The following is a 144,179-nucleotide window of genomic DNA, read 5'->3' on the forward strand; positions in this document are numbered from 1 at the left end:
GAAAAGAGAAGGGAAAAGAATCCCCTTTCACCAGATAGATGCAGTGGTATATTCTGGCTGGAACACGTTGGGGAGTTTTTTTTAATTTTGCGTGTGTGTGGGAGGAGTGAGTGAGAGGGGAGTTGGGTGGGCGGGAGGTAGGGGGAAGGGAAGAGACTTGGATAATTGTCTAGGCATTTCCATTCAGCTCCAGTGGCAATGAAAGAAAGATGGACATGGCTCAGAACCCTTCACAGTGAATGCCTAATAATCACTGTCACCTTGGTGAGGAAGATGTCAGTGTGATGTGCTTCGCACCCTGAGAAGTCGAGGCACCACTCTCATTCTTCCACAAGCTAAGGCCCTTCACTGAGGCACAGGTGAAATAGGAACAAACTGCTCCAACCCCTTATCAGAAACCCTCCCTCCAGCTTTCTAAAACACTTGCTCCCAAGAAGGCTTAAATTTCTGTTTTGAGAGTTGCAAATCAGTGTTTACTTCATAAAAGAGAAGCCATGCCTCAAACATTTAAAAAAATTGAGAGTGGGGTGGGGGAGGGAAGAGAAACCTAAATGACAAGAATCATAGGGAAGTCTCATTTTAAACAAAATTCTGCAGTCTTCTGAATTTGGTATCCTCTCTCTTAAATATTCTCCACTGGTCATCAATCAGGCTGCTAACAATGAATTAACAATTTCTCAACAAGAATGTGAACATTTCTAATATAAATTAATAAATATGAATAATCCTTACAAGGTTTTATATTTGCTCCCATTAAAGACAAATGTGTTCCTTTAGAAAGTTTATCCTGAAAAATAATTTTAAATTTCAGTGTGATCTATTAGTTGTAATAAAATGTCACCAGATCTGGTATCACCCTTCTTTCAGATTACTGGAAAGAAACATGAATTTTATGAATTTTCCCCAAATGTGATTTATTTTTTATTCAGGAACAAAGAACACATTAACTATCACAACATAAGTAACTCTTAATATTTAACTAACTTCATCATGTAGCTATACATACAGAAAAAATTAAACCTATGTCTATTATTAAAGAAAAAGAACACTAAAGTCTTTAAATAATCCCACCAGTGATTTTTATCACTGAGCAACTAATGTTTTAAGTTTGGTATTTACTCAGATATTTATCTTGTCTGCTATTCTCTATTATAGGTTTATTCAAAAAGAACACCCAATGCATAAATAATCTAAATTTTAAAATGAAAACAAATTTAAAAAACCCTATAAACATTTGACATCACCACATTCAATAGTTCTAACTAGAAACCCAAGCAATAAGCTTAGACATTTGAAAAAACATAAATTATTGTTACACAATTGCATAATCCCATAATAAACACTGTAAACATGAATACAATGAATTACAGCTTTGTACAAAACAATCTTTTAAAAGGCAATAAAAGACAGTTACAATATTGTTTAGAAATTCAAATAGCAGTGACTGGATTTTTCAGTAAATGATCTTGAGCTAAGTTTGCAATCAAGTATTAATATATAATATTACAAACCCAAAATCATCACGTAGAACTTGACATGTCTGTTTTCAATGCATCTTAAGTCTCCCCATTAAAGTGTGAATTAAGATGCCGGAGGAAATCCCCCCTGGATGTAATGGATGGTGGGAAAACTGCTTGACAGAATTCACATACGCGAGGTATATGCAGTTCGGAGCCTGTGCCACTTAGTACCGATAAGTCACTGTCTTGATTAGCAAAGGGCTTCCAAATGGGCTGCAGGAAACAAATAAAAACATCTTCTGTTATTTGTATTTAAAATCAACTTGCACTGAATTTCAAATTCAAATTTTTTGAATGGGATATATAATATATATGAAATTCCCTAATATGAAAGCAAATTACCTTTCCATAGAATTAGCATGAGGACATGACTCAATTCTCTTTTTCATAAAGGGTATAGCTTAACTTAAAGAATCACTTAAAATACACATTCACACACTTTATCTTCACAAACTAAAAAACTTTCAGTTTTAACACCAGCATGTTTTTAATACCCATTATCACAGTGATAATAGTTTTGGAGCAACAGTCAATACTGAGACTTTAAAAAAATTAAAATTCTATCTTTTTTAATTGGAAACTTTCAGTTATAGGACCTTTATTAGTACACAGCACACTAGACCTGATGTGTGTGAACATGCATTTTGATCAAGAGTAATTTAAATTTTACTACTATTTACCAGCAAATCCACAATGAATAAATCATAGAAATAAGTACTTTAATTTTTGAAAATAATTTTTTTAAGTATGAAATGAATTTTATTGATCAGTTCTTTTTTGAAACCTCAAATATTTAATCATTCAACAAAACCCAACACTGGATGCATTTTTTTGACTTCTTATTTTGCCTCCATTATACAGTGCATACTTTGGCCTTCTTACCCTTTCTTGTGGCTCAATAAAGTGAAGCCTGTCAACAGCTGCCCAATTGAAGAATTATGGAAAAGCATAATTCAACAGAACTACCTCCAGTATAATAAGCAGCATATACATACTCTTAACTGTATTTACTATTAAAAAAATATTTAGAAGGGCAAGAGAAGGCATTTAGTTCAGAGTAGGTGCTCTGTTAATGTTTGTTGACTAGAATATCTTATTTTCCTGAAATGCTATAAGCCTAATTATTTCTAAAATTTGCTTTCTTATCTTAAAATATCTAAACTCTGGCACTTTGAGGAAAATCACCTCAAAAAGCCAACTTAAAGAGATCCCTTTGTGCTCCTATTACTAATTTGCTCTTAAAATAACAACCTGATCCAACTCTTGACACAGTGTTAGTTTTCATTCCTTTAACCAATCTCTTTCATCCTGGTTAGCCAATCATTATGTAAACAGTATATTACTAATTGAAGCATTTGGGGTTCACATCATCACTGTCTTCTTATAAACATTTTACTGGACAGCTGTGTACAGTTGGTGTAAAGATACAAAGTCTGTCTAAGCATCCAGATACATTCAAGTATCAGTACAGAGGGCTTATAACATTGACTCAAATCCTTTTGTGAGAAGTGGCAATTTTATAACAAAAAACAGTAATATTTAAAATACATATTTGAAATTTGGAGTGAAATCATTTCCTTTCTCCCATGATAAAAGAAAAGCAGTACTAACTGTGAGTACGTAAGAGTTAACTAGACTTAAATTTTAGTGTTGGCAGTTTAAACAAAAAGTACAACTAAAATAGGTACCATTCTAATGGGAAATTGATATGGGTACAAATAAAAGATTATTAAGTTAAAGATACTTTTAATTAAAATATGTAAAATAGTAACAGGCTCAGGAGCAAACAGTTGATAAGCCAATCTTCTACTGCCAGTTTATTTTCAAAGTCCATACTTATCCTTCTCTGTTAGGAGCTATTAGTTCAGATTTGATCTTTTCACAGAATTTGGTTGGGACCCCAATGACTGACTCAGCAAAAGTAGGAAGAAAAGAAAATCACATAGAGCAAAATAAATAGCTATACTTTAGACTTTATTATGATAGCTGAATATATAAAAAAGTAACTGTTAAGTAGTAATGATATAAAAGTAAAAATCTGAATTATGAAACCAAAATTTCACTTCCTTTTGTTATCAACAACTCAAGAATTCTGTATTCCTCATAGTAGCTTTACTAAAGTAAATAAAACAAAATGTTTTAAAAAACCCATTTTAAGAAATATCCTTTGAATCCTAAACTGTAACACAGCATTCAAAACAGACGAATTTCTCTGCCTTTTCTGCCAAAATATCAATTATCTAACCTTATGCCCCATGTCTTGTGACAGCTCAACACCAATTCTCCTGCATTTTTTAAGCTGAATACTTTTCCATCAAGTTGTAATCACATACCAGCTGTTTCCCTTGCTGCAGCATAGAAAGCAAATGCACAATGCAGGGTGCCATCTACTGAAACATGACTGTACAGACTAGTAAAAGAACAAGCAGGAGATATAATGGAGAAAAAGTAACAAGCATTAGAACTGATGCACTTCACAGCTCCACAGGAATTCTACTTGCAATAAACAAAATTGTGTAATTTGTTTCATTAAGTAGTAACTATAACTGTGACTATGATGTAAAATAAGGTACAATGTAGAACATAAGTGAGTCAATAATTAAAGCTTATTGTCAGAGCTGCCTCCTTTTCTCCACTGCTAAACTATACCACAGCTTGACTATTGCCTTCTTTGTATGTGGATTTAAAAGTCTATAACCTATAAAAATACTGACAAAGCCAAAGAGTATTAATCAAGTTGTTGGTGTGTTTTGGTTTTCAGTACAATATCTCAAAGCAAAGGGAAATCAAACAAATGTCCTCAATTTGTTTTAGACACTTGTAGCAATCTGGATTTTTAAAAACAAGCTTCTGTTTATTTTAACAACTGTATATTTTTCAGTTGTCTTCAGGCATTAAACACCCCCCCCCCCATTTTTTTTAAACTTAAAGAATCATTTTGTAATAGCACCTGAATAAAAGGGAGGGTAGGAGGGGACTGGGGTGGCATTAAGGATGGGCTGTAAGTAGTCTGCAAGCTTTAGAAACATTAAAGAATTTGATAAAATTTATATATATGTAGAGACTATTTAAAAAATATATTAGGCTGCATGTTCAGGGCCAGATTAGAAACCAAAACCAAACCCTCCAGATCCTAAGTACTGTATAAATGAGACTGCACAAAAGTATTATTTGAAAGACATTTCACTTATTTTCAGAAATAGAAACATACAATGTGATAATTTACTTATTAAAAAATGATGCATTCTTATAAAGGTAAGTATAACATATACAAGTTTTTGATAAAAAATGACATCTGCTTCACAGAATGAAATTTAATAAAGAATCTTATTATAACAATGGTACTGAGTAAACATCTGAGTAAGGGACTATGTAAGATAATGACACACACTAGATATAGATAAGGTTACATGTATTTTAAAATGTGCCATAAATTTTAAGGTATTTTATAACAGACCTTTGCCATAATCATCTTTTAAATTTCATGTCATTTATTACAAGACCTGGATTTTGTTAGTTGAAAGCTTAACTTTGGCTAGTCAGTAGTTTAAAAAAGATGTCTGATAACCTGAAAGAGATACGTATCTGTGCATGCATGGCAAAATGTGTGTTCACACATAATATATTTGTTAATGCAAAACAGTTACCTGCTGTGGTCCTCGGATAGCTTTTCCTGGGGAATCAAGTGAAGGAAAAGGTGCATCAGATGGGTCCTGAAGTGGGAATGTATTTACAAATAATGCATTATGGTCTCCAGGTGGCAAACACGGAGCTCTATCCAGAGATGTCCTAATACAAGTATTTGAGGGTTTTGTTTTGTCAGTTGTTTTAAGGTTTTGTATAGCTGAAGCTATGGGGTCAATTCCCTGAATTTCAAATAAAGTTTCTTCTGTTTTGACAAAGTTTCCTGGATTGTCTCTGGGCTCCATATTAAATTGATCCTGGCACACAGTCTCAGATGTGACAGAACCAAGGACATCGGGTCTTTCTGGAGTGCTATGTAAGAAAGTAGAGTCATTGTCTGTAGGTGGAAACTTGACATTGAGTTTAGAAAGTGATTCAAAAGATGTGTCTTCCTCATCTTGGCCCAGTCCTCTTGGTGTGACAGATGTGATGCACGGTGCACCTCTATTTATATCATCTTTTGCCTGAGGCTTAAACAGCACTTCTTGTTTATCTGTTTTATCCGTACACTGTATAGGCATAGAGCACTGTGTCTCTGCAGGGAAAAAAACACAGAAGGAAAACAGTCGCATTTCAATCATTCTTACAAATCTGAATGTTCAATTAGCTCTGGATAGATGAGTATTACTTTTTCTATTGGTTTTTATAGTAAGTGAAGACAACTGGCATTTTTTTTACATTTGCGACCATCTTACACAGAAATATTAGCAGTCTCCAGTGTGTGAACTGGAATATAACGTACTAATCACAGTTTAACCACTCTGTCTTTTCCTAGGTCTTGTGCTGTAAGCCTTGAGTCTTGTTCACAGTTATTCTGCTCTACACTTAAAAACATTTGCTTATAGTATGTACATTTCAACATTTTGTCAGTAATGGAAGCTGCAACTGTTAGCTTGCTTAGACAAGTAAGTTATTAAAAGGGAAACTCCTTACCAGTCATATATATATTAATATACTGTCCAGGTTAAGAATCTATATGAATTAGGTCATTTACTCCCCTATAACATGTCTGTGTGACAAATATCAATATATCACCAATCAGCTTAGTCACTGTCTACTCTATGTGAGGGAGTAGTGGTGGTGGTGGGTGTTAGGGAGAGAAAAGATTGGAAGCAACCAAGAAGGATGAAATTTTAGGATGCATGTTCAGAAAACTCTACGTGAAGATAGGATTTTCTCATTTAGAAAAGGCCTCTCTAGATAACAGGTAGTTATCAGGTATATATTAGAAACTCCGAAGCTCATTTATCTAGAAGATACTTTTCCAACAAATTCAGCTCTCAAGGACACAGGCAAAAGCTAGAAAATAAGAAAATAGTGCTTTTGAGGAGTCAGGTTTAGAGCCACAAGGCCCACAGATGAATTTTGCTCTTATTCTTATTTTAGATTCATTCTAACAAGCTTGATGATGTCTGCCTGGTTCATAGCTGGTTAGAAGCAGCAAACTACAAGGTATGGACCTGAGTTGTTAAAAGCAGATGCAGTTATCAGTAAGAGCTGAAAGCATGAGACAAGAAAAACAAAAAAGCAGAACTCAGAAAATACTACAGTTCAGCATAGGGCCAACAAGGGCTACGTTTTTCAATGCAAAAAAATAATGATCAAAGCACTCTCCATTGTTGATGATATTGAGAGATTAGAAAAAGCTAAATTATGCCCCACAATGTTGTTTCTAGAAGACAGTGAAATTGGAGGCTGGTAATATGTGTATTTTCATTAAATGGACAAATGGTAAAAAAAAAATTTTTTTTTTTTTTAAGTGAAAGTGAAGTCGCTCAGTTGTGTCCAACTCTTTGTAACCCCATGGACTGTATGTAGCCCACCAGGCTCCTCCATCCATGGAATTTTCCAGGCAAGAGTACTAGAGTGGGTTGCCATTTCCTTCACCACTGGATCTTCCTGACCCAGGGACTGGACTCAGGTCTCCTGCATTGCAGACAGACGCTTTATCGTCTGAGCCACCAGGGAAGCTTGGTGATTTTTTTTTAAATCAGCATGCTAAAAAGGTAGTCATCAGTGAAGCTGTACATTAACCAATGATGCCAATTTAAGCAGACAGGGTATAGAGAGCACTGTGCAATATAGCGTTTGCCCAGATCAGTAAGCACTTAACAAATGTCGTTCTTTTCTTTTCCTTTTGGTGTTTACAGTCTCATAACACCTTTCTCTTCTTTGCCAAGCTACATTCCAACACAAGATGTTTACTGTTTGGACATGATTGTAGAATGATGCCAACAGCTTCTTTAGTTCATCCTGTTGCATACCTCTGCCTCTCTTTAGTATGTGCCATCTTCTCTTACTGGATTAACTACTACAGCAGCCTTTGAACTGCTTCCTTGCATCTAAATTTTTCTCATATCCACTCCACTATCTACACTGCTTTCCTCTACCCTGCCTTAGTTTTCCTAAAATATGTATTTGGTCAGGTTATTTTCTTAATAAAACCTTTTCATGGCTCTCCAAGACCTTCAGCCCTAAAATTCGTATAAAACTGTGCATGACTGATCCTTGATCGCCTCTCCCTGCTGTCATCTTTCACCACACCTGCTCCACTCCTTACTCCAGCCTTAATGAACTTTGGTACAGTTGTCCAAAAGGCCATACTCTCTTGTCTTTGGGCCTTTGCACATGCTGTGCAGACTATTTGAACTGCCCTCTTCTGGTATTCTTTGCCTCACTCTTATATGCTCTTCATTTCTTGGCTTAGACATTCACTTCTCTGGATGGCTGGCTGTGGCTTCCCAAGACTGGTTTAGTAATGACTCGTGGGTGCCCTGAGGACTAAACACTCTGCATTTTATTTGCAAATTACCTCTTTCTCCCATTACGGTAGATTTCTTGAGTTCCTGAACTGTTTTGTTTCCCACTTTCTCCAGAACCCTGCTCAGAACTTGCACACAGTATGCCTTCAATAAATGCATTCTGAATGAATCTGAATCTCTTTTCCATGGAGCTTAGTATAATAATCTACATTTGCTAGATAATCTGTCTATAACTAGGAGTGAAAGTGAAAGTACAAGTCTCTCAGTGGTGTCCCACTCTTTGCAACCCCATGGACTATACCAGGCCAGAATACTGGAGTGGGTAGCCTTTCCCTTCTCCAGGGGATCTTCCCAACTCAGGGATCGAACCCAGGTCTCCTGCATTGCAGGCAGATTCTTTACCAGCTGAGCCACAAGGGAAGTGGTACAGTAATTAAGATAAAGCACAACTGGTTGGCAGGATTTCTTTGTCCTCTGAGGTTCTTAAAGTCCATTAACTCTCAAGTAGTCATTTTTCCTGGTAGTAGACTTTAAAAATGGTAGGAAATTCTAGGAAATAGTACTTTCTTTGTAGATTACACTTACTAATTGCAAATAATAAATCAGGAAAACCACCTCTTGAGGTAACTAAATTTTGTTAACACCTGAGAAGGAGGAAACACTTATCTAAATGTTCTTCAACAGGAGAAAAGATGAACGCAGAAGAATCTGCTGCTGCTGCTAATGACAACTATTAACATTAACAGAACTTCTATGTGCCTCACACTTATAACCATTGTATATGTGTTAATTCAGGGGTTAATTCCAGGGCTACACAGCTAATGAATGAATGGCAGATCTGGAACTGGAACTCAGGCAGCCTAACTCTAGAGCCTGTGTTCTGAATCATTATGACACACTGAACGTGCTGCTTTCTACATTATAGAAAAGAATCTCCAAAATGATAGAAATGTGCTTTAAATTTCTTTTCCAGAAGTAGGTCTATCCCCTTTGTGAACAAAACATAGAAAACCCAAACAAGTGTAAAAAAGCATATATTTTCTTTCAGTATAGCTAGTTGGCATACCTCTCAGCACATTAATCTTGTGAATTAATCTGTTCAAGCAATGAGAGTTACTATTTACAAAAATTTTTTTTTTGTTTAAATCTAAGATTTCTAAGGCTACTAGAAATCTAAGCTTAGAAAATTTAAAACTCAAGCTGCATGAAAGTGCTTGTCATTCTGACACTATACTAAGAAACATGATTAGGTGAGCTAAGTGTCTTTCTACTTTGTTTACTTCAAGGACACTTATCTCTAAATTTTAGATTTCTAAATTTTAAGAACAGGCTGTCCATTTGGACTACTTCTCAGTTTAATTATCTGGTATATGACAAAAGAAAAAGATCTGATGGTTGTTTTAACTTATAATCCTATATCCTCATCTCCTGATCCCCACTGAAATATGACCCTGCTTCATGGACCAAATAAGTACTTCTTCCTGAAGCCATAATTGTTTAAGCATACATTTCATCTTTATCCTTTCTCAAGGTTATTGTCATATGTGGATGAGAAGAAAAAATTAAAATTTATAATTCTACTAACTCAGCAATTTATGAATTATATCTGTTTCTTAAAAGTAAAAATCAAATTTTAACAAAAAATAACACAGGGGACAATCATGTTAAATATACTCTTTCCAGCTATATTATGCAAATCACAGTAAAACAGTTACTTTATATTTGTATTCAACGTAGTGTTCACCCTTAAAATAAACCTGAACAGGCAGGCGTCTTCCCCAACCCATCTCCAAACATTTCTTTTTCTTTTTTCCCCCTTTGATCTACTCCTTTCAGAAGCATAATATTTGATACTGTGGTTTATTTGGAGTCAGAAAACTTCACTGGAGTCTGTAGCACAAAAGACCTAAAATATTTCAAGAATAATGCTGTATTTATTATTTGTGACATAGTTAATATAAAACGTTAAGAATATTGTTATGAAACAGTTTTAGTGGGAAAGAAATTGAAGTTAAACACTCCAGTTGTTAAGTATTCCAGTTGACAGATACATACTCAGATTTAGACCTGTGTAACTTAAAAATGGTCAAAGTGTTATGCCACTGATAATGGGTAGGTTCTCTGTTTAACAATGAATATGTCACCATTACAATGTTTTAATAAGACGCTGATGTTAAAAGAGGCATGTTTATGAATTCTTAGGTACTACATCTCTATAGCTAGTAGATTTTAAATAAAGATAATTCTTTTACTTCAGAAGTACCTAGTGTTTTCAGTCTGTAGAAAAGATCAATTTCTCATGAAAATGACAGAAATTAAAGTGTAAAAAATCAGAGCTCTTTCTGGGGAAGTACAGCAAAGAGAGGAGAAGTAAACTGTGTCTGTCTACGAAGATTGTTTTGCTTTTCCAACAGAACACTGTGTACCTTTTCTGAAAACAAAATGGTAGCAGTAAGCAAAAAGTAAATTTTCACAATAAAATGATTTCTTAAATAGCCTAACTATGAGTTTTAAAAAACAGGAAGTGATCTTTAATTAAAGGGGTGTTAGCACTGCTGCAACAGCTTTCAGATTGAAAACTGTAAATCAATCACATCTCTTGGGAACTGTATGCTGAATATCTCAAATCACAAGGGCAAAGGAGAATTTATCATTATAAATGATCAGTTTACCTTCCTTTTGTTTACAGAGGTGCTTGGTAGCCAAATTCAATCCTTGGTATTTTGCTATTCATATTTAACTACTGAAGCAAATACCAGGAAACCTGTCTGGGGTTTTAAGGAAGGGTAGGGCTTTTAAAAACCACACCAAACTATATCTGTAAAACAGATATTCCTTTTGAGTTGTATTTTATACTCAATTTGCACTTTGTGCCTTCAACAGAACTGGACTCATGAAATGTGAAATGTTCATTTCTTCAATCAAATTAGAAGAATGTATCTATGGTGTCCAATTAACTTTCAGGCAGAAGTTAAAAAGCAAATCTAATGTTATAATTTTATTTAGCTCATATATGATAGTGTAGCTTCTAGGTTGTTTACTAATATATCAATTAATTTTAATAAGACACCCAATAGCAATTGAAGATTTTGAGAGATATAGCCTATATGTATTTTTCCAAGGTAGGACTTCTTATTAAGAGGATTAGTAATTATGTCCATCAATTCAATCTGAATAGCGCTACACAAAATAGACAGGGAAGAGGCCAATAATTATATAATGTAATAATTACAGAATTAAACAGCACTTACCCACTATAAGTGGTGAAAGGCACAAGTCACAATCCTCAGCACTTAATAAGCATTTAGAAATATTTTCACAATCAAAAAGAAATCAATTTCAACCAATAAAATTAACATTACTGTATATTAAATCAAACCTTACCAGGTGCAGCGGTTGGTACATTAAGTTTGCTTAAGTGGTCTTTTTGTGCTTTAGCTAGCAAGCATATTCTATGAAATTCTTCTTTCAGATCCCGGAAAGTCTTCTCTATATAGCTTCTAAAAATAAATTAACATTTTAAAATGTAAAGACTATATCTTCAAATTTTAAAAATCATGATTGAATTTATAAGCACCTTTGACTCTACCACAAAATAATTACTGAAAGGTTCAAATTTAAAAATATCATTTTAAATTCCTAGACAATATTTCCTAAAACAACTTTAATATTTGGCAAGCCAGGCACAAAGTGAGTGATAAAGTTCTAATACATACATATTGCACAAACTAGCACGTCTCCTGATTCCTATATTTCACTTATGCTGGCTGTCTCATTCTTACATTAGAAGCTGCAGTGTATTGCCTTTTTGTCCTCTGTAGATATTTTAAACAGAAAAAACTTAATTTTTTATTTTTTACATTGAAAAGATTAAAGATCTATCCATATAGAATGATGTGGCCATAATACTTATTCTACTGAAATAGGAGAACTTCAGAGAGTTCAGCTTTTAGAGCATCTGTGATATTAACTATATGACTTATTTAGGTCATTTTAACATGGAGAAGCCTTGAGTACATCTCTTCTGGTTTTAAAAGGCTGTTGTTTCTTACAATTGCTAAAAACTTAAGTATGTAAATAAACTTGTATTTCAATATTTATAATTTGTAGAGTGGGCAAAGAAGGATACAGAACTACCTTTCATGGAATAAAGGAGTGCCAAGATTCCTTGGTGAAGTTTCTTTCCTTGGAGAGGAAACCTCTTGTCTTCTTACCTTAAAGATATAAAATGATTACCACTTTAAATTGCTTCCAAACTCAAATGAGAATGGATTAACAGAAAACAATGGAAAATTTACCTTCCTCACTGAAAAGTAAGTTTAGTTTTACATATATATATTTGTATTAAAGTCAAAGTGTTAGTCCCTCGGTCGTGTCCAACTCTTTGTGACCCCATGGATTGTGGCCCTCCAGGCTCCTCTGTCCATGGGATTCTCCAGTCAAGAATACTGGAGTGAGCAGTCATTCCCTTCTCCAGGGGATCTTCCTGACCCAGTGAGGAAGATCTGGTCTCTTGCATTGCTGGCAGATTCTTTGTTTACTTTGTTTACTTCAAAGGTAAGGCACCAGGCAGGGAAGCCCCATATATATGTATATATTACAACAGATTTTTAAAAAATGAGAACATTCAGTAGAAAAAGGAAAATGAAAGTAGAAAAATAAGATGAAGTCATGAAGTATTTCTGGTAACTTCAATACTATTTCCAGTACTGCTAATATCTTGATGAAATTGCTACTCTGATCACCAAGCATCTGACATGACTAGAAACTTTAGGAAAAAAAATCCATGTGAGTTTACTTCTTTTCCATTATTGGCCTATACATCTAAATCAATGTCTTTGTATTTTGCTATAGATTCTTTGATGAGAAATGCAGCTGTATAAGAGGAATAAAGAAAACCAAGTTACAGTTCTTTAGCATTTAACAAGCATTTTTAAAGACTGTGCAATTATGAATTTAAGCTCCTTTAACACAAGTTCTTGCCACCACCCTGTGGTTTCCACTGGTATTACACTTATCATGACACACAAGTCAACATTAAAGAACATGTATCCATGGCATAGTTTAGATTTTTTTAAAATCTTCAATCACACCTAGAGAACTTTGTGTACCTTTTAAAACTACAAATTGATAAATTCAAATATTTGAAAAAATCTTAATATTATTCAATTATTTATAATTTGGCCAAACTGCATGGGATCTTATTTAAGTTCAAATTCAAACGAGTATTTTGTATTAAGTGACTTTTCAGATTTTATTCAATTAAGGGCATTGTAGCTATTACTAACATGGATAATTTTACTTCATTGCTTACCACCTGAGTACATCTCCCTTATAACCTTACTTTCCAATAGGTTCTTTCAGTTTCTTAAGAGTATTTGTTTGTTCTTTAGGGAAAAATCTGATTCTAGTTTGTTTTTCTTAAAATTCGTATCTTCTCCAATTTCTTCAGTTTATCGTTCTACTTTTCCAGCTTTTTCTAAATACTAGTGTTTGCTTAACATTTCTAAAATAGTGTTATTAGTAAGTAGTAAAATATAATCTTGGCAACACAAACATTTGCGATTTTATATATTATGTTTTCATACTGAGGTAAAACAAAGATCATTTGTTGATGCACACTTTTTGTCTGCAATATTTAGGCCATTTCTTCTTCTGGATTAAAACTGCTTTGTTGAGCTTTATGGCTTCCCAGGTGGCTCAGTGGGTAAAGAAGCCACCTGCAAAGCTAAAGATGCAGGAGAATGGATTTGATCCCTGGGTCAGGAAATCCCCTGAAGAAGGGCACTGCAACCCCTCCAGTATTCTTGCCTGGAGAATCCCTCGGACGAAGGAGCCTAGTGGGATACTGTCCAGAGTTGGACATAACTGAAGTGACTAAGCATGCACGCATGCACACACTGAGCTTTACAAAGCAGTCATATAAAAGACATTTTCACATTCACAGTTTGTTTTTAAAAGTGGTAGACAATGTTTTCCTTTAGTGTTATGTGCAATTAGAACACCAGTAGATTTTAGTGTAGATGAGGCAAAAAGGCAACATTTTAAAGCTAACCAATCATGTCAGGACACTGCAAGAATAAAAACCTCTGAAAAGGTTATATTAAATCTATAGCAACAAAATAGAGAAGAGGTAATATTAAGAGAACAGAAATATCTGACAATTTAAATAATAAAAAAAGGTGATTAAACTAATAATCTCCTTTTAAAATTTAGTATCTGAGATTCTCAACATGTTAAAAAAAAAACCAACTCTCTTAGGAGCTAGAAATAACCAGAGAAGTAACTCCTATAATTTTTGTCTGAAAATGAAGATAGTTAAAAGAAAACAGTGATGAAGACTATTCCAGTTTTCAAAGTATACTGATTCACACATAAAGTAGGAATGATTGCTTCTGAAACTAAAGCCTAAAGACTAATGGGGCGGGGGGGAGAAAGAGGTGAAGAAAAGGTAGAAAAAGAACGATGAATTTTTGTTTTGCTTGCCAAATAACTCGTGTCGACTTACTTCTGAATTTATCTGGAAAAGATTCCTGGATTGTACTGGCAGGGGGTAAAGGAAGACAGACTTACTGAAGAATCTCTGAAGCATCTAAATTAAGGACTTCAAGTTTTCTTTGGAGTTAGGGACAGCTCTACTGACTATTATTTCTGTTACTATTGATATATTTCAAATGAAATTTTTATGTCCCACATCCCAAGAGAAAATTCAAGAGATCTTAACATGCTAGTTAAAAAAAATAAAGGAAAGTAATTCTCTGACATTTTGAAGCAGGGTTTATCTAGAATGGGTAGAGAAAGTTAATGTTATTTTCCATTGTAGCTATCAAATGCAATTTTCTGAAAAAGATCATCTATTTTCTCATAGGATTTAAGATTAGTATAGTTAATAGCAACTCAGAAGCTCAGAATTTCTTTTAAATGGTAAAATCATCTTACCTAATGAAGACTACTCAGTTTTGTGAGCATATCAGAGAGTAAGTGAACATTAGAAGAGATAACTAATATTTCGCTATTTTCAAATATTTTCCAGGTGGGTCCTGCACTGCAGGAAGTTGAAGTTACTACAACTTCAGATAAGGAAGCAAGAAAACTCTGAACGTTGTATTTTAGGAGATTTTAACATGAAATCATTCAACAAATGAATTTATTTCGAGGTACTAAAACTTAAAATACTTAACATTATAAACTGTTCCAAGTACTAGTTTGGAAATGGCGAACTTGTGGAATGAATACTGAAATAAGAGTTTTACACGTCGTACTTTCATTTACACTTCCAGTATGGCACTGGATAAGTCATTCAACTAAATCATTAAGATAAACCCATTTGAAACAGTTGGAAGACGTTGTGAAATGATTCCTTAAATTTCCTCTTATGTAAATTGGGAGAATTTGTTTTAGTGTAAATCAATTTAGGTTTCTCATAGATGAGTAGTATATATAAAAAAATGTTCTGTTCAAGACCTAGTTAAATATGCAAAGATATTTAAGAAGGAGAAAAATGAAAAAGTGCTAATATTTCATTAGTCCAAAACCTTCTTATTCTTAATGCATATGATAATGGCAAATATTTTTGTGTTGGAATCCAAGATTTGTCACACATCAACATTTCAAAGAAAGAAATGTATATTTCCCCTAATGCCTGCCTTTTTAATATTTGGCACTAAAAGTATTTTGTTCTTTTTATAAATCGATGTAAAAAATACAGAAATGATTCACAATAGCAAACATATGAATTCAATCTATGTGTCAATTGATGATGGATGCGTAGTGAAAGAAAATGTGGTATATATGCAATAGAATATTGTGTGTACACACACACACACATATTTTAAGGCTGAAGACATCAGCTTTAAAAAAGAAGAAAATTCTGTCATTTGAGACAATATGGATAAATCTAGAGGACATTATGTTATGTGGAATAAGATAAGACAGGCACAGAAAAACAAATATAGCACAATCTCGCTTATATGTGAAATCTAAAAAAGTCAAACTCATAGAAGCAGTGTAGAATGGTGGCTGCCAGGGTTTGGGGGAAGGTAGTGGGGGGAGATTTGAGTACAAAGTTTAAGTCATGCAAGATCGATCAATTCTGGAGATCTAAAGCAGAGTATGACAACTACACTACTATACTGCACACTTGAAATCTGCTAAGAGTATAAATCTTAAATGTTTTCACCACAATAAAATAGAAAAATACTTATATGAAGTGATAGATATGTTAATTAGCTTGACTGTGGTGATCATCTCATAATGTATACATATATCAAAACATGTTATACATTGTAAATATATGTAATTTTTATTTGTCAATTTATACCTCCAAAAAGCTAAGGGAGAAGAAGAAATGCAAAAAACAATTTTAATCAGAATCATTAGTTGACTCATTAGTTTTTCTTAAAAATCATTAGTTTTTAAAAATTTTGAAGAACTAAAGTCAGCAAAATTAAACTGAGTTATTTCAAACTCTTCAATACTTTTAGGGTATATTCTCTCATATGGAGGGAATCTTACCTTTACAAGGCTAATACTGAATAAAGGTGGTAAGTCTTCAATGATACGTATTTGAACTATAGCAATGACTATCACTTTATTCTAGGATTCATATCAAAGATTCTCTCTAAATTTAGCTGAGATCCTTTCATGCAAAAGGAATATTTATTTTCCAATATCTCAGGCCACTGAGTGTAGGGTATATTTGATTTTACTTCTGAGATTATGTTTTTAAAACAGAAAAGAGAGCTATGTTTTTACTTGGAATCAATATCAACCAAGAAGTCAAGGTGAGATGGGATGGATCAGTAAAGGGAATATAGACTGTGGAATAGTTATAAGCACTAGCTTAATAAAATTTACTACAGAAAAAGAAAAACGAGCAATGGAAAAAGAAACTGAAAATAAGGATTCAGTTATCACTTAGATTTCTGAAACTAAGAATGAAATGTTAAAGGAGAAACTGAGGTTGCGTTTATTAGTGTAGATATACTGAGACAAAAATGGACTGAGAAAGGGAAGAGCTTCAAGTAGAAACAGGAACAAAAAAGTTACAAGAGATTGGATAAGAATATAAAAGCATATTAAAAGTTTAAAGACAAAATATAATTTTAAAAAATACATAGAAATTGTGTTTATAAGAACTATGGCCATGTGAAATCTATGGTCCTCTCACTCTCAGTAGTATTACTGAAAATCTAGAAAAGCAAAAGGAGCACAAATTCTAGGAGCCTTATTGGTTCTGCATGATGCAGTGTGCTAGGCAGATCCACTGCTGGTGCAGGAACAATTCCAGGGCAAGATGGGATCCATCCCAGAGTTCTGAAGAAGTGACAAGAAAATAAACAATATAAAAATAATATTAAACATCCCAATTATTTCCAAGTGCTTCATAGGGTTTTGGTTTAATGTTAATACCCTCAAACTACTATCAACTCAATGTTACAATAAAACATTAAAAAAAGTTGTCTTGCTGAATTTTCTTAACAAATAAATATATCTAATTGTGGGAATGCCTTTTTATATGGAACAGAAAATAAATGATTAATTTTAAAAAGTAAGATTTCCCATACTTCCCTCACCCCTTTGCTGAACACTACATTTAAAACAAAATAACCTGGGAAAATTCTTTTCATTAACTACTCATTTTATGTTTTGTTATTACCATGGTGAACAGAGAATATCTTCATGAAAATAGCTGTTATTTAAGCAACTTGCATATATTATTTAACTTAATCCACATAATCTTGTGAATTGTTGTTATTTAGTCGCTAAGTCGTGTCTGACTTTGCAACCCAATGGACTGTGGTCCACCAGTTTCCTCTGTCCATGGGCTTTTCCAGGCAAGAATACTGGAGTAGGTTGGCCACTTCCTTCTGCAAGGGATCTTCCCAGGAATTGAATTTGCATCTCTTGTATTGGCAGATGGATTCTTTACCACTGAGCCACCAAGGAAGCTCAATCTTGTGAATTAAGTATTAATACTTGAATTTGATTTTAACACTTGCTAGAGGCTTTGCTAGAGGCCTCCCTGGTGGCAGAAGACGCAGGTTCGATCCCTGTGTCCAGAACATCCCCTAGAGAAAGAAACGGCAACCCCCTCTAGTAATCTTGCCTGGGAAATCCCATGGACAGAGGAGCCTGGGGGGCTACAGTCTATGGAGTTGCAAAGAGTCGTACATGACTTAGTGACTACAACAACAGTTACTAAGGCTTTGGAAAGGTCAAATAATTTGCCTACCGTCTAGCAGAAAGAGAAGCTACAATTGGAACCCAAATCTTAGTGCCCCAGGCTCCCAACTTCTTGGTTTATAGGTCCTAATTGCTAGAGAAGTAAAATAGTAAGGTTATCTAACCTGGAGAAGGGAAAGGCTACCCATTCCAGTATTCTGGCCTGGAGAATTCCATGGACTATATATATAGTCCATGGGGTCACAACGAGTTGAACATTACTGAGCGAACATTACTGAGTGACTTTCACTTCACTTCATTTCACTTCATCTAGCATGATGAGGAAGATGGATAACACTTACACATTGCACCAATGGAAACTAATTTTAAGATTCTAAAACTTGTCTGTCATATAACAAATATAGTTCTCAGTGAGGCATAGTTATAAGCCAAGTTTTGATGTTTAAATATTACCTGGGGGAAGAAACTTTTGGTATAGCCTTTTTTTGTGCTCAAGAATATCAAGAAATTTAAACCCCAAAATTACCTGGATAGATTTACTGAAGCTTTACAAACCAGTTCATGTATTCTCAGAGGCAATTTGGCAACAGTTTCTTAACCAAAATTTCAGTTTAAGTGTTTCTCAACCTTGTCATTAAAAGCTAACCATCTGACAACGCATGACAACTGGAGTACCTTACTGTTAATTCTATCCTTTCAAAACCTTACTTCTCTACCTGCCTTCCTAAATACCTCCTAATAGACAACTGGACATAGTTATAGTAGCTGACTGAAAATCCTTGTCTGATAATCTCAGTTGGTACATTATTTCATGATTGATATCTGTTCCCTTGAAACTGGGTGATATTTTCTTGACTCACCATACGTTGAATAATTTTGGACTATACCCCAAACACTGTGAATATTACACTGGGGAGACATTATTTTATGGTGCCAAAGGGTGTTGATGTTTTTTGTTTTCGCCAGGTAATTAGATTGTTTAGACGCAGACTCCACACTGTCACTCCTCTGAAGAGCAGCAGCTCAGTTCTCAGCTCATTCCTTTATGCTTTAGCTGCAAACTGCTTTCAGTGTGCCCACACATCCTTGGTTTTGGGGAGATCCAGAGACTTAGGCTTAAACACAGAACTTTGAGTTCATTTTTTCTGGCTCTCTCCTCTATGGGGCTCCTTCCCTCTCTGGTGACAGTTGTTATTCTGGGCTCATTTTCCTTTCTGGTTCTTGCAGCCAGGATGGTGGTAGGCTTTCGATTGGAATTTCAGCCACTAGAACTGTGGCCACCCTCAAGACAAAACCACAAAAAACTTGTAAATTTACTCTGAGCCAATTATATGCTCCACATTTTGACTCCTCTCCAAAATATGCAAAGTTTATACCTAAAGTCCTCAGATAATTGTTTTGTTTGTATGTTGCACAGTTATTACTGTTATTTGTAGAGGACTGGTTTGCTCAGTACTCATTCCTCATTGTAACATAAGCTGAACTTCAAAACTCAATTTTCTTTTGTTAACCCCTCCATTCTTTTGAGGATTTCACCATGGTTTTCTAGAGATGTCTTCATCACCAATCCAATGACCTTTCCTAAAGTTCACCTTCTGCTTAATGCTCATTTGACAGTTTTCCACCCTAGTGAGCAGCTTTTCTTTCTTGATAATCTTTTGGCTACCAGTATAATATTTAGGTTTTCTTAAGTTCTGGTGTTTTCACTGGTCCTTATTCTTCCAAGACTAAAAATGAGGGTATTCTCTAAGATTAAGACATGAGGGTACACTGTTCTTCCCTCATTATACACCTTTCTTATTATTCATTCTCATGTTATGTCTATCGAGTATTCATTTCTTAAAGTCTATCTTCAGGCTCACCCTATCTCTTGATAGCCACTCTCAATCTTCTTTGAATCCAATATATTTTTACATATTCTGTTCCCTATTGTAGAGCACCACATTTTAATATATAATGTAATGACCATTTCCTTAAATCTGATTAACACTGCTAATCTTTATCTTCCTTTATTAATATAAGGCCATTCTCCTTAGCATCAAAAAACCTTAGAGAAAGATAAAACCTTAAGGAAACTGAGATTAGGCTTTCCTGGAATAGTAAAATTCAAAACAAAGCTAGAAGTCTGATAAAATGCTACCAACTTTTTATTTTGCCAAGAAAAAGCTTAGTAAAAACAACTAACTATAAAGATTTCTTATCTTTTTCATATAAATGAGAAATTGAGAGACTTCCTTGGTGGTCCAGTGTCTAAGACTCTGCACTCCCTAAGGAGGAGGCCTGGGTTTGATCCCTGGTCAGGGAACTAGATTCCATATGTTGCAAATAAGAGTCCACATGCCACAACTAAAGATCCCACATGCTGTAAAAATGAAGACCAAAGATCCTGAGTGCCACAACTAAGACCTGGTGTAACCAAATAAATGTTAAAAAAAAAAAAAGGACATTTATCAAAAAAGTAGAAGGGAGAGTTTTAGATTTAGCTTTACCAGAAAGTTTTCACTCTGTCCTCAGGACAAGGTAAGAAACAAGAGCTGGGACAAGAACAGGGATTCAGTGACTGCAACATGGGAAAAGAGGAGGAGGAGAGAAGGTTCAATGAGCAGCATCAAGAAGGAAAGCAGGGTCTACTGTGGCAACTGACCACCCAGCAGGGATATATCCTAAATTACACTTTCAGGGAATCTGGACAAGTCAGTGAGCCCTTGCAGCATTATTTGGATGAAATGTAGAAGGAAACATAATACTGAAGAGCAATTAGAGGTAGAAACAGCAGTGGGTAAACCCATCCAATATGGAATACAGAAATCACTACTGATAAACAAAAGAGGAGAGAGAAAACAAAAGATAGCCACCTCAGAATTATTTGGTTTTCCAAAAGGAACTTAACAGAGAAGGATAAAAACAAATCACATTTAATAATGGCTTAGAGAAAGCCCAGGAACTAATTTACAATAGTTTTATTAGGATTCTAGGATCTTTCTATTTTAGAGCAAAGTATCAAGTGTATGGAAAGATGTTTAATTGACAAAAAAAAATCTTTCAGGGAAAAAGTCAGCTTTCATAACAGGGCAGGAGTGCCTTAAGCAAGCAACACACTGAAAGAGCATAACATATTGGCTACAAATGATAAATTAGGTGTGCCATCCCCATCTCTTCCCATCAAATTCTAGCAATAGCTTAAAGAAGACTACAAATTCAATAAGAGTTGTTAAAGTAGCAACTTTCCCGGTGGTCCAGTGGTTAAGACGCCATGCTTCCACTGCAGGCCACAGAGGTTCGATCCCTGCCTTGGTCAAGATAAATTAGGGATGAATAGAATACAGCAACTCTGTGTTGTGGACTCTGGAGAAGAGTAGAAAAAAGAAAACAGGGAAATGTAAGAAAGCGTACAAAAGTGGGAAATAAGGGGAGAAAAGCCACATTTGAGATATTTAAATTTGCTTAGAAGTCAGAGAAAAAGATTTAAAAAATAATATGCCACGTCTCATTATCTTCTCCCCTCAAAATTTATTTCCAGTATAATAATAAAGCAAAACCTAAAATTACATATTAAATTAAAAACCAGAGGCTCACCAAGATTAATATAGAGAAATCTGTTGTTTCTTTACATTAACAATAAAGTATCAGAACTGGAAAGTATCAATAAAAGAATAATCCCTTTTAAAATCACATCACAAAATAAATAAAACACTTAGAAATAAACCTGATCAAGGAGGTGAAAGACTTATATGCTGAGAACTAAAAAACATTAATAAAGGAAACAGCAGATGATTCAAGGAAATGGAAAGACATTCCATGCTTTTAGATTGGAAGAATTAATATTGTTAAAATGGCTGTACTACTCAAAGTAATCTACAAATTTAATGTGATCCTTATCAAATTACCCATGACATTTTTCACAGAACTAGAACAAATAAGCCTAAAATTTATATAGAACCCTAAAAAACCCAGAATTGCCAAAGCAATCCTAAGGAAAAAGAACAAAGCTGGAGGTATAACGCTCCCAGATTTCAGACAATACCACAAAGCTGTAGTAATTAAAACAGCACTATACTGGCACAAACAGATGGATCAACAGAACAGAGCAGAGAGCCCAGAAATAAACTCACACACCTACAGTCAATTCATCTTTGAGAAAGGAGGCAAGAATATACAATGGAGAAAAGAGTTTGTTCAGCAAGTAGTTATCGGGAAAGACAGAAATCTATTAAGTTAGAACACACCCTCACACCATACACAAAAATAAAATGGCTTAAAGACTTAAATATAAGACATGACCCCATAAAGCTCCTAGAAGAGAACATCGGTAAAACATTCTTTGACACAAATCGTACCAGTGTTTTCTTTGGTCAGTCTCCCAACAGAAATAAGACCAAAAACAAACAAATGGGGTCTAATCAAACTTATAAGATTTTGCATAGCAAAAGAAAGTATAAACAAAAGGAAAAGATAACCTATAGAATGGGAGAAAATATTTGCAGATGATGTGACTGACAAGAGCTTAATTTCCAAAATATACAACCAGCTGACACAACTCATTAACAGGAAAAAAAAAAAAACCCAATCAAAATATGGGCAGAAATATATATGGAATTTAGAAAGATGGTAACAATGACCCTATATATGAGACAGCAAAACAGACACAGATGTAAAGAAGAGACTTTTGGACTCTGTGGGAGAAGGCGAGGGTGGGATGATTTGAGAGAACAGCACTGAAACATGTGTATTACCATATGTGAAACAGATCGCCAGTCCCGGTTCGATGCATGTAGACAGGGTGCTCAGGGCTGGTGCACTGGGATGACCCTGAGGGATGGGAAGGGGAGGGAGGTGGGAGGGGAGGTAGGATGGGGAACACATGTACACTCATGGCTGATTCATGTCAATGTATGGCAAAAACCACCACAATATTATCAAGTAATTAGCCTCCAATTAAAATAAATTAAAAAAAATATATGGGCAGAAAACCTAAATAGACATTTCTCTAAAGAAGATGTAAGATTGCCAATAGGCACATGAAAAGATGCTCAACATTATTAATCATTAGATAAATGCAAATCAAAACTACAGTGAGGTACCACCTCATACTGGTTAGAATCAGTTCAGTTTAGTCACTCAGTTGTGTCCAACTCTCTGCGACTCCATGGACTGCGGCACGCCAGGCTTTCCTGTTCATCACCAACTCTCGGAGTTTACTCAAACTCATGTCCATCAAGTCAGTGATGCCATCCAACCATCTCATCCTCTGTTGTCCCCTTCTCCTCTTGCCTTCAATCTTTCCCAGCATCAGGGTCTTTTCTAACGAGTCAGTTCTTCAATTTTTACAACAGAAATTTCAATGTAAATATTAAAATGATTTGGATATCAATTTTTGTCTTAGAGTTTGTGATATATTTATTATGACACTTTGGGAAAACTTTAAAGAATAAACTTGTTGAAAGCAACCTTCTAATTATTATTCTATCAGAAAGTTTATAAACAAAGACTAATCATCAAAGAAAGTAATATAGAAGTGTTACGTATAAAAAGAAGGCATATTTGATCCAATCTCTAAAAATAAAACCAGGGGGAATGGAACATTTGCTCTGAGAAGGCAAGTTACTATACACAAACACATCTTCTCCAACTCTTTGTAATCCCTAGGCTAGGCTGTGATGTGCCATTGTATAGTGGACATTTCTATCTAATAAAAGATGAATCAAGCCTTAATGGAATAAGGGATATATATATATATACACACACACATATATATACATACATATATATATATATTTTTTTTTTTTTTCCTTTTTACAAAAGTAAGAATGTAAGAAGTCATATTTTTTTTAAAGTTCCTCTCTCAGGAAAGGTATGGTATGTTTGGTGATGTAAATCTTATTTTATTTTGTCATGGAAATCACTTGATAGTTACCTATCTTGACTAATGGTATAATTTCTGTTCAAATTATAAAACAATATTTATCATATACCTGTATATGATAACTTTTATTTTAAAGCATTAACTATGCATGTAAAACCAGGTACCTGATAATATATAGCAACCTAGCCCACAAATAAATCTAGTTTAAGAGACTTACAACAGAGAAAGTATCTACAGTGGTGAGAGAAGATATGAGGGCTTGAAACTCAGATGGAGATCTCGAAGTGAGAAGTGCACTTGAAGTCCAGAGTATATGAGATATGAACAATTTAAGGATGGAAACCTCCCAAGGCCATCCAAGACCTAGACTTGTGAGGCAAAGATTTTATAAGCTACAGTGCCTGCCAAAATTGTCACACAATAAATGGAAGAACACACCATGGGTAAATGTCTCTCACTGAAGGTCTACAGAATAAAGAAACAAAAAGAAGCACTATCCTCTGAAGTCATGATTATGTCATTTAAAAAAGTTTATAGTAAATGAAATTGGTTTTTCAAAACCCTCAGTTTTAGCTGTCCGTTTATTTTATGTTGTCCATAGTAGCCTGGAATAATATTAGTCCTTGCCTAGAAATTATTATTTTCCAATTAAAATACTGTACAAAACTTAAGTTTACATGTCTACGTATATACTATTAAGATATAAGCAAGTTAAGAATTTATTTTTCTCCCCCCTACTTAAACTAAATGTTGAGTGCCTGATAAAGTGTACCTTTAGCTCACTGGGAATATTTATTTCTAAATTAAGGTTCTATATATTTATCTGTGGGCTTCCCTTGTGGCTCAGCTGGTAAAGAATCTGCCTGCAATGCAGGAGACCTGGGCTCGATATCTGGGTTGGGAAGATCCCCTGGAAAAGGGAAAGGCTACCCACTCCAGTATTCTGGCCGGGAGAATTCCATGGACTGTGTATAGCCCATGGGGTTGCAAAGAGTCAGACACCACTGAACGACCTTCACACATATTTATCTGTACCATAAAATGATAATTAGAATTTCATTTTGTCATGTAATAAGGGTTTCATATTGTCTTATAATTTGCTTGCTATTACTATGGATCTGCAAATCTTTGTTTCCCCAACTAGGCTGTAGCTCCTTAAAAAAGGCAAATTTTACCTCTTTTTTTTTTTGGTATTCCTATCAAAGACTAGCAAAACTGGGAAAATAGAAGGGAGTTCAATAAATACTTCTTGTCTAAGTGATTGACAAGTGAATTTTTAGACATGAGTTTTCTTCAAACATGTCATAGCTTCTACATACATTGCAATTGCTAGGTACAGCATATCTTCTTTCCTTAATGTTAGCTCTGATGGCAGCTCCAAGCTCCATCACTGTTTTACTATTCTGAACCTACAAAATTTTTCCTGCTCCTCAAAACTACCATATATTTGTAGCTGGTATATCATTGTATCACAATGATAGCTACATTAGAAATTTGCCAAGTGTCTAACTAGCATCTTTCAGCAACAACTGTGTTCTTTGTATTTTTAAACTTTTGTTTAAAGTAAATACCTCAGATGAAAAAAAAGATGCATAAAGAATAAATTATATAAAATCAGAAACAAAGCATATAAAAACAGCTGTTTCTACACATGAATACATGGTCTCTAATTAGTTAAAAGTTCAAATAAACTCATACAATATCTACTTTGTATCCTGGATCCTAGACCATTCAATAATGTCTATTTGGTTATTAAATCAGGACTTTAAGTCAGAGGGCAGTTTAGAGGTATTGAATGAATGAGAGAAAAAATTTACTAATATTGCTAAATTCTTTTATGTATTTTACATTATTGCTCCCTATATATTGTGTCAAAACACTCTAGACTTCTGTATAACTTACACACACACACACACAAATGGAAAAGAAAGATGACAAAATTTTGACACACCCTATACACCTAGGATAACATTCACTTTGACAACTGAAGTGGTTCCTAAAGCACTATTACAGAAAATTTCGTTTTCAAGATCATAAAAATGACCCAGAGGATTTTTCTGGCAGTCCAGTGATTAGGACTCTGTGTTTTTACTGCACTTGGCCGGGGTTCAAGTCCTGGTCAGGGAACTAAGATCCCACAAGTCATGTGGTGCAGCCAAAAAAACCCCCAGTATATTACAATCCTAGCTTTTTAACAAAAGTAAATTAAACAATGCCAATTTGTATTTACATTAAAATTCAAAATTTGCTAAGTAATAACTGCCATCATGACATATGTTACTATGTCTGACAATGGTATCCTGCAAACAAGATTGTAGTCTTTGCCAAGAATAAGTATATGTATTTTTGAGTGATTTGATTCTTTACAATTTTTAATTTTCACAGTAATAAAATGCAAGTTTCTTGGTTCTCTAAAGCACTGCTCAGCTAATCTCCCCTGAAAGTCTATATCCATATTAGAATTTTTGAAACTACTCTCAAGATAAATAAACTATGATATTTCTTTCCTCTGAGATGAATAATAATAGAATTCAGGAAGTCAAATTCATTATTAAATTCTGCCAGATTCCTTTACCTTTCATTCATATTTATCACATGGTGAATGAAGCACTGTGCTGTCCCCCCCACACACTTGATCTTTTTGGTACCCTCTTCTGTACACCACAATCTACAATCCCTGTGATACTTTTAAATACAGTAGGTCTACAAAAACTTCGATAATTTTTTTTTTTTTCAAGAGGAAGAACTTATTTTCTTATCTCTGGAGCACTTAGTGATTCATTCCTAGTAAGCAGAATAAAGCAGAGGCAAAGGTGTGATTTTAGAGACTAGATTTTAGAAAGCACTATGGCCTCCTCCTTGCTATCTTATATCTCCTTCTTTCTTAGTCTGAGTAAGATACCTGTCAGTGTGATGAGAGGCCTGTGTGGCCAGGCCTCTTGTCAACAGCAATCCTGAAAGCGGATCCTCCAACCACAGTAAAGCCTTCAGATGACTGGAAGGCCTTGGCCACATCTTGACTTCAACAACATGGGATCCTGAACCAGTACCACCCAGCTAAGTCACTCCTGAATTTCACAGGAAGTGAAATTCACAGGAAGTGATAGTGGTTGCTAAGTACTAGGGTAAATCTGAGGTGGTTTGTTATATGATAGATAATATAATGAATTCTATCTCATCAAGAAACACTGTACAAACTACTGTGGTGAACAAGAAGTGAAACTCAGGTTTTCTTTTAAACTGAGGACTTCTCCCCTAATGTCTCTACACTGTAAACAGAATACTAAGGGTCATTCAATGATACATTCTGCTATCTTGACTCTTCATATCCTTTTAGAAATCAAAGGATTCTTGCATATTCTTTGTGTAAAAAAAGTGAAAGTGTTAGTCCCTCAGTCATGTCTGATTTTTTGTGACCCCATGGACTTGTGGCTGTCAGGCTCCTTGTGTAGGATTACCATAAACAGAGACTGAACTATAAATTTCATATTTCTCAAATACAATTTTCTAAAAGGGCCTCTTTTCCCTTCACTCTGTGTCTCATTTTCCAAGGCAGCCATAGTTGACATTTACTATAATGTCCAGAGATCTTTCTCTTTTCAAATATGGTAATCAAATCCTAAACAAGATAAATATTCCTCAAAACTACCCACCAAAACGGAGGAGGAAAGGGCTGTGAGTAGTTAGTAGCAGCTTCCTTCTGTTACTGGTTCAAAACATTTCTGTTAAGTCACTAATTCATTAGAGACTTGGCCAACTGATCGGGAATGAAATCAATTAAGAGTTTTTTATAACACAGAGGACTATATTCAGTATGATAAATCATAATGGAAAAGAATATACAGAAAAGAATGTTTATAATATATGTATAACTTTGCTGTACAGTAGAAATTAAAAAACAACGAAATTAATTAGTTTTTGAGAAGGGTAATAAACATAAAGTCACATTGAAAACAGGAAAAAAATTGTACCACTATCTTAGCCATTTCTGAATACTACCTGCTAGGTTTTATCTTGTGTATACATGCATACTTTTATAAAACTGCAAACAATATGGAATTTTTTCATTTTGGAAAAATCTTAAATGTATCCATACAATTTAAAGTTTTTAGGAAAGAATTTCATTTGTATTAGCCAAAAGTGTATTTAATTATAACTTAATAAGCATAGGCCAACATATATGCCACTGGAAAAGATTTTAATTTCAACTGGCCAGTATTTTTCTAAATTAGGTCTAAAGTTTCACAATGAATATATTTCTAGCTCTTAAATACTCATAAATCCAATTTATTCATTCCTTTAGAATATATTTGTTCTCTTTAATCCTTTATATGTTTAGTGCTTATTAGCACTTTGGCTCTAGATATATAAAAGGAGATGAAAAAACTGAAATGGAAAATCATTAATTTTTATTATAGTACAAAAAGACTGAATTGAAGAGCTATTCAAAGTATTAAATACATGTGTGTGCTCAGTCACTCAGTAGTGTCCGACTCTTTGCAACTCATGGACTGTAACCTGCCAGGCTCTGTCCATGCAATTCTCCAAGCAAAAATACTGGAGTGGGTTGCCATTTCCTACTCCAGGGGATCTTCCCGACACAGGGATCGAATCTGCATTGCTTGCACCTCTTGCATTGGTAGATGCATTCTTTACCACTGTGCCACCTGGGAAGCCCATTTTTAATGTATGTGTGTGCTCAACTGTGCACATTAAATATACAGTTGTCAAATATAGTAAGGAGAATTAAGAGAACTCAATGAATTTTAGATTTATTTCTTATTTGAAGCTTTCTATATTTTCCTCTTATCATCTGTCCACAAATATAATCAATGCAACATTATTAATTTTTTGATAATAAGCTACCTTTGACATGATTCCTGTTACACTTAATTTCAGCTCAAGTGTTCATAACTGACAGATGCTAAAACTTTCAAATAACGACAAATTATCCAAATTCAAAATAAACTAAATTAGTAACACATCTTAGGAGTTTTTCACATTACCCCTTTTGTTCTAATCAAGATTGCTATTTTCAAAAATACCTTCTATGTATTTTGAACTGGAGATATTTTATTATCTTCAAAGATATTATAATTAGAATAAACATAAGAATTGTGACTAAAAATTAATAGTAAATCATGACATTTAGAAGTCCTTGCAATAAGAAAATGGTCTGCAAATATTACTTACTTAAGCACTACCTTTATAAGTCAGCATTTTATAGTAGTTTAATGATTTTAAAATGTACTTACTAGGCTCTATCATAAAACTGTATTCTAAAAGTCAGAATCACTGTTTCTGAATTTTATGTTTGGCAAAATAAATCTAAACATATTCCAGTGGCATGGTTTCTTGTGTTTACTAGCAGTTTTAGATAAATGGAAATTGGCGTGAGGGTGAAGAGAGCTCAATGATTCAAATAAAAAACTAATACTGATTCTTAATAAAGAACTATGAACTGAGAGATATTGTAGGAAATTTTTCATTCTAAAATTTTTATTTATAGGGAAGTATCAAACAGGATTTCTCAATTTGATGTTAAATAAAAACAAGATAGTCTTAGTTCTCCCCATCTTTATTTTTCTTAAAAATGTACCCTTCCTGCATGTATTTTTCTACTTTTATTATGCATTTATGTTTCTATAAATGATGTCATGCATTACATTTTTTAAAAATCTAAATAAATTATTCCTACTTTATCATTTTGTAATCTCCATTATTTATTCAACACTCTTTTGAAATCCAGGTATAGTAATATGTAAATATTTAGTTTAATTTTTCTAAAATGTTTAACTGTAATGATGTACCACTGTGCTACTGATGGATGTTTAGGTTATTTCTAACCAAAGTACCATGAACATCCTTGTGCATGTCTCCTCTGCAGATATGCAATATTCATTTTTACACTGCTTCAGTGAAGACTTTTGCTTAAGCTAGTCAGGTGGATTTTGTTTTTTAATTAAGCACAGGCAAATGAAAAAACAAAAATGCTATTTTCTTGCCCAGAATCATCTGTGTATTACTATATTATTTTTATCTTTCTTTGTTAAATCTTTTATCTCTTTGGTAAACACCTGTGACATAGACAAGTAAATACTAGAAAATAAGAAATTTAAGCCTTTATTTTACTTGGAAATAGTGCTTCAAATATATTTAGGAACATGTAAGTTACTTGCTTGTATATAAAGAACTTCTATTTAGAATTCCAGAGGTGGATTCACTTCAAGAAAACAAAATGAGGAAGATGTGTTATATACTAGCATTTAAATTCTACTTCTTGTAATAACAGTGTCAGGGTTGAAAAGAATCTTGTCTGCTTTCTCCAACTTTCCTGCCCACCCCAAATGTAACAGAATATTGACTAAATAATTCAGAAAGTCTGATTTCTCATTTATTTTCTTTAGGGAATAAAATTGCAGCACAGTCTACCTTTGATTCTTTTTCTCTCGGTATTCCTGATTTTGCTTTATCATGAGGCTGATCAAGAGTCAAATTATTCTTCCTTGCTTCACTGTCTTCAAGCAGGGGAACATAGCCACAACTGTTATCTGTAAGACAAAAACCTCTTGGACCTAAGTAGGAAATCCTTGTTTTGGGTACCACTTAGAAAAAGAATATACACCCAAACCCCTAATTTTAAAGAGCAGAGATTTTGAACTATGGGTTTTAAAAATTCTTTAGATAATAGTTACTGTAACAATTTAGTTTTGCCCACTTAGATTTTGGCATATTTGATTCGTATTTTTAAATTTTCATTTCTAATAAACACACAAAATTCCTACACTTCCAGTATCAGCAGTATACAGAATCTGTAGAATTTAAAAACTAGAAGTATGCCATTTGTATCTTATCATCGGCAACCACAATTAAATTTTTATTTAAGAAATATATTCAGGTATGCATTTGTTGTTTATTTATTTGAATAATGACTCTATGCTTATTATTAAAAAATCAGAAAATGCAGACCTGCTGAAAAGAATAAATAAAAAGCTACTCACAGTTTTTATCATCTGTGAATGATTCCTATTAACATTTTGGTTTATATTTTACCAGAATTTTTCTTTTTCAATACATATAAATTCACAAGAAACAATTTTTTTGCATAGATAAAATTACATGTTTTTTATCTTGCTTTTCTCATTTTGCTATATATCACGAATATATCTCATGTTTTTAAGTGAACACCTATTATCATCACTTTACTTGGCTACACAGCTGTTTACTACATGAATGACTGTAATTTAATGGTTGAACATCCCATTATTAGAAATTATTACTGTGATGAGCATCCTTGTAATATATACCTTGAGTACCTGAAGAAATATTTTTTATGATACACTCTTAGGACTCAAATTTTTGGTTTAAAAGGCACACACATTTCAAAAGCTTTTGCTATTTACTAAAAAATTGTCTTCTAGGTATCAACTTAAGAGTGCCACCATATGGTACATGTGGCTGTCCACTTTCCCATTTCCTGCATGTGTTCATTTCTTAAATAAGCATAAACCTTAACTGCACCACAGTTATTAAGATACCAGAAACACTGAGAAACACAGGAGAAATAAAACAGAAAAACTTAACTTCCGTCTTTCTTTTCCACACAGGTTTAAGAAATACTTAAAAATTTAACATGAATATACCTCGACTGGAATTCACAAGAAGTAACTGTGATGTTAGCTTGTCAATAATAGTTTGTTGAAGTGACAGCTGTTCCTGTTGCTCACGTATTCTCTGCTCATAGTTTTCAGTCTGCTGACATAAAAACCAGTTAGCCTGATATTTACTGATAGACATGTACATACATTTAATGTCCATTAGTGATTACATATAGATATGAGTTACCCATATTGCCATTTCCCAGGTACAGGGGCATTTATTTACGAGCTAAAAACAGGATTCAATCATGTACTTATAATCATTACAAACAAAAGTGATTTAAAACACTTTAAGCACTGTAAAATTTTTAAAATCACCTTAAAGAAATTTCAGTTAAGAGCTCAATGTACAGTTCTTGGATAAAAATTGTAATTTAGAATTTAATCTGTAATGATAACAAAAAAGCATGAATGGTAAAATGGATGCATTTAAAAAATTAAGATTTCATGTTCTTAAAATAAATGCACTTTTGAGTTTATTTTTAGAGCATAAAAACACAAAGGAAGTAGTTATAGCTAAAACACTGTGAAATTCAAAGGTACAAGCACAAATTATAAAATTACACTGATCAGAAACTTCTAAGATTAAGATTTAAGAAGTTAAGAAACCACATGGTTAATTTCTAATGGACATCTTAAATACCACAATTTCCCTTATATTTTTTAATCCAGTCACCTTACTACTATTACAATGGCTGTGAGAATTAAGCAATGAAAGAGTTTATGGCCATATCACCCTGAATGCGCCCGATCTTGTCTGATCTTGGATGCTAAGCAGGGTCACGCCTAGTTAGTACTTGGATGGGAGCAGTGAAAGAAGACACAAGTTCACATTTTGCAGCACACAAATGTTGCAAACCTGATATATGAAAACACTTCATTACAATGATCAAATTAGCACAAAGTCTGAAAAATATATAACCAAAAAATAATAGAGAATTCTTTACCAATTTCTATCACTAGAACATATAAATGACTAAATTGTCAATTCTTTGAAATATGAAATGGGGTTCTAATAATCTTGGAATGTCCTTCAATAGATACTAAATATTTGATTTTGAATTGATTCTTAATGATCAAAATTAGTGAAGCTCTAGTATTTTCAGAGATCTACAAACATTAAGTGCTTTATAAATGACACAGCTGTTTCTAGAGTCCCAAAAGAAATTAGCTTAAGAAATGAAAGCAAAATAGCACATTTTCCCAGATAAAAGGTGAAATTTTGTATTACATTTTAAACATGAGTAACTGACAAAGCTGGTAAGTAATCCAAGTGGTGTTTTGTCTTGCATGTTTCCTGAGGGTAGTCTCATGTAACTTGATATTCCTATGCAAAGTAACTTATACACAGGACATATTCAGTACAAGCTTATTGAAAAAAAAAAGAATCCAATTAAAATAAAATTCAAGTAAATTTTATTATTATAAGAATGAATCTTTTGAATCTGTCTGAACCATACATTCTATGACTAGGAGTGTGATAACAGAACCTTGGATACCAAATTCCAGCCTAGGACCAGGCTTCCTAGAACAAGACTTATTCCTACATAAATTTGCATCCAAGCCCCTAGAAAGAGTGGGTGGGTTGACTATAAGAAGGGTTTAAACCTCTAATGCTAATTTTGTAATACTTTAAATTTGCCTGTCTACACAGAGCTACCAGGGCTGAGGAATCAGCAAACATGCCTGATATTATGGTTTGTTCTATCTACTTTTGTGTATTTAGAACATCCTCTAAAGATGTTACATCTTTAGATGTAATACATCCTCCAAGCTTTTCATAAACATTAACCAAAAATTATCCATTCTTTCACTATTTTTTGATAGGTATATATATTTTACTATCCAGCATTAAATGACCAGTACAAAAAGCTTATTAAGGTAGAAACACACTCAGAATAAATGTATAAGTTATTCAAACCTCAGCCCATTCTCTATCTATTACATATTTGTTCCCAACCTTAATGAAAAAACAAATGACCTGTATTTTCTTTTGGAACCAACTCAGAAAGCCTCTGCCAGGTAATTTTCATCTTCTAGTCTCTGGCTTAAAAACATATTTTAGCACATCTCCATATAACATATTATAATAAATGAATAATGCTGAAAATGTTTTCATTAGCAGGGAAAAAAAAATCAAGAGATCAACAATTTCAAGTTGAAGTTTTCCACTATTTAGTAAACCACTTAACAAAGTACTTTATAAACTGAAGCAAATTCTGTAATAATTTAAAAAACTGATACTCTGGAAGTATAGCAGGGGAAATAGAATAGCAATAACCCATGTTCTCTTAAGTTCTTTCCACACACTTTCATTATATCAATTATTAGTCTATATTGTTTATATGTATGATTTCTCTTTAGACTATGACCTCCTTAAGGACAGAGACTATTTTCTTCTGTTATCTCCAGAGTACCTGGCACATACTGAAATGCTCAATAAATATTAGTCAAATAAATAACCTAATTAAGTTAAGAAAATATAAGAGAAATAGATATGTCTTCAGAAGTTAACCTGAAGGAATGGAAATAAGGTTTTGCTTACATTTCTGAAGAAAAATAGGAAAAATAGAGATAGTAAGTAAATAAGACCAAAGAAAATTAAGTCTCAGAAGATAGATGCAAAAAAACTGTCTATGTCTGAAGATTTTTTTCATTTTTCCTTTTTTTGGAAAAAAAGGGAAGCTTATACTGTCAGAAAAAAAATTACTAATTTGAGAAGAGAAAATATTTAGAAACAGTATAAAGACTTTGACCACAAAGCCATGAGAGGGAAAGTCCAGAGGAGGATATTGTATCAAATTGGGAAATAACCAGCAGAACTGAGTTTACTTGCTATGTTTGGAAACTAACAGAAACAAGAGGCTTTTCTTTTTAAATGCTTCTTGTTCACTGAATAGATGTACATAAACTTATTATCTGAAAACTCCTTTTAAAAGGTCAGATAATTGTTGCACTGTCATAGTATTCACACACACAAAAATCAGTACAATTACAAAGCAAGTACATTCTAGCACTACCAAAGACCCTACAAAACAGAAAAATTACTAACAACCACATTGAAAATGTACAACAGCAATGTCTTGTCAACACTTCTGTACAGAGCACAGACATGACAGCTAAAACAGACAGAAGAGAAGATGCTTTTGACAGCCAGTGTGTGTGAATGATTCTTTGAGTCAGATGGCAGCAACAAGTTACCAACTAGGAGATCTGCATGACAACTAACCATCCATCTGTATCAAACACCATCTGGCCAAGATGACTCTGGCTTCTGTGTATCTGACACTCCTTCCAATTCCAAAGACTAGCAAAACAAGTGGTCTACCAGCATCTAAAGAGGTAAACAGGTACTGAGGTACTTGTGCCAGAATATACTTTATATCCTTTCTCAGTGTTGAAAAGCAAAACTTATAACAATGGTGATCAGATACAGCACAGACCTTGAATTTACTAAAAATGGTTGTCTATACGCTCTCTTGACTATCATAAATAAAGCAAAAAGCTTAATAAAAGTCCCTTTATCCTGGCAAAATTTCAATCCATCTTTAAAATTAAGGCAGCATATTTTCTATAATTTCAGACATACAGCTACTCAAGTTTTCATGGGTTTCATAAATATTAAAATAGAGTTCTATAAACTGAATTTTTTTCTATTGCTGACAATGAAAATTCTCATTTTTCATATTTTCCAAAGCACTTATTTCCTAAATGGGAAAAAAAGGTCAAGTGTCCTCAGTCATCCATAATACTCTAAATACGTCAAACATAATCTCTCTCATCCTCAAGAAACTAATCCCAATATTCTGAGAAATACCATTTTTTTTCTTCCAAGTATAAAAAATAGAAATTTAGTAAATATTGAATGGATTCAAAGAAAATGTTTAAAAACCTTCCAAATTATTGCAAGATTAACAAATAGAACAAAAGCTTTATTGAAGGGTTTCCTTCGTTACTACAAAAACTCTCAATAGGGAACTCCATAGTTCATGAAGGAAGATAATTAAATATTAATTATTCCAATACATAACACTTTAGACAAAAACTATCCTGAAACTGGTAAACTAAAAACATCAACTTAAATTTTAGGTTAAGAAAAAGAGAGACTGCACAGGATTAGCAACTGGAGATCTGGTTTCTACAGCTCATTTCTAAACCAAACTCTGTTATATCCTCCTATAACTAGGGAGTTATAAATCCTGCCCTCTCCCACCCTCCTGATACCAAGACTTATCCAGGAGATCTGCAATCTGACAGTAGATTATCAATCTGATTATCTACTATTAAGTGATGGTGCTGTCACCAATTTCTCTGTATGCCAAATGGTAAACTATTTTTACTTCACAATATTGTGTTTTGGTACTAATTAATTTACTTAGGTTCTTTGAGCCTTGGTTTCTTTCACTTTGAAATAAAAATAATATTTACTTGAAGTATTGAAGTAGATGGCATGTATAAAATGTATGGTATGTAGTAAGCTCTTTGCAAATGTTAGTTCCTTTCCTGTAATAATGAACGAGGTTTCTACATACCATTATAACATGTGTGCATGTCCATTAACTAAAGCTCTGATTATCACTGATTATCACTACATATACAATTTGTCACCAGACTTACCACACAACCATCCCATGCTTTATGCCAGTTTTTTCAATTCTTCTTATAGTTCACTGTAATTTAAGACTCAGAAGCTTTTTCTCTGAAAAACCAGTGTGGTATCTTCATTGAATCAAAAACATTCTATGAAGCAATAAACAAATAATTAATAAACAAACTCTGGTTGTTCAAAGTTTACAAAGAGACAAAATAGGCTCAAAATGATTAAGAAACAAAATGGTTGTTAAAAATTACAAAAGTAGCACATTTGTGAAAAGAATGCAAAAAACAACAAAATGTCCACCATCACAACCATATCAAAACCTGAGATGTGTACAAAGTAAAAAAATCACAGTCTCTTCCTTTACTTTGCCCTTCATTCCTCCTTAGAGGTAATTCCTATTGACATTTTGGTATGTGTTCTTTTAAAACTTCAGCGTACATGTGTATGTATCTTTTTAAAAAATGTGAATTGTTCTGCAACCAAATTTTTCATCAACACATTATTATATGATCATTTCACTGACTACTATGCACCAGAATCAGAGAGCTTTATTTTCCCTATTTGACTTAAAAGCATTAAATTAACCTACTGAGATTATTTCCCACATTTTATAGATGAGAATACTGAGGCAAAGAGCTAGAAAATAATCTGCTCAAAGTTTCTCAGTAGGAAGTAGAGCTGGGATTTGAATCCAGGTTAGCCTGACTGCAATGCCCAAGCCCTTTGAATAATCACCATGACTAGATTCAATGGCACCCCACTCCAATACTCTTGCCTGGAAAATCCCATGGACGGAGGAGCCTGGTAGGCTGCAGACCATGGGGTCGCGAAGAGTCGGACACGACTGAGCGACTTCACTTTCACTTTTCTCTTTCATGCACTGGAGAAGGACATGGCAACCCACTCCAGTGTTCTCGCCTGGAGAATCCCAGGGACGGGGAGCCTGGTGGGCCGCCGTCTATGGGGTTACACAGAGTCGGACACGACTGAGGCAACTTAGCAGCAGCAGACTCACATGAGTTTATCTAGCTCTGCCAAGATCCTCTTTTTGCTATTTACTCTCCCCTTGGATATGTAGATGACACCACCCTTAGGGCAGAAAGCCAAGAGGAACTAAAGAGCCTCTTGATGAAGGTGAAACAGGAGCGTGAAAAAGCTGGTTTAAAACTCAACATTCAAAAAACAAAGATCATGGCATCTGATCCCATCACTTCATGGCAAACACAAGGGGAAAAAACAGAAACAGTGGCAGATTTTATTTTCTTGGGCTCCCAAATCACTGTGGACTGCAAGGAGATCAAACCAGTCAATCCTCAAGGAAATCAACCCTGACTATTCATTGAAGACTAATGCTGAAGCTGAAGCTCCACTACTTTGGCCACCTGGTATGACGAGCTGACTCACTGGAAAAGACCCTGATGCTGGGAATGACTGAGAGCAGGAAAAGGGGGCGAGAGAGAATGAAACGGTTGGATGGTATCACTGAATCAATGGACATAAGTTTGAGCAAACTCTAGGAGACAGTGCGGTCCATGGGGTCCCAAAGAGTTAGACAGACTTCCAAATTGTCCTTCCAGCAGAACTCTCCTTTGAACTCTCTATTTATGTGGCCAAGAGCTACTGAAAAAGCATTTGTTATTTGTAGCAATGGGAAGAAAACAGATGGAATACCTGGAAAGGGCTGTGATTTAACTAGGTTAGTATAATGATTACGAACTTAGGAGTCAGATAAGCTCAGTTTTTAACTAGGGTAGTATAATGATTGTGAACTTAGAGGAGTCAGATAACCTCAGTTTCAGTATCGATTCTGCCACTTATGTTGCAATACTGATTTATTTCTGAGTCTCAGGTTCTTCATTTGAGAATGGGGCTAATAATGCCAACTTTGTAGGGCTGGGCATATATACATGTAAAGGATGTGACATTTGTAAAATATACTTAAACAGTTAATTCTCCTTTCTGCTTTATGAAGTAATATGAATTTAAGGATTGAAGGAGCAAAAAGAATACAATTGGTTCAGTATTATCTGGGATTACCTAGCATTTTAGTATGGTCATTGCAGATGACACCATCCTTATGGCAGAAAGTGAAGAGGAACTAAAAAGCCTCTTGAAGAAAGTGAAAGAGGAGAGTGAACAAGTTGGCTTACAGCTCAACATTCAGAAAACTAAGATCATGGCATCTGGTCCCATCACTTCATGGGAAATAGATGGGGAAACAGTGGAAACAATGGCTGACTTTATTTTTGGGGGCTCCAAAATCACTGCAGATGGTGACTGCAGCCATGAAATTAAAAGACGCTTACTCCTTGGACGGAAAGTTATGACCAACCTAGATAGCATATTCAAAAGCAGAGACATTACTTTGCCAACAAAAGTCCATCTAGTCAAGGCTATGGTTTTTCCAGTGGTCATGTATAGATGTGAGAGTTGGACTGTGAAGAAAGCTGAGCGCTGAAGAATTGATGCTTTTGAACTGTGGTGTTGGAGAAGACTCTTGAGACTCCCTTGGACTGCAAGGAGATCCAACCAGTCCATCCTAATGGAGATCAGTCCTGGATGTTCATTGGAAGGACTGATACTGAAGCTGAAACTCCAATACTTTGGCCACCTCATGTGAAGAGTTGACGCACTGGAAAAGACCCTGATGCTGGGAGGGATTGGGGGCAGGAGGAAAAGGGGACGACAGAGGATGAGATGGCTGGATAGCATCACCGACTCGATGGACATGAGTTTGGGTAAACTCCGGGAGTTGGTGATGGAAAGGGAGGCCTGGCGTGCTGCGATTCGTGGGGTTGCAGAGTTAGACATGACTGAGTAACTGAACTGACTGAGGATAAAGGCTATCCTGTGAAGAAAAGCTAAAAACAGTCAAGTTTTCATAAAGACTACAGGTCCTTAGACAAACAATTTAATGTCATGGTGGCAGCAGTGTCTAGGTATAACAATGGAAAATTTGGTATCGAGAAGAACACCTCTCAGGTCTCAGGGAAAGTGAATATATTTGATGACCAACAGGACATTAGTAGCAGTGTCAGCAATCATCTTTGGAAATTTAAGTGAGATAATTTAGGATAAATAAAAGGCACTATTATTCCACACAGCAGCTTATAAGACTCATTACTCTTTTAATATGGTATAGGTGGGAAAAAATAAGAGGATGTATAAGCTCAGGTCTGACATTCAGTAAAATATGGCTTTCAAGTGACAATGACACATATGGATCTAGAGCTCAGAGGGTAAATCTGGAGTACGGAGATAAATTTAGGAGTTATTGTCTTAAGTATCTGAAGCCATAGAAGATGAAATAGCTTATACAAGAATATAAAGTAAGATACAAGGAAGGGCTTGAATAAGTCTAATATTTAGTGGCCTGGTGGTAGAGACTAAACCTACAGAGAAAAATGAGGAATTGCAACCCAAAAAGGAATGAGAAAAATCAAATATGGTGTCTGAAACATTAAGGAAAAATAGTACTTTAAGGAAGAGGTAGCACAAGAGATACAATCAGTTATTAAATGGAATAAGGTAGTTTTATATGTGTGAACTTGAAAGACTATCAATGATTTTAGGCAAAGAAGTTATAGATATGAAATCCGTGGTCAAGCAATTTTTTTCAAATCATAGTTCTACTACTTATTAGTGGAGTCCTTGTTATTTCACCTTTTTGAACTTCAGTTTCATTTGAAAATTTTAAATAACAACTGACTCATAAGAGCCATATAATAATTAAATGAGATGACTGTAACACTTTGCCAAACATAAGCCTCAATAAATCTTAGTGATGATGATGGTGAAGATAAACATAGTTTTAAAATTTTAAAACCTTTTTCAAATTAGCACAACTCCATTTTTGAAAAGATATGATTCACATATTCTGAAAGGATAAAGGTATGTTATTATCAGTGGTTACCTCTGGGAAAGAGGGAGAGGACCATCACTTTATACTCTGTATATCTTAGATTATCTGCATTTTTTTCAATAAGCATGTGCTGCTTTTGTAATTTTAGCTAGTAATATTTTTAAAAAATCACTTACCTGTCTTATTTGTCTTTGTCTCCTTTATTGATTTGGAATACTCGGATGTCTCTGCTTGACAGAATGTTCTAAAATGGATGTAGCACACTGACTTTTCACAGAGGAGCTTCTGAATCTTAAACTGAAGTGAACTAGAAGAAACACTGTGAGAAGAACTGGCCTGGAGTGCGGACAGCTGAGTGGTAAAGGGTGGGCAAGTATAAACTAATGAATGACAGGTGAATAGCAGTAAAACATAAAGAACCTACGCTAAATTTTTAGTAATAGATTTTAAGTTTGGTAAAATAAATATAGCATATAAAATTTGCCATTTTAATCATTTTTAAGTGTATAGTTCTGTGGCATTAAGTACAGTCACACTGTTCTACAAGCATCACTACCATCCATTTCCAGGGCTTTTTCATTTTCCCCAACTGAAATGCTGTCCTTTTCAACATGAATTCCCCACTCCCTTCCCTCAGCCTCTAGGAACCACTCTACTTTCTGTCTCTTTGAAGCCAACTATTCTATCCATTCTCTCTCTCTCTCTCTCTCTATATATATATATAGTCTTTTTGCATATTGTATATACATATACAAAATGTAGGAGAAGGCAATGGCACCCCACTCCAGTACTTTTGCCTGGAAAATCCCATGGACGGAGGAGCCTGATGGGCTACAGTCCATGGGGTCGTGAAGAGTTGGACATGACTGAGCGACTTCACTTTCACTTTTCACTTTCATGCATTGGAGAAGGAAATGGCAACCCACTCCAGTGTTCTTGCCTGGAGAATCCCAGGGATGGGGGAGCCTGGTGGGCTGCCGTCTATGGGGTTGCACAGAGTTGGACACGACTGACGCGACTTAGCAGCAGCAGCAGGACCATACACAATGTATGTATATTTTGTTTATCTATTTATCCACTGAGGGGGACTTGAGTTCCTTCTACCTTATGACCACTGTAAATAAGGCTGCTACAAACATAGGCATACAAATATCTCTTTGAATCCTTGCTTTCAGTTCATTTGGGTATCTATCCAGAAGTGGAATTGCTAGACTATATGGTAATAATCCTATGTTTTGTTTTGAAGAAACATCATTTATCTTTCACAGTTGATACACCATTTTACATTCCCATCAGCAATGTACAAGAGTTCTAATTTCCCTACATCCTCACCAATACTTTTTTTTTTTATTTCTTATAATAGCCATCCCAATGGGAATGGGATTAGTGTGGTTTCAGGGCTTTCCTGGTAGCTCAGTTGGTAAAGAATCTGCCTGCAATGCAGGAGACCTTGATTCAGTCCCTGGGTTGGGAAGATCCCCTGCAGAGGGTTAGGCTACCCACTCCAGTATTCTTGGGCTTCCCTGGTGGCTCATATGGTAAAGAATCCGCCTGCAATGGGGAGACCTGAGTTCGATCCCTGGGTTGGGAAGATCCCCTGGAGGACGGCATGGCAACCAACTCCAGTTTTCTTGCCTGGAGAATCCCAGGGACAGAGGAGCCTGGTGGGCTACAGTTCATGGGGTCACAAGGAGTCAGAACACGACTGAGCGACTAAGCACAGTGATTTCAACTTGCATTTCCCTAATGATGTCAAATTAATGATGGCTTCCCAGGTAGGCTACCCACTCCAGTATTCTTGGGCTTCCCTTGTGGTTCAGCTGGTAAAGAATCCGCATGCAATGTGGGAGACCTGGGTTCAATCCCTGGCTTGGAAAGATCCCCTGGAGAAGGAAAAGGCTACCTACTCCAGTTTTCTGGCTTGGAGAATTCCATGGATTGGACCATGGAATTGGATTGTGTTCATGGGTTGGACCCTTACCTTTCACCATATACAATTCCATGGATTGGACCAATTCTCCTGGAGAATTCCATTGGATTGCATAGTCCATGGGGTCACAAAGAGCCGGACACGACCAAGCAACTTTCACTTTCACTTTCCAGGGTGACTCAGTGGTATAAAGAATCTGCCTGCCAATGCAGGAGACACAGGTTCAATCCCTGGGTTGGGAAGAGCCCCTGGAGGAAGAAATGGCAACCTACTCTAGTATTCATGCCTGGAAAGTCTCACGGACAGAGCAGCCTGGCGGACCACAGTCATTAGCATCGTAAAGAGCTGGACTCGATGGCTGAGTGATTGAAAAATGATGTTGAGCATCTTTTCATGTGCTTATTGGTCATTTGTATAACTTCTTTGGAGAATGTCTATTCATGTCCTTGGTTGATTTTTTAACTAGGTTGTTTTTTGTTGTTTTTGAGCATAGTTCTTTATACACTCTAAGTATCAACCCTTCATCAGATACATTTTTGCAATTATCTCCCCACATTCCTTGGGTTGCCTTTCACTCTATTGATAGTGTCTTTTGATGCACAAAGGTTTTAATTTTGATGAAGTCCAACTTAATAATTTTCCTCTTGCTGTCTGTGCTTCTGGTGTCATAGCTAAGAAAGTGAAAGTGAAGGTCACTCACTAGTGTCCGACTCTTTGCGACCCCGTGGACTACACAGTCCACGGAATTCTCCAGGCCAGAAAACTGGAGTGGGTAGCCTTTTCCTTCTCCAGGGGATCTTCCCAACCCAGGGATCGAACCCAGGTCTCCTGCATTGCAGGCGGATTCTTTACCAGCTGAGCCACAAGGGAAGCCCAAGAATACTGGAGTGGGTAGCCTATCCCTTTTCCAGCAGATCTTCCTGACCCAGGAATCAAACTGGGGTCTCCTGCATTGCAGGCGGATTCTTTAACAACTGAGCTATGAGGGAAGCCCATAGCTAAGAACCCTCTCCCAAATCCAATGTCATGAAGCCTTTCCCCTATGATTTCTTCTAAGAGCTTTACAGTACTGGCTCTTGCATTTAGGTCTTTGAGCAGGTTTAGGTTGATTTGTATATGGTGAAAGGTAAGCGTCCAACCCATGAACACAGACTTTCCCCCAAATGTTCTTTTCTTTTTTTGAGTACACCATGTAGCTCGTGAAATCTCAGTTCCCTGAGCTGGGACTGGACCTGGGCCACGGCAGTGAAAGCTTGGAATTCTACCCATTAGGGAACTCCCTCTTTTTAAAATTTCTTTCAGCAACATTTTGTAGTTTTCAGCGTATAAGTCTGTTGCCTACCTGGTTAAGTCGATTCCTAAGTATATTATTGATTTTGATACTGTTGTAAATGGAATTTTCTTAATTTCCTTTTCAGCTTGTTTAATGTTAATGTATAGCAGTGCAGTTGATTTTTGTGTGTTTATTTTATATCTTATAAATTTGCTGAATTTATTACTTCTAACAGTTTGATGGAATCTTTAGGGTTTTCTATACATAGGATACAGAAATCGGCAAACAGAGAGAGATAATTTTTCTTCTCCCTTTCCAATTTAGATATTTTTCTTGCCTGACTGCTTTAGATAGGGCTTACAGTGCTATGTTGAATAAAAGTAGTGGACGTGTACATCTTTGTCTTGTTCCTTATCTCAGAAAAATAAAGTTTTCAGTCTTTCACCATGGAGTATTATGTTAGATGCGGTTTTTTCACACATAGCCTTTATTTATTTCTTTTTAAACTGGTTATTTATAGCCTGAAGCAAGTGGCTGGCTGTTCACTAGAAGCCAAGATTTTTTTCTTTTTTTAAAAATTTATTTATTTTAGTTGGAGGCTAATTACTTTACCATATTGTAGTGGTTTTTGCCATACATTGACATGAATCAACCATGGGTGTACATGTGTTCCCCATCCTGAACCCTCCCACCCACCTCCCTCCCCATCCCATCCCTCTGGGTCATCCCAGTGGACCAGCCCTGAGCACCCTGTCTCATACATTAAACCTGGACTGGCGATCTGTTTCATATATATGTAATATACATGTTTCAATGCTATTCTCTCAGATCATCCCACCCTCATCTTCTCCCACAGAGCCCAAAATACTGTTCTATACCTCTGTGTCTCTTTTGCTGTCTTGCATATAGGGTTATCGCTACCATCTTTCTAAATTTCATATATATGTGTTCAGTTCAGTTCAGTTGCTCAGCTGTGTCCAACTCTTTATGACCCCATGAATCGCAGCATGCCAGGCCTTCCTGTCCATCACCATTTCCCGGAGTTCACTCAAACTCACGTCCATCGAGTCAGTGATGCCATTCAGCCATCTCATCCTGTCGTCCCCTTTTCCTCCTGCCCCCAATCCCTCCCAGCATCAGAGTCTTTTCCAATGAGTCAACTCTTCGCATGAGGTAGTCAAAGTACTGGAGTTTCAGCTTTAGCATCATTCCTTCCAAAGAAATCCCAGGGCTGATCTTCAGAATGGACTGGTTGGATCTCCTTGCAGTCCAAGAGATTCTCAAGACTCTTCTCCAACACCACAATTCAAAAGCATCAATTCTTCGGTGCTCAGCTTTCTTCATAGTCCAACTCTTGCATCCATACATGACCACTGGAAAAACCATAGCCTTGACTAGACGGACCTTTGCTGGCAAAGTAATGTCTCTGCTTTTAAATATATATGTTAGTATACTGTATTGGTGTTTTTCTTTCTGGCTTACTTCACTCTGTATAATAGGCTCCAGTTTCATCCACCTCATCAGAACTGATTCAAATGTATTCTTTTTAATGGCTGAATACATATTGTGTTTATGTACCACAGCTTTCTTATCCATTCATCTGCTGACTGACATCTAGGTTGCTTCCATGTCCTGGCTATTATAAACAGTCACATATAGCCTTTAATATATTGTAATAGTTGCATAATGTCTGTTTGTTGAGTGTTTTTACATTAAAAAAAAAAAGGTGTTGAATTTTGTAAATTCTTCTGCATCAATGGAGATGATCCTGCGCTTTTGTCCCCCTCTTCATTCTGTTAGAGTGGTGTATTATGTTCACTGATTTGACCATTCTTGCAATGTAGGAATAAGGTGTATAACTGGTTTAGGTGTATAATCCTTTTAACACACTGTTGAATTTGGTTTGCTAGTATTTTGTTGAGGATTTCTGCATCACTGTTGATAAGGGATATCAGCCTGTAGTTTTCTTGTAGTGCCTTTGTCTGGCTTTGAAATTAGAGTAATGCTGGCCTCATAGAATTGAGTTAGGAAATACTCTACTTTGATCAAATTTTTGAAAGAGTGTGAGAAGGACTGGTGTTAATTCTTTGAATGTTTGGTAGAAAGCACCAGCGAAGCCATTAAGTCCTGGGCTTTCTTTTTGTAAACTTTTTGGTAACTGCTTCAATTTCTTTACTAGGTATTGGCCTATTCAGATTTTCTAGCTCTGCACACCACTTTGTTACTGATGTCACAAATTACATCTTTATATATTGTAAACCCATTAATATAGACTTAAAATTATCTTTATATCTTGTTCTAAATCTGGCTGTAGAAAATAAAAAGCAGAGCTACAAACCAAAATTACAATACTGATATTTATATTTGTCTATTATTTACCTTTCCCAAAGGGTTCTATATTTTCACCTGGCTTCAAGTTACTCTCTAGTACCTTTCCACTCCAACTTGGGCATTCCTTAGAACTTCTTATAGGTCAGGTCTAGGGGTAATGAACTCCTTCTACTTTTGTTTGTCTAGGAATATTTTAATGTCTCCCTCAGTTCTGAAGGACAGTCTTGCCAGATATAAAATCCTTGGTTAATAGTTGTTCCCCCCACCTTTAATACTTAAATACAACATAGCATTGCCCTCTGGTCTGCAAGCTTTTTGTTGACAAATCCACTGACAGCCTTAGTGGTGCTTCCTTGTACACGAGTCCCTTTCCTCCTGAGGCTTTCCAGATTCTATATCTGTCTTTCAACAGTTTGATTACAATTTGTCTTGATGTAGGGCTCTTTAGATTTACCCTACATGAAGTCTGTTGAGCTTCTTGGATTTATATATATATATGCATATATATAGAGTTCCTCAAATTTGAGAAGCTTTATTTAATAATCTACTTCTTCAAAAGAATCTCTCTTCTCCCATAGTGCATATTGCTGTACTTGATAGTGTCCTGTAATTCCCTTAGGCTTTGCTAACTTTTTGTTATTCTTTTTTTCTTTTTGTTCCTTGGATTCCAATCTTTCAAATTACGTCTTTCAGCTCACTGATTCTTTCTCTGCTTGTTCAAGTATATTCTTGAACCTCTAGGGTAAAATTTTTATTTTCTCATTTTGTTCATATTATTGCTTTCCTGATTTACTTAAGCTCTTTGATTCTGCCTTACGTTGTTAGCTCTTTGAGCATGTTAACAACAATTCTTTGAAAGTCTTTGTCTAGTAAATCTGATGCATGTATTTCTTCAGGGGCTGCTTCTGGGAATTTATTTTTCTCCTTTGAAAGGGCCACATTCTCATTTTTTTTAATGCTTTGCTATGGTTGAAAACTGGGTGTTTGACCTGCAACCTCGTGTGGATGATCTTCACTAATTAGCAGGTCCTTTAACCTTGACATTAGTCCAGGGTAAAGGTTTAAGGTTTTCTCAAGTATCTTCTGGGTATGTATCCTGTTTGGTTCTCTGTGATTTTTTCCCTCTTGATTTTTCCTGGCTGTTTGGAAGTGTCTGCTCGGGCCCTCAGATGTTCCATTATATTCCTTTTCCCACATCTCTTGCACCACGTGTTCACTGCAATCCCCTCCCTGCAGTTTCCATATGTTATGATGCCCACCACTGCTTTCCAGAGTTGCCAGTCTGAGACCTAAACTATGCAGTCATTCCCAACTCCAAGCTTCAATTCAGATTAAGACAGAAAACAGTCCCTTGGGTAGTCCACAGACTGGCCAGGATGTTTCAAAAATGTTCCACTTTGCTTCTTCCTTTCTTCCCTCCTGAGGGAATCAGGAACTAGGCTGCTTCCTTCCAAATGAACAATGCCATACTGGGGATGAGGTGGGTCAAGGGTGAGTAAAATGCTGTTAAATTTTCTCTATTTTCAAGGTAGGTTTTTTTTGACTAAGTGTTTGCTTTGTTGCCATACATCACAGACTGATTTCCAAAATTCCTAGAAAATTTTTTTCAGTCTGTTTATTTGATGTTTTCGTGGAGAATCAGGGGAGTGGAACTTCCTACTTTGTCACCTTGCTGATGTCACTCAACAGACCAATTATTTTAAGCTTAACGTTCGGAAGCACAGCCAAGGTCACTCAGAGTACAGCTCCTGGGGCCTTTTCAGAAGGCCAGGCGACTTCTCCAAGGTTATTTTCTTGCTTCCCTTCTTCCTTTGCTCCTCTTTCTTAGTACGTCCTTCTCCTATCACTCCAAGTATCATCTCTACAAAGATGATTCCTAAATTTGTACTTTCAATTGGTACTTTACTTCAAAGACCCATAACTCAATAGTCTGCTGATAATTTTCCCCAATGATCTTCTAATTCTTGAACTCAAAATATCAGATAAAACCAAGTAACTTCCTTTATCAAAATCAGCACTCTCTTTTTTCTGTGCCTGTATCATCAATCTTCCATTTATCCAGGCTAAAAATCTTGGAAGTGATATTTGTTCTTATCTTCTCATACTACAAGTTTGAGAATGTGTATATATCTTATTACTAAAGATTATGAAAGGAGAATACCCAACTTGCTTGAACTTTTCAAAGTTCAATCTCACTTCTGAGAGTAGACAGATAAGGAGAAATTAGTGATTTACACTTGGTACATTTGAGTCTATAATTAAAAAAAATAAATGCTCCATAAAATAAAATCCAAAAAATGTCAAAAGGACGTATAAATGTTTTCTCACAAAAATGTTTTGGAAAAATGTTCATTTTTTAAAAAAGTAATGAATGTGATCAAATTTCTAAACTCTTATTTCATTGTACTTATTTCAATGTAATGGCCAATAAAGTTGAATTTTAGCAAGTCTAGCATCTCACGTTAAAATGGGAATAATTACGTTGTCTCCTAATAATTATAGATGCCTCTGTAACCCCCCTCATATAAAGCTGTCTAGTGTTATGTCAAACAGGGATTGGGCAATGGAGTTAGATGCAGGAGAACAAAAAGGTAAGTCATTTGCTTCATTATTGCCACTTCTGGGCCATTATTCCTTTAAACTTAGGCAAAAAGCTATTCACAAGGTATTTTAATTATACCAGTCTCTCCTCAAAACAGTTATCTTCCAAGACACTAGTCACTTCCTTATATTCAGGAATTTTTGCTCTTTCCTTCACAATATCACTCTAAATGTTCTTAAATCTACTACCATTCTAGGAGAAGTGCTCTAGTCTTCATTTAAGAGTTTCCTGAATTCCTCAATCTCATTCCAGCTATCCACTTTCATGGCTCATTATGAAAACAGATGATACTAAACATCAATCTTCGCTCAACGACAATAATCCATCCTTTGAACTCACATTCTTCTACTCCCTCTGTATCTGTCCTCTCGCTTCATGAACAATTCATCCATAAACCCTCTTTTTGTTCTTAGTCTTAGACTCCTCCTGGATTAGCTTCTTTCTGATTTTAGCTTATATCTCAAAGCACATAACTTCAATTGCTTTTGTATGTACTTTCTGGTCACCTAACCAAAATTCTTTCACTTTAACTCTACAATCTCTTAATCTTGGATCTGGCCATCCAATTACTTCTACATCAAGAAAGCTGCTGAAAGAATAACCAGCAAACATTGATTGACACCACCAAAACTTCATGATAAAGGCTGGAGGCCACATTTTTCTTCTCTCACTTAACTGAAGCTTTCAAGTCTTTATTATCACTTTCAGACTATCCTAAAATCATTTCACTCAGTAGATGATCTTATCTTGTATTTCACAGGAAAAAAACGGACTCTCATAAGAAAATCCACTCTTTTTTTGTTTGATTTTTTAAATTGAATAAATTTGACATATAATATTATGTAAGTTTGAGGTGCATAGTGAGTTACTTTGATACATTTATTTTGTAATACTATTGTTGTAGTCATACTTAACACATTAAATAATTATACAATATTACTGTTTATATCATTATAACATGCATTAGATATCCATGGCTTATTTACTACTTGTTATAAATTTAAACAACATCAATCTTCTCTGCCTCTCTCTGTCTCCCAAGTAACCACCATTTTACTGTTTTTTTTTTTTTTTTAACAGGTTTGACTTTTTTTGGATTCCAGATATAAGTAATACATGATAATTCCTTTAAACTTCCTGCCATCTCCACTTCTTCCATACAAACTTATTTTCCTTTGCAGCTATTTTTCTCTCTTGTACCCTCCAATTCTCAGAGGAATGTGTGTTTCTTCATGTTCAGAGTAAACTCCTTAACCTATTTCTGAATCTCTAGCAACCAACTGGTTGGCCATATTTTCTTCCTCTTCCTTTTCTGTTCTTCAAATATCCCTTCACCCTACACATTATAATTCGGAAATGTACACACTCGGGACTATAATGAAATTGTTGTTCTATAATCTGTATCTATAATCTCCAATTCAGGACATTTTCACCTGTATGTCCCAGACGTAACCAAATGATTGCCATTGATTTTTCTTTAGTAAACTGAAATGTAATATTCAGTTCAGTTCATTCACTCAGTTGTGTCTGACTCTTTGTGACCCTATGGACTGTAGCATGCCAGGCTTCCTTGTCTATCAGCACCTCCAGGAGCTTATTCAAACTCACGTCCATTAAGTCAGTGATGCCATCCAACCATCTCATCCTCTGCCATCCCCTTCTCCTCCCGCTTTCAATCTTTCCCAGCATCAGGCTCTTTTCCAATGAGTCAGTTCTTCGCATCAGGTGGCCAAAGTATTGGAGTTTCAGCTTCAGCATCAGTCCTTCCAATGAATATTCAGGACTGATTTCCTTTAGGATGGACTGGTTGGATCTCCTTGCAGTCCAAGGGACTCTCAAGAGTCTTCTCCAACACCACAGTTCTAAAGCATCAATTCTTTGGCGCTCAGCATTCTTTATAGTCCAAATCTCACATCCGTACATGACTACTGGAAAAACTGTAGCTTTGACTAGATAGACCTTTGTTGGCAAAGTAATGTCTCTGCTTTTTAATATGCTGTCTAGGTTGGTCATAACTTTTCTTCCAAGGAACAAGCGTCTTTTAATTTCATGGCTGCAGTCACCATCTGCAGTGATTTTGGAGCCCCCCCAAATAAAGTCTGTCACTGTTTCCATTGTTTCCCCATCTATTCGCCATGAACTGATGGGACCAGATGCCATGATCTTAAGTTTTCTGAATTTTAAGAAATGCAGGGTTTTAAGCCAACTTTTTCACTCTCCTCTTTAACTTTCATCAAGAGGCTCTTTAGTTCTTTTTGCTTACTGCCATAAGGGTGGTGTCATCTGCATATCTGAGGTTACTGATATTTCTCCCGCCAATCTTGATTCCAGCTAGTGCTTCACCCAGTGCAGCATTTCTCATGATGTATGTAATGTATGTATATTAACAGGTGGGCTTCCCCGATGGCTCAGGGGTAAAGAATCTGCCTGCAATGCAGGAGACACCGGAGATGAAGGTTTGATCCCTGGGTTAGGAAAATCCCCTGGAGAAGGAAATGGCAACCTGCTCTAGTATTCTTGCCTGGAAAACTCCATGGACAGAAGACCCTGGCAGGCTACAGTTCGAAGGGTCACCGGACATGACTAAGCACAGGTATATAATTATATACTTATATATAATAAAGTGCAAATTGATGGTTGCCACTTATTTTTATACTCCTGATCTTACACCACTGCTTAGCACCAGTATGTTTGTTGAGCCAATTCCACACTACTCTCTATCCTATCTATCCTCTATCCCACTGTCAGGAAGACTTTTCTAAAGCACATATCAAGTCCTTCAATATATTTTGAATGAATAAGAATATAGTACAAAACTACTTAGTTATAACCATCATGATAAGGCCCTAATCTTATCTTCACAGATGCTTTTCCTGTACTGCCCTCACTTCTGAGTTTTTACTATATATATTTCTCCCCTGCTTTCAGGATCCATCTTTCCTAATTTGCCCAGCTCCTCCTAATCTTGACTCAAGGGGTGGGCTTAGTGGTAGGCTTATGACCTGATCCTCCCAGAGTGAGTTAAGTGCCTCTTCACTGTGCTCACATGTTATCCTGTACAGATCTCTACTACAGCACTTAGCATGCTACAGTAATAACTACTGATCTTTTTTACTTATTGAAAGTCCTTAAGGACATAAACCATATTTTATTTTAGTATTCTCAGAACCTTATTAAGAGCTCAGTACATAGCAGACACTCAATAATGTCTCTTAAATAAATTCAATGTCTAGAGTTTAACATTTTTTCTTCTATTTTTGAGAAACATAAAAAATATTTTCCTTTCCCCTCTTTAGGATAAGTGCCATAGTGAATAAAGGTTTCTTCCATGGCAGAGATTGAATTATACGAGTTTTCAGTTGCTTATTACTGGCCAGGGCAGAAAGATCAGGAGATAGAGAAATACCTGTCTCTGTCTTACCCCAAGAATATCTCAATATTCCTATTCCCTTATTCTATATTTCCCAATGTTCCTAGAATAGGCACAGCATTGTTGAAGTTTCTTAATGAACCTAATGAGAAAATAAGAATAAAAGCTGGGAATTTTTGATACTCTTTTTAAAAAGTGATTATGCCTTATACATGAATTGGAAAGGAAAACAAATCCAAATTTTAAACTTCACTTCAATAATTGAGAAAGTGTCTGTCATTATCCTATCTCTGTTTCTCTTATGCACACCTACTGAAGATCTCTAGACCATTAAATTTACCTACATAACTGGGAGTATTCTTTTGTAAATCAACATGAGAATCACAAAAAAAATGCTAATTTTTGAGAAATGGAGTGCAGTAGGTATAACACTAGTTTTACAGTAGCTGTATCAAATAGAAAGGAGAAAGGGAATTGCGTATTTCTATACTTATGGAGGAAACTAAGAACTCCATGGCTACCATATTTCTTAAGACTTCAGAATACCAGACGAGTAAAAAAAAATTTTTAATTGAGAGAACCAACATAAGATCCTCTACTTTCAACAGCCTTACAGGAATAATTTAACATAGCAGGCCTTAAGTTATTTATCTTCAGAGAGACCTATTTGCAAGGCTGGCCTCTTGACTGGCATCTGGGAATGTAATCTTTGAAAACATTTCTTAAGTGATAAGATTCTAAGTGCTGTGCCAACCTACTTAGACTACCATGAGATTTATGGTGAATAACTACTTTCCTTCTGACACAGGGTGCCTATGTAACCAAGCCTTAAAAATATCCCAAGCTCTTGAGTCACAAATGGAGTTCCCTGTGCCAAAGCACTGCATATATGCTGGGGGAACTTCTGGAAGCTGGAGAGAGGGTGCACTCTGTATGACTCCTCACAGAAGGGAAAGAGTATAGGAAACCCGCACATGGATTCCTCTAGACTCCACCTGGTGTCTTTTTCCATTAATGATCTGGCTGTGTTTCTTTACTAGTCTCTGTAATAAACCTTAGCTCTGAATATGACAGTTGTACTAAGTCCTGTGAATCCTTTTAGAGAACTGCAGAATCTCTGGGTGTACTGGGGACTCCCAAAACACTAAGTAATGATACTAACTAAGCAAAAAACAAAAACAAAAACAAAAACTCTATGATCATCATTTGACAAATGGGTATGTTGATAAAATTTTGCTCTTTATTCTGATAGTACAGAAACATAGAAACAGTATCAGAATAAAGGATAGAATTTTAAATGGAATAAATTTAGCATTATAGGAAGTTCATTACCTTATTCTTATTTTTCTCATTTTACTGTAGGTTGGTGAAAACCTTATCAAGGATCATTAACAGACATGCCTAGGAACTACTTAACCAGGTAATTTTTGCCTGAATATACTTTTCTTCCAATTTACTTTCTTTAGAAACTGCAAACACTAAGCAGAAATTTTATGTGAACAGGAGTATTTTAAAAAGCTGAAACTTCTGGTAAGACATTAAAGATTTCACTGAAATAATAGTTTATTTTTAACTTATAGTTAAAGAATAAATTAATAACAAATTTAGTTCCAGGACATTTTAAAATCTGTATAGTCTTCCAGTCAGCCAAGTAACAATATGAAAAAAATGAACAAAAAAACTAGATGAGATAGTGATACTCTGACTTTTAGTTTGTCATTTTACTTAAAAATTATTTATGGAAGATAACATACTTATCTTTCCTCAATACAATTATCTTGAATTCTTTCCATAGGTCACACAATATTCTTTAAAAAGTTAGCAAATAAAAACTTCAAATTTTATCTGTTAATATATCCCTGCATTTTAGTTCTTCAAGAAGTTCTTTCTTTAGTTCTAAAAATATTTTTTCCATTGCAAAAGATTCAAATTCCATTCACCAGGATAAATAACAACTTTCAACTAAAACCACATACCTTCTGCTGTAGTTCCTTTACTGCAGAATCTCTATCCATGCATGCCTGTCGAAAGGCTTCATAAGCTTTATTGAGTTGCTCGCCAATGTTTTTATCCATTCCTCTATGTCCTGTTGCATCACTATAAATGATGAAGTAAATGACAGATCTGGAAAATAATCAAACAATTTAGATAGCTATCAAGTAGTATAAATCATTTTTAAAATGTGCCTCAAAGACAGTTCTGTATTGTTTATCATGAACATTACAGAATCAAGTACTATAGTTTTTACAAGTATATTTATTTATTTCTTTGGCCGTGTCAGGTCTTGGTCTCAGCACACAGGATCTTTCACTGCAGCACACAGACTCTCTAGTTGCAGCGTCTGGGTTCCCGAGCCACAGGCTTCAGTCATTGCGGTGTGTGGGCTTAGCTGCTCTGTGGCATGTGGGATCTCAGCTCCCCAACCAGGGATTGAACCCATGAACCCTTTATTGCAAGGAGGATTCTTAACCACTGCATCATCAAGAAAGTCCCCGTATAAAACAGCTTTATAAAAGCAAAAAAAGTCTCATATAAAATCCTGATATTTTAATCCTGGAATATTGTAAAACCTTAACTTCTACAATTTTGAAATATTCTTTATGAATGTTTAAGGAGCAATTAGGGTTCCAGTTCATAAAGATGCTACTTTGCAAATAGTATTCTATAAATTCAAGTTAAAAATGGAAAAATATAAAAGGCCATTTGTTATTAATCTTTTATTATAGAAATGTACAACAGGCTTAGCAATGTGAGAAGGGATTTCTTTTTACTAAATGGACAGTTACTTCCACTTATAAGGTGAATGCTTGCTATACTGAAATTAGAGCAAAATTAAGTAGATAATAAATGTTTGTGGATGGAGTTCACACTGTTGTTATCACACAGCAATTAAAATGTGTGAAAATGCTCTTATTTTAGCACAAAATCTAGGGAAAACTGCCACTGAACTGTACATTAAAAAAGAAAAATCACACCCCATCAGTCTTACCCCTACTCTATATTAGTTTTCTGACTTCTCTGCTATTTCTGAACTGCAGGTAATTTCCTCAGTGGAGGTAATGTAGTTTTATCATCTCAATTTGCATTGTATCTCTAAAGACATTCCCTGACTCTGAGCAGAGGATCATCTACCTAATGACTGATTTTTCTTGTTAAGTTGTAAAAAACCACACCACGGAGCCTTTTTCTTGATTCTCTGAAAGCCACAGAATAGACAAAATTGTCTATCAGTCACAGGGGGTTTTGGGGATACCAAATTATTCCACACCCTTTATGACTGGAATTCCTTCATAATATCAGTCTCTTTCATAACATCTTTATCTTTGAGTATACCTGCTTTCCATATTTTACATTAAGATATAATTCATATAAAATAAATTCACCATTTTAAAGTATACACTTCTGTGGTTTTCTGTATTCACAATGTTGTGCAACTATCACCAAAATCTAATCCTAGAATATTTTTATCATCACAGGAAGAAACTCTGTACCTATGAGCAGTTAGTCCCAATTCCTATCTCCTTTGTAACCCCTGACAATCACTAATCTGCTTTCTGACCCTAGGGATATGCTTATTCTGAATGTTTAGAATCATAAAGTATATGCCAGTGTGTCTGGCTTTTTTCATGAAGCATAAAATCTCCAATCTTTAAACATGTTGTAGCATGTAATAGTATTTCATTGCTTTTTATGTCTGAATAATATTCCATTTTATGGATATACTACATTTATCCATTCCTCAATTAATGGATATTTGGGTTGTTTATACTTTTTGGTTATTTTGAATAAAGTTAGAATTTGTTCACACATATCTGTGTGAACACATGTTGTCAGTTCTCTTAAATATATACCTAGGAGCAGAACTGCTGAGTCAGATGACAGTTATGTTTAACTTTTTGAGGAACTACCATTACAGCCATTTCCACAGAAGCTTTATCATTTTATATTTTCACTAGCAATGCCCAAGAGTTCAATTTCTCCACATTTTCACCAATAATTATTGTCCATTTAAAAATATGTTAGGATCCTATGGGATGTGAAGTGGTAGCTCATCACAGTTTTGATGTTGAGCATCTTTATAGTGCTTACTGGGCATTTGAATATCTTCTTTGGAGAAATGTCTAATCAAATTCTTTGCCTACTTTTCATATATATGTGCATACACACACATATGTACACATATATATGTGTGTGTATGTGTGTATATGTACGTCAAATGTCTAGTCAAATCCTTTGTCCACTTTATATGTGCATGTGTGTATATATATATAATATATATGCATATATGTGCCTATTATGTGCCTGTATGTGCATGCTAAGTCATTTCATTCATGTCCAACTCTTTGCAACCCCATGGACTGTAGCCTGCCAAGCTCCTATATCCATGGAGTTCTCCAGGCAAGAATACTGGAGTGGGTTGCCATGCCCTCCCTTCTCCAGGGGATCATCCCAACCCAGGGATCGAACCTGCATCTCTACGTCTCCTGCACTGGAAGCAGGGTTCCTTACCATTAGTGCCACCTGGGAAGGCATATACACACACATACATACGTGTGTGTGTATATATACATGTGCATGCATGCTCAGTTGTGTCTGACTCTTTGTGACCCCTATGAACTGTAGCCTGCTAGGCTCCAGAGTCATGGAATTTACCAGACAAGAACACAGGAATGGGTTGCTATTGCCTTCTTTTATATATATATATATATATATATATGTGCATGCATATATATAATTTCCAATATTTTATTCCATTCTGTAGATTATCTTTTTGTTTGATAGTGTCTTTTGACAAAGTTTTAATTTTGATGAAGTCCAATTTATCTTTTTCTTTTGTTCTTGTGATTTTCATATCTAAGAAACCCCTGCCTAATCCAACCAAGATCACACAGATTTTCACCTATATTTTCTTTTAGAAATTTTATAATTTTAGCTTTTACATTTAGACCTTTGATTTGTATTGAGTTAATCTGTGTAAGACAGTATGGGGTAGGGCTCCAGATTCATTTCTGTTTATGTGGCTGGTGAGTTGTCCTGGCATCATTTGTTCAAAAGGCTATTCTCTTCCCACTGAATGCCCTTGGCATCCTTGTTGAAAACCAGCTAACCATACATCACAATGCCCTTAAGTACCCAGGTAATATTTCAATCCTATCAGCCAGTCTTTAGTAAGATACTAAGCACACTCCTACATCATTTTCTAGACTTGTTAAAGAAGAATTTTCAAGGATTTTATTATGGGGATCAAACTATGGAAACTCTTCAAGAGATGGGAATACCAGACCATCTTGAGAAACCTGTATGCTGGTCAAGAAGCAATAGTTAGAACCTCGTATGGAACAACTGACTGGTTCAGGATTGAGAAAGGAATACGACAAGGCTGTTTATTGTTACCTTGTTTATTTAACTTACACATAGAGCACATCATGAGAAATGCCAGGCTAGATGAGTTACAAGCTGGAATCAAGATTGCTGGGAGAAATATCAACAACCTCAGATATGCAGATGATACCACTTTAATGGCAGAAAGCGAAGAGGAAATAAAGAACCTCTTAAGGGTGAAGGATGAGAGTGAAAAAGCCGGCTTAAGACTCAATATTAAAAAAACTAAGATCGCAGAATCCAGCCCTATCACTTCATGGCAAGTAGAAGGCGAAAGGTGAAAGCAGTGCCAGATTTCATCTCCTTGGGCTCTAATCACTGTGGCCGGTGACTGTGGCATGAAATTAGAAGACAACTGCTTCTTGGCAGGAAAGCTATGACAAAGCTAGGCAGTGTGTTAAAAAGCAAAGACATCACTTTGCTGACAAAGGTCTGGATAGTCAAGGCTATGGTCTCTCCAGTAGTCATGTATGGTTGTGAGCGCTGGACAATAAAGAAGGCAGAGTGCCAAAGAATTGATGCTTTCGAATCGATGCTGGAGAAGACTCCTCAGAGTCCCTTGGATAGCAAGGAGATCAAACCAGTCAATTTTAAAGGAAATCAACCCTGAATATTCATTGGAAGGACTGATGCTGAAGCTGAAGCTGCAATACTTTGGCCACCTGATGTGAAGAACTGACTCTTTTGAAAAGACCCTGATGCTGGGAAAGATTGGAGGCAGAAGGAGAAGACGACAGAGGATGACAGAGAAGACACTGACAGAGGATGAGATGTCTGGAAGTCATCACTGACTCAATGGACACGAACTTTGGCAAATTCCAGGAGATGGTGATGGAAAGGGAAGCCTGCAGTGCTGCAGTCCACGGGGTCATGAAGAGTTGCGGACATGACTTGGCGACTGAACAACAACATTATGGGGATCACAGTGTTTTTACCTTGTGAAAGAATGAAGTGACTGAAGTAAGTGAAGTCGCTCAGATGTGTCCGACTCTTCACGAACCCATGGACTGCAGCCTACCAGGCTCCTCAGTCCATGGAATTTTCCAGGCAAGAGTACTGGAGTGGGTTGCCATTTCCTTCTCCAGGGGATCTTCCTGACCCAGGGATCAAACCCAGGTCTCTCACATTGCAAGCAGACACTTTACCATCTGAGCCACTAGGGAAGCCCTGAAGCAATGAAAGTGATACTTTTTTAGGCATTCCAGTTAGAAGTCTGTTTTTACTGCTACCTCTGATAGATGGAAAAGATGAAATACTGTTAAGATAATTAATTAACATTGCCAGGATCTCTTAACATACCACAGACACTATGGAAACAGAGTAATAAGCATTAGCACAAAGCTTCATTTTGAGTATTTATTTAGATACTATTATCATTCAAAAAAGGATTTAGGGTGGCTTTAAAAAGCACATGAGATTAAAAGTAAGTATATGAGCAGGAAAAGAAAAATAAGGGTAAGGAGCTATAGGGAGTATAGTATACTATAATACACTCATACAGAAATCAGACAATTTAAGTAGTTATGTGGCTTGATTGCCTAAAACTGTCTTAACAAACTGCAGATGTCATAATAAACTGTCAATGTAAACCACACTTATATTTTAAAATCTGGGACAAACAAGAATCTTGAACTGGGAACTCATCTAGTTTCTTGTTTTATTCCGTCACTGACTGACCGTGGGACCTTAGTTCAGGGCTACTAAATCTTTTTGGACTCAAGTTTCTCTCCCTTCAAACAAAAAAGATGTTTGGATTTGATTTCTAAGAAACTTCTTTGTTACACACCTCTTGCGTCTGTGAATCGAAAAATGCATGTCTGTTCCATCAAGAAGGTGCATTCTTGTTTTTAAAAATGTAAATACAGTACTAAAAATAGCTGCATCATATGCAAGTAAATCATGTGGAGTCTTCATTTAAGGTCCTTGAATTAGATCACACAAACGTCATGACGAAGAGTTACTGAGTAAATTCCACATTCTATTTCCTGAAGTAAGAATGTATGCTGGGGAGATATGATTCAGGTCAATACAACTAAATAAATGATACATTTAATTCCTATCTCACAGCCAAGAAGAAAATTGGGTGTCAGATCAGTGACACTGACTAGAGAAAAAGGAAACAGTCTCTGGAACCCAGCTAGTTAAACTGGACAGATTTCAAATATTAACACCCTGAACTTTAAAGCCACTTGTTCCTCTATTTTTTAAAGCATTTGTTAAGTATAAAATTAATTTCACAATTCAAGAGATAGTCACATTTCAATTACATTTGGGTATCCCTTAAAGTTGCTGGACTCCAAGGAAATGGTTTTATTTATAATAAACATGACCAAACTCAAATCTAATGGCCACTGTGCTGTGCTTAGTCGCTTAGTCATGTCCAATTCTTGGTGACCCCATGGACTGTAGCCCCCCAAGTTCCTCTGTCTGTGGGGATTCTCTAGATTAGAATACTGGAGTAGGCTGCCATGCCCTCCTTCAGGGGATCTTCCCAACCCAGGGATTGAACCCAGGTCTCCCGCACTGCAGGCGGATTCTTTACTGTCTGAACTACCAGGGAAGCCCCTAATAGCCACTACCATCCCCCAAATCCAGAAGGTCCAAGCTAGAGCTGCCGTGGAAACACTCTTTTTAGTTATGGCTTCACTCTTTTAAACATATTTTCAGGAAAGCCTTCTGTGTTAATTTATTTCTGGGTATGGTTTGCTGGTTTCCTTATACTTACACCTGGAAGAGATTAACTCACTGATGCCCAACACTATAGCTGGGTGGGCAAAACACAAAGCATAGGGCAATCCTCTTGAAGCCAAGGTAGTCTTGTCATATCCACCTCTATTACTCTGACAGTATTTCCTTTTTTCCTTTGGGTACTTCCTGTAAGATGGAAATGGAGAGGGCAGCAAGTTCCTGTTCTACCTTCCAGGTCCAGCAGGTGCTCGCCCAGGAGGAAGCACTAAGAAAACTCATGGGCATCAGGCTGCTTTCTCTTTTCATTGATCTTTGGTGCATAATGAAAGTGTCCTGGAGTAGGAAAGTCAGCGTGCACAAGGGTGATAATTTTATTTTCCCTTGGTAAAATTTCCCAGCTCCAACAAAGATGTATCGACTACAAGGGCCAAATTTTAATTTTATAAAATATATACCATTACTATCCAATTAAATGAAAAAAAGTAAAGCACGTGTTTGCTGAATACACGTAAGGCACTGTGCGGGATGCAGCAAGGAGCTTTAGGGATAGTGCCACCTTAGTTTTACGTGCCTTTTACGAAGTTTTTTCCCACCAGTTCTTCATTTCTTATTACTCATATTTCAATTTGACTGACAAGGCTCAGAGGAGTTAAATGACCCGCGTATAGCTACAAAGCTATAACTGACGTGACTAGGACTAAGTTTCTGAAAATCTTAGTTCAAGGATTGCTTACTACAGCTGCAAAATATTCTCCCAGGATGCCATGATGGATATTTCATTCAATAAAACAAAAAACAAAGCCTGGGCTTGGCACCACTGATGTTCTCACCACTGTGATAACAAAACAGACACGAAACCCACCCCCATGAAGACACCACTAGCTGTAATTTAAAGAATATATATGAGTACCTGAATATATCTAAAGGCTAGAGTTCAGAAAGCAGAATGCTAACATCTAATATTTATGAGGTTTAGGAAAGGCTTTGAGAGGTAGATGTCATCTGATTTGGGTTCTGAATTATAAGTAGGAATGATTTCACCCATTCCTTTTAATGACTATCAAATAGCAGTCATCCTTTCTAAAACAGGTTCCTGGTAGCTATAAAGACGTTTTTAGTGCTATATAATACTCATTTGTCACTAAAACAGGCCAGGATTATATGTATTTCTTGTGCATTGTCTAGCCTGAACTTCCAGATCAGAACAACTCTGCAAACCTGAGACAACTGTTAAGTATACCACTGACAGTTACTTAGAGAAATGATGACCTAGGCTAGTGTTTGTCCTACGAAACTTGAGATGAAGCAATGGTGGTGTTGACATCAAGGGCAAGTCCTGCCTCCTCTGGACCTCGATTTTCCTTGCTTTTAAAATGAAGGGGTTAAAGATATCAATACAAGATGGTCAATACCAAAATCAGATTGATTCTATTCCTTGCAGCCAAAGATGGAGAAGCTCTATACAGTCAGAAAAAACAACACCAGGAGCTGAGTGTGGCTCAGATCATGAACTCCTCATTACAAAATTCAGACTTAAGTTGAAGAAAGTAGGGAAAACCACTAGACAATTCAGGTATGACCTAAAACCAAATCCCTTACGATTACACAGTGGAACTGACAAATAGACTCAGGGGATTAGATCTGATAGACACAGGGCCTGAAGAACTGTGGATGGAGGTTCATGACATTGTACAGGAGGCGGTGATCAAAACCATCCCCAAGAAAAAGAAATGCAAAAAAAAATGGTTGTCTGAGGAGGCCTTACAAATATCTGAGAATAGAAGCAAAAGGCAAAGGAGAAAAGGAGAAACATATCCATTTGATGCAGAGTTCCAAATAATAGCAATGACAGATAAGAAAGCCTTCCTAAGTGATCAACGCAAAGAAATAGAGGAAAACAATAGAATGGGAAAGGCTAGTGATCTCTTCAAGAAAATTAGAGACATCAAGGGAATATTTCGTACAAAGATGGACACAATAAAGGACAGAAATGTTATGGACCTAACAGAAGCAGAAGATATTAAGAAGAGGTGCCAAGAATGCACAGAAGAGCCATACAAAAGAGATCTTAATGATTCAGATAATCACGATGGTGTGATCACTCACCTAGAGCCAGACATCCTGGAATGGGAAGTCAAGTGGGCCTTAGGAAGCATCACTACAAACAAAGCTAGTGGAGGTGACAGAATTCCAGCTGAGCTACTTCAAATCCTAAAAGATGATGCTGTTAAAGTGCTGCATTCAATATGCCAGCAAATTTGGAAATCTCAGCAGTGTCCACAAGACTGGAAAAGGTCAGCTTTCATTCCAATCCCAAAGAAAGGCAATGCCAAAGAATGTTCAACTACCACACAATTGTACTCAATTCACACGCTAGCAGAGTAATGCTCAAAATTATCCAACCGAGGCTTCAACAGTATGTGAATGGAGAACTTCCAGATGTTCAAGCTGGATTTAGAAAAGGCAGAGGAACCCAGATCAAACTGCCAACATCTACTGGATCTTAGAAAAAGCAAGAGAATTCCAGAGAAAATATCTACTTCTGCTTCAATGAGTGCACTAAAGCCTTTGACTGTGTGGATCACAACAAACTGTGGAAAATTCTTAAAGAGATAGGAATACCAGACTACTTTACCTGCTTCCTGAGAAACCTGTATGCAGGTCAAGAAGCAACAGTTAGAACTGGACATGAAACAATGGCCTGGCTCCAAATTGGGAAAGGAGTACATCAAGGCTGTATACTGTCACCCTGTTTATTTAACTTATATGCAGAGCACATTATGCAAAATGCCAGGTTTGATGAAGCACAAGCTGGAATCAACAGTGCCAGGAGAAATATCAATAACCTCAGATATGCAGATGACACCACACTTATGGCAGAAAGCGAAGATGAACTAAAGAGCCTCTTGATGAAAGTGAAAGTGAAAGAGGAGAGTGAAAAAGTTGGCTTAAAACTCAACATTCAGAAAACTAAGATTATAGCATCTAGTCCCATCACTTCATGGCAAATAGATGGGGAAACAATGGAAACAATGACAGACTTTATTTTCTTGGACTCCAAAATCACTGCAGATGGTGACTGCAGCCATGAAATACACTTTACTAGGTAGAATGGAAAAGAAAGTACAGGCTTTGAATTCAGATCTCAGACCTGCAATTTTTCTGGCTATTTACTTAGTTTCTCTGAGTATTAATTTTTTATATATAGTTTGTAGGTTTATTGTGAAGACTGAGATCATATGTGAAACATATCTGTTAACTGTTTCTCAATATCCATTCTCTGCTCTTCTAGTATTCCTGAATTTTAGCTGATGTGGTCATGTGACTATGTTCTGGTCATAGGCCAGTGAGTGTAACTTCCAAGACAAGCTCTCTTTTTTCCCCCCTTTCCTTTTCCTTTATTGTGTGAGTCACCCGAAACACTGTGGTGAGGGCAATACTTCCGGATGGTGGAACAACAACGGGATGTGGAACGACAGGAATAAAGACGCCTAGGTCCTTGACCCTGTGGAGCTGCTGTATTGACTCTGGACATCTTATACTTTGAACTGTCATACACAAGAGAAATAAAATATCCGTCTTGTTGGTTTAAGCCACTGCCATTGGGGAGTTCTTAAAAGAGAAGCTGAGCTGTATCCCAACCGGAATCATATTCAAGACTGACCCAGCACTGAAGACACAGTAGGTTCCCTTTTTTTTCCATGGGAAAGAGACAAACTTATATAGTCTTTGCCTTTTTCTCTAATTAGAGCTTATAATTTAGTAAGGCAAAAATACATGAGCTCACCCAAAGGTCCACTCCAGATTTGTGCATTTCATTGTACATAGGTTTTATCTCAAAGGAAGAAGAAAAGAACTGTTAAGTAAAAGTGTAAGCAGTAAAAAGGTATAATAGAAGGAAGAATTAAAAGGAGAGAATTGTGGAAGGCTTCACAGAGGATCTGACACTTATACTGGGCCCTGAAATATGAGAATGATTTCAACAAGTAGAATGAAAGGAGAACGAACATTCACTCTGAAAAAGTAGACGCTCTGAGAAATCACTTCTGCTGCTGCTGCTAAGTCGCTTCAGTCGTGTCCGACTCTGTGCGACCCCAGAGACGGCAGCCCACCAGGCTCCCCCATCCCTGGGATTCTCCAGGCAAGAACACTGGAGTGGCTTGCCATTTCCTTCTCCAATGCATGAGAGTGAAAAGTGAAAGTGAAGTCGCTCAGTCGTGTCCGACTCTTTGTGACCCCATGGACTGCAGCCCACCAGGCTCCTCCTTCCATGGGATTCCCCAGGCAAGAGTACTGGAGTGGGGTGCCATCACTAGTATAGTGCATTTAGGGACTGGTGGTGAGTACAATATTTACGCAAGTGAGGTAAGTATACAGGAAGGATGGAGAGGTCAGGGTGCTGAGACAGGATAGTTGGGGCCACCACATATGACTGTCCTGCACTGAAAAAACCCTATGGGTCCCAATCATGTAGACCATGACTGGAATGAAGCACCCGGCAGTTGCAGAGTGTACTAACTACATGAACTGTACACAGCAGACTTAGATATGGCCAGACTGCAATAGACCTTGAATGTCACTCTAATTTTAACCTGCTGACATTAAGGAATTTTCAAGCAAGAGATGAATATGTTTTAGAAAGATAAACCAGATACCAGCAGAATACAAACTAATGAGGGAGACAAAGTGAGTATATCCATAGCAAACCATTGTTGTATTCTGGTAAAAGCTAAGGGCTTGAACTAGAGTAAGGGAAATGAAAGATAAATGGATTCAAGAGACATTTAAAAGGCAAATTTAACAGGATTCACTGGCCAACTGGATGTGTACAACAGACAAGAAGGAAGCATTCAGCAACTCTGAGAGAGTTGGCCTGGGAAGGAGTCCTAGCATCTGTATTTTAATAAGCAAAGTAACCGGTTTATTTTGTCAAAGGTGTCTGGCCAGCCATATTTTTCAAAATATAGGGCAAACAGCAATGCCAGTCAGCCACAGAGAAACAGGAAGAAAAACTGAGAGACAGGAGAGGATACTGAATTTAATTTTGGACAAAAGTGCGAACAGAGACATAATTAACAATAGGCAGGAAAAAATGTACCAACTGAGTGCTAACGAAATCTAAAGGAAGAAATGATGGCTAAGTAAGCCTTCCATCCAGCTACTATTCTTAAAGTCCTGTTTTTAATGTCCTCTGACACTGGCTGACAGTCAACCAGGCCAAAATCTTTCTACCAAAAAACAAACAAAACCTCTACATTGTTTTAAAAGAAAACAGTGGAGAGAGAAAGAAGCAAAACTCACTACTGTACCACTTTGTGTCACAAGATATACACCTTTCTTTCTCCCAAATACAAACCAAAATATAGGCGGGAATATTGTCTAGTGCTCTGCTGTGTTAACCCTTATATACTGTTAAATAACAAGAAAAATAACTTTCTGGTAGAGCGTTTGAATGTGTGATTTTTCTTAAGTCTTTCTAGTCTACTCTACCAAACTTATGATAATGAAATAGTATTAGTAATCATCTTTCACAGGAATAGAACAGTTTCTACCTATTTTCTGGTTTTAACTTATAAAGTTTGAAAAAAAGTCCCTCTATCCCGAAGACAATACTGTAAGAGATGTCACAGGCCGTACCAGATTCACAAAAGGCAAAGTTTTTCTTGAAAAAGTAGTTAAAATTTCATGAGTTAACAGATTAGGGGCCCCTCCAACAACTCTGAGTCATTTACTAAATCACAATCACTATGAAAGGACAGAGCTCGTCTATGAAAAGAGAATGAAACTTAGGGAGACAGAGGACCTTTTTCACAAAAAGGCCTATTTCCTTCTCTTAAACTGCAGTTTAAATTGCTGGGCAGTCATATTTAGCCTTGAGAATATTACCAGTGATAAATGGGAACAGGCAAAAGTCTACATAATTATAAGATATATTCTGTGCTCTTGATCACTGGCACAGAACTCTTCAAACCCCGGCTTTTAATTTCCCTAAGGACAGCTAGAGGCTGTTGGGCCAATGCTTGCCAAGTCACAACTTGTTTTATTAGAAGTAATTGACAGAACTCCAGTGAGAAAATAAATAAGGTTTCAGAGATTTCCAGATCTCCATTTCTAGGCATTCCCAAGAAGTTTAGGGTGTGACTGTAAATGTATAATATGATAAAAGTTTAAAACCAGATACAATATTTTTATACCATGCAACACACTTTCTTATTCCTAATGTCAAATACTCCTGAATACAGGACCCCAAATCTCTGAGGAACCCTACAAACCAACTTCTCAAACCTGTCTCTGTGCCAAAATTACCCACATTTCCACTCTTTTCAGGGCCACCCATTTTTCTCACATGTGAATACTCAGATCTAGTAAGTCCTAGCATTTGCTATGCTATCCTATTGTGGAGAGGCAAGAGTTTATTAAAAATTTTGATTTGACGTTTCATTTCCTTTTGCATTTGGAAAAAATAAAAAGATGCTATAAAATAAAAATTCCAAATCTTATTTTTAACTGAGGCCACATCTTGTGTAAAATATAGTAGCTTCTCTTAATACAAATCAGAGAATCAAAATTAAAAAGCCTAGTCAACCAAAGATAAAATCAGAGCTGGAGTGCAGAATCCCTGTCCAAGCTAGACATGCTTGTTGATGGGTGAGAGTGAATAAGCTATAGCCTTTCTGTGAGCCTCAGTTCCCTCATCTGCCCCAGTTGAGAATGTCTGGGGCACAGCATGCTGTAGGACAATGGTTCCCAACCTGTCAGTACATCAGAATAATCCAGGGTAGTTAAAACAAACAGACAGACAGACAGACAAAAAAAACACATCAGCAAACCCTGTCCAAGACTTCCAGGACCATAATTTTTTGGGGGCATGGGGTGGAGTACGGGGGAGGTAGGCGAGGGTAGAAAAAGAGAGAAACAAGTGTGAGAGATTTCGAATCACTGCCGCAGAGGGCCAAGTCATAATGGGAAAGCACTGAACTCTGAAAAATACTACACAAATATGTACCAAGGCAGGGAAATGGGCTTCCATAAAGTGTCCTTTTGTTCCATGGTGATATGCTTTTTTAATTGTTCTGGAAGTGCAGAGAATTCAGAATCAAAAATAGCAGTTGCTAAGGTAGATGTTCTTTAAAAAAAAAAAAAGGTATTTTGATACTTTGGCAGATGGTTCAGAGCAATAGCACTCTTGCTGATCTTGGTTCATGAAATCTCCACAATTCACCAGTCTATGTGACAAGTGTTTTCTCTATTAATGGAAGAGACACCATTAATGGCATTTGCATTGATGTTAGTGTTGAAAGACAAATCTGACACCACAGCTTTTCTCCCACCAAGCAGTTCTTATAACTTGATTCTCCCTGCTACCAACATTACAAATCATCTTAATTCTTTTTAAATTCTCTATCTACAGATAGTTGATAAAGAACAGAGATCCCAGTGACAGGCCTTCAATCTGAACAGGCACATACACAGCCATGAACCAGAAGATTCTGAACACTAAGAACCTTATATCTGAAAGGTAAGCATCCCAACAATGGTGGTCGTTCCCTATTTCCTCCTGGGAAACATTAGGGACAGGGGTAGAGTCTTACACCTACTGAGATAAAAATTACTTGCCAGCTACTTTACATAAACTATCTTATTTTAATCTTCCCTCTCCAGATAAGGAAACTGGGATTCAAAAGGTTAAATAAGTTGCCTAATGTCAACAAATTAGAAAAATGGAAGACCCAGATAAATCCAGGTCTCTTTGATGTGAAAAGACCAATATCTTAGTTCTTTTCACTGTAATTTAATTTCTGTTTATTTTTAATCAAAGCATAATGCATCTATATTTTAATGAGACAAATAACTTTATAAGGTTTAAGAAAAACAGAAGTCCCTTACTCTCTTCTCCCTCCCCACTTCCTTCTTCACCCTGGCAACAATTTTCAGCTCTTTTGATTCTTTTTGGTATTTATCTTTGTATTTCTAAATAATTTGCTAATATTGTCACTACTGATTTCTATTTTACTTGTCTTCCCATTATGCAAGACAAGGATTCAGCTCTCTTTTAAAGTCTCCCCTCCCTTTATGCCTCCTCATCCTTCTAATATTTATGTACTATTTATTAGATTTACATTGCACTTTTACTTTCTTATGACTGTGTAATGTTATTCACTGCTGAGCCATATAATATACTATGGCTTCTTTTCCTTTCCTTAAAAATATTGTCATTACTCTATCAATTTCATGTTCTTACAAGTTTCTCTCCTTGAGCGTTCTGACTTGCTCAAGTTTAGACTTGTTCATCTCTGTGCAGAGAGGAAAGCCTTCACCTTGAGACCTTCTTTCAACCTGAATTTGATGATTCCCTTTATTCATCTCTCTCTCTAGCTGAATCTCTCATTCTCAGTATCCCAAATCTTCATCCTCCCTGTTTTACTCCTCAATTTGGTGGGGTAAACCCTCCAGTAGCTTTCTGATGAAGTGCTTACAAAGTAAACTTTTTGAGACCTTGCTGAAAGTATATTTTCAGACTTTGCTGAAATTATATTTCAGATAACTGAAAATATCCTTACCCTGAGATTTAACTGACAGTTCGCCAGGTTGAGTCCCAGGTTGGAAGTAATTTTTCCTCAGAATTTTGTCCCTTTTGTTTTTGTTGAAGTTCAGGGCCATTTTGATTCCTGCTCCTGTACTTAACCCATCTGGAAGTTCATCCGTCATTGTTGCAAATTTTCTTGAATTACTTTTTGGGCCATTTCATTCCTTCTCTGTGCCTGTTTGGGACTCCCACTATCGGGATGTTACATTTTCTGAAGTGGTACTCTCACTCCTCCTACCTCCTTCTTTTTAAACAAACATTTACCCCCTTACTTTATAGATACATATATCTTAAATTTGTTGTCCTTGACAACAAGCACTGTGATGACAAATGGTGTCTAACCAATCCTCAATAAAAAGTAATAATCAAGGAAAATAGTGTGCTTCTGGAACTCCACTGAGGCTGTGGGTGTGTAGCCGAACAATGCTCTACTACCAATTACTACCAATTGCCCAGCTCAACCAGAGCAGCTCAACTTTGATTAGTTATACACATTTGGATTTCAAGTTTGAAAAGAATCACATGCTTAAAGGTAGATTTCCTCCACCCCTTTTGCTTTTCAGTCGCCAAGTCACGTCTGATTCTTTGGACCCCATGGACTGCAGGATGCCGGGCCTCCCTGTCCCTCACCATCTCCCTGAGTTCCCCCAAGTTCATGTCCACTGAATCGATGATGTCATCCAACCATCTCATTCTCTGTCACCCTCTTCTCCTTCTGCCTTCGATCTTTCCTAGCATGAGGGTTTTTTCCAATGAGTCGGCTGTTTACATCAGGTGACCAAAGTATCAGAGTTTCAGATTTATTATTATTTTTTTTTTAGAGTTTCAGCTTTAGCATCAGTCCTTCCAATGAGTATTCAGGGTTGATTTTCTTTAGGATTGACTGGTTTGATCTCCATGCTGTCCTAGGTACTCTCAAGAGTCTTCTCCAGCACCACAGTTCAAAAGCATCTTTAACAAGGTCTACTTTTTGTGGACAAGTAGAGACAAGTGTGGGTGATTTAGTAAGTAGAACAAGGGTCCTCTCCTGGGTTTTCCCCACTGCTGAGATTATTATGCTTCTGGATAAGTGTTCTACCAGAGTTGACACTTGTGGTAAGAGGCCAGTTTAAATCTAAAGCAGTTTCAGGATGGGGTGATTCTAGAGTAACTGTTTACCTCTTCTACTCTGCCCTAGAAAAGAAAGTCACCTGCTTTTCCCAACCCCTTGGGGTATGAATAATAACAGTTCACATTCTACTTCAGAAAAGTTGCCATTTTAGCAAAGGAAGAGGTGAGCAAGTGAATGAGAGATACATCCTGTCTTTTCTATTTAGCTCTATGTTTGACTCCTCAGCCACAAAAAGCAACAAAAGCAAAAAGCAGAAAAAAAGTCAATAATGTAGTATATACACATAAATAAAAGGACATCTTCTGTCTTAGATGGTTAAGGTAAACCTTTGACCACACTGAAAAGTATGTGTGTTTCCTTACTTGAAGAAAGGAAATGGAAGAGAACTGTCACTCCTGACATTTACTTCCAATCATTTCCCACTTTTAAGAGACTTCCATTAGTACAGCAGCCAGTTCCCCAAAATGACAGCTTCCATTTCTATTCTCACTCTCCAGGTTGTAAACTTCGGTTATGGATATACCCATAGCACACTGCACTATGCTGTCACTGTGTACCACTGTTCCAAGTTTCAGGCAGCTGAAATCACAGAAACTTAAATATCACAGATCCAGCAGAGTCAGAATTTGCATTTTGCATTTTTTTAAAAATAAGCTGGTTAGCTAAATGCATCAGGATAGATAAGGTAAGACAATCCCACAGATCAAACCCAAAACTCACCAAACTAGGTTCTCTATTTTTCTGGATGTCAGAACTTGGTGAAACTTTTTGTTATCTTCTAAGAGTTAAAAGGAGACTTCATAGCCAAAGACCACACCCATGAGTCTCAGCTTTGCCTCACTTCCTTTTTTATCTCCAGCAGCACTTCTTTCCCTCAAGTTGTATAAAATTCTATGGGTTGAAGTGCAAAATGAAATAGCGTGTAACACCAAAAGGGAAACTGGACATGAGATGTTCTACCCATCTGAGGTATTGCTCAGTTAGCTTGCTTAGCCATGTTAAGGGGTATCCTTTCCTCTGAGTAGGGGCCATGTTAGAATCTGGAGATGTGGGAGAAGAATTATCAGTTTAAAATGGTTACCTAATATTTAAAAAATCTGTCTTTCATAAATCATATAAAGTAGGGCTCTACAGAATATTCTTGGATGGGGAAAACTTCAAGAGGAAGTTTACATTCAGTATGAGGAGGTGTAAGACCTTTGTGTGAAGAAAGGTCACATATTTTTATCTCCTAGGATTTGTGGTATTTTAATGTTTATAAAAAAGGAAATATGGATATAAAAAGGCTGAAAAACATCAATATGAAGGAAAAGGCATTTCAGTTTAGGGATAGCAAATATATAAAGTCATGAAATTAATCATGGTAAAAGCCATATATTTATTGGCTAGAAATAGTAAAACCACTTACATACCCCACAAGAATAGTTGATTTTTTTTCGAGTAATTTAAAATTGTTATCTTGAAGGGACTTGAATCCCTGATTTCTGTCCTTAGAGCAAATCATTCTTCACAGCAAAATCACCTGATTGAGTTTGTTCTGCTGCTAAAGAGAACAATTCTCCATACCTAATTCTACTGCAAATATCTCAAGGATTCCTATAACTTCAGGTAAGTAACCATCAAACTAGAACTCATTATTTTTCTTAGTCCACTCAATTTCCAATAATTCATAACTACAATGACTTGTAGACAGACTGTTTTCACTGTTAACAACATGTTTTCAATAGACCCTTCTTTTTTTGCCAAGAAAAAAGCACGGTGGTAAGTGAAAGCTACTACAGATCATTGCTCAAAATGTTTACCCTCATAATTTAGTAATGATAATTACCATTAAAGAAAGTATATCTCTGAAGTTAAAAAGGAAGAAAACAAGGTTACTGTTCAGGACACTTCTCCCATGAGACAAACAATTAACATTATTATTTACTTCCCAAACTTTTTTCTTAAAATAATTTAAAAAGTCTCTTAAGAAATGCTTTTCTTGCTTGAACAACAATGTGAATACATTCAACACTACTGAATTGTACACTTAAATATGGCTAAGGTGGTAAACTTCACATTATGTGTATTTTACCACGATTTTAAAAAATGTTTTTATAGATTAGGAATTGAAAACTGTAACATATACAATTACATAGGTCCCAAAGGCTTGTTTTCAGTTGCCAAGGCTCTGGTACCACTGCCTGTTTCAATCCTCCTCAACTTTTTTGAACAGTTTTCAAACAATGCACACAGTTCAAAAGATTGCGTACGCTAATTTGCCACCCACCCACAAGGGAGTTGAATTCATATTCTGTTATCCTTTTCTGAAAATGATTCAGAATCTTGGTTTTGGACTACAGAGAAATTTTGTTACCAATTTTGTTAGCTATTCTTGCTAATAGCCTCCTCTTTTCCTCTACCCATGACTGAAAACCATAGCAGTAACCGTAAGAGACAACATGGGATGAATGGTAGCCACAATGTAAATCCTACAGAAAATAGAAACTAAAACTTGGTTTGACATCATTACACACAATCAAGTTGAAACTGAATAGTAATATTCATGCTTAGAAAGCTGTTAGAAAACAAAAGGATATTGAGTAGCAATAGCTCATCAGCTAAAGCATGAGTATATGGCTGGCTCTTGAACAACACCAGTTTGAAGTGCACAAGTCCACTTATCCATGGATATTTTCATGAGTAAATACTGCAGTACTATATGATCTGTCATTGGTTGAATCCCTGGATGTGCAATTGCCGATATGGTGGAACCACAGATACACAGGAACCTTGGATACAGAGGGTTAACTTTACATGCAGATTTTCAATTGAGCAGAGGGTTGCCATGCCTAACCTCCGTGTTGTTCAAGGACCAACTGTTGTTAGAATAGTGTTTTACATCAAGAGGCTATGTATTCTTTTTTTTTTTTTAATCATTTTCTGACAGATAACTGGTATGCTTTTTAAAAATATGCAGTCTTTGTCTGTTATAGGTTGTTGTTTAGTCACTAAGTTGTGTTTGACTGTTTGTGACCCCATGGACTGTAGCCCACCAGGATCCTTTATCCATGGGATTTCCTAGGCAAGAATACTGGAGTGAGTTACCATTTCCTACTCCAAGGAATTTTCCCAACCCAACTCCTGCATTGGCAGAAGATTCTTTACCAGTGAGCTACCAGGGAAGGGCATGCCCCCAAATTATGCCAATAATCACGTGTTCTAGATTAACAGATGTTTAAGTTAAGATACTCAAATATCCACTGACAGAATACCTGCATTCCTCTGTAAATAATATTTATGAGCGTCTTGAAGTTTCCTCCAGTTCACAGATGTATACTGCTAAACTGCATTATCTAAAGTAATAGTCTTACTTGAAAGCAATCAAAAAGTATTTAAAATAATCATTTATAAAAGTGAATAGCTCTCCCAGAGATTACATAATATACTACTATCCACATATTAACAGTAAGCCATTCGTTAGCTGAGCCAAACAGTGGGCTGTGCATATATGGCTTCTATGCCTCAGAAGCCAGCCCTGTTCTTAAGTGTGTCCACAGGCTATGTACATACCTAGACTGTTGCTGATTTTCACTTCATATTCAGTAAGTCAAAGCATGCTGAGCTTGTATATTTTCTCAGCCACTCATTTTGAAACTCCCCTATAGGATTTGGCTAGAGTAGAATGTCAGCTTGGTTACTACCTCTAAAGCAAGAAATTTCCTGGGAAAATTGGGAAGCTGATGACAACAAAGTGAAACTGTTCTTTCAGGGCATAAAAGCTTGCCCATGTAGAAGCAACACCCTTTCCTTGATAAATTGGAGTAGAGGAGAGAAAAAACCATAAAGCGCTTTATTAGACCCTCAGTCTACTACAGCATTTTCCCTGAAAAATAAAAAAAGGTGGAGGATAAAATGACCAGGATCGGTACAGCAGTTCTTCATTCTCTACATTATTGGTGCTTCACACCCCTTCAATTATAAGGATTTACTCTAAGGAGCTTTTGTTTGCCTTTTAAAGTTCTGGATCTTTCTGCTGAATATTACTGTTGCCTTAAGAACAATGTACAGTTAACCTTGAACAACATGGGTTTTAACTACATGGATATACTTACGGGCGAATTTTTTTCCCCACTAAATACATACTACAGTACTACACTATCTGCAGTTGATTGTATCTGAAGATGCAGAACCTCGGAAAGAGAGGGCTGACTATAAACTGCTTGCAGATTTTCAACTACTGGGAGCTGTGGCACCCCTAACCTCCAGGTATTATTTAAGGGTCCACTGTACTTTCAGATGGTTTCATGAATTAATTCTTTCAGACTTTCAAACAGAGAGCTCTTAAACTATTTTAGGTTTCACTGGTGGCTCAGCAAGTTGAGCTAAGTCTGGCAATGCAGGAGATGCTGAGTTCAATCCCTGAGTTAGGAAGATCCCCTGGAGAAGGAAATGGCAACCCACTCCAGTATTCTTGCCTGGGAAATCCCATGGACAGAGGAGCCTGGTGGGCTACAATCCATGGGGTTGCAAAGAGTCAGATACAACTTAGCAACTAAACAAGCTATTTAAACTACCTCAAAGCATAGAAAGAAAAAACTATTCTAAATTCTTTTTAGAAAATCAGCATAGCCTTGATATTAAACTCTGGCAAAGATAATAGGAACAAAGATGACTAAAGATGTAACTCAATCACTGATTTTAAATAAAATTGTTACCAAAAAGAAACCTATGTGCTTAAATTCAACACAATGATGAAGTGTAAGGTTGGTTCAAAAACTAGAAATCAAAGATACAAATGAACTTATTTACAAAACAGAAGTAGAGCACAGATGTAGAAAACAAACTTACAGTTAACATGAGTTAAAGGGGAGGGATAAATTGGAAGACTGGGACTGATATATACACACTATATAAAATAACTAATGAACCTGCTGTATAGCACAGAGAAATCTATTAAATACTCCATAATCAATATTCAGGTCAAGAAGCAACAGTTAGAACTGGACATGAAACAACAGATTGGTTCTGAATCAGGAAAGGAGTATATCAAGGCCATATACTGTCACCCTGCTTATTTAACTTATTTGCAGAGAACATCATGTGAAATGCTGGGCTGGATGAAGCACAAGCTGGAATCAACAGTGCCAGGAGAAATATCAATAACCTTGATATTTGGTGGTGGTGGCAGATGACACCACTCTTATGGCAGAAAGCGAAGAAGAACAAAGATCTTCTTGATGAAAGTGAAAGAGGAGAGTGAAAAAGTTGGCTTAAAACTCAACATTCAGGAAACTAAGATCATGGCATCCAGTCCCATCACTTCATGGCAAATAGATGGGGAAACAATTGAAACTGCAGGTGGTGACTGCAGCCATGAAATTAAAAGATGCTTGCTCCTTGGAAGAAAACCTATGGCCAACCTAGAGAGCATATTAAAAAGCAGAGATACAACTTTGGCAACAAAGGTCCATCTAGTCAAAGCTACGGTTTTTCCAGTAGTCATGTATGGATGTGAGAGTTGGACTGTAAAGAAAGCTGAGCACCGAAGAATTGATGCTTTTGAACTGTGGTGTTGGAGGACTCTTGACAGTCCCTTGGACTGCAAGGAGATCCAATCAGTCCATCCTAAAGGAGATCAGTCCTGAATATTCATTGGAAGGTCTGATGCTGAAGCTGAAACGCCAATACTTTGGCCACCTGATGGAAAGAACTGACTCAATGGGAAAGACCGTGATGCTGGGAAAGACTGAAGGCAGGAGGAGAAGGGGACGACAGAGGATAAGATGGTTGGATGACATTACCGACTCATTGGATATGAGTTTGAGCAAGCCCTGGGAGTTGGTGATGGACAGGGAAGCCTGGAGTGCTGCAGTCCATGGGGTCACAAAGAGTCAGACACGACTGAGCAACCGAACTGACTAATGGCCTATATGGGAAAACAAACAAACAAAAAAAGTGGATATATGTACATATACTTTGCTGTACACCTGAAATTAACACATTATAAGTCAACTATACTCCAATAAAAATTAAAAACAACAACAACAACAAAAGTAGAAATCTATTAAAACAATTTGCCATTCTAAAAGGTCAAGGAAGAAAACCACATGATTGGCCACATTAGATGCCAAAATGTCATATACGACAAAACTCAACTTCCACTCCTGATAAAAATGTTTAGTACTAAAGTAGCAATGAAAATACATCAAGACAACAAGAAATATATACACCAAATGAAAACTCAACATCTACTGTTCAAAACTGCTCTCAAAGTGCTAGCCAATGCAAAAGAAAAAATAAAAAAACCCCAACTTTAGACACAATCCAAAATCTATTCCCTGTAAAAATCCCAAAAGCTAGAAATATTAAAGACACTTCTTCGATAAATAAAATTTGAAATTTATTATAAAATTCATACTCAATGATGACACAATAAAAATAACTGCAAATGAATAAATACGATAAGGATGGCCAGAATCACTGTTATTATATATCACTGTTTTGGAGAAGGTAGAAATTTATAAAAAAAAAAGAAAGAAGTAAGTATAAAGAAGGAGGTAAGATTATATTCAGAAGACTATTTTCCTAGAAAATTTAAGAGGCAATTTATTAAACCAGTAATTTTAGAAAGTTGGCCAGATATATAAATCATCTACATGTCAGTCACAAAATATTAGTGGGTAGTTAAAACCCCCCAAGGGCTTCCCTGGTGACTCAGTGGTCAAGAATCTGCCTTCAAGGCAGGAGAATCTCTCCCCTAGAGAAGGAAATGGCAACCCATATCAGCTTTCTTGCCTGGGAAATCCCATGGACAGAGGAGCCTGGTGGGTTACAGTCCATGGGGTCACAAACAGTCGGACATGACTGAGCAACTATACAACAACAACAACAAAACCCCCCAAAGAAACCTGTTTTAATGAAATATAGTTTACTTTAACTTTTACCTGAGAGAGAACACAATCACCAAGGATATTTAAAGAGGGACTTGCTTTATGAATGACTGCTACTGCTACTGCTAAGTCACTTCATTCGTGTCCGACTCTGTGAGACCCATAGATGGCAGCCCACCAGGCTCCCCCGTCCCTGGGATTCTCCAGGCAAGAACGCTGGAGTGCGTTGCCATTTCCTTCTCCAATGCATGAAAGTGAAGTCGCTCAGTCGTGTCGGACTCCTAGCGACCCCATGGACTGCAGCCTACCAGGCTCCTCCATCCATGGGATTTTCCAGGCAAGAGTACTGGAATGGGGTGCCGTTGCCTTCTCCGTATGAATGACTACAAAATGCCTAAACAAAGAGAGATTGGTAATTGTATAGGAAGAAGCAAACAGAACAAAGGGACACAAGAATCCAAAAAAGACTCATGTATGCCTGGAAATTTACTATATTAAGGTAGTATTTCTAGCCCATTGGGAATTAATTGATTTCAGCAAATGATTTCAGCAAAAATGGCTAAATCCCTATCTTATAAAATGTTAAAAAATAATTTTCATATGTTTTAATGAGTAAAGCATAACACTGTAAGAATATTTAATGAATATAGGAAAATATTTTAATAATTTTTGAGTGAGGACCATCTTCTTAAGAGAAAACCTGGGCCTTTTAACCCAAAGACTACTAGTTCTTGAAAATATTCGCCATATAATTCACAAAGGGTTAATAATTTGTATCCTAATGAAATATAGATTAAATAATCGTGAAGAACAAGGGCAAAATATATAGACAGGCCATATTAAGACATGTTTAACTACATTTGGAACATCCAGGCAAAGAAATCCCATGCTGACATTAAGGTAAAGCAGAGCTATATATGGTAAGATTTCCATATATATTCTATCTGAAAAACGAAATCATAGGACTGTATGCACATACAATCTGATTTTCATAAGAAAGCGAAATAACACGTTTATGTACAACTAAGAGAGATGTGCAAGGCGTTGGAGTACCTGTGGCTGGGGAAAGGGCCGTGAAGGAGTTTCATTTTCTGCTTAAAACATGACTGTTACCACTTTAGGGTTCTCTTCTCCTCCCCAATGAGAGGGACAAAACATTTTTTTCAGCAGACTACAGAGCTCGCTTCTCTGTTCCCCCTCTTTGAAGTGTGTATTCCCGTCGTGGTAGGGAAACAGATCACGCTATTTCCCTTCACTTTCGTGTCACTTCACTTCCTTTACTACCGTTTCTCTCTTAAGATACAACTTGTCAAAAGAATCTGTGAGACACATGACACTTTATATAGCAAAGGCTGCTCTACTTCTTGTTACAGCATAGTAAGAGACACAGAGTCTCTTTGGTTTGAGTATCTTCCCCCTCCTTGTTTCACTTCGTGACGAGCACAGCCTGTTACACGTGTAACTCATCACTAGTCAGTTTACACCGCACAAGGGATTCCGCCTAACGCCCGGTTCCCACTGGGGGCAGGGTTTGCTTCTGCTCTTTCCGCCTCAGCCATCCAGTTTCTCCTTGACCCTCGGGGAGGTTACCCAACTTCTCAGTGACAAGGCTATGATGACACCCCACAGGAAAGCTGAGACAGAAACTGTGCAATAACCTTGGGGGAAAAAAAACAACAGAAAGAACCTAGGAAGTTTTTGAAAGAGTAACAAAGATAGTATTAACTTCTGGAAGGCAGCCTTCGGTCCTCAAGGGGGCTGGGACCTCCAGGTGGGGTCTACCGCTCACTCTGACATCACAGGCCTGCCTCCCCGGTTGGCAGGCCAAGAAATCAAGTCACAGAGAGCGGCCGACGCGGAATCGGGCAGGATCCGTCCCCGGCAGCCGTCGTTGCTGCGCAGACGCCGTGGGCCCGGAAAGCCCCTCCCGGTTCGCTCCGGGACAGGGACCCAGGTGATTTCTTTCGCACAAAGTCCCTCCCCACCATGAGAACTGGTTGTCTCTGCAGCTCCGCGGCTTCTCTCCCTGTGGCGCCCATACGGCCAGCGCATCCCTCTCGCTCACACACACAAATTCTCCGTCGCCGTGCCCGACGCATTCGGACACTGCAACTCGCTAGCGAAGTTTCTTACTCACAGCTCAGGGTTTCCGCACCGGTCTCTCCAGTCTCTAAGTCGCCGGCGCCCGGCCGAGTGACTCCAACCGGAAGTTGTTTTCCGTTCCAGTTCAGAGGGCAGCGCCTGCGCGTGGATCCCTTAACCCTTCACCCTCCACCCCTCCAAGCCAGACCGTGCCCCTCCCGCCACTTCCCCCAACCTCACCCAAGCCCCGCCCAGCCCTGCCCCGCCCAGCGCAGCCCGGCCCGAAACTACAGACCCGGAAAGGCACGAGAAGTCAAGTTTAAAGGTCAGCGGAGGGTCTCTTGTTAAAGATATAGATTCACCCTTAGAGATTCCCAGAGTTAGGAGCTCAGCTAAGTAACTTCAGTCTTGTCCAACTCTTTGAGACTTAGTGGATGGTAGCCCATCAGGCTTCTCAGTCCATGCGATTCTCCAGGCAAGAATACTGGAGTGGGTTGCCATGCCCTTCTCCAAGAGTTAAGAGCAACTGGGGTGAATTCCAAGAATCGTCATTTTCAGAAGATATTCATGTGAACGTGATTAGGGTTATTAAGCTCCACATGCTGAGAAAAACCACACACACACACACACACACACACACATACACATACACACACACACACCCATTTGGGTTTTCCCCAACTAGCAACACCTATCATTAAAAGTACTTGCTAAAGCTGAATGATTGCTACATGCAAGTAGATCTCTATTTAAAAAATTTCCCCTAACTTAGGATTCTCCGTTATTCCATTTCCTACCCATGCTTGAATATTTTCCAAGATGAAAATTTTAGACAGATAGCTCAAGAAAAGTTTTAGCTCGGATATCTACTATCTCAGGCAAGTTGCTTAATCTAATGAATCTTGATTTTCTAAAATCTGACAGCAGAGGACAAGGATAACCTACTTCACTGGATGGATGGTTGCAGGATCAACTGATAATGTAAGCCAAAAAAAAAAAAAAAAGGTAAAATTCAAAATGCTCTGCAAATGAAAGGGGCTGCCTGGAGTCAGTCATGTCATCCTGGCTCCTTCCCACCATCAAGCACATTCCTAGTATTCCTTTTAGGAAAAGAGTAGTCAAATCCACAGCATATACGTATATGGACTCTCCCTGAGAACACTGAAGGTTGGGACTCTCCACATTGACTGAGGTATAACTGTATTTGGCTGAATGCATGTAACACTTCCAGAAGCCTACTATTTATTTAATTAAAACAATATTTTTAAAAACTATCACTATTTTTGCATGTATCTGACAAGAGTTGGTGGTGTTTGAAAAAGACTTTATCACCAAGCACAAGCATATTAAGGGTGTTGAAAATAGCAATTTCAAAACCAAGATTAAAATGACCATGAATACTATATATTGTTGTCAGGTAGAACCCACTCTAGAACATAGCTTTATATCCACAGACTTGATGAAATTTCCAAATTTGAGAACATGCCTGTCCTAGTGATCTTGGACAAGCCATGCTTAGACAGGTCTTCAGTCTATCCAAGATTCTTTCTTCATCCTGAATGTTTCAAGCCTAGCTCTGCAGTCTTGAGCTCCTTTTTTTCTAGTTGTACTGCTGCATATTACTTAGAAGCTGCTATCCTTCCAGGGGAGTCCAGTATCTTGCTCCTCCTAGGATAGTAACTTTTCTCTGTTAGAGCATAACAATCAAGTTCTGATTGCCTTAATTTCTCCCTACACTTCTGAATCATGGACGTTTACACTTCTTTCTTTAGGCCCAGTGCATCTAAGGATTTAAAGACTTGCCAAATTACAGTGTATTTTACTGGATTATCTCGAATATTTGGCTTATTTTTTAAGTCAAAGCCAAAACGTAATTTTAAAAACATTGTCTTTTTAAAAAACAGAAACTTTTTGGTAGAGCATTGTGACCAGTTGAACAGTTTTCTTGTAATAAGTAATTGAGTTAATCATGATAGTACAGTACTTTTTAAAAAAAATTTGTGAGTGATTTTAAGTTCACAGCAAATTTGCAAGGAACATATAGAGATTTACCATACACTCCCTACTCTGAAACATGCATAAGACTCTTCATCATCAACAATTGATGAAACTACATTGACATATTATCATCCAAAGTCCATAGTTTACATTAGGGTTCACTCTTGGTATTATACATTCCATGAGTGTGGACAGAAGCATAAATGACATATATCTATCATTATAGTATTATACTATACTGGAGGATACCAGTATACTCTATATACTCTGACGTGTATCCATAATTGTAGTACCATAAACACCACCTGATGCAAAGAGCTGACTCATTGGAAAAGACCCTGATGCTGGTAAAGATTGAGGGCAGGAGGAGAAGGGGACGACAGAGGATGAGATGGTTGGATGGCATCATCGACTTGATAGACATGGGTTTAGGTGGACTCTGGGAGTTGGTGATAGACAGGGAGGCCTGGCGTGCTGTGGTTCATGGGGTTGCAAAGAGTCGGATACGACTGAGCGACTGAACTGAACTGAACTATAATAGAATAATTTCATTATCCTAAAAATCTTCTATTCTCCACTTGTTCATCTCTTCCTCTCCCTAATCTCTGACAACCACTGATCTTTTTACTGTCTTTGTAGTTGTGCCTTTTCCAGAATGTCGTATGTTGGAACCACACTTTATGTAGCCTTTTCAGATTGGCTTCTTTCACTTAGTAATATGCATTTGAATTTCCTCCATGTCTTTTTATGGCTTGAAAAATCATTTTTTTTTTTAATGCTGAATAATACTCCATTGTCTGGATGTACCACAGTTTATCCATTCCTACTGGAAGACATCTTGGTTGCTTCCAACTTTTGGCAATTATGAATAAAGCTACTATAAACATTAGTATGCAGGGTTTTGCGTGTGTTTTCAGCTACTTTCACACTCCTAAATATAAAGCAGTGTGATTGTTGGGTTGTAGAGCAAAAGCCGGAGAAGGCAATGGTAACCCACTCCTGTACTCTTGCCTTGAAAATCACATGGATGGAGGATCCTGGTGGGCTGCCGTCGATGGGGTTGCACAGAGTCAGACACGACTGAAGTGACTTAGCAGCAGCAGCAGCAGCAATGTCAGAGAATTATTTTTGCTTCACATCCTCATCAGCATTTGGTGTTGTCAGTGTTCTGGATTTTGGCCATTTGAAAAGGATTGTAGTGGTATCTCATTGTGTTTTAATTTTCATTTCCCTGATGATATATAATGTGGAGCATCTTTTCACATGGTGATTTTAGTCTGTATATCTTTTTTGTAAACTATCTGTTAAAGTTCTTGATCCATTTTAAAACTGGATTGTTTGTTCTCTTATTGTTGAATATTAAGAATTCTCTGTATATTTTGTATAACAGTCCTTTATCAGATGTATCTTTTGAAAATATTTCTACCAGTCTGTGGCTTGTCTTTTAATTCTCTTTACAGTGTCTTTTGCAGAGCAAAAAAATTTAATTTTAATGAAGTCTAACTTATCCAGCACTGCTTCTGAGCAAATTGAAGGAGCTACTTTGACTATTTCTAATTTAAATAGTAGAATTTAATAATATACTCAGAATCTAAAACTGAATTCATGAGCATTTTGAAATACGAAAGTGCTAAACATTTTAAATAAAGAAAGAAAAAATTAAACATATCCATTTCTTAACTATATATTTTTATCTTTCCACTCCCATAATGTTGTAGTCATGAAGAGAAGTGGCTGCATACTTCTCCAATGGCTGAAATATGCATAAATGCTGGGCTAAATGGATGAGTTTTGTGCTAAAATGGTGTCAAACATTTTCCTTTTTTATAATGATTTTTTAAAAATTTATTTTTGGCTACGCTGGGCCTTCACTGCTGCGTGGGCTTTTCTCTAGTTGTGGAGAGTGGGGGCTGCTCTCTAGTGGTGGTGCGTGGCTTTTCATCATGGTGGCCTCTCTTGTTTCAGAGCCCGGGCTCTAGGGCACATGGTCTTCAGTAGCTGTAGCTCCTGGGCTCCAGGGCACAGCCTCAATAGTTGTGGCACATAGGCTTAGTTACTCTGCAGCATGTGGGGTCTTCCCGGACCAGGGATGGAATCCGTGTCCCCTGCATTGGCAGGTGGATTCTTTACCACTGAGCCACCAGGGAAGCCCCATGATAAACTCGTTAAATACAATATGTTTTATTAAGGTTAGGAATTTGAGGAATAACCTTTAAAAATGATGTAATTTCACTCTAATTTTCCTTATATTATTATGTACCTAAGGTTAGCAAGCAAGTTTTGGAGGGTAGGATGAAATGAAAATGAGAACTGCAGGCTTATTAAAACCATTTCAGAACCTATTTTCAAAACTGCTAAATATTTTATTGAGAGTTCTGAATATAAATCCAGAAACAAGGAGAGCTGCCAGTATAAATACTACTACAACTTGGAATGTCAGGTATGCATCAATGAGCTCAGTCAAATCTTTGATGTGAAATATCACTATTAATAGAATCTGGTTGACTTCTGATTTAGGATGACATCTGGACTAGCTGTGTTTGTCTCAGACTCTCTGAATTAAATGCCTTATGAAAAATCAGAAAAATATGAGAACTCATAATAGCATCAAAAGGCAGGATTGATGACCAGACCCACTGCACATGGCTGAGAAGCTATACCCAGTACAGGACCCTCAATTGAAATAGGCATTCACTTGCCAAGCTTTGCTACCTTGGGACTTAACTCTTCAAGAGTAGATGTAACCCTGTTGACAGGCATCCTACTGACAGAATTTGACAAGATTTTTCGCCATTTTCAAGAACCATAGGGCTGAAATGGACATCAAGCTTTGTAGTTTGAAGGTGAGCACATTTGTGACTTTAAGGATAGTAAGCAAGCTATCTGCCCTATGGCACCTACTAGTGAAATGGACAGTAGTAACTCCACTAGTACGTATTACCTCCAAATGCTATTTTTTTTTTTTTTTTACATCTTGTTGCCCCATCATTCCCCCATTAGTACTTCTTTTTATTATCTATTGATAGTTTGGACCTCTGGTTTGGAGAATACCAACATGATTCCAATAGGTGTAGACACACATGATATTCTGTATCTAAGGATATGTGAAGCAAATAACGGAAGGGCCTGGGCAGACAGACTGGTGTGTTTGACCCTCTGGGAGTTTAATTTTCATACATGGTGCCGGTCAAGGAAAAGATGAATGATTTTTTTTTTCTAATTAACCAGGAATTCTCTCTTCATATTACAATAACTCGACAATAAGGGTGAGGGTTCTCGCCTTAGGCCAGTATTCATAGTGAGAACGTTGATAAATGTTAGCTTTAGATTCAAAAGTTAGATATGAGCTATGCATGTCTTTATGTCTCCCAGCTCAAGACCTATGCTGAGGAGCTAGTAGAAATCAGGCAGATAATGAGAAGAACCAAATAAAATCCACACATCTAGTTATAAGGGCTACAAAAAACTTGCCATGAGTTTAATACAAGATAAACTTGTATTAATAAGTGTAATACAAGATAAAGCATCCTTTTGAAAAGATTGTGCTGCATAAAGGAAGAAGAACAAAGTCCCCCAAAATTTGGGGAAAGTGAACACTTTAGAAAATGGTTTGCCATAACCATAAGTAAACGGAAAGAATTGGATTTGTATTCTCTGTGATACAAAACTTGAAATCTAAGATATCATATTAGACTAAGATAAGGAGGGAGAAATAACAAAGATGGGTAAGTTAAGGCTGTAAGGACGTAGAACATGCAATGTCAAAATCTGAATATTTATTTGAACATAAGAAAGGGAATCCATACTACAGAATATTATTAGAGGAAAGATAATGAAGTGAAACAGAGAGGGCAATGGCAACCCACTCCAGTACTCTTGCCTGGAAAATCCCATGGATGGAGGAGCCTGATAGGCTGCAGTCCAAGGGGTCATGAAGAGTCAGACACGACTGAGCGACTTCACTTTCACTTTTCACTTTCCTGCATTGGAGAAGGAAATGGCAACCCACTCCAGTGTTCTTGCCTGGAGAATCCCAGGAACAGCAGAGCCTGGTGGGCTGCCATCTATGGGGTCGCACAGAGTCCGACACGACTGAAGTGACTTAGCAGCAGCAGCAGCAATGAAGTGAAAAAGAGAAAATGTCAGTTGCTCAGTCATGTCCGACTCTTTCTGATCCCATGGACGGAAGCCAGTCTTCTCTGTCCCTGGAATTCTCCAGGCAAGAATGCTGGAGTGCGTAACCATTCCTTTCTCCAGGGCATCTTCCCAACCCAGGGATCGAACCTAGGTCTACCCACATTGCAGGAAGATTCTTTACCATCTGAGCTACAAGGGAAAGGATAAATGGATGGAAACAATTAAATGGAAATAATAATAATGGAGAGAGAGTGCTCCATCTTCTGAAAAAGAAATCTGAGGAAATGGAACAGAAATAGCAGCTAAAGATATATCAGAATATATCTGAAGTAATAACTTTGATATAAGGCAATCAGAGATGAAAAAAACCTCAGTGAGTTTTGAAACATACCAATAAAAAGAGATCAAACATTTTGATCTATCCAGAGAAAAATTTTACTATTCAATGATGTATCAATTCATTCATTAATTCTGGAACTATTTTGTGAGTGCTTGCTGTATGCTAAAAGTTAGGGTCACAAAGACTACCAAAACACAGTTTTACCTAAAAAAGAATTTAGTGTCTTTTGTGGAGGATATGCATATAAGAAACAGGCAATTGCTACACAATGTGGTATTATAACATTACAATGGGGTAAGAATAGGGTGCTCAAAAAACGTTGGAAAGAGGAGGTGAGGGAAAGCTTTCTCGGTCTCAAGTATGGAAACAATTCAATAAAAATCCAGAGAAGAGACTTCTCTGGTGGTCCAGTGGCTAAGATTCCCCACTTCCAATGAAAGAGGGCCAGGTTCAATTCTTGGTCAGAGAACTAGATCCCACAGCCACAACTAAGATCCCACATGCTGAAGCTAAGACAGTGCAGCTAAAAGAAAAACAGAATTCAGAAAAAATAAACTACTTTCAAAGGAAGAAAGGAAAAATAGACTTATCTTCAACATTAAACTTCAGAAGCTGAATAGAATAACATATACATAGCCTGAAATAGATTTGACTTACAAAGTTTATACCCACACAAATTATCATTTGCATAGGAAAGGAAACCTAAGGCATTCTTAGATACCTCATAGTTCAGAAATATATCACCTCTGTACCGAAATAATTGAACATACACTTTAGTAAGTCAGGAAGGAAATCAAAGTACAAAAACTAAGAAAGATGAAATTCTGTTATAAAAGAAATACCTATAAATATTTGAAATAATTTAAATATTGGATGAGACAAAAACTTGTCACAAATATAATGAGAATATTAAAAGTGATCTTTAACATACAGTCCAAGTATAAATAAATAATTTAGTAATAATGTGTTCTAAACTTCCTGATTATAGCAACAAGATCTCAAGTGGTTGGAAAAGAGGTGGCAGGAAGGAGAAAGTTCTAATTTCCTCATTTTCTTATTTTCTATTTGTGAAAACAAGGAAATGATAGGTTCTCATTCTAGCAATTACATTGTAATTGAACATATACTATTTTATGTTTTTTTTAAACATAAAGGTAAATAATTACAAATAGAATTGAAAATTATATGTTTATTTTTTCATGTTTGTTTATTTTTTTTGCCACATCTCATGGCTCATGGGTTCTTAGTTCCTTACCAGGAATTGAACCCAGACCCTCGGCAGTGAAAGCACAGAATCCTAACCACTGGCCCCTCAGGTAATTCCTTATTTTTTCATGTTCCTCAATAGAGGAACAAAGAAAGGAAAACATTGCTCAGATAACAAAGATGTAAAACTCTCATCCCAGTGGTTTATCAATCATCTAATAAGCAACTCTTGTGAGCATTCCTCTACGACATTAAAAAAGATTTTTTTTGGCTGCACCACATGGCATGTGGGATCTTAGTTCCCCAACCAGGGATCAGACCCATGCCCCCTGCAGTCAAAGCTCAGAGTCTTAACCATTGGACTGGCAGGAAAGTCTGAGTTTGTTTTTGTTTTTTTTTGCAAGCATATACTCTGCCCTTGGGCTGCCCTTGTGGCCCAGCTGGTAAAGAATCCACCTGCAATGCGGGAGACCTGGGTTCGATCCCTGGGTTGGGAAGCTCCCCTGGAGAAGGGAACGGCTGCCCACTCCAGTACTGGTCTGGAGAATTCCATGGACTGTGTAGTTCCTGGGGTCGAAAAGAGTCGGACACGACTGAGTGACTTTCACCTCACTCTGCCCTCATTGTCACCCTCTGTCCTCACCACCACACTGTTTCTATTGACACTCTTTGTTCAGACCATCTTCAAATTCACATTTACCATGTTTGTCTTCTAACTTTTCCCCTAACTTTCTCTCGGCAAATTCCAATTTTTTTCTTTTTTAAAAAAATTCTTTTTAAAAATTTTAATTGGAGGATAATTGCTTTACAGTACTGTGTTGAAAGAAAGAAAGTGAAGTCGCTCAGTCGTGTCTGACTCTTAGCGACCCCATGGACTGCAGCCCACCAGGCTCCTCTGTCCGTGGTATTTTCCAGGCAAGAGTACTGGAGTGGGGTGCCATTCCCTTCTCCAGGAGATCTTCCCGACCCAGGGATTGAACCTGGGTCTCCCGCATTGTAGGCAGACACTTCACCGTCTGAGCCATGTTTCTGCCATATATCAACATGAATCAGCCATCGGTATAACATACGTTCCTCCCTCTTGAACCTCCCTCGCACCTCCCACCCCATCCCACCCCTCTAGGTTGTCACAGAGCACTCAGTTTGAGTTCCCTGAGTCTGACAACAAATCCTCACTGCTGTCTATTTCACATATGGTGATGGATATGTTTCAATGTGACTCTTTTAATTCGTCCCTCTCTCCCCTTCCCCAAGTCTGTCCTCTACGTCTGTGTCGCCATTGCTGCTCTGCAAATAGGCAAATCAGTATCATCTTTCTAGACTTGACATGTATGTGTTAATATATTTGTTTTTCTCTTTCTTTAGTCTGTGAAGTAAGATACAGACTTACTTCGCTCTGTATAATAGGCTCTAGATTCATCCACCTCTTTAGAACAGACTCAAATGCATTCCTTTTTATGGCTGAGTAATATTCCACTACATATATGCGATGGAATATTATCTATGTAACTTCTTTATCCATTCATCTTTTGATGGACATTTAGGTGGTTTGCATGTCCTAGCTATTGTAAAAAAAAAACAGTGCTGCAATGAACATTGGATTATGTGTATTCTTTTTCAATTATGGTTTCTTCAGGGTATATGCCCAGTAATGGTATTGTTGGGTCATATGGTAGTTTATTCCTAGTTTTTAAAGAATTCTTCATACTGTCTAAATTTGATTATGTTCCTTTAGCACCCAAGGTTACTTCCCATTAACCTTAGGATAAAATCCAAACTCTAAACAAAGAGTCGGACACGACTGAGCCACTGGACTGAACTGAACTGAAACATAGTATAAGGTTTCTTCTTACTTCTCTATAGACTCATATCCTGCCTCCTCTTCTGGCTTTTTTCAATACCTCCAATGCTCCCTGTTTTGTTCTTTTCAGACAGAATAGTTCTGTCCTGTTTGCTAGTGTGTTTTCTCAATCGCAGAACGTGTTTCCTTCACATTTTGCTTGGTCTGTTAAGGCCTCAGCTGAATGGGCTGAGTCAAAGCAAGGCCCTCACTTCACTTCTCTTCCAGGTTAGAACTACGGGCTCATATTTCACCCTATCCGTTTCCCTTTATGATATGCACCACACTTTAAATTCTAAAACACTTATTTAGATGTTTTTGAAGTTAGAATGGCTATTAAAACTGATATTAAAGAAACTTGCAATACCAGTCTGAGGCCTAGATGGCCATTGCCCTCACAAAGGCAAACTCAAGTTGATACAGGCTAATGCAAACAGACTATAAATGAGAGCTCTCATTAAAACTGCCTCATTCGTATGTTGGTATTGCCATTCACTAACCACATGACTTTACCAACTCTGAGCTTCAGTTTCTTCTCCTGTCAAGTATAAATTATAATATTACTGGCCTCAAATGTTGTGTCTATATGTGTGTGTGTACAGTGGGATAATATATTAACAGGACCTAAATTATAGGAGGAACTCAGTAAACATTAGCTGATTCAGTTGATAGTTGAACAACCAGAAGATTGGGACACCAACCCCGCTAAGGAGTTGAAAATACACATATAACTTTACAGTCAGCCCTCCATATCCATGGTTCTGTAGCTGCAGATTCAACCAACTACAAATCATGTAGGACTGTAGTGGTGGTAGTTGGTGGTTTAGTCACTAAGTTGTGTCTGACTCTTGTGACCCCATGGACTATAGTCTGCCAAGCTCCTCTGTCCATGGGATTTCCCAGATGAGAATACTGGAGTGGGTTGCCATTTCCATCTCCAGGGGATTTTCCTGACCCAGGGACTGAACCCAGATCTCCTGCATAGCAGGCAGTCTCCTGTTTTGCAGGTGGATTTTTTACCCACTGAGCCACCAGAGAAGCAGTACTGTAGTACATGTTTGTAAAAAAAATCCAGGTATTAGTGGCCCCACCAGTTCAAACCCATGTTGTACAGGTAATATCTGTAACTTAAGTAGCTGGTTGTACATGCAGTTGATTTTTAATTTTACTAAGTAAGGAGTCAGAATTATCATTTAAAAAGTCTTTAAAAGTTTACCTTCAGGAAATGTAGAGATTGTACTTAGTAGAAAAATATCTTACTTTAAATTAATTGTCTTACATATGCCCAAAGAGCTAAAGGAAACCATGGACAAGCAACCAAAGGAAGTCAGAACATGGTATATGAACAAAATGAGATTATCAGTAAAGGGATAAAAAAATTGTAAAAAGAAACCAAATAGAAATTTTGGAGATAAACAATACAATAAGTGAAATGGAAAATTCATTAGAGGAGTTTGACAACAGATTTGAGCAGGCAAAATAAGTTAGTAAATGTGATGGTAAGATAATTGAAACTATCCAGATAGAGGGACAGAAAAAAAAAGAAAGAATAAAGAAAAGTTCATAGAGTCTAAGAGACCTATAAAACATCATCTTGCAAACCAAAATATACATTATGGAAGTTCTGAAGGAGAGGTGAGAGTAAAGGAGCAGAAAATAAATTTAAAGAAATAATGGCTGAAAACTTCCTGATATGTTGAAAGACTGAAGCTGCACATTCAAGCAGTTCAATGAACTCAAGTAGGCTAAACTCATAGATTCACCCTGAGATACATTATAATCAAAGTGTTAAATGCCAAAGACAATAATAAGAGAATCTTGAAAGCAGCAAGAGAGAAGCAACTCTTTATATACAAGGGATCCTCTGTAAGATTAACAGCCAATTTCACTTTGGAATCATGGAGGCCAGAAGCAGTGGGATGACATACTTAAAATGCTGGGGAAAAAAATAGGTGTCAATGAAAAATTCTGTATCTGGCAAAACCATTTTTCAAAAATGAAAGAGAAATTATGACATTCTGAGATACAAAAAAAAAAAAAAGCTGAGGAAGTTTGTTGCTGATAGATTTACCCTTAAAGGAATTATAGAGGGTCCTTCAGATAAAATGGAGAAGGAAATGGCAACCACTCCAGTAATCTTGCCTGGAGAATTCCATGGACAGAGGAGCCTGAAAGGCTCCAGTCCATGGGGTTGCAAAGAGTCAGGCATGACTGAGCAACTATCACTCAGATAAAAGGGTCATTAGACAATAATTCAGAGCAACACAAAGAAATACACTTTGGTTGAGGTAACTATCTGCTGCTGCTGCTAAGTCATTTAAGTCGTGTCCGACTCTGTGTGACCCCATAGACTATCTAGGTAGCTATAAAGACTGTCATGATTTTGTTTTTGGTTTGTAACTTTTTATTTCCTACATATTTAAAAGAAAATGCTTAAAAATAATTTATCAATCTATGTTAACAGGCACACAATGTATAAAGATGAAATTTGTGATTACAAGGATGTAGAAGAGGGAAATAAACTGTATAGAAGTAGAGCTTTCTGTATTATTAAGGCTAAGCTGGTATTAACTCAAATTAGATTGTTATAAATGTTTCAAATTATAATCCCCATGATAACCACTATGACAATATCTGAAAAAATACATAAAAGAAAATGAGAAGGGAATAATATGGTACACAGAAAAGAATCAAACACAAAAGAAGGCAGTAGTGGAGGAAGTGAAGACCAGAAAAATGGTATAATGTATATAGAAGTCAAATAATAAAAATGCAGAAGTAAACCCTTACTTATCAGTAATTCCTTAACTGTTAATAGATTAACCTCTTAATCAAAAGGCAGAGTTTTGTGGAGTGGATAATATAACAAGATCAAGCAATATACTGTCTATAATAGACTTGCTTTAGATCCATAGACACAAGTATGTTGAAGATAAAATAACAGAAATAAATTTTTCATGCAAATAGTGGAAGAGAGATGGGGTGACTAAATTGATATCAAACAAAATAGATTAAGTTAAAAACTGTTACTAGAGACAAAAAAGAGACCTTATGTATGACAAAAGTGTCATTTATCAAGAAGACATAACAATTACACACATATACACATCAAACAGTAGAGCCCCCCGCAAGTATATAACACAAAAAATGATAGAACTGAAGGGAGAAATAGAGAGTACTACACTAGCAGTTGGAGACTTCACTACATCACTTTTAGTAATGGATAGAAAAGCAGAAGACCAAAAAGGATATAGTAGACTTGAATAATAACATAAATAATAGATCTAACAGATATATATATATAGAATATTCCACCCAACAGCAACAAAATACACATTCTTCTGAAGTGGATATAGAACATTCTCCCGTCTTAGACAGATCAAATGTTAGGCCACAAAAAGTCTCAATATATTTAAAAAGATTGAAATCATGCAAAGTATATTCTCCAACCAAATGAAATGAAGCTGGAAATCAATAACAGAAGGAAAAATGAAAAATCCACAAATATGGAAGTCAACCAACACATTTTTAAATAACCAATGAGTTAAAAAAGGAAATCATATTAAAATCATGAGTTAAAAAAGGAAATTAGACTTAGAGATGGGTGAAAAAAATTAAATCATACCAAAATTTATAGGATGCAGTGAAAGCAGTGCTCAGAGGGAAATTAATAGAAGTAAATGTCTACATTAAAAAAGAAGAAAGATCTTAAATCAGTAACCTAACTTTACAGCTCAAGGAAGTAGAGAAAAAGAGCAAACTAAATCCAAAGACAGAAGAAGGAAAGAAATAATAAAGATTGGAGCAGAGATGAATAAAATAAAGAATAGCAAAATAATAATATCAATGAAGTCAAAGTCAGTTCTTTGAAAAGATCAAAAAAATAGAAACTTTAGCTAGACTTAAGAAAAGGGCAAAGAATAACAAGTAACTAAAATCAGAAATGAAAATGGGGACATTACCACACCAAACAGAAAAAAAAAAAAGAATTATTTATAAAAGAATAGTGTGAATAACCACACACCAAGATATTAGATAATCTAGATGAAATATATAAATTCCTATAAATACAAAATACCAAAACTGAATCTAGAAAAAAGAAAAAAACTGAATAGATTTGTATCAAATAAAGACATTGACTCAGTACCAAAAACCTCCCAACAAAGCAGTTCAGGACCACATGGCTTCACCAGTGAATTCTACTGAACACTTAGAGAAGAATGATTCCCTTGTAGCTCAGCTGGTAAAAAATCTACCCCCAATGCCAGAGACCTGGGTTTGATCCCTGGGTTGGGAAGCTCCCCTGGAGAAGGGAAAGGCTACCAACTCCAGTATTCTGGCCTGGAGAATTCCATGGACTGTATCCACGGTGTCACCAAGAGTCGGACGCGACTAAGTGACTTTCACTTCACTTCACTTCACTTGTCAAACTCTTAAAAAAATAGAGGAGGAGGGAACACTTCCCAACTCATTGTATGAGGCCAGCATTACTCAGATACCAAAGCCAGACAAAGATACTACAAGAAAACTAAAAACCATGTTCTTTATGGATGCTGCTGCTGCTGCTGCTAAGTCGCTTCAGTCATGTCCGACCCTGTGCGACCGCATAGACGGCAGCCCACCAGGCTTCCCCTTCCCCGGGATTCTCCAGGCAAGAAAACTGGAGTTGGTTCTTTATGGATGAAGATGCAACAATTCTCCACAAAATACTTGCAAACTGAATTTAGTAGCATATTAAGTGGATTATACATTATGATCAAGTGTGGTTTATCCCTGGAATGAAAGGGAGGTTAAACATAAGAAAATCATTCAAATGCACAATTACACTGTGAGGCAAATACTTAAAAGAATTGAAATTAGGTACTCAAACAATGCAAATGCACAGTCATAGCAGCATTGTTTACAACAGCCAAAAAGGGAAAACAGCTCAGCTACCCTGTCCATCAATAGATGAATGGATTAATAAATTGCATATATACACTACATAGATGTATCTTGAAAACTTTATGCTGGGTGAAAAAAGTCAGACAGAAAAAGTCACATATATGATTTCGCTTACATGAAATATGCAGAATAGCTATATTCGTATAGACAGAACACAGACTGGTTGTCCCCAAGGACTGAAGAGAACAAGAAAGCAGAGCAACTGCTTAATGGTACAGGGTTTCCTTTTGGGGTAATAAAAATGCTTTGAAACTAGATAGATGTGGTGGTTGCACAAGATTGTGAGTGGACTGAATACCACTGAATTGTTCACTTTACAATGTTTAATTTTGCTCTGAATTTTACCTCAATTTTTTAAAAGGAAAAAATAAGGAAATTTAAATAAACTATAAACTGAGTTAATAAGAATGTACCAATATTGTTCCTCAATTGTCACAAGTGTACCATACATTAATATGTTAATAATAGGGGAAACTATGTGTCTTGGGGAGCAGGGGGAAGGATGGGGAAGAGGCAGGGTTGTACATGGAACTCTCTGTAGGGTTTGTTCACTTTTACTCTAAATCTAAAACTGTTCTAAAAAAATCTATTAGCTAAAGAAAAAACCCTTTGTTTTCCTAAATAACTCTGGGATCAGAGAGGAAATAAAATGGCAACTAAAAAACAAAATAATAATGTGAAATTGACATAGCAAAAGTGTTTAAGAGTTGTTAAAATAGTATTCAGAAAATTCCTGGAATTAAATACTTTGATTCCCAAATAAGAAATAATACAAATAAATGAACTAAACATCCGACTCTAAAACTAAGGAAAGGAAAAGTAAAATAGTTTAAAAAAAAGAGGGAAGGGCAGTAGGAAAATAGAATAAAGATAAAGGCAATAATTAATTATTTAAAAAAGAGCTAACCATAAAAGTGATACATCCAAGAGATTCATACTTTGACATGTCATATCAGGGAAAAAAGAGAAAACATAAATGGACAAAGTTAATAATGAAAATGGTTATCCATATGGTTATGAAGATGATCAGAAATACAATACTTTGCATAATAATACATTTGAAAACTTTCATAAAACTTTACTTATAAAATACATAAAAAACCTAAACTGTGTGAAAAATAAGCATAAAACTTGAATAGATCAATAACAACAGAAAACATTGAAAAGCTTTTAAAGAATTACTTCCAAAAATGTGTGCCAAGGACAAACGTGCTAAGATTTTCTCTTTAAACATCTCAAGGAGCCACTAAGTCCCATGAAACTTTTTTAGAACATGGAAATGTTTGGTAGTTTTATCAGAAAATAAAAATGAAGATTAATTTCACTTATAAATAGGAATGCAAAAACTCTCAATAAACTATAGGCATTTCTTTTCAGTATGTGTTTTGTTAATATAAACTGGTATAAGGTGAATCAATTTGGACACACATTTTGCACACCACTTTTGGCTGAACTGTGGCCTGCAGATAGCACTGCTAAAATAGGGAGAAAGCTTTTTGCACAATGTGTAGGAGCAGCTGCTTTGTTTGAGTAATGGTTGCTCTGCCTTGATAGGGTTCCTTGGCTATGCCACATTGTTTTCATTCTTTTCTGTTAATTTGAGTTGTGAACTGAATTGTGAAGCCAAAATAATAGAGGAGAGGCGTAAAGCATGTGGACTGAAGAGAAAAGGAGGAAATGTGTAGGTTTGGTTTGTTTTGTTTTGATCAGCCAATTTATTATCTAGAGCGATAACAAAATACACTTTATAGTTATGAACCTACTTTTATTACTGTGGGATGATTTCTATAACATGTACTTTAAAAAATGCAATTACTGTATCATGTAACTACAGGACCCATATAGTTTAAAAGTAGAAACACTTGTACGGTTGTCTCTAATGATATAAAAAAGACAATGAATATAGTTTAACATGAAGTCTTGATTCACTTTTAGCAAATTAGGGTTAGGAGTATATTTGGTAGTTATTTGGTTTTTATGATTAAGGTGTTTATCTCAAACCAATAGCCAACGTCATTCTTAATGTTAACCACTAGGGAAATTCCCACTGAGATCAGAACATGATGAGGTTGGCTGCTATCTCCTGTTATTAAACACTGTTCTAGAAGTTCTTGCCAATGTTACCATCAGAAGAAAAAAAGAAGACAAAGTTATGTTTTTCCTATCTGGGCATTGCATGTGAATTACCCAAAATAATTTAGAATAAGTAAAATATCAATGCAATGACTGGATGCAAGATAAAATTATTACATCAAGAACTTTCCTAAATGTCAGCAGTATTTAGTTAGAAAATACAATGGAAAGAATGTCCTTATCAAGATTGCATCCCTATTAACCTCATAAAGAAGATAAAATGCATTGGAATACATTTTATAATAAACAACCTGTTTCCTGAGGCCTTAGCACATGGAAAGAAAAAATGTTTGCAGACAGGAAGTTTCTTTCCTGTAAAGAATGATTGTTTTCTTCAAATTAGTGCATAAGTTTCATGAAATTCCAACCAACACTTTTGGGGAGGAATTTTAGAGATTTCTTTGAATCTTCCAGTTGGCCATCTCTTTCACTGTCACAAGTGTTTAAGAGAAATAATTGAATGTTGCTTTAGTTGACTGCTAGCAGGAACTTCAGTCAGGTTAGACCGGGAATACATTCCCAGGTCCTTGTCCTGCATGGGGGCAGATAAATGTGAGCACCTGTGCCCAGGTAGAAGAGAGCCCTGGAGGGAGTGAGGAGATGGGGTGGGCAAGTAAGGACAAGGAAGACCTAGGAATGAATTATCTGTTTCTGTAAATGACTTCGCTCTCCTGTGACCTTGGCCCAGTATTACCCTTCCCCCAAAACCCCATCCTTTTTGCAGTTTGGATAAGATATCCTAAAATATCTTTCAATGTTGTAAGAAGGTAAGGCAGTGGTCACAGAGAACCAGAAAAAAAGAAGTGATGTGGATTTATGGTTAAGCCCTGGCTCTGCTAGTTACTCAGAGAAGTCAATGGCAACCCACTCTAGTACTCTTGCCTGGAAAATCCCATGGATGGAGGAGCCTGGTGGGCTGCAGTCCATGGGGTCGCTAAGAGTCGGACACGACTGAGCAACTTCATTTTCACTTTCCACTTTCATGCATTGGAGAAGGAAATGGCAACCCACTCCAGTGTTCTTGCCTGGAGAATCCCAGGGATGGGGGAGCCTGGTGGGCTGCCGTCTGTGGGGTCGCACAGAGTCAGACACGACTGAAGCTACTAGTTGGAAGGTCCTGTAATCATTTTCCCTCTGGCAGACACAATAAATGGCAAGTGCTTATATAACAGTAGTGATGACCGTTGTAGTTTCATCTTTTTTGAACAATCAACTTATTCTTAAGAATACTCTACACAATCTTTAATATTCACTTCTTGTGAAAATAAAGGCCAACTGATAATGAAATAAGACTGGATTGCTATTGTGCAAATTTAAGTGTTTGAAGATAGGTAATGCAAAGTTTTCTATTAATATAAGGAAAATACTGTAAAGAAATATTTATAAACATATTTCTTAGAAGATGGAAAGGAACACACTGAATCAGGTCAGAATTGATCTTTAAAAATTTAACCAAAAAAGTATGAATATATATATATAGCATTTACTTTTCAACCTAATAAGCTATATACAACTTAACTTATGCCAAATATATACCTTTTAAGTTTTACGTTATAGAAACCACTCACTGAGAAGGCTGTATTCCAGACATAAACTTTAAAAAAAAATTTCAAATAGAGACATAAATTTTATCTTAAAAGTTGGGACAGTAGCAAAAGGATCACAGTTTTTAAAAATTTCTCGTAATCTTGGCTAGGGACCACATTTTTTAAAAGGCTGAACTTCCAACTATGGCAATGAACAAAAGACGTTATTGAATCACATCATAAATTACTCACTTAACAGAATCAATTGTAGAGCGAATCTGCAACACAGCGGTTTAAGACATCCAGGCTACCTTGCTAGTTTGTGAATTGGTAAGAACTACTAAAGTTCTGATTACCTCTTTTGCAGGTTACAAGACTCCTTCGTAGACTACTGCTCTTTAAAGTAGACAGCTACAGAGTCTGGAAGTTTTATCTGCAGGCTCTAGTAATGCTGCTTAAACTGTCCTGAGATCTCCCTTGTGTTAAACTGGGAACTTCCACTGAGAAATCCCCCAACTTGAAGACTTCCTTTTTTGTAACTATCAACAGCCAATCATGGCAAGATATTGAAATGAAGCAAAGGCTACCAGAAATGTCTGTAAACCACCGTGACTGTAGCTTTGACTTCCTTTTGAAGCAAAGATGCTTTACTTGAAGAGCTAGGACATTTTAACAAAAATCCAGAAATTGTAAATCCCAAAATACATTTGGATTAAGCACATTTTCATGTCAGAAAATTTTAAAGAAAGCATATTTGATAAATGTTTTTTTAAGGTTTTAGGAAATCACTTTTGGACCTAAGCAGTATAGTTATAAACAGCAGGTGAAGACAAGATTTTAGTATAGCTGTCTTTGCTACATGGCCTACAGAGGTCACTAGAATGAAGCCTCATAATAATAAAGTTTATGCTGGATTCCAGAGTCTGACCACAATTTTCTGCTTTCTTAAGAGTTTTCCTCCCAGGGAATTAAGATTTGCTCTTCTATGGATAAGTGTATGTGCCAGAACACTGGGGAAATGCTTTACAAACACATAGATTCTTCTCAGGCTACTTGGAGCAAAACATCAAGTTCTACATGCAAATAGAAGGCATCATGTGCACCCCAGATATTTTCCTTTGTTGTAAAATTTCAGAGCTGGTGTCCTTAAACACCATCTGTTCCATTTCCTTTTTATTACAGATGAGGAAACAGGAGAGGGCAAATGCTCAAAGTCACCAAGAAGGTTAGAGGCAGCACTCAGATTAAAATCTGTTTTTTGAATCTGAGTGTATTTTTCTCAGTGTAGCAGGTTATTAAACAGGAAAAGGACTGTGGCAATGGAGCCCTCTCCTCGTTCAGCTCCTGCATTTTGCGGATAAGAAATCTGAGATCTTACTCAAAGCTTCCCAGTCAGTAAAAGACTAGAATTTAGAACTTCAGATTCTTGGTCTAGTTTCTTTTCCACTTTAAAACACCACCCTCTCTTAAGTGTCAAATAAGCCTGAGATATTTCTATTCCTGAAGAAATTATTGTATAAAAAGGAAATAATTCTGAATTAATCTAAAATGATGAATAAGCTTATGATTAAAAACATTCCATTTACTTATCTAACATATAAGGAAGTATTAATATCCTTTAGAATCATACATTGTCTAATTAGTTTACTGATATAAACCTCAAATTCTCTTGTGTATAATGGGAAAACAAAGCCTATCTAATACTATAAATATAGCCAACAAAAAAGTGAACTAGCCATTGGTGAAAGGAAAACTTTTCTCTAAAGAATTTACTTTTTGGAGTTGGATTTTATAAACATAGTTTTGTTTGTTTGTTTTTAAATCGCTGTTGATGCTTTAACTGGGAAATGCCCCAATGATCCCTCCATTCTGGGCCCCATCCCTCTTCTCTCCCCTCCCCCCCGCCTTTTTTTTTTTTTTTACTTTGGTGTATGAGCTTGGTATGAGCCCAGGACACAGCAGAACCAGCTAATTCTGGGTAATCGGTCTCAACTTGATGGAGCTCTGTTTGCAAGAAGGTCCTGAGGCCAAGACACACAAAGACTCTTTTGGAGGAAATTTTGGCTGTGTGTGTGGAATGTAGAACCTATGCTGGTTCTGGCTCTAGGCAAAACATGTGAGGCAGATGGAAGCTTTTGTTGTCTCTAGTGGTTCCTTTTCCTATTCCCTCCCCCTCCTGTTTTCCTCTCAGAGTCATACACCATGTGACTAGAGCAGACAGAAATACAGTGATTTCTGCAGGGGAGGAAGGAGCAAATTGGTATGGAAAGCCAAGAGAGCCATGCTGGTATTGACAAGGGTTAGAGTATTATGTTTAGGACTGGAGGGGACTCAGTGGGTGGGGAGCTCCAAGTCCAAATTAGGGGTTGGGAGTCACAAGTCAGGTTCCCATTCAGGCAGAGGTGAACGACCAACAGTTTGCTAATCAAAGAATTAAGAGACTGCCACCATAGGACAACAAGGTTCTCTAGGCAGGTCTGGGTGAAAGACCTCCCGAAGAAGAGTTCCTGGAAAGCAGAGTCTACCCTGGAGGAGGTGGAAGTCACAAAAGCTGGTGTTCCTCATTGCTGACCGGGATTTAGAGATAGGCTTCTTCCTTCAGGAGGGGACCCAGGTGCCTGTAACTCTGGCCAAGGAGATAAGCAGCCAGGCTGCACGGGTAGGTGTTTAATTGGGAAACTTAATGACAAAGACACCTGCAGTACAAATCTATATTCCAGGCATGGTATTTGTGGGAGAAGCAGAATTTTCTAGCCTCTACTTGCTGGTGGGCTGATGCTCTGGGATTTCATTGGCCAATGGCCACAACAGGGCTGGCATTTGTAGGGATGACGGATACTCTTTTTTCACTACCACCTCAATCGCTATAAATGGCACTGGGAGGAATGGTTGGTATGGATAGTTCGCAACATAAATTTCTGCCAAAGTATTGCTCCAGTATTGATTTGTATGTTTTCTGTCATAGAGACTTGTAGAATCAAAGTGCCCTTAGAGTGAAGAGGGGAAGGAGATTTGGTGGAAGTAGGGAGGAGGTAGGCATGCTTATTCAATAAACATATATTATCTATTAAGTGTTGGGTTCTATGCTGGGTGTAAAAATCATTAAAATGCTTTTTCTTGCCTTTGAGGGGCTCATGATCTTAAGGAACAGACAGATGGGCAAACAACATTTTCCTCCGCCCATTGCCAAAGATGAGAGCAGAGATACGTACAAGGTGCTGTGTGGGCAGAGAGGCAGTTCTCAGAGCCAGAGCGACTCATGAGAAGACGCCTGCCTAGACGTCCAGGAACTGAGCAAGCAGAAGATCAAGGGTTAAAAATCAATTTTGTACCTTTTGCATATTCTCAGTAAGTTCATTCTGATTTCCTTTAGGCTAACCTATTGGCTTTTTGTTCATTTCTATAGATTTATAAGTAAAAATTTTCTAAAATCTTAATTTGGCCTTTAACATTCTAAAGGATTATTTATAGTCTTGATGATAGATAGACACCATTTTAGTGTTTTGGGTAACTATTGTTACAAACCAAAGCTGCAAGGTACCCAGAGAGCCTGAGCATGTAAGAAGTATGTTAAGCCTGTTATTTTAAGACTAGCAATAAAAGTAGGACTCTACCTTTCCCAGTGCTCTGTCATCCTCATTGTATGATGGCTACATATTTTTGGCTATCAAAAGAAAGAGGACACTTCCTTATGTATGAAGAAATAAAGGTTGATAAAACTAAAATCCAAAAATATCTTGACAAACTCATGTTGTAGGCTGATGCCTTATGAGCTATAACAGGAGTAACTATAAAGTTGTCTAGTTACTACTTTTACTTACAGACTACATTACTCTACAACCATCCACCATCCTATAAACAAACAAACAAAAAAAAACAGGAAAAAATTGCATATGGTCAGAAAGGGATGATGAGATGCAATTTGTATCAGTCATACAAAAAAAGACTTAAGACTTTCACCTGAGGTGGATATAGAGGGATGCTAATAAAATCCCAAAATGAATAGGACCTTTGAATTCCCTCTACAATGAGGGAAGCACTAGTTCTTTGTCCAGACCCATCTTTCCAGGTGTTACTGTTTAAAAAGATCATAGACAAACTAGTTATAAACTCATTCATGTTACATATGTGTGATTGCAGGAATGGAAGATGTTTAGCTTATAGCAAGGAAATAACTGCATTTAAATATCAATTATATTCTTCTATAGAGTTCCAAGGTAAACCTCAAGGTAAGTAGGAGGCAAAAAGAACACAATTTTGCTTCACTGTAGAAAGAAAGAAAGAAAAATAGTAAGTTACCTTGGGAGATAATGAGTTCCATGGTCTGGGGAAAAATCAACATAGGATAAATGACCATTGCTTGGGAACATTGAAAGGTTATAAAAAGTCTTAGCTAAGATAATAATGACTAATACCTATATAGCATTTCCTGTGGTCCTCGAACAATTCTAAGTGATTTACATGTATTACCTCATTTAATTCTTTGAAGTACCCTACGAAGAAGGTGCTCTTTTACAGATACAAAAACTGAGGCATAAAGAGAACTAATTTATCCAAGGGCACATAGCTAGTATGGAGAAGGCAATGGCAACCCACTCCAGTACTCTTGCCTGGAAAATCCAATGGACAGAGGAGCCTGGTAGGCTGCAGTCCATGGGGTCGCTAAGATTCAGACATGACTGAACAACTTCACTCTCAATTTTCACTTTCCTTCATTGGAGAAGGAAATGGCAACCCACTCCAGTGTTCTTGCCTGGAGAATCCCAGGTACGGGGGAGCCTCCTGGGCTGCCATCTATGGGGTCACACAGAGTCGGACACGACTGAAGCAACTTATCAGCAGCAACATAGCTAGTAAGCGTAAACCTCTGTCTGCAATGCAGGAGACCCCGGTTCAGATTCCGGGTGAGGGAGATCCTCTGGAAAAGGGATAGGCTACCCACTCCAGCATTCTTGGGCTTTCCTGGTGGCTCAGCTGGTAAAGAATCCACCTGCAATGTGGGAGACCTGGGTTGGGGAAGATCCCCTGCAGAAGGGAAAGGCTACCCACTCCAGTATTCTGGCCTAGAGAATTCCATGGACTGTATAGTCTATGGGGTCGCGAAGAGCTGGACACGACTTAGCGACTTTCACTTTCACTTTCTGACATTTGTCTCTAAAGTCCATGTTCTTAACAACTTCACTGTAGTGCATCTGGGATGTCCGTTACAGTGTACTTGATTGAATACAGATTCCTTCAGTCATTCCTTCAGTCACTGAGAGCACGAAATCTTAGAGGCAGAAAGAAATTCAGATGTGTTCTCCACCACTTTTTATTTCTTCTCACGTCCAATTTGAAAGCTTCCAGCCTGCCAGGAAGTTAACAAACTGAGCATGTGTCACCTCCGATCCCTGCCAGATATCTACCAGTTTGGTCTTAGGATGGGCATGTAAGGATGATATTACTAGAGACAGCAAAAGAAGCGTGGGGCAGGAGTAGGGATCATGGGGAGAAGTGGAGGAGGTTGTAGGCTTGCTGCCTTTTCTCAAGTGTCAATTTAGAGCAGCCTTGCAGCAGATGCAATACCATTAGTTAAGGAAGATGACAGTGCACATTTTGTTTCTGCAGATTTACTTAGCCTTCAATTTTCCCCCCTTCTAACCTGTTATGGATTGCTCAGTAAGTCTCATAAAAAAATCCATGATACTTCCTACCAGATACAAGGTGAACGATCTAAGTCTCCATAAAAAATCTCTATAAGTTGACAGAATTTCATCAGGGAATGAAGGTACCTCATCACAGAAAGGTTTGTTTCAGTATTATACATTCTACTTTCTCTTTTAGTGGCCATTGTAGCAATATATTTAGTTTATTGCCAACTGGTCCTTTCATTTTGATCTATGTACTGGGGTTTCTCTTGTCTGAGGTTAATGAGAATCACCAACCAAAAGAATGAGTCTCACAGGCACCTTCTATCAAGCTGAGAAACCCAGAAAATAGTTTAGGTATTAGAACAGAGAAATTAGAAATTATTTGGATTCTTTATGAAGGTCAAGAATGTATAAATGGTGGAAAGCAAATTTTGCACTACCTGAGACATTTATTTTGGATTTATAAAGTTATGAAATTGAAATTGCTCTGAGGTACTTAAGGTGCATCAATAATTTTCTATGCAAGCACACGGCACAGTAATTTAGTCCCGATATAGTTTCTAATATTAGCAAGATTAATAGTTCCAACTTGTAATTCCATATAAATGAGATAAAAAAACATTTTACCCCATCTATAACCTCTAAGACATGATGGCAGTGAGACGAGAAGAGAAAAGAGGGAGAGACAGGAAGGATAATCCATAAACTCTGGATTTTTTCTATGGCTTTAATAAAATAAGTCAGGCTTTCAAAGATCTGACCTTTGAAAATGGTTTAGCTTGATTCCAGGAGGGTGTTGGGAGGATTAACTAGCTGAATCTTGCAGAGAGATTTCATGATTTCTTGTGTGTTATTTATTCTTTGGTTTACCAGTTAAGTTCCTTTTTAATTTTATCATATTTGGAGAGATGCCAGAAACATGACAAAAAAATTCAATAAACATGAGTCCCAAGTAAAATCAGAAGCTATTGTTTGAGGAGGAAAAGTTGAGGTCGTAATAGAAGTGTAGGAGTAATTGTTTGTATATGTGTACAGCTGTTCTTTAGATAACCTAGTTGTAGTCCTCTACTTCAAAGGATAAGAAACTGAGATTCAGATTGACTTTTTCAGTATCAAGCAGCTGATTGATAGTGTTGACAGCTTTCCTGTCTTTAAGAATTAGAGATTCTAGATCCCATGTACCGATCATCTTTGACTTTATAATGTGAGGATGCCGTTAAGGTTTGGAAGCTGAGTGGAGGTGACTAGAGAACTTTAGATTACTCTATAAGTGAATGGCCTATGTGCTTTGTCTTTTGTCATTGGGTTTCAGGCTTTGAATGGGGAAAATCACTGCTTTATTGAGAGGTAGTCTAGCAGAAGGGTAAGGCACACAGTTCCTGGAGACTTATTGTCTAGGTTCCAAATCCTAACTCCATGGATAGCTCCTTGCCTAAATCTTACGGTAGTTTTGAGGACTGAATGAGTGTATCTAAAGAATTTAACCACTTAGCAGTAAATGGCAACCCACTCCAGTGTTCTTGCCTGGAGAATCCAAGGGACGGGGGAGCCTGGTGGGCTGCCGTCTATGTGGTCACACAGAATCGGACACGACTGAAGCGACTTAGCAGCGGCAGCACATGATGAGACTATGTGAGATTTTTGTTGTTGTTTATTCACTGTCTCTATAAAATCACAATGTGAATTTAAATGAACTTTATAGGAAAACTAGGCAGAGGGAAATTAAATTATTTAAGCAAGGTCTTTTTATATCTCTGTGTAGCATCCATATTTGTTTTTTTCTTTTTCCCCATTATAGTCTATGCGCAGTTTGGGAAAACTCCACCCTTGATTCCATGCGTAAACTAGGATTGGCTTAAATCAGTCAGCATATAACATTTCCCTGAACTTTGCTATTGTGGTGAGCAGATCTATTGGTGAGAGCTATTAAGTGACTCAAGTCAATCTAATCTCAGTGAATTCCAGAACTCTGGTCTGGAATACAGAGCTTACTTTCCTTTATCTCTTGACTTCCCTATTATGTAGCACTTAAAAAAATTGTTTAAGCTAATTTGAGTTGGCTTTTCTGTTACTGGCAACCAAAATCTTCTTGCTATAATACTTGTTATAGTAAAAAAAGAAATCATGAGTAACAGCAATAGCCATCAAAAAAAAAAAAAAAGACTTTTGGAGAAGTTGCTATGTGGCAAGCACTGTCCTAGGTACTGATCTTTATAATAACTCTGTGAGACAGTCAGGAATCTCACGAGTCAAAGAGTGAAACTCTGAACACCATGTACAAAGTATCATGACAGTAGGCCTTATGCTTCCAGCAGATCCTGTTTGTGGCATTCAGTTCAGTTCAGTTCAGTCGCTCAGTCATGTCTGACTCTTCACGACCCCGTGAATCGCAGCACACCAGACCTCCCTGTCCATCACCAACTCCCGGAGTTCACTCAGACTCACATCCATTGAGTCGGTGATGGCATCCAGCCATCTCATCCTCTGTCGTCCCCTTCTCCTCCTGCCCCCAATCCCTCCCAGCATCAGAGTCTTTTCCAATGAGTCAACTCTTCGCACGAGGTGGCATATTTTGTACTAATATTTTTGCAGAAAACAAATATAAAAGTCTAACTAGTTTGGCTTCCTTTTCTTTGATCCCTCAGATGATTTTTTTTAAATAAGTACAGGACATAATCATTCGGGCACAACAATACTGAAACTTGACAATTGATTAGGGCCCTTGTGTATTTAGGTTTGAATTTTTAATTTTGTTTGTTTATTTTGCTTTGTTTTAGTACAGGCTTAATATGAGAATCTTAGAATTTTTTCTAAGATTTGAATGTTCATTGTTTTTTTTTTCTACCGCATTTATTATAATCAAGATATTATGTTCATTTGTAATAGATTGCTGTGGCAGAAAGTCAAACTGTCTGATTCTTTGCATTCTTTGAGTTTTTAAACAAATGCTTTGATAGTTTATTCCTCAGAAATGAAGATATTTTCCTCCCCCTTCTTATATCAGTGAGAAGCCAATAGGGGAAACAGACACCATAGAGTAATTTAAACAGGAAAAGTTTTATATAAAGAATTATTAATTGTAACAGATGGTGATTTATAAAGGATAAAGATAACTCAAAAGAATAGCCTAGAGTTCAGGGAGGGTACCCAAAGAGGGAGCAAATGTGGAAAATATTCCTCTTCCCCAAGACTGAGATTAAGGCCACATTGGAAAAGGTATGGCTGTGGACCACTGGATTGCAGAGAACTTTGCAATCCAGTTGCCCAGATTAGGACTGATCTGTGGACACTGGAAAAGCAGGAACCACTCCACTCCTCCAAAGTGCAGATGGGCCAAGGCTGGGTAACTGACTTCTGGGATGCCTATGAGACTCAGGAAGCTGTCAATCAGGATGCTGCTGAAACTTGATGAGAAGCTGTCTGTACATGTGCCGCAGTAACTTGATGGAGATGAGTGGCACTGGATGAACTTCAAACATGAAGCTGGCAGCAATGAGCTGGGAACAAGAAGAAGCAAATGGAAAGTTCCAGAATCAGTAGGAGAAGCCCTGTTCCTCTCATAGTCTCTCCAGTTCTCTACACTGACAAAACTTGACATTGCGCTTATTGAAAGAAGAAATATTCCAACATTTCAGCTCCGTTTCATAGGGCATACAACAGAGTGGTTTTGGAACTGGGAGGAAATATACAGTTTTACCTAGAAACTTTTTAATGTAAGGGATTTGTTTTCATTTTAGCCTGTTATGACAATGTTCAACAGTAGCTTTTATTGAAGTATATTATCTATATTACTTGAAGATAGATATAACACATGTTAGCTCTAAAATGTTTTTTTCAGCTCCCCACTGAAGCCTTGTTGCTGCTGCTGCTGCTGCTGCTGCTAAGTCACTTCAGTCGTGTCCGACTCTGTGCGACCCCAGAGACGGCAGCCCACCAGGCTCCCCCATCCCTGGGATTCTCCAGGCAAGAACACTGGAGTGGGTTGCTATTTCCTTCTCCAATGCATGAAAGTGAAAAGTGAAAGTGAAGTCGCTCAGCCATGTCTGACCCTCAGCGACCCCATGGACTGCAGCCTACCGGGCTCCTCCATCCATGGGGTTTTCCAGGCAAGAGTAGTGGAGAGGGGTGCCATTGCCTTCTCCGCACTGAAGCCTTGGGGCTCCCCAAATCCTCCTTGACTGGTGTCCAAAATAGGCTAGACCTTTACTTGTAATAGAAGTCTTTTACCCCAATTAAAATGTAATTCATAAAGGAGAAACGTTATACTGTTATGGGCCATTAAACCTTAGGGTAACTGAAGACTCTAATGATAACTATTGATAAGGGAAATGAGAAATTTTTGAGGAACTAGGATGGGGGTGGTCAGTGAAGAAGAATGTGGGCTAAGAATGAAGAGATTAGGAGTACCAAAGAGTTGTATCCATTTCTCAGTTTTGTTTAACCTGATGACATAGAGAAGGGGCAGGAGATAAGATTCTTAAGGCAAAATGGGATTTAGCAGTAACTACAGTTACTTTGTATATGGTAGGGTGGCTTAGATATTTTTGAAGTGAAATAATGAGTAACTGAATGGTAGTGGAAGATGGAAAGTCCTTTGCATAGAGTGGATGAAGGGAAGGGTAATCTATGATGTCTAAAATGACATCTGGCTCTAACACATCAATACTTTATCATTCTATCTCTTGTCATCATTGAAACTTCTAACACAGAACTTGTTTACGAGGGGTAGGACATAGGAGAAAACTGAGAAGCAAAGACGGTGGAGCACAGGTGAAGGTGGGGGATGCAGATGCGAACAAGGACGGCTGAGTGCAGGCGGGCTGCAGAGATGGGCTCTTGCCCAGTGTGCAAGGCTGCGGTTGGGTTTCTTGAGAAGAAAAATTAAATTATCCAACTTGTAACAAACATAGTTAATTTAGTATTTGATGACACATTCATTGTGAATATTCTGTTCTTGAATTGGAAATCTTTTTCGTTTTCCCTAAGCTGAAACTTTCCCCTATCGTTAGGGAGACTTTCCTGTCTCTTTGGAACTTTTCTAAGCACCGAAATTCTGAAACACACAGTTTAGCTATATCTTATATATTCTTTTATTGTTCTAGAATTATTCCATGTATTTTGAGAGTAGAGGCCATGACTTGCACATAATTTGTACCCTCACAGTACCCAGAAGTCCTATGAGGTTAATTACACATTTGAGTTAATGATATATCCAAAGGAAGAATTTCCTATTGGCATTACATGTTAAGAAAAACTTCCTATAGTAACAAGACTCTTATTCACAGAAAAAAGAGACTGAAAGGCTTTGGATATTCCTTCTTTTCTGGAATTGAATCCCACCCAGAAACTTGAGGAAACTATACAATTGAATACTTTGGTCTTACCCATTTATAAGAATTATGGTTCAAGATATACAACAAAGAAACTTTATGACAATGTTCATAATGAGTCATCACTGGCAGGACTCCAGGCTTTCCCCCAAGATCTTGAAAATAATTCAGGGCACAAGACAAGAGAGACAAAAATAAATATTAATAAAGAAGATAAAGAAACACATTTACTAAGCAACTTTGTTGTGCTGGATGCCATACTAACTGCTCTGTATTATCATTAATGTCATTATCTCAATGACTCATCTCAACCACACTATTAAGTAGATTTTGTTCTCGTTCTGCAGATGAAAAAACAGAGATGGCAAGGTCACACAATTACTAAGTGGAACCAGGATTTGAATTGAGGCCTGTCTGATTCTGGAGCCCAGGCTCTTTCTACCATATGATGTACTCTTTCTTGAGAGGAGAATCTATAATAATCAGAATGAGTGGAAAATTCCCTTAGTTTAGGTGCACAATCTGAGTCTCCTCTAAAACCAGAGAACATTTCCGTGGGGATTGGGTTTGCAGCTTTGAATGAAATTGGTTGGAATGAAGTGGGGGCTTGTCAGGGAAGCTGCCTGCACAAGAACCAGTTTTCAACCAACTGGTGACCCAGCAGGCAGGGGTGTACTGGGCAAGGTTTTTTTTTTTTTTCCAGTTGAGTGCTCCTTGCTAGAGTTAGGGGGCCATGCTCTGGAAACAGGTGGAACCACAGCTAGAATAGCTTTGGAGTCTTGAAAATTTCTGAGGTTAAATGTACCTTGGGTATTTATTATTTGGATTTCCCATCATGTTTAAAAAATTTCTGTCATCTAGTTGAGACATCTTTTGTGTATACCATTCTCTTCTGAGCCTTCAGAGGAAATGGTTATGTAATGGCTGAAAGCTCTGAGTAAAAGAAATTACTTTGTACTAGTTTGTGGGATACAGAGAGGTATAAAATATTATAATATAACGAAGAGAAGAGGTAAGGAGGTCAGTTAGGAATGATGATTTGACTGTAAAGTTGGCAGATTGTGGGGACTGGTTGTGGAAAAGCAAGGAAAGGCAGTTGTTGACGATGATACTGCATCTGTAAGTAGATGATTGGAAAACTGCTAATGCCAGTGACTGAGAGAAACTGCTGTGCCAGACAACACTCTAGATACTGTATGCACATCTCTCATTTCACTGAAACTTTGTAGTCACTCTAGAACCTAGATGAAGGATGTAGAGAGAATGGGACTATGGTGGTGAGATGTTCAGTTTTATGCAAGTTGATATTCAGCGGCAATCAAGCATCTGTGTGGAGATAAATTCAGTTTAGTTCAGTCACTCAGTCATGTCCGACTCTTTGTGACCCTATGGACTGCAGCACGTCAGGCTTCCCTGTCCATCACCAACTCCTGGAGCTTACTCAAACTCATGTCCATCAAGTCAGTGATGCCATCCAAGCATCTCATCCTCTGTCGTCCCCTTCTCCTCCTTCCCTCATTCCTTCCCAGCTTCAGGGTCTTTCCCAAGGAGTCAGTTCTTTGCATCAGGTGGCCAAAGTATTGGAGTTTCAGCTTCAGCATTCGTCCTTCCAATGAATATTCAGGACTGATTTCCTTTAGGACTGACCGGTTGGATCTCCTTGCAGTCCAAGGGACTCGCAAGAGTCTTCTCCAACGCCACAGTTCTAAAGCATCAATTCTTGGGCACTCAGCTTTGTTTATAGTCCAACTCTCTCACATCCATACATGACTACTGGAAAAACCATAGCTTTGACTAGATACACCTTTGTTGGCAAAGTAATATCTCTGCTTTTTAGTATGCTGTCTTGGTTGGTCATAGCGTTTCTTCCAAGGAGCAGGCATCTTTTAATTTCATGGCTGCAGTCACCATCTGCAGTGATTTTGGAGCCCCCAAAAATAATGTTTGTCACTGTTTCCATTGTTTCCCCATCTATTTGCCATGAAGTGATGGGGCCGGATGCCATGATAAATTAGCAAGGATTTAAGACCACTCATTAAATTTAAGGTGGTAAATCCTATCAAAATCTGAGGAGACTAATTGAAGCTCTGCATCTCAATCGTTATTTCCCTTTTTTCCCCTTCAGTTCACTGAGAAATAATGGGCATACATCACTGTTTAAGTTTAAGGTACATGGTATGATGGTTTGATTTACAAATATTGTGAAATAATTACGATACTAGGTTTAGTTAGTATCCATCATTTCTTATAGACACAACAAAAATAAAAGGAAAAAAGTTCCTTGTGATAAGAACTCTTAGGATCTACTCTCTTCACTTTCCTATATGTCATGTAGCAGTGTTAACTATGGTCATCATGTTGGACATTACATCTCTAGCACTTATTTATAACTGGAAGTTTGTATCTTCTGACCACCTTCCTTGAACTCCTTTTCCTCCCACACTCTGCCTCTGGTAACCACAAACCTAATTTCTTTTTCAAGGAATTTAGTGAGTTGGTTTGTTTCTTTGTTTTATATTAGATCCCACACATAAGTGAGATCTTATTCCTTCTTTGCCTTATTTCACCAAGTATAATGACTTCAAGGTTATTATGCTTATGGGTGGTAACAAATGATAGGATTTCCTTGTGCTTTTGTATGGGTGAATAATATTCATATATATATATATATATATATATATATATATATATATACATGTATCTCACAACTTTATTCATCCATAGATGGACACTTAAGTGGCTTCTGTGTCTTGGCTATTGTAAATAACACTACTGTGAACATGGTGATGCAGATATCTTTTTGAGTTAGTGTTTTCATTTCCTTTGGGTATATTTCCAGAAGTGGAATTGCTGGATCATATAGTAGCTCTATTTTTAATTTTTTTATGAACCTCCATACTGTTTTCCATTGTGGCTATACCAATTTACGATCCCACTAATATTGCAAAAGTGTTCCCTTCTTTCTAAATGCACACTAGTATCTATCTTTTGTCTTTTTGTTACCATTTCCTTTTGAAATTTTTCAGTAAATGATTATTCTTTCTGGACAATTCCTTCCCCCACATCCCCCAACCCCCATCCCACCCCCATGCCAAATATAATCTTGTCAGGATTCATCACCTTACTTTTTATTTTTTTAGTAACCTTTAGTTTACCTTTAGTAAACTTACTTACCTTTTATTTTTAAAGTTGAATTTCTGGATTTGTGTTTTTGAGTGACTCCTGAGCAAATTTATGATGTGAGCTCTTAACACTGTTCTCTGCTCTGGGACTTTAGAAGAAAACCAGCTGCAACAGGAACAAGTCTACTTATACTGCTACACACATCAGTAATTTTATTATTGAGACAGTTTTAACACAAAGTGTAGATTCAGGCTATATCTATCAACAGAACACAACGGCTTAATTTACACACTTATTTAAAATATTGCTTTAGTCAATATGACCGAACCAGTTTGGTGTGTAGAATCAACCTCAGAGGCTTTCATCATTCTTTCAGGGTAGGTTCCACAAACAGGCAATGAACAGACTGTTCAAATGAGAGTTATTTTTTTAGGCTAGATACAACAGAGGAGCAGATTTCCAAGAGGTCTTTTTAAGGTCTCTTAGGTCTTCTTTTCCAGAAAGCCTGAATCAGGCGCTTCACTAAGCATCCTCCTGCCTCTGGCCTTTTATGTTCCTGAGTCTCAAATATGATCTAATGCTGACCTATTGTGTCCCTAGTTTTGGCACTATCAAGACTCACAGCTGTGGCCTGTGCTATTTCTGCTTTACTCTGGATTCCAGTGTCATACTTCCAGTCTTGATGTCACGGTCTTGGCCTGATTCCTGCCATTCCCTTGCTTGAAATCCTGCCACTGCTTCCACAGCCTACCTGCTAGTAAAGATTTCAGAAGTTATTATTTCTCTAATCCCTCCAATTTTTTTCTTTGATTTCATCTTTTCTGTCATTGAGGCCAGCTTAAGACTGGGAGAAAACGTAATTGTTTTGCCTTCTTTTCAAAGCTAGTGCAGCTTCTTAAAAGCAATGGCAGGATTAAAATCTGACAGAGAGTCAGAAACTTGTTCCTCTTCTAAGTACTTAATACTGTGTGGGCTGCCTCATAAGTGGGTTCATAAAAGCAACCCACACAGTATAAAATAGTCTATGGTGACTTGCTAGAAATCAGAGGTTTACATCCTAGAATAAATGAAGAAAGGGAAAGCTCATTTTGTCCATAACCTGGCCTTTTCCTCAGCAGGTCAGAGAGAGGATTGCCATATGTAGACGTGATAGAATTTATCACTGTGGACGAGCAGACGAGGGAAAGAAGCTGAGATGGAGCAGATGGATACAGGAGCTGGCCCTACAGGGACAGCTGGGTGTCCTCCATATAGAGCACAATACCATGATAGGCACAAGGCTGATTTAGGCAGGCACTGATTTCCAAGTCTGGTTCAAATAGAGCCAATTCATTCCCTGAGCAAAGAAAGACCCTAGTTCTTGTTGTTGACGAGGAAAACATTACCTGCTGCCCAGAGTTCTAAATCCATAGTGCCCAAAGGACAGTATATAGTCTGTTGTCTATGATAAAGTTTTTAACAGACTGTGTGATGAGGAAGATAATGTAGTGATTTTTTCCCTAAAGCTAACTTTATTTACTTTAAAGAACCACTTTTTATTCTGAGAGTTGTTCCCTCCTGCTTAATTTTTTTGGTATTAATGTGTGCTTTTAAAAAATAAAACAGCAGTGTTAGGGTATGGTCATTATTTGTTTTATGTCTTTGCTTAGTAAATTAAAGATGAACAGCTTTATATTGGTCTCCAAAATATTTTTTGAAAATATTAGTAGTGCATAAAATCCAAACGTTTTGGGAGTTCTGATTTAAGCCACATGCTTTCCAGATATACACCCATTGACAAGGAACCAGGAAATGTAGTCAGGGAGAAACTATGTTCTTTGCATGGTAGCAAATGGGGTGTGGAACAAACATTCTAAATGTCTTCTATGGGTTTTCTATCAAAGCTATTTCATAGTACCATTTGAAATATTGCTGTTTGTTGTTGATAGTAGATCAGAAAGACTAGAATCAAGGATTTCAGAAGTATTGATAAAGCACACATATAATTACATAGCTATGGATAAAATATATATAATGTTATCTTAAGTGTGTGACCATTTAAACATACTAATTTATTTCACTGTCAGGTTGGTGTCACCAAGAAATGTTATTGTTTGGCCAGAATAAATAAAATGCTACTCCCTTTTATGGGAAATGCTTTTAAGGGAAATGCTCTTCTTGGAGTTGTTTCTCATGATATCCATGTCAGGGATGCAAATATTGGATATTGGATACTGTGTTGGGAAGGATTCTAAGACTAAATTTGTGCTCAAAGAGAAAGAATATTATGAATGGTCACTGATATCTGCCAAGGGCTCCAGAGGCGATGTGGTGGTATTTATTTAGCAACTTGGGTGGATATCTTCATTGGATATAGGATATACTGCTCCTAATTGTAGCTTTCAGTTAATTTACACAGAAAAATTCTTTCTTTTTACCATGGTACTTCCTGTGAACTGAATATAAAAGTGGGTTTTCACAAAATGGATTGTGCTTTTGTGTGGGAGCAATGCTTTAATTGTGCTTTAAATGCTCAACATTAAATATACTGGAAGTAGCAAAGAATGTCCCACAAAACAAAACAAAACAAAAAAAGGCCTTGAAACAACAGAATTGATTCTTCCTTAGAATTTAAGGATGAAAAAACCATCCTTGTCCTTGCTCCCTACACGTGGTTGATGGACCAGCAGCAGCAGCAGCAGCACCATCAGGCTATTAGACATGCAGAATTTGTGGGCCCTGCCTCTGCATTCTGACAAGATCCCCAGGTGATTCTTGCTCTGTCAAGGAAACCAGAACTTGAAGGACTAGCAGACAGAACAAAATCTCTTGTGACCACAGGATGGAGGCATTCTTAGCACAAGTTTAAAAGAGGAGCCCAGTGCTGTGGGGACATGGAACCAAGCCAAGTCATTAGGAGGGTTGAAAGGAACAGCTGTGTCATAGGAAATGCTTTGGGGCTGAGCTTGGGAAGTGAGTGCAGACTCACTGGGCTCTTTCCTGGAAAGGGATGATGTGGCTCTTCTAAAATCCCATCCAGAGCCTTGCCTGGAGTCGGGACTAGAGATTAATCAGCGGGGAGAGGTGTAATAAACAAAGAGGAGAGAACTAGTCATGGCTTTTCCATACTGCTTCCCTCAGGCTGCTCATTACAATCATCTGGGGGAACCTTAGAAACTCTCCAGTGCCTGGTACCACCCCAAGAGACGCTGATTTAATTGGTCTGAGGTCTGTCCCAAGGGTCATTATTTTTAAAATGTCCCCAGTTGATTGTTCTGTGCAAACAGCATTGCAAAGTCTTGATATTTTATTTCTTTAAAGACTTTTAAAAGAAAACCCTGCAGGAGAAAAGTAATAATAAGTAGTTATACTTCATAAAAAGTGGCTCTCCTATAGCATAAATATATATGACATAAATTAATATAAAAATTATTGTAAACATTTAATTAGAAATATCTTTTAATTGTGTTAGAACCTAGAAGGATGGGGCGGGAAGAGCATGAATTTGAAGAGCCATTTGTTTTTTTAAAACTACAAATAAAGCCTTCGCACTTCAGGTTTCCTGTTGGAAACAGATACTCAGAAGTTAAATTGGGATTAAGAATGAGGAGGCCTGAATCTGCTGTGTGACCTCCTCCTAGTGATTAACCCTGTTGAGACTGATGAACACATGGGTGAAGGTGAAGAGTGGGTGTTAATTGGACTGCCTTGAAGTGGAGCCACTCCACAAAAGGCTAATCTTGGAAATTCAGAGATTATTTTTTATTACCTTAACATCTAGTAGGCAAATTCCTATGAAGGAAAAGAGCAGGAAGTTAAGATCTCTTTTTTTTTTTTTAATAAGAAGCTAAATTTTATTGAGAGCCTATTCTGTGTTGGGCTAAGCTTTCTCATGGCATTTTCACAACTCCCTTGTGAATTAGATGTTTTTCAGAGGATGAAACAGGCTCTGAGGGACCAAGTAACTTGGAGGTAGTAAATGGCAGACCAGGATCTGAATCCAGGTATGTCTGTCTCTAGGGCCTGTGATCTTTGTATGGCATACATGCTGTGTTCCCCAGAGGGGAGAAGGGCCTGTTAGATCATGTATTTTGATATCCATAAAGATATTTCTCAAACATGATGGATGTCTGACAAGTATTTCTTTAAGAATCCATAGTCAAGTTACACCTGACACACACATTAGGTAGGTGTGTCCAGCTGTGTTTTATATCATGGCAGTGAGCTGTGATCTGCTCCTCCCACTTTCCATCATCTCTTATCATTCTCTTTCTGATAAATCTTCATCTATTCCAATTCTATGATATGCTCCTTCTCTCCCCGTGGAGATGAGAGGCAAATGCCAGTCTAACTCCTAGACTCTCTATAAATCCTATACCTACTAATTCTGGCCTGATAGCCTTTGCCACTTTAGGTGGAGGGTCAGATTGGACCAAGCCTGGAGACACCAAGAGAATTCAATGAGCTGCATGGTTTCTGAGCCTTGATTTGAATTAGATACAGGTGGAACTGGGATAGACTCATAACTTCAAACAGTCTAATTCAGAGATTTATTCAGTCTTAACACTCAGTAGTTAACATTATGGGTTTCTAAGACTCTTCATATTTCTGAATTATTGATGGAACTGAATAAAACTGTTGTCAAAGGTTAATTCTGGGGCTGCTTCTTCTGTATAATTTGATGTTGAAACTGCTTGAAAATGTCACATTGCACTTGAAAATATGTGGGTTATTTTCAAATATCTTTTGATATTGATTTCTAACACAATTCCACAATGATAAGAGAACAGACCCTGTATGATTTTAATACCTTTAGACCATGAAATTTTGCACCTTGTTTTATGTCCTTGGATATGTTCCAGTGTCTCCTAGTTTTATAGTCTATGGGAACTTGAATAGAATTTGTATCCTACTGTTGTGTGAAAATTGTATAAATCTTAATTATGTTGAATTGGTTCACAGTGATTTTCAGGTCTACTATATCCTTCTACTTCTCTGTATATTTATTTATTTATTCTATTTTTTAGATAGAATAATATTTATTCTATTAATTTTTGAGTTTGATATTGAAACTCCAACTAAAAATCTTTATCTACTTAAAAATTAATTTTAATATATAGTGGAACTATATGTAATTTTGTTCTGTATTTTCCAAGTCTCCTGTAAATGTTATCGTATTCATAATTTAAAAATGTAAATAAAAAATAGACTGCTTGAATCACTAAGATGAACTCATAGGAAAAGTTTTCTGATAGTAACCACAAAATGGACACTATTAAATAACTAAAATTAAAGCTGTAGTTTTTGTTAGAGTTGAATTAGAGAGAAAGCTAAAAATAAGTAGTTCTATAAAAAAAAAGATCAGTGGTTAAAGAATTGATAACAATAAGATGGGTTTGGTGGTAGAAGCAGTCTTGTGGTGGTTTGGGGCAGCTGTGTGGGCACATGACTGTCACAAGTTACGGTTTCAATACTAAGCATGATATGAACATTCATCAATATAGGTAAGGGTTAGCTAAGCGGAAAATACAGTTTTGGAACTAGTCTGAAACTTACCCAGTGCATTACTTTGTGTTCTTCCCACCTACAATTGAGTGTTTGACTGGTTTCCTCTTTACTAAAAGTTTAGATGAGAGAGACAACAGTGATGAGAATACTTGTTATTCATTAGATACACAATGGTTCTGGATTTTGTGTTAAGCACTTATATGCACACATTATTTCTGAAGTTAAAGCTCATAAGGAGAAAGGACATTTTTTTACTTATATTTTTTTCAAGTTTTATTGAGATATAATTGACATACAGTAGTGTAAAAGTTTAAGGTATATAGAAAAATGATTTAATTTACATACATCATGAAATGATTACCATAATAAATTTAATGAACATCTACATCTTACATAGTTGCAAAATTAAAGAAATAGTAAAAATTTTTTTCTTATGATGAGAACTCAGGATAAACTTTCACATATATTGCAGTGTTAATTGCATTTATCATATTGTACATTACATTCTGAGTATTTGCCTATTTTATAACTATGAGTTTGTATCATTTGATAGGGAAGACTTATTGTAGGTACAAAGAGCCAGCTTACCTTTTGTTTTCAATATCCTGAAGGAGTTATGGCATTTTTAGGGACACCAATATCATTACTATTGAGCTTCCCTGGAATTGTGCTTGAGTGGGACAGATGCTAGAGTTAAGTCAGGTAAACATGAGTCGTATTCTGTTCAGGAGTCTGTATTCCCTGAAAAAAATTGAGCACCAGGAGTAGTCTTGGGAGGGTCTGATCTAGTTCCTTTCTTTTCCAGTATGGTTAAAAGGACAGGTGGGGGAAAAGTGCTAAGAAAGGGAACAGTTCTGTATTCACAGGTTGTCTGCTATATTTAAGTCTTTCCTGGGTAGGCATTTTGATGGGGTGAAAACCATGCAATCAAGGAGCTTTAAAAATAAACAAACTTATGGAGGCTTTCATCTCCCAGTGGAGAATGTGAAAGTGAAAGTGTTAATCACTGAGTCATGTCCGATTCTTTGCAACCCCATGGACAGTAGCTACTAGGCTCCTCTGTCCATGGAATTCTCCATGAAGGAATACTGGAGTGGGTAACCCATCCCTTCTTAAGGAGATCTTCCTGAGTCAGAGATCAAATCCAGGTCTCCTGTATTGCAGGTAGATTCTTTACTATCTGAAGTACTAGCGAAGCCCGGAGGAGAATGTACAGTCCCTTAAACAAAGGAACAGATCTAGCAAGCAGGGTTCTGACTCCATGTTGGCCACCACTTAATCTCTTGCCTAAGCTCTTGTATGCTGCACCTCCTGAACAACATTTCATGGCATCCCTGACACAAGATTTTATTTTATTTACATTAGTTTACTGCTTATGAAAAAGGGGGTGGTTGAAGACAGGTATTTCATCTTCAGAGTCTCAATATCATGTTTTCAACTTGTAAATTGAGGGATAAAATTCTTTCCTCCTAAACTGAAACTCTAAGAAGAACCAAAAATCTCTAAAAAAAAACCCCCAAGTATGTCTTATTTTCGTAGGTCAGTCAGGTGACTTTTGCACTGCAGAGCAAAATTTATTGTGAATTCTATTGTGGGTTTCCAGAGAGGGGAAATGCAGGTACTTTTTGGAGGCTAGATCATGGTGCTATCCCTTGAGAGACAGTGGACAGATGCAGGAACCTTAAGCTACTGAGGGAGGGAGGAGAAAAGGGAGAGTATTTGGCTTCTAGTTTGAGAAGTGAGTTAAAAGTCTTAAGGATAAGTGTTTGGATGTTAGGGGGAAGATGATGGAAACAAAAAGACCTTAATACTTTAATATGAAATCTAGGCCCCATCAGCAATCAAAATATACAGAACTAGTCACTTTCACTTATTCCCATTTCATAATACTTATAAAATAGCACTGTTATTCTACTTGGTAGAATTATCAGAGGCTGCAATTTGGAACCCCAAACTCTATCACAATCTATTTCTTTAGCTTAAATTGTAGAAAAAATACATTAAATATATTTTTGAAAAAATACAAAGTGGCATATCCATGCGTAATCTTATAACTCTGACCTTTTCTCTCTTAGTTTTTCCTAAACTCATATATATATTTAGTTGTAGGAATTACATGCATGCAATTTTGTACTCTACATTTTTGTATATCTCTCATAGATATTTTTATATTGCTTAATTAGTTTTCATAATGATCATTTACAACAACTGCAAAATATTCCATAGAGTGGACATATAATACTTTATGTAACCCTTTTCCTATTGTTGTTAATCAGGCTATTTACATATATATAATTAAGATATACTTGGTCTTTAGAAGTCATTCTATTTAATTAAAAAACAATTATTTTCTCTTTCTTGGCCTATGCATCTGTCTTGTAGTCCATAATTTAGAAAATGAATATAATTACTGAAATTCTATTGGTGGTTATTTTAAAGGTTTGTTTCTCAAACTTTAGTGACTTCCAGAATCACCTGGGGCCTTTTAATAGGCACATTTCAGGCTCTATCCTTAGATGTATCGATTAACTAGATCTAGAGTGTGGCTCTAGACTTCCTTGTGTAGGGGATATAGAGTATATGTGATGAAGAATCATTGTCTTCAGGAAAAGACAAACGGATGTGGGGAAGATGTTGTAAGGAGAACCCAGGGTTCCTGAGCTATGCAGCAATGTTACAGACAACAAATGTGTTGGCTTTCTTAAGAAATCCAAAGAGTGATTTCAATAAAAACAGAACATTTAAGCACATCTAGTCAGCTTTATTGGAGAAGGCAATGGCAGCCCACTCCAGTACTCTTGCCAGGCAAATCCCATGGATGGAGGAGCCTGGTAGGCTGCAGTCCATGGGGTCGCTAGGAGTCGGACATGACTAAGGGACTTCACTTTCCCTTTTCACTTTCATGCTTTGGAGAAGGAAATGGCAACCCACTCCAGTGTTCATGCCTGGAGAATCCCATGGACAGAGGAACCTGGTGGGCTACAGTCCCTAGGTTTGCAAACAGTTGAACACAAGTGAAATGACTTAGCAGGCACACAAGTAGTTAGCTTTATGGCTTCCCAGGTGGCTTAGTGGTAAAGAATCCGCCTACCACTGCAAGAGATGCAAAAGAGGCAGGTTTGATCTCTGGGTCAGGAAAATCCCCCTGGAGGAGGAAATGGTAACCCACTCCAGGATTCTTGCCTGGGAAGTCCCATCGACAGCGGAATCCGGCAAGCTACAGTCCATGGGGTTGCAGAGAATCAGACGTGACTGAGCAACTAAACAAGTCAGCTTTACAGTTTGATGAAATTAATGGCTTAAATTCACATTCAGCATTAAAAAATTAATATTTTCACATTATTAGAATGAAATATCTGTATGCTTATCATACTTCCTTCAAGGGCATCAGAGAATAAAAGTGTGATTAGAACCCAGAATGTTTTCATATGATGCTCTTCTATTTCAGAGTGTCCATCATGAAACTCAGAGCATTTGTCAGACTGTTCTTTTTCCTTTGTTTCTCAAAATAAGCAGTGACTGAGTAGATATGATTCCTATTTCATAATCACAAGAAGAGAAGCTCTGGAAAATGAAGTTTTCTGTTTCACAAACCAGCTAATTGGTTTCTTTTACTGGATTATTTGAGAGTTGAGGTCATGTTAGTTTTTAGCCTTTATAAATGCTACAGCAGGCTCAGCACTGTTTTCTGTGTGTCCATCACATTTCTGCATGTCTCAGGAGCAAAGACACGGACTGACCTTTGCTCCAAAATGTCTTTTCAAGAAGGTTTGTATAGCAAACGGTCTTTGAAGACAGAGTGTTTCCTACCAGAACAAAGGGCAGACATGCTTGCTGTCCAGTATAAAAGATCTAAGTTCCCTAAGTTCAAAGATCTTTTTCTGAAATGCCACCCACACATGTGCGGCATTGTTCTGGGCTCATCTGCATGGCCTCCCTGGGATTTGAAAACAAGGAAGAACTGACCTATGCTACCCATGATGCTTGCTGTGCTGTGAGTAATAAGTCCTTCATCTTTGACCCAAGAGTCTTCTGTCATCAGCCAACATTCATGAAACTATGGCAGGCTAACTATTGTTATCTAATCAATAAGTAAAATCTCACAGCCTTCACAATTCTTGACAACCACAAAATGGTGTTCAATTAACTAAAGACCATAGAACGGAATCAAAGCCCAGATAATAGAGTCTGGGTCTTCTGATCACAGAATCGTGGTCCTTGGAGAAGTCGGCACTACCCTTCAAAGTATAACCAAATAAGAAATAAAAGCAGCCACACAACCCATGGGAGAAAAAGACACCTAAGTAGAATGCACTGCTAACAAATGTGCTTAATCTATTTTGTTTGTATTTGAAACTGTCCAATTTAGAATCATACATATGTGTGACTAAGAAATGTTGTATTACTTTATTTCACAGAGACCGCATAGTCACCACTGATATGCACTTTGTCTAAGCCTGAGAGTGTCTCCTTGAAGCAGCCAATCCTGCTTTGCCATGACACCTGGCCCTGGACATCGTCTCTGCTGAAGCTCCACGTAGGGTAAGCGGTACAGGTTGTAAGCTCCTCTCTTCCCAGATGAGGGAGGAAGGAACCCCCTTTCTCTCTCAGATCAACTTCTTTCTCATCGTCCTGATGACATAATACCATGATACCTTCAAGGAGCTCTTACGGGTTGACAAACAAAGTCAAAAAGGAAACACTGAGCTCCTGCAACAAAGGAATCTAAAGGGTGTGGCTCTTTTTCTGGAAATGGGCTGAAGATGGACGTGTAATTTGAGAATAAAGCATACTTCAGTAAATTATCCTGCCAGACTGTGTTTTATATGTTTTCTTTCTTTGCATTCTCCTTGGACCCTTTCCTGTAATACAAGTGGATGACCGGTTTGAAAGTGTTGCATGGACCATGTTAAGCGTACAGTTCCCGAACAGTAGCCTGGGGGTGGGAGCAGGGTTTAAGGAAAGAGGCAGCACAGAGAATGAGCAAAATGAATAGGAAACCTGTGGGTTGGCACCTGTGGTTCTAGTCCTTTTTGTTCTCTTCAACTAGTAACCTTTCATCCCTCTATCAGGCTCTCAAGGTAAAACCAGCCAGCGAATTGCCTGCTTAACCAACCCTTCTACACTCGAAGACTATGTAAATGACAATAAAACACTGGCGGTTTGTGCAGATTCTCTTGCATACTAGATTCAGCAAGGAAAATATGGTCTGTCTTGACTCTCACTGCTGTCAAGTGTTTAAATTGTCCTTCCAGCATATATTTAAAACACATTGTCATTGCAATGTTACCAAACAGTGAACAAGTCAATGTATCTGAGACCACACAGTGATTGACACTCTCTAAGTCAAACAGAGCGACATGGAACCTCAGCCTGTGACTGCTGTTTCCAGCTTTGAGGACGCCTGACGCCGTTTCTGACAGTGTGGAGAGATGTGTGGTGTCGGTTCACAGCCACAAGCTGTAGAGTCAGAAGGTAGCTTCCGCTCCTTGGTGTCTTGGCACACATTGCTTCCTTGAGTAGGAAAGAAACGAGGCAAAGGGCAGTGATGTTATGAACATATTTTTCAAGCAGTTGTTCTTTTCAATGTGAATGTTGGGGAGGTTTCTTACTTTATTGATTTGGGTCTTTAACTTTATTTTGTTTGGAGAAGGTGAGCATATATGGGTTATATGCTCACTTAGGATTACTTACAGGATCACGGAGCAAGCCTTCTGGGTCGCATCATCAGTATGTGAGTGAGCAAGGTCCTTGATCTCAGTTTAAATCATTTGTTAAGTTTCTTACAAATCATCACAAGGACTCCACCGAACTGCAACTTTAGAAACTGGAACGCTGGCACTTGAGATAAAAGGTCAGGCTAACCTTCTCAATTAGAATGAAGTTCTGTCTAAGCAGCTGCCCGCACTACCACTTCAACTGAATTAGGGTGAAAACAATTTTTCACCCCTAGATTATGTGCTGTTGTGGGAGGCAGAAAACAAACTTTTCATCCTTATATTCTAGAAGTGTGTCTCAGTGCCTGGCACAAAATACATGTTTGTCAAATGAGTAAAGGAATGGATGCCAACAATTAAATAGTGCAAATAAAAAAAGAGCCTTTCAGGTTTCCTGGATCTTGTTTTCAGAGGTTACTCTTTCTAGGCTGTTTTTTTTTTTTCCCCCAGCTCTAATGACTACATCTCATTTTATTACATCTTTCATTTTTTTTCTAATTAAGCTTAGCATGGTTCACAAACCCTGAGAAAATAGCAAGGTTATCCACTAAAGAGTGTTTTTCGACCCTCATTCCCTTAATAAGTGTTCCTGGCAATGTTTTTGACTTCCCCAAAGAGTGGTTACATAGATTTTATATTATTTAGATGGAGAAAGAAGAGAACAACATGATCAATGAAATTAAGGCTTTTGCATAATTAGGGAAAAAACACCCTTTGCTTGGCACAGCTTCAATCTTCTTTTTCACCAGCTGCTAAGTCATTTTCATATCCCTAGCTGCTTCCTTCAAGCACAAACACACCTGTTCTCCGAGCTCAGTACCCATTTTATGCTGGCTCCTTGTGAGCAGGAGATGTGAGTGTTTTGACTTGCATCAGAGAGCTGAATAATCATCTCTTTATTATGGGATGACAGTAGTTGTCATTGGCAGAGGAAGGCAGCTGTGCAGTGGTCAACGTCAGAGTTTTCCTCCTGAGACTCTGAGCAGGACGGTTCACTTAGTAGCTTTTAGGTAAAGCTACACGCTTGAATTTCTCTCTTTTGGGTCAACTTGTTGCTGTATCAATCTGTGAAGGCACCTCTGGCCCCGGTTGGACTTTATGTATTGCCCAGAGCCAAGTATCTGGTGGTCAGTCCAGAGACAACCAATCTTGTGCTTCCATGTCTGCTGCAAGTGAAGTCACCAACAGATTGGGTGACTGGCAGCCTAAGGGACTCCTCTGGCTCTGGCACTTGACGAAGGAACTTAAACTAATGCATAAAGCCTGCACAGGTTATGTGTAAATGGGAACAAAGCAAAAGCAAACGTCAGGGATAAGATTAAGTGAGATCAAAGGCAGAGCAGTGTGCTGACTGGCAGTGATATTTGGCAAAAGTAAGGGCTCTTTCCACCTCTGCTATTACTGTCATACCCCCATCAAGTACAGATGAATTACAAGGAAGTCAGAAGTTTCGGTTCTCAATAGCCTTAACGCTTTTACTCTCAGAATGTTCAAGAATGATTGGCTCATTTTTATTGGGAATTACTTATAGGCCCCCAGCACCCATCTGATTCATAACAGTTTCCAAAATAATGGTGTCATTCTGAGGATTTCTCTCCATTGTTCTACTCTGTATTCTTCCCAGATGGGGTTAGCACACCACTCATCTTAATTAGTAAAATGCCATCCTGTCTGGTTCTTCGCCAGCGAGTCATTCAGTTCCCAAATCACTTCTTCACCTCTATCTGATAGTTTAGTGTTTTGCAGCAGGAAAACTGTAACATACCACGTTCTTCTCCTAACAGGAAAAAGTGAAATCCACTACAGCAGTGCTAATGAAGCAGAATTTAACATTAGGTTTAATTTAAAGTGGCCCTCCTGAGACTTCCTAGCATACACTCAGGGTGTCATAAACTAGGAAGCCACACTGCCTCTCAATTAGCATCCATTTATTTGGGGTCAACACCAAGCGGCAATAAACAGGCACAACCTGTTCCTTTCTCCCCTGTTCTGCCCAGCAGCAGCCTGCTCATTGGAGACTTGCTTCAGCAGCTTTAGCAGCATCCTTTAGGTGCCTGAGTTAAAATCAAACTGGGACTAAATAATGTGTCTTTCTTGGGGCTTTCCAGGTGGCTCAGTGGTAAAGAATCTGCCTGCCAAGCAGGAAATGCAGGTTCCATCTCTGGGTCGGGAAAGTCCCCTGGGGAAGGAAATGGCAACCCATTCCTGGGAAATCCCATGGACAGAGGAGCCTGGCAGGATACAGTCCATGGGTTCGAAAAGAGTTGGACATGATTGAAGCAACTGAGCACGCATGCACACAAAGGGTCTTAGTAGGCATCTCTCTCTCTCTCACCTTAGCTGTGTTTTACAGCTTAAAGTGCACCATGTCAGTCCGTCATCTGTTGAAATTACTTGTATCAAAAGGAAGACTCAGTCACATTCAGGATGGAATTGGTTTGGTCATAGGTGATTTTAGGCAGAGAATAAGCAGACGATGGAGACTGCTGGGAGCTTGGGTCTATGAATCAAGCTGCCGTTTACAAACCTCCTGTGTCTCTGCTTTCACACCTCCACCTGCTAGATCACACCTCCAACCCTCTCCTTCTGTTTCTTAGTGGGCAGGGCCTTCATCACCAGGTTTTCCTGATCCCCTCCTTCATTGAAGTGTAAATGCTCAGTGTATCTCTGGCCAGTAGTTCAGTTCAGTTCAGTCGCTTAGTTGTGTCCGACCCTTTACGACCCCATGAATTGCAGCACGCCAGGCCTCCCTGTCCATCACCAACTCCTGGAGTTCACTCAAACTCACGTCCATTGAGTCAGTGATGCCATCCAGCCATCTCATCCTCTGTCGTCCCCTTATCCTCCTGCCCCCAATTGCAGCACGCCAGGCCTCCCTGTCTATCACCAACTCCTGGAGTTCACTCAAACTCACGTCCATTGAGTCAGTGATGCCATCCAGCCATCTCATCCTCTGTCGTCCCCTTATCCTCCTGCCCCCAATCCCTCCCAGCATCAGGGTCTTTTCCAACGAGTCAACTCTTCGCATGAGGTGGCCAAAGTATTGGAGTTTCAGCTTTAGCATCAGTCCTTCCACTGAACATCTAGGACTGATCTCCTTTAGGATGGACTGGTTGGATCTCCTTGCAGTCCAAGGGACTCTCAAGAGTCTTCTCCAACACCACGGTTCAAAAGCATCAATTCTTCGGCGCTCAGCTTTCTTCACAGTCCAACTCTCACATCCATACATGACCACTGGAAAAACCATAGCCTTGACTAGATGGACCTTTGTTGGCAAGTAATGTCTCTGCTTTTGAATATGCTATCTAGGTTGGTCATAACTTTCCTTCCAAGGAGTAAGCGTCTTTTAATTTCATGGCTGCAGTCACCATCTGCAGTGATTTTGGAGCCCCCAAAAATAAAGTCTGACACTGTTTCCACTGTTTCCCCATCTATTTCCCATGAAGTGATGGGACCAGATTAGTTTTCTGAATGTTGAGCTTTAAGCCAACTTTTTCACTCTCCTCTTTCACTTTCATCAAGAGGCATTTTAGTTCCTCTTCACTTTCTGCCATAAGGGTAGTGTCATCCACATATCTGAGGTTACTGATATTTCTCCTGGCAATCTTGATTCCAGCTTGTGCTTCTTCCAGCCCAGCATTTCTCTTGATGTACTCTGCATAGAAGTTAAATAAGCACAGTGACAATATACAGCCTTGACGTACTCCTTTTCCTATTTGGAACCAGTCTGTTGTTCCATGTCCAGTTCTAACTGTTGCTTCCTGATCTGCATATAGATTTCTCAAGAGGCAGGTCAGGTGGTCTGGTATTCCCATCTCTTTCAGAATTTTCCACAGTTTATTATGATCCACACAGTGGATCATAATAATAATAATTGACTTTGGCATAGTCAATTAAGCAGAAATAAATGTTTTTCTGGAACTCTCTTGCTGCCAGTAGTTAATGCTACTCTATTAAAGTGTTTACATTATACCTTCCAGATAAGCATTTTTAGTATAGGTAGGGTTCAAAAATCTTTTTTTAATTTTTATTTTATAAGCCCCAAACACCTAAAAAGGAGATTTTAAAAGAAAAGAAAGAAATCCTAGCATATTTATAACATCTTAATCCAGTTGTGTCTGTTGTTTCTCCTGGTAAGAACTCAATGCATTTAAAAAGGAAGAAGTGGGGACTTCCCTTGTGGTCCAGTGGTTAAGACTCTGCACTTCCCCTGCAGGGGTCATGGGTTTGATCCCTGGTCTGGGAATTAAGATCCCACATGCTACACAGTGTCACCAAGGGGAAAAAAATGCACTGGAATAATACATTTTTAAACTGCCTGGATAAGGTGATCTTTGCAAATTCAGCCCGAACACAGAAGCCTTCTGTTTTCTTCTTGTTATGTAGATGAGAGCTAGAATTTTAATAAATAATAAATAAGAGAGGTGGGAAGAAGAAAAAACTCCAAGGGAAATATCAATAGTATCAAACATCTTCTAGGTCCCATCTGTTGCATCGTCCATTAGCTGAAAAATTGCAGAGAGCCCTAATAATAGTACTTGTGATTTAAATAGCACCTTTCAAACAAAGAGCTTTGCTATCAGTAATCTCATTTTTTTTACAACATTCTTACAGGAGCACATGGGACAGGAATTATGATCCACGTCTTACAAGTAGAAACACTGTGGTGCAAGGGTTAGTGATTTAAGCAAGATCATGCTCTTGGCTGGGATTCAGCTGGTAGAGAATCTGCCTGCAATGAGGGAGACCTGGGTTCTATCCTGGGTTGGGAAGATACCCTGGAGGAGGGCATGGCAACCCTCTCCAGTATTGTTGCCTGGAGAATCTCCATGGGCAGAGGAGCCTCTCAGGCTACGGTCCATGGGGTCACAAAGAGTCGGATATGACTGAGCGACTAAGCATGGCACATGCTGTTGGCTGGGGCAGATAGAGGATGTGGAGCCTATGCCATGACTATGATACACCTTTGCAGCAGCTACACTGTTTAGATCTGTGCAGACTCAGACCCAATGTAATGACCCGAACAACATTGTTCATAAGCCAATTGTAAGCAAAGATCAGGTTCTCTGCTTAAGGGAACACTGGTTGCATACATAATAATATACATTCTTTCTAAATGCATGATGAGCTTCTTTTGCCTAGGTGAAAACACTTAAAGGATTATCACTTAACAGCTTTTCTCTAGCACAAATTTCTTGTTTAGATGGAAATATATGTTTATCATGGCCTGAGTTCCATTCTTTCTGCGTGTGTGATGTGTGCATGTTTGATATGCTGGTCAAATCTGAGCTAGTGCTAGTAGAACAAATTTATACAAAAATCAACAGTAAATCTGGTCAGAGATAAATATGTAACAAAGTTCTGTCAGTCTTAGATGCAATCCAGCAGGTTTCTCCGGGATATGCAGTTGGGTGTCATCTTCCAGTAATGGAAAATATTTCAACCAGAGGTCCATATCTCCTTGGCTATGGCACGACCACAGTGCTTCACAAGAGAAGCTATAGGGAGACCAGTAGCTCCTTTAATATTTAAGAAACATTTAGTACTTCAGAGAAGGACAAGTAACACATTTTTTAAAAATGTCGTCTGGATTTCTCAGTTTTTCTTATTTTATAGCTCCAGAAACAAGTATTCAACAGATTCAGTTAGTTCATTCAGTCAACTGACAATATTAATGAAGCCCCTGCTGTGTGTCAGGGCTTTATGAAGGTGCTGAGGCCAGAGCATAGAACGAGATAATCCAGGTCCCTGTCTGCATGGAATTGTTATTTGAGGGGAGAGGTAGATAATAATGGATCTTCCCAGGTGGCTCAGTGGTGAAGAATATGCCTGCCAAGCAGGAGATACAATTCGATCCCCGGATTGGAAAGATCCCTTGAAGGAGGAAATGGCAACCCACTCCAGCATTCTTGCCTGGAGAATTTCAGGGACAGAGGAGTTTGGCAGGCTACAGTCCGCTGGGTCACAGAGTCAGATGTGATTGAATATGCATGCATGTAGATAATAGCAAGAAGAGTGGGGACTACAGAAAACAAACACATAGAAAACAAAAGAAAGAAATAAAATAGAGATTTTTAAAAGTGCTCTGAAGGAAATAGGGTAAAGAGATTCACACCTAGTAAAAGAGAAGGAGGAGAGGAGGAGGGAGAGGGATGCCCCTTTGGCTGGGGGTGGTCATGGAAGATTTTCTAAGTGAGTGACATTGAAGTTGAGGCCCAAAGTCACTGTTAATATGATATCTGTGCTATTTATGTGTTCTTTCTCTCTACTCAATCCTTAATGCTGTAAAAGTAGAACAATATTTTATTGTTGATTCCTTTGCTGTAAAGCTTGCTATACAACACATGCCTTGGTTCTCACAGGCCAGTGGTTCTCAGGATCCCTTTACAGTCTTAACAACTGTTGAGGACCCCAAAGACCTTGGTTTATATGGGTTATATTAATATTTAACACATTAATAGTTAGAGAAATTTAAGCATTTATTTAAAACTAATATATGATGGACTTATTATTTCTAACATAAGTAACATATATTTATTATACATTCACATATAGATATTATTTCTTAAAATAAAAAATAGAACAGTGGCTCACATTGTTCTGCATTTTTGAAAATCTCCTTTTTTTTTTTTTTTTGGCTTAATAGAAGACAGCTGGATTCGCATGTCTGCTCTTGCATTCAATCTGTTGTGAAATGCTGTTTTGGTTGAAGTGTATATTTTAAAAAATCCAGTCTTATACAGCTTTGTAGTTGGAAAAGGGTGAATCTCGTGTGTCCTCTGAGAACCTACTGTCTGGAGTAGCTTTAAGTATAATTTTGAGAAAAGTGAAAAATATTCATGGGAATTATATATCTGGTGATCTTAATCATCCTTACAGTTATTGTTTTCAAGTGGTTTATCTCCCCCATTGTTGTGGGCATGTGTTGGGTTAAACTCAGACAGCTATAAAACTCAAATCTGACTTTCAGTAGCTTATTTCTTTTTGAGTGATTTACAAACTGACTTTTACATTTCTGAACATAGAAAATGTAGCAGGTGGTAGAAATTGACACACGAAGACTCATATTTTCACTTTATTTCCTACAACTGATTTCATGGTTCTCTAGAGACCTCATTCCCACTGATGGCAGAGCACATTGGCTATACCAGTAACACATACCTTCTTCTCTGCAGGTTCAAAATAGTCTCTTTTCTGTAATTACTCAGTTTTTCAGGGTCCCTTCCCAGGGGTGAATTTAGGAGAAGCCTATGCTTCAGGGGATTCACTTGCCTGGGACCCTCCCAAGTCCCTGGGAGTCACCTTAGCAATTTTTTATTTGTATTTTGCATTCTTTTTCCTGAACATGAGTCTTTATATTGTAAAAGCTTCAGGTACTATAAAATCTGGATTTGTCTTTCCCTTCCCCTTCTCGAGAGTCTCTCCTTCTTTCTTCTTCTCAAGATGGGTGAGAGAAGATGCTATTATCCTTTTGGCAATGGGTGAGTGGTGTTTGCCTTGGCCTGCCCTCTGGATTCTTGCTGAAGGAGCTCTGAAGTGCCCTTGGCCTTGTTACACGGTTTTTTGCTGACTTGGCCCTCCCTTTAGTTCTAGTGAGAGAAAACGTCCGGGGTCTGTCTGAAATCCTGGATTAGCAGTGGCTCTGTTACAGCTTCCTCCCCCATAATGTTAGTGAACTGCCCATGAGCATGACAGCCCACACCCTGAACAATCTTCTGTGATCACCCAGCCATGTGCTGGCCCTGGGGGAGAAAGTGCTCTCCTAGGCCTGCCTGTCAAGTACCTCCTGTAGTTATTACTCTACTGCTCAGGGTTCATGTGACTGTGAGACTTTTTCTGAGAGGCTTATAGCTGGTCCAGGAGAAATGTATCTATTTTATACATGTGTGTGTGTGTGTACATATATATATATATATATATATCCATATGTACATATACATGTATATATATGGGCTTCCCAGGTGGCACAGTGGTAAAGAATCTGCATGCCAATGCAAGAGATGCAGGAGATTCGGGTTCAACCCATGGGTTGGAAAGATCCCCTGGAGAAGGCAATGGCACCCTACTCCAGTACTCTTGCCTGGAAAATCCCATGGACAGAGGAGTCTGGTAGGCTGCAGTCCATGGGATCTCTAAGAGTCGGACACGACTGAGCGACTTCACATTCACTTTTCACTTTCATGCATTGGAGAAGGAAATGGCAACCAACACCAGTGTTCTTGCCTGGAGGATCCCAGGGACAGGGGAGCCTGGTGGGCTGCTGTCTATGGGGTCGCACAGAGTCGGACATGACTGAAGTGACTTAGCAGCAGCCAGTATTCTTGCTTGGAAAATCCCATGGACAGAGGAGCCTGGCAAGCTATAGTCCATGGGGTTGCAAAGAGTCAGGACTGAGTGAGCAATATATATTTAAGAAATATTAGAATAGGGATACATAACATTTTGAATAAGTTTCTTGATCCTAAAAATCAATGTAAAAATTAATAAAATTTGGAGAGTGAAATAAAATGAAACTATGTGGTTCATACCTATAAGAAATTTGAAGTCTGCTAACAATTTCATAGCTGAGTTCTAGTAAAATGTCCTAAATAGCAAGGAATTATGTAGAAAGAGGGAGTCATTCTATATCTAATTTCATCCCCATGTATTTTAATAAAGTGGGTGCACTGTTTTCACTGTCAGTTTCTCCTTGTCTCAGACTAATGATCCAGGTGCTGAATCATTTAGGGCATTAAGATCTTGATATTTAAGAGACATTCTTCCTCACTTTACCATGACTTAACTTTGCATGCTGAATCAAACATGGTGGAATAAAATAACACATAATGTACTATATTTTCAAAGTTCTTTATTTACTGAGTTGAGTATCTGTCTTGGAATTTAGCTCTATCTCCCATCATGGTGGACCACCAGCATTATTGTGGCTGAGGTTTACAGAGCCCTGCTGCTTTTTTCTTTTTAATATTTATTTAATTGGCTGCATTGGGTCTTAGTTGCGGCACACAAGACTAAGTTGTGTCGTAGAGGATCTTTGCTCCATGGCATGTGAGATCTTAGTTCTCCAACTGGGGATTGACTTTGCATCCCTTGCATTGCAAGGCAGATTCTTAACCACTGGACCACCAGGGAAGTCCTATAGAGCCGTTTCAGCTTCACATGTTATTTCCTCACATGCTCCTGTGTCTTAAGACTCCTCAGCCAGTATTTACCAGGCAGGGAAATTGGTGTCATCTCTTCAGTGTGACTGTTCAAAGGGCTACATACCTGTAAGGTGGCCTCATTCCTCTGTTCCCTGCCCTACATCTGTGCCTTTGACAACTGACTCCTGAGGGGCCTGAGGATTGGTTGTAGATGTTTACACCATCAGTAATATCTTAGAGCTCAATTTGAAAACTGGCACATCCCCTAAGCAGTCAGAGACAGATGTTTCTCCCATTTCCTTTCTTTACTGCATTTTTGTCCTGTTCGATCATGTGTTTTCTAGAATCACGGTTAGATAAACATTGGTTGTTGTTTTGTTTTACCTTACTTTTGTAATCTAGTCCCCAGACCTTGAGCACATCCTTAGATATGGGAAATCTGGGATTTGTGTAGGTTCTGATCCTTACTGAGTAAATTTGGATAAGTCATTTGACAGATGCCTCTGTTTCTTCATCTATCATATAGATTTCAAGATTTCTTTAAAGTTTTGAAGAGATTATTTGTCAGCATGTGCTTTGAAAGGTATAAAGTGCTGTACAGTTTGGGCTTGGTATTATAACATATCTTTGACATATAGCTGGTAAATTTCTGTTGACAATCGTGTGAATGAATTTTTGTTGTAATAACCAGCTCTTTCACCTAAGTCAACCAAACACCTGGTGGAATCCATTGTAATGTTATTTTGACTGAATTGATAAATAGGCATGAGAATTAATCTCTCCAACACCTGTAGAGAAAGTTCAAAATAGCCTGGAAATTTAACTTTGCTATTTAATAAAGAAGCTTCCTATTTATCTCCTTAATGGCACCTGTATTACTCACTTTAGAGACAGATGTTGCACTTCATCATTTCATAACGTGTCATTTTTGCACACCGGATTTCTTTTCATAGTTTCTGAAGCAAAATCTATTTCATCCCATCACCAGGATATTGTTAGTGACAGCTACAACACCTGAATATGTAGCTTCAGCTTTCATATGGACATAGAGGTGGAATATGTTCTCAAAACAGAGCCGGTAGGGAATGAAACATATGGCTGGAAGTGGAAGAAGTGGAGAATAGTTTGTGTAACAAACTCCTGGGAGTTTTGACAAGGCTCTCTGATAGACTGTCACACCACCCCAGGCTAAGAGGCAGGTAACACTTCTTCGTCTCTAGTCTGAACACTAAGGTTTGCCTGAGGAAAGAACTTTCTTACATTGTTATCCAAAAATCTGTTGGGAGGCAGTGAGTTCTTCATTACTGGATATAATAAAGAAATGGTTTGTAACCTTCGCAGCTCATCAGATCCACCTGTGTAGATGTTTAGACTATTTCCACCCACCCACCGCAACCCCACCTCCACCCTTAGATATTTAATTCAGTAGATCAGGGATGAGGTTCAGGCATCTATATTTGTAAGAAACCCTTCTGATGGGGTTCAGGCATCTATATTTATAAGAAGCCCTTCTGATGTTTCTGATATGCCAAAATCTAGGCAGAAATGTATTAGATTATCTAACTATGGTGTTGGAGAAGACTCTTCAGAGCCCCTTGGACAGCAAGGAGATCAACCAGTCCATCCTAAAGGAAATCAGTCCTGAATATTCATTGGAAGGACTGATGCTGAAGCTGAAACTCCAATACTTTGGCCACCTGATATGAAAAACTGACTCATTTGAAAAGACCATGATGCTGGGAATGATTGAAGGCAGGAGAAGAAGGGGGCAACAGAGGATGAGCTGGTTGGATGGCATCACTGACTCAATGGACATGAGTTTGAGTAAACTCCGGGAGTTGGTGATGGACAGGGAAGCCTAGCGTACTGCAGTCCATGGGGTCGCAAATAGTCTGACACGATTGAGCGACTGAACTGAACTGAACTGAATTACCTAGTGAATGATTGTTCTAGGTGACAGACTTTAAGGTTAAGTTCATGTGAAAGCATGAAGATAAATCTTCATTTGAAGGGGTCAAAATCTGAAATGTATACAGTGAGTAATAGATAAGAGAATTGTGTGTGGGGGTGGTGCTCAGGAGGGAGGGGATATATGTAAACTTGTGACTGATTCATGTTGTTGTATGGCAGAGGCTGGCACAGCATTGTAAAGCAATTATCCTCCAGTTTTTTTTAAAAAGTAAATTGTGAAGTGCTTCTGTGAAATATAATATATAGTGGTGGGGGTTTTGGCAACTGAGGAATGATGCTCTATGGAAGGGCTTCCCTCCCTGGTGGCTCAGATGGTAAAGAATCTGTCTGCAAGGCAGGAGATCAGGGTTCAGTCCCTAGGTTGGGAAGACCCCCTGGAGAATGGAATGGCAACCCACTCCAGTATTCTTGCTTGAAGAAGTCCATGGACAAAGGAGCCTGGTGGGTGACAATCCATGGGGTCGAAAAATTGCTCCATGGAAAGGCACCCTGGTTAACAAAACCCACCTGTGGACAGATTTGGCTCCTGGGTCTCCACTTTTACCTGAATCTAAAGTCTTCTGGGAGTTGAGGGGTTGGGGAGAGTCTTCTCATGCCTAGTGTTTTCTTCAGATTCTCCAGTGTTTTTAGGGTTTTTTAAGTGAAAGTGAAAGTCTCTCAGTCATGTCTGACTCTTTGCGACCCCATGGACTATACAGTCCATGGAATTTTCCAGGCCAGAATACTGGAGTGGATAGCCTTTTCCCTTCTCAGGGGATCTTTCCAACCTAGGGATTTAACCCAGGTCTCCCGCATTGCAGGCAGATTCTTTTCCACCAGAGCCACAAGGGAAGCCCAAGAATACTGAAGTGGGTAGCCTATCCTTTCTCCAATGGATCTTCCCCACCCAGGAATCAAATCAGAGTCTCCTGCATTACAGGTGGATTCTTTACCAACTGAGCTATCAGGGAAGTCAGGTTTGTTTGTTTTTTTTTCAAAAGCTGGGATTTTTGAAACAATGTTAAAACATTAAATGTAAGAAGTACATCTTGTCCATTGCCTTTTATAAAGATGGAGGAGAGGGATATGATTAAAATGGATCCATTTCCTTCTCTTGTTTTATTCCCCAGCTTATCCCCGCTGATGACATGTTTGGAGCTAATGTGAATTACATGTGGATAAGCAGTGTTCTTGCCTGGAGAATCCCAGAGACGGGGGAGCTTGGTGGGCTGCCATCTATGGGGTCGCACAGAGTCGGACACGACTGAAGCGACTTAGCAGCAGCAGCAGCAAGCAGAGTATGATGAACCTGAAGTTCAGTTTACCTTGATTTTTCTCCTGGATCCAGTCCTTAATTCTGTAGGACACTGGTAAAAAAAATGTTAATTAATGAAAAGAAATATAAGTGAATAGCAAGCACTTCAAGAAGATTTAAAGAACTATTTTAAAGTTAGAAGTATTTTAGGGGCATCTGCTGAAAACATTGCCTAACTGTGGTATTCATTTTTTTCACTTTGGGGCAATGAAATTTTATGAGTCACTAAATACATATTTTGACATCTGGCTTCACTGCTTTTTTTTTCCCTTGAATGCTGTAAATTCTCATCATAAAAGTTTCCTTCTTGTCAGTCTTTTGATACTACACTTTCAATCATTTTCTGGGTGATTTACAGATGGTTATACCTAATTGCCATGGGTCTTAGTTTCCTATGAATTCTTCAGGCTAGGGTAAGGCTTTAGAGCAAGGAATGGAAATGAATTATATGTGAGGACAGGCTAAGTTTTAGTCTTCCTTAACTGTGTCATTTTTATCCTCGTGCCTGTTTCATTTGCTAATGTAAATGCTTATATCTAGCATTATTCAGGCATGATTTCTTTCAGATTTAAAGATTCTCTTGCCTTAAAATTTCTTTCTGACACCTCTAGTCTTAATTACAGCTACCAGTTTTGGAACTCTGATCCATGTGAGATTCTCAGATGTTTTAATTTTGAATTTGTCTGCTGATTTGTTTTGTAGAGAAATTAATTTTACATTGACATAAGGTAATGAAAGCTCTTTTTATGCGTAAGTTTAAAAAATTTAAAAGATTTTAAATAGGAGGTTTGTAACCAGAAGAGAGTTTTAATTTCTATAACTGAAGAAGTATGTCTGTGCTCTTTGGTATATGGGGTCCTGGTTCTGTATTTGTGGATTCACACTTTGGTGTATGAACTTTTATATCAAGAGCTAGACAATCCAGACTTCCCTGGTGGTCCAGTGGCTAAGACTACTTAAGACTCAGTGCATTCAAATAAATAAATAAATATATTTTTTAAAAGGCTAGATAATCCAGTGGAAATGATATCAAAACTGGTTGCCTAGAGAATGTGTGTCTTTTTTTTTTAATCTTATCTCCCACTTCTCAAATTTTATAAATCTCTCTAGTAGTACCTGTAAAAGTCACATTAAAACCTGATCATCCTCATGAGGAGAAGGATTTGTGAAGAGGTAATCAATCATATTCTCCATTAGAAAATTTCATGAGCAGGTACACTGAGGAGGTGCTAGGATGCTACGGTGAGTTTGCAAATCACACATGCTGGGACATTTAGAATAATGTGAAATCCCAGCTCTCTAATAACCACCTTAATTAGTGACATTGAGAAAATGGGAGGAATTCCTGCCTATGTATATATACTTCTAAGAAATTAGCTCAGAATCCCTTTGGAAAACCTAACATCAAGGCCTCGCTGATTACAGAGGAGGAAATGGAAACCCACTCGAGTATTCTTGCTGGGAGAATCTCATGGACAGAGGAGTCTTGTGGGCTACAATCCATGGGGTCACAGAGTCGGACATGACTGAGCATCTGAGCACTGGCTGATCACACTAATTCCTTAACTAATATTCCCTAATCTTAGACATTGCTGCCAGCATCTGATAGAATGTGTTTCGAGTGGGTTGTTCTATGCATTTGCCAGCTATACCCTTTGGAGTAATTGCTGAAGTAAACTGTAAGAACTCTGTAGCTCTTAGGGCTGCAGTAAGATGCTTGGCGGAGAAGGCAATGGCACCCCACTCCAGTACTCTTGCCTGGCAAATCCCATGGACAGAGGGGCCTGGTGGGCTGCAGTCCATGGGGTCACTAGAAGTTGGACACGACTGAGCGACTTCACTTTATTTTTTCACTTTCATGCATTGGAGAAGGAAATGGCAACCCACTCCAGTGTTCTTGCCTGGAGAATCCCAGGGACGGGGAGCCTGGTGGGCTGCCGTCTATGGGGTCGCACAGAGTCGGACACGACTAAAGCGACTTAGCAGCAGCAGCAGCAGCAAGATGCTTGGAATGGGGTATCAATCTGAATTGCTAACATTTCCCAGCAGCTCTGATTTCTAGTTAAGAACAACTTGGCATTTATTCTAGAATTGGTTGAATGGCTTTCACTTTTTGCCTTGTTTTGGTTTGCTTTCACTTTTGACCTTGGAACTGGGGAAGAAGGTTTTGCCAGCCTGTTGTTCAGTCACTAAGTCATGTCCAACTCTTTGTGACCCCATGGATTGCAGCACCCCAGGCTTCCCTGTCCTTCACTATCTCTTGGAGCTTGCTCAAACTCATGTACATTGAGTTAATGATGCCATCCAACCATCTCATCCTCTGTCACCCCTTTCTCCACCCACCCTCAATCTTTCCCAGCATCAGGGTCTTTCCCAGTGAGTCAGCTCTTTGCATCAGGTGGCCAAAGTGTTGGAGCTTCTTCAGCTTCAGCATCAGCTAGCCTAGAGCCCTGGAACTCCTTGTTAGTTGCTTTTGGACAGTGGACGTAACAGTCCATTTGCCTGAGGCTAAATGGCCAGTTTTGCTTCCCTATTTTTCTGAAAGAGTACTGCTTCATTATGTGGCCTAGCTTTGGCTGGGGCCAGAAGTTAACAAAATTGAGACCCAACTCCAAGGGCCAATACTTAAGCTACTCGAAGTCAGTTATATTTTTTGTTTCATCAGCTGCCTGCACGCCACTCATTGGTTTTTACTCTCACTAACATCACGTATACTCATCCCATAAAATTTGATTAAAATGTTAGAATACACTTTTATTTGATTGCTTTCTGCATCTGAGAGTAGCTTCCCAGACAGCCACATCACATTGAGCACATTATTGATTATTCATGAAGACGCCCTAGGCATTGTAATTATTAGCTTTTCTTCAAATCAAATAGGCCTAGTCATATAACTGAAAAGATTAATAGGAACTGGAGCAGCACATGAAGAAACTGGGAAGGCCAGCTTGCAAATCTGATTAAAATGTCTAGTATATTGAAATTGAGGAGAAGATGTAAAATTAAGAAAGTTACAAGCAGGAAATGGCAAACACCAGCTGAGGCGATAGGGAATGCCATATGTTATATGTTCTTCATGTTTTTTTTTTTCTCTTGCTTTTTTTCAAAAAAGACTATATATAAAACACATTATATATATACATGCATACATTTCCTTGGCACATGTATCATTAAGGATCTCCTTGGAAAGTCAAGTTGATATATTTATTTTTTGGAATAAAAAAAAATCCAAAGTTATTTTCTGCAGCATCAGGTTTGCACTGATAGCAGTAATCCCACGACTCTATTCATTGTTAAAAGATTTAAAATTCTAGTCAGTTTCCTTTTGGTTTTCCTGTTGGATTTTATCTGTCCAAGTTCTGAGCTCGGCTGTCTCTCTGTGTTTCTGTTGATGAGCATCCAAGGAACGGTTTTGGAGCCTGTTCCCATCTATTCTTCCCACAATATTTGTTTAACACAGGATAAACAACTGATCACAAAGGATAAACAGTGATAGAATATTTTTAATCTTATTGTATTAGGGCCATGCGAATCTAGGCAGCATTTATTACACAGACGCCAATGTGAACTCTATTTTATTTCAGAATGTATAGTTTCGAAGGTCAAAGTGAATTATCTTATGTATGTTCCCTCTTCAGATTTATTTTAAAAATTTGACATTTCCCCCTCAAAATCTACCGTTCCAAAACCCATCTGCATATTTAGAGTCTTTCACAGTGTTCTGCTATAAACAATGATCAAGAAAGCATCCAATAAAAAGTCTACAATTGCTAGTTGTTAAGAAAATCAACAGCATTTGCAAAAGGAGCAGCTATTCATCGTATTGCCTCATCTACATTTTTCCAGGCTTAGATGTCTTTGACCTTCCAAGTTTGCCTTCCAGATGGCAATAGCAACTAAATTTCCTCTACATGTTCTGTATTCATAATTTCATAGAGCTTATCTTAAAAAAATCTTAGCCCTGATTAACAATTTATTATCAGTTCACAGATTTGCAAAATTTATATCAAGAATTTGCCTCCTCCTTATTATAAAAAAATAGCAATGATGCTTTCTTTCTGTTTTAGAAAGGAGGTTACCATTTAAATGATTTAGCCTCATTCACCATCTAAGCTCTCTGCTTTTCTGTCCCCTGGAATCAATGGGGACTGTTTTCCTTTGGAGAGAACAATGTCTCCTATGGGAGACAATGGATGTGGGCTCTAGTAAAACAAAGAAATCTGTTTTAATATCATCAAACATGTCATTCTGGATATGCTGTTCTCTCCTGGAAGACCCATTTGCTAGAAAGAAAGGATTCCTAGTTCAGCCAAAAATTGGTGATGATCTAGCATATTAACTCATGCTAAAAATAAACTGCAACAAAGGCTATTGTTAAAATGTTTTCTAGACAGTGATGACTTTAGCTAGCACAATTGCCAAATTTAACATTTTCAAGGGAATTTACTGATAGGAATACAAACATAATTCCTAATTCAGAAGTCCAAAAGCTCTAAGACCTGGAGAGTGTTAAAGGGTTAGGGATTGTAAGAAGCTGTATCTACAAAGATAGCACTAATCTTTAGATTATTCTACAAAGCCTTGAGTTTCTGGGTGTTTCAAGTAAGTTTCCCCCCTTCCTCCTCTTCTTCATCTTTTTTTTTTTTTAATTATAAGGTATCTACCTATATCTTAGTTGTCTATTATATTTCATAGATGATAGGGCTTCCCTAGTGGCTCAGTTGGTAAAGAATCTGTCTGCAATGCAGGAGACCCAGGTTCCATCTCTGGGTCGGGAAGATCCCCTGGAGAAGAAAATGGCAACCCACTCCAGTACTCTTGCCTGGAGAATTCCATGGACAGAGGAGAGGGACAGGCTGCAATCCATTGAATTGCAGAGTTCTACACAATTGTGCGACTTTCACGTTCATTTAGTATGTGATAGTCTAGGGGACGAAAATGAAACCTGGAAGTAGGGAAATAAATAAAAACTTACTCTTTTTATATTATAAATAAAATAGTAGTTATAAATACAAAATCCCAGGATAATTTGGCAGATAAATATGTCAGATTTAGCTGATTTTTTGTCTCAGTCTTTACAAAGAGATGCAGAACAGCTGTCAGGAATCAATGTAATTTATTTTTCTCAGGGGAGAAAGAAGAAAAACTGTAGGAAATAAGGACTATGCCACAGCAAATGATTAGGAAATCACAACGTTGTGAAGTTTAAAAGAATTATAGTATCAGCAGAACAATTGAAGGAGAAAGTAAATGAGCTAGAGTAGAGCAGTCAGTAGGTTTTGTAGGTGGGAGATGGAGAAGAAAGAAGATATTTTGGAACTTTAATGTAAGATAAGAAGTGAAACATAACTTATTCCTATTTGTCATTGTCTCTCCTCTCTTCCTTCTTCCCTATGTAATCAACCATCACATAGGTCAGGTACCCCATGAAGGTGTACACCAGTTACCTAGGAGCTCAGTATCCCTAATGCAGAGTGATTCTGATACACGTGTTTAAAAAAATACATATTCCTATTTCAATTAAATCATCTGGTGGGACTCACAGAGTAAAATGTCATACTATGAACCATATCAGTTGTGCCCTGAAAAAGCGAAGGTGGCATTTTTGTTCTTATAAATACTGAGAGATGATGTTTCTATTAGTGGTTTTTTTTTTTTTTTTTTTGCAATGATATTTGGATTTCCTGTGATGTTCAGGTATGTAGTATTCCAGGTGTAGGAAGGTAAGCAAGAAGCGAAAAAAAAAGAAGTATTTTGCAATTTTATAACATTTCCACTGTACTGATGCTTACTGTTTTCTTTCTTTGAAGTTTGCTTTCCTTAATTTTTCTCTGTTGTACATGCTTCTAAACAAAGTTGTCTTTGAGCAAAGTGTTACTTTTATGGCTTAAGTGTTACTGGGAGAATCCTATTTCTCCCCTAATATTTTAATTTCTTACTCTTTCAGTCTCTATGGTTTGATTATTCAGAATTTATTTCTTCAGGTCTTCAAAAATGTCCCGTTGAAATTTCATTATACTGGGAAAGATGACATCTTGAGCCTTCTACAGACAAACCAGGGTGGGTGGGTGGGGGTGGACTTAATTCAGTGAGAGAAACCTACTAGAATGTAACACAGATACACTAAGTATGAGGCTGGAAGAGCCAGCGGAACTCCAAGAGGGTAGCTGAGCAGGGAGGTGAGAAGTTGTTATGTAGATGGGGAGAGTTGTAATCTACTAGGAAGGAAACTAGTTAGCAGTTGAATATAGCTTCCATTCTGGAATGGAACAGACTAATTGCTTAAAACGGTAGCTTTGGGGGGCAGGTTGAAAAATTTCATGTTGTTCACCATTTTACTGAGAGTGATACACAAACAGGCTTACTTTCTATTTTAAAACCAAGAAAACAGAGGGCTCTGACAGAAGAACACTGTAATTGTGACCATGTGTGAAACCCAAATATAGGCCGTAACACTATTTCTACCTGCCCCTGTAGGAACTAAGACATTTGGTGAGCTACTTTCTAAGACTCCAAATAGATTATAAAAAATTTAGAAAATATATAAAGAAAAAATTACACATAGTATCATTTTTCAAAGACAACTTCTGATAATATTTCAGAATATTAATTTCTTATCTTTTTTCTTTTAAATTAATAATGTTTATCATTATCTTATGAATGAAATAGATAACAACTGTAGAAAGTTTAGAAAATTTAGAAAGTGGAAAGAGAAAAATTACACCCAACCATACTAGAGATGGCCACCACGAATGGGTATATTTCCTTCTTTTGTTTTCTATTTTTTATTGTATATAATGAGATGTGGTAGACTACTGGTTGACCTCAAAATTCATTCTGCTCTTCTTCTGGGGTACATGGCCATCCAACTATAATATACATTTCCCAGGTTCCCTTGAGGCTGGATGTGGCCACATGATGAACTTCTTACCAATGAGACGTGAGCAGAAGTCATATGTGGAATTTTTGGCCATTTACTCTGAGGCGATTGCTGGAGCCCTGAGGAGCTGTTTCTTTGTTTCATTGCCATTCACAGTTCCTGATTGCTACAAGAGAGCAGGGAGTTCCAGGCTAAGAGGGAAAAGGCACATGCATCCACCCCAGCCTGGGCCCTGCCCACGGTCTTCATCTTGGAGCATCTACATGCTCTTTGAGTTCTCCTAAGGGGCTTCCCTGGTGGCTCAGATGGTAAAGAATCTGCCTGCAATGCTGGAGACCTGGATTCCGTCCCTGGGTCAAGAAGATCCCCTGGAGAAGGGAATGGCAATCCACTCCAGTATTCTTGCCTGGAGAATTCCATGGACAGAGGACCCTGGCAGGCTACAGTCCATGGGGTCACAACGAGTCAGACACGACTGAACAACTATCACTTTTCACTTCAAGGGATATTCAGCAGATGGAAGCCTGAGGGTTTGTAACTTTTAAGTTAAGAGCTAATGATCCCCAAAGGGAACTATATTCACTATTTTATAATAAACTACAATGGAAAAGAATCAGAAAAAGAATATATATATTTGTATATGTATATCCCAATCACTTTTCTGTACACCTGAAGCTAACATAATATTATAAATCAATTATACTTCAATTAAAAAAAGAAAAAATTTAAGCTGCAAACAATCTATTAAGCCAAATAAAGGATATTTTTTAAAAAAAGATCTAATAAGCCCTTGGATAATGAGTCCTTTCCTGTAAATAAATTGAGGGGACTTAGGGGAAAGTTGGATTTATATATTGACCTTTTAATGAACACTATGCATTTATAGATACTCTGTAAATATTTTAATAAATATATTTGTTTTGGTACATATCTCTCTATATCATTGATTAGTCTTTGAAAACATTCTCTTTACAGCTATGTAATAATTTGTCCTATAGGTCAACAGTTAAATAACTGTTGGACATTTTAGTTGTTTTCCTTTTTTATTGTTAGAAATAATTTTTGACATATATAATTTTTGTTTTCTTTGACTTACTAATTTTGCCCTTTGGATAAAATGCTGGAAGTGAAATTACTGGGTTAAAGGGCATGTGTATCTTAGGACGCTTCATGTTGTTTTGAGGTTAGTAAACTGTGACCACAACTGTGAAGTACTAGGAATGGATCTGTTAAGTCTCTTTTCAAAAGATATGTATATGTCTCTTATACATATGGCAGCAAGGGAAGAACTCATGTAATGTTTGTCCAAGGATTACAGAGTGAAGTGGAATTCGCTCAGTTGTGTCCAACTCTTTGTGACCCCATGGACTATACGGTCCATGGAATTCTCCAGGCCAGAATACTGGAGTGGGTAGCCTTTCCCTTCTCCAGGGGATCTTCGCAACCCAGGGATCGAACACAGGTCTTCTGCATTGCAGGCAGATTCTTTACCAACTGAGTTATCAGGGAAGCCCTAGGATTACAAAAAGCCCATCATTATCAAGAAATTATGCCTCTTTACTCTCTATTGTTCTATTAGTGAACAGAGTAGAACTTGCTTTTCAGTGCATTGAACAAATCAAGAAATTTGAGATTGACATTACCATAGTAAGACCCCTGCTGCTACTGCTGCTGCTAAGTCGCTTCAGTCGTGTACGACTCTTAGCGAACCCATGGACTGCAGCCCACCAAACTCCTCTACCCATGGGATTTTCCAGGCAAGAGTACTGGAGTGGGTTGCCATTGCCTTCTCCAATAAGACCCCTACAACCTCCCAATTTCTGCTTCCATGGAGGTAACAGAAGAGAAAGTAGTCCTTTTCCCACTTGAAGCAATTGCACGCCTGCCACCTTGGAGCTTGGCTGTTTTCTGAGATCAAAAGTTTTCCTGACAGCCATTCCTAAGACCAAGAGAAGCAGTCTAGAGGGGTCTTATATGCAAAGTGTCCCAACTTCAGCAAATGCCTAGGAGTTGGGAGGCATTGTTTGAATATTGTTTAGTGCTGTATGCGTCAGGGAAGAAGAGGAGAATAGAAGCATTTGGTTTAAACTTCCACTTCACTGTGATGAGAAAACCCAAATGAAACTTTGCTTTGGTGCTGGGGAAGCAGCCCTAGTTCTGGTAGTTCATAGCAACATTAGAGGCTGTTTGGATGCTTCAGTTTCACAGATAAAGTCTATAGCCTGGGGAAGGCATCTTGCCTCCATTGTACAGGTGTGCCATTTGCTCCTACTCTGAATATTTTTTTCCAATTTTAGATTAGAACTTGCAGAATCACCTTTGATGTGGAGTTCACAATGAGATTTTCCAACCACACTTCATAAAAAACCCAAATTTTATATTTTTTCTAAAAAAAGAAATCTAGTTAGTAAAACTGTATTATTGCAATAACTGTAAGTGTTCTCCATAGTGGGAAAGGAGATAACTTCCTAGTAAATGTACACCAGACCTACTTAGGAGTGTGCAAGTCAAATTCTCCACTTCCTCCACTCCAAGTTGGTTTAAGCCATTCTGAATACAAAGCCATTCTGAATAGCCCATTTATTTGCCCTTTAACATAGGAAACAAGGAAATGACTTTGGTTGCTTGCCTTGGAGATGAGAAAAGGAGTGTAGTTTCTCTTAGCCCTGTTTTCTAAATGGCAAATGTAATATTCATTGCCTGTTCCCTCTCACATTCACTTGTGCTGCTCACCAGTGTTGCAGTGGCAGGAGCATTGTATCCAGGTTTCCCTGCTGCCTATAGTCTAGCTTAGAGCTGGTTTCTTATGGGCCTCTTGCTTGCCAACAACTGAAGGAGCAATTAAATCACATGTTAAGACTGGCTGGTGAATGATTGGCCACGCTCAATTGTGAGTCCAGGCCTGCTATACTATAGAAACTATAAAGATGTACTATAAAAATGAAGGAAACTAATTACAGTCTGTGGATCAAGGTCTACAGTCTATATGATATCTCATTAGCAGGAACTAGCCTCTCATTTTCCATTTCTTGCTGCATTCTGGAGGTCAGACATCATGCAAAATGATACTAAAGTTTATCATGGGGTTGAGATAGAGAAAGAACCAGCAAATTATGAGGCA

The 144,179-nt window shown here is 37.5% G+C and overlaps 1 protein-coding gene and 1 long non-coding RNA gene across 7 annotated transcripts; one reads left to right on the plus strand and one right to left on the minus strand.

Annotated features, from left to right (window-relative positions):
• Positions 1-868: 868 nt before the first annotated feature.
• On the minus strand, positions 869-96,963 carry TANK (TRAF family member associated NFKB activator). Of its 6 annotated transcripts, none has more exons than XM_061436964.1 (9): positions 78,418-78,513; positions 53,617-53,764; positions 31,658-31,769; positions 30,447-30,565; positions 12,104-12,180; positions 11,351-11,466; positions 5,168-5,739; positions 3,854-3,930; positions 1,598-1,733 (listed from the first exon to the last, which is right to left on the minus strand). In XM_061436964.1, the coding sequence occupies exons 2-9, from the start codon at positions 53,713-53,715 to the stop codon at positions 1,685-1,687; spliced, it is 1,221 nt and encodes a 406-aa protein (XP_061292948.1). In that variant the 5' UTR covers positions 53,716-53,764; positions 78,418-78,513; the 3' UTR covers positions 1,598-1,684. The 6 variants fall into 6 exon arrangements, with proteins under 6 accessions (XP_061292921.1, XP_061292932.1, XP_061292940.1 ...); XM_061436972.1 differs by having other exon boundaries at positions 31,658-31,766; positions 78,418-78,500; XM_061436937.1 differs by lacking the exons at positions 3,854-3,930; positions 78,418-78,513 and adding an exon at positions 96,843-96,963 and having other exon boundaries at positions 869-1,733.
• On the plus strand, positions 12,055-15,308 carry LOC133259442 (uncharacterized). Its single transcript, XR_009740392.1, has 2 exons — positions 12,055-12,279; positions 15,000-15,308. It is a non-coding gene; the product is annotated as an uncharacterized LOC133259442 (long non-coding RNA).
• Positions 96,964-144,179: the final 47,216 nt, after the last annotated feature.

Source organism: Bos javanicus, chromosome 2 (assembly GCF_032452875.1).
Source record: "Bos javanicus breed banteng chromosome 2, ARS-OSU_banteng_1.0, whole genome shotgun sequence".
Taxonomy (NCBI): domain Eukaryota; kingdom Metazoa; phylum Chordata; class Mammalia; order Artiodactyla; family Bovidae; genus Bos; species Bos javanicus.

What these genes read in the sequence shown, in the direction of transcription:
- TANK (XM_061436937.1), bottom strand. Translation starts at nt 53,715, where the DNA reads ATGGATAAAAACATTGGCGAGCAACTCAATAAAGCTTATGAAGCCTTT. An exon ending in CGAGAGAAAAAGAATCAAAG is followed by an intron (nt 12,181 to 30,446) that starts GTAGACTGTGCT and finishes TATATCTTTAAG; the next exon opens with GTAAGAAGACAAGAGGTTTC. An exon ending in ACTCCTTTATTCCATGAAAG is followed by an intron (nt 11,467 to 12,103) that starts GTAGTTCTGTAT and finishes ATTTATTTTTAG; the next exon opens with AAGCTATATAGAGAAGACTT.